A 125,883-nucleotide genomic window follows, 5' to 3' on the forward strand; every position below is an offset into this window, starting at 1 on the left:
CTCAAATAGTGGGTGCGCCCATCCCCCCCCCAGGTGTGGCGAAGTGCCGGGGGGGGGGCGTGAGAAGCAGGACTTTATAATTGTCTTTATTCATGTTATTAACTGATAAACAAGCCTCCGGTCACTAGGTGGCAGCAGTGTTTAAACTAATCAACAGCCTGCCTGTTCAAGCCAGTAGAAGTAGCCACAGCACTGTTGTAAACGGAGCGCCCAAAAAACGAAGCGAAGGATACAAGCGCGGATGTCTATCTAGAGGAGAGATGGAGAAGTTTGACAGTGAAAAGAAAAACGGCAGCAGAGGTCAGTGGCCAGGATAAGAGATTCTTATTTTCAAATACAAGAATACAGTCATAATACTATGAGAACCCAGTTGTATTAGTAAAGTAATTTAAATATTGGCAGAGTAAAGACGCAATATTGCCGGAAGAAAGTCGTTAAATTAAAACGCTTCGATAGAGTGATATGTAACATGACCCGCTCAGCAAGTCTGGTTCTTTCCGTTAAATAAAAAGTTGTGAAAGCAATCGTTTCAAAGACCTGGGGTTGAAAATTTGCTTCTGATGTGCTAAAATATTTAGTGTAGTCATTTGTTAAACCAGTACCAACAAGTACCTTACAAGATCAGTATTCCGCAGTTTAGTGCACTATGGTGAAAAGCTATCATAAAATTAGTCTTTATTCTCATCCAACTTTACTCGTATTTAAAACACAAATCAAAAACTCAGAGTTTGGCACTTATACTCACGCCATCATAATCAAGTAACTGTAGCTCACAGAAAAAGGGCAAGAAATAGACAAAGCCTCTTTTTATTGTTAATCTCTTATTGTTAATTTCATCTCTTCTCATTTGACAAGCTGAACTATTAGCAATATTGCTGCAAATTTTTCCACAATAAATCTTAAGAACTATATAGCCTACCTTGTGGAAACTAAACGGAAGAAGCTGACAAGTAATCAATGTACATTAAGTCTAAAAATGCAAATCCCAGTGAATAATTTGCACTTTTTTAAACTGAGTCTTGATTAAATGTTAGTGATTCCCTCATAAACTGATTTTGGAAAATATTTTGAGCCTTACAATAATAAAACAGCAGTTTTGATAATAAGGTCATACAATGTTGGAGCCAGTGGTTTGTACGATAAATTATTAAATATGAACAGATTCGCAATAGTATTTAAATCCTGGGGAGGGAAGGGCACTGAGCAGGGGGGGCGCGAAAAAAATTATGATCCCTAGGGGGGCATGACAGAAAATAATTGAGAAACACTATGCTAGATGTTTAATTAGGCAAGACAAAAGGGTCAATCAACTTCTGCGGGTAAAACTGGCCAGAAGCTGAGAAACGGCTCTAATGCAGCAAATATGTACAACAGAACAGCAATCAAATGGTCTTAGTACAGGGATGTTTACTGGAGTCCCTGTGAGTTAAGTGTGTTTTGAATTCCTGCGCTGATTAGCCATAAACACAAGACATCTGTGGGGTGGAGGGGGGCAGTGAAAAGAGTTGCAATCCTAAAAACGATGTCGATATAAACTTCTGTTTTACCATCTGAAAGAAAAACCGTGATACAAGATGAGCTGGTATACATCAGCAAGAGTTTGGCTAATATTTGGGTAGCCGGAATGCCAGTATTCCCAAATGAATTTGGATTCCACATTTACAAAGATCGTGTTTCTCCCCTGACGCTGCCATTGGGAGCTTCTCAATTAGACGCCAAGCCGATCCTCAGACTGACTCCATAAATCACAAACTCTCAGCCGGCTTAAAAAATTTAACTGTTGCCACACTGGAGCAACAGACAACAAAAACTCAGACAACCAAACTCTTCTTGTGCCATCTGTCAAAAGTGATAACACCCTTCACCTAATGGCACCTCGGCACCATTAGCAGGCTGTAAAGCGAGGTCTTCTATTCTTAAGCAGGACTCTCCATCATCACCCCAACCACACCACACAGATTGTCCTTTATTACCGCCCGTCTCCAGGAGATGATATTTATCCTATAAACAATGAGATCATTTCTATACTTGAATCTTGGGGCTGTATATGAAAATTCATGTATATGCACAAAAGAAATCGTACCCTAATTTTGATCGTGTCACATCTACAAACATCGGCGTATTTTTGGGAGATTTAATGTCAAGTTACTTTCATAATTTATTACAAATAAAAACGTGAAAAGTTTGATTTAAAAAAAAAAAAAAACTTGCAGCCTCTAAATACAATCCATTGCAAGCTAATCTCTAAACACAGAAGGAAAGCATGTAGATGAGCAGGATGAAGATTAAAAATGGTGTTCATATGCCTGAATGGCCTAATCAAAGTCCAAACTCCTAAATCCAATTTAAAATCCATGGAAGGTCTTCAGAATTTATTTTCAGATTATCTGGCAAAGAACAAACGAAAAAGTCAAAACTCCCAATGTGCAAATCTAGCAGCGACGCACCACAGAAACACTTGATTCTGTTCATTTGCACGTTTTTTTCTTTTTCACTTTACAATTATGCTTGTCGGTCTGTCACTTAATATCCTAAAAAAATACATTCAAGTTTGCAATTCAGATTTGATGATGACTACTTCTATCAAATATCAAAGAGTAGTGACCTGTTTTGAGCACACGGTATTCTAGCTTTATTCACACACCTCAAAACCTTTAATGCTTGTTGGTATTAAAGTAGTTTCAATGTGTTAGTCATTAAAAAAATAAAACCACAGAAAGTATTTGAAGCAAAACTAAATGTACTGAAGGGTAAGTGCAATGACCCAAGGAGTGAAAAAAAAAAAAAAAAAAGAGTGTGAGGGGGGGTTGGATGTTCGTCTGTTGCATGGAGACGGCAATCCAGCTGATGCATCAGCCAATGGCAGGCAGCCAGAGTCGGGCATCAAGGTTGGCAGAAGCTGATGGATTGGGAGAGAAGCACCAGCGCTTGCCAAGCCGCCGGACGTGGTTATAAATCACACGTTTACTGCCGAGTTGCGAGTCGCTGCACTCTACAGCATTTCTTCTGATGTCAGCAGCACATTATCATATCTAATCAGACCACAGCAACTCACGTAAAAATAAATTAATAAAACGAAAATAAATAAAAAAAGTTTGAAGTGGCAAACATTCTCATCCATAAACATAATTGACATCCAAAACATAAAAGAAAATGTGGATATTTATATGCCAGTTTATAGAGTGGAGTTCATACTCTGAAAGCTCAGCTTGTTTAACAATAATATTTTATTTAATGTAATCCTTTTTAACGGTGACACACGTGTTTCGCGACTCCCCCCGCCCCCATTTCATCCGACGGCAGCGGATGTAACCCGCTGTTGGAGCGTTTACATTACAGTAATACAGTTCGTCACATGAAAGTCAGGCACAGTGGAAGTGCATGGTGTTGACAAAGGCAGATTGCTCTGGATTTTTACCAACCAGGAATATTTACAGATGCGACCGTTGAGGATAAACATAATTGCGAGCAAGAAAAAGAAAAATCTTTCTTCACAAGCATCGGGTTAATTTGTATTGCAAGGTTGAGCTATGACACACATTTTTATTTGACATTGATATGATTTCCATTTTGATTCAGCGGAATCATAAGAGAGAAAAAAAAAAAAGAGAAGCAAAAACTGGTCACATAATCTTCAGAAATTATTTAAAATAAGCTCACTCCTGCCCCTGACTATATTAGAAAACAGACCAAACAATACCATTCTTGTACAAAAAGACAATAAATCAATTATGGTAATAAAAATAAGAGTACATTGTAAATATATATTCATATTTTTTATTTTCTAACTGTATTTACAAGAGGAGAGTGAATGAGGGGTGTTGCAATTTTTCTGGATTTGGTCCAAAAAGCAGAATTATGACCTTTAGAAGAAGAAAAAAAAAAGTAGAAAAAAACCCAACTCTTGATCAGTTCATCCCATTCTCCTGACTGAACTGTGGAATGCCCAAAGTGAAGAGAAAAGTTGAGTCCGTTTTCTGAGAGAAATCACCATTCGCCTTCACCAGCTGCAATCTGCAGTCCCATTGGTCCAACACAGAGTCTCCGAGCTCCTCTCTTGCAGAGGATTTAAAGTCACTATTATTACTTTTATTATTTTAGCTTCATCTCTGGGAATGTGTGCGGGGTGGAGGGCAAAGTCCAACCCCATGAGGCAGGGAGCTGAGGAACTGTCAGTGTCTGTGAGCGAGTGCGAGGTGTCAACGTTTCTTAATGGCTGCCCCGTTGGAGTGGGGAGGGAATTTGGGTAGGCAGGGCTCCTCCACGCCGGCGTCGTGAGAGAAAACAGAGTCCTCACCGGAGGAGCAGGTGGAGCTCCGCGTCTCCGGGTAGCTGGGCGAATATTGGTCCAGAGGCACGGAGAGCTCCAGGTAAACCTGGGAGGAGCAACAAGACGGTGAAACATCGAGCAACTTCTCTTCCAACTAGGGATGCAAGTTATCGACTAATAACTGCATTGATCTATAGTTTGGTTGGTTGTAAATACCTGTATACAGTCACACTAATAACAAATGTCAATTAAAAACTATACACAAGTACACCTTCGCCTCAGGGAAAAGGTGATTGTACATTTTTAACTCTTTGGTGCAGAAAACGGGTTGAAATTCGAAACATTAACTGTGTGTTTATGTAACGACTTTCGGTGGAAATTTTACCATTAAATAAAAAGAAAAAAAAAAAAAGGTCAGTATTGTCTGATGCTGATCTGGGTCCAGAGGTTCTGGTCCAGTTGTGCAGGTGTGACTGAAGGCATCAGAGCCCAATCAGACTCTGATTGGGCCGTTTCTCTTTCCTGTTCTGGTACAGCCCCGCCATCTTTGTTTGTGTATTAACTGGCTCTGCTTAAGGATGACCAGCGGCGCCCACTGTTGGTTAGTGGTTAAACTAACACTAAAAGAACATTAACCAAATTTTGTTAATCAAATGGAACCAATTTTAATCCAATAAAATCTTAACCAACACTAAATCATAAATCAATTATTTTTCAGCGTCTCTAGAATTTGGTGCTTGCAGGGCAGGTCCAGACTCACCTGGTCAGACGTCATGGCCAGACTTCGATCTAGATCCTCCACCAGCTGTTTGAATGTGGGTCTCTGAGAAGGCACTGCATGCCAGCAGTCCCTCATCATCATGTACCTGCACAGATCACAAGATCCAACAATCAAGCTCCCCGAACATCAACCTCGGCTTTATTCTCCGAGATCAAATCTCACGTCGAAGGAATGTTAAACTGGTCAGAGGGGAGCTCATAAAGCAGACGTTCGGTTTCCGAAGGTAGATGATATAACAACAAAACTGCACAGTATGTTCCAGCTGGAGCTCGCACCGTGCTAAGCATTTTATTTCATCGGCCATCACACAAACATTAAGTGGGAACATTATAATGTTGCCAAGCACCTGGAATGTTCTTCTGCTATAAACCAACATGGGTAATATAAATATTAATGCCAACTGCTTGGACAGAGAACAAGGTGTGAGACTAAGCTAAGAGTCATACTGTCGGCGCTTGTTTACTAGCCTGTTGGTAGCTTTTAATAATAATAATTACATTTTATTTTTGGAATGACCAGTCATTTTGAAGCATAAACACTGCTACATACATGGTACCTTTCAGAACTTGAAAGGTGTAAATACTTTAAGTTTTAGTCAGGTTACAACAAAAATCTTCCATGTATTTCAGCTGGGGGTTTGACAAATATAGATCTTAAAAGAGAGGCATGCATTTATATAATTTTTTTTAACCCTTTTACGCTGATCCCCTATAACAGAATCAGCTGCAACCCTTTAAATTGGTAAATGGTGTAAACTTAATCTCAGCATAAATCCAGGACCTCAAAGGTTTGTTTGTAGTGAACAAACTGCATTATGAAGACCATCCAGACAGAATGGCATGTGTAACATGTTTACTAATATAACTAAGACGCCAGGCAAGGGGGCATAGCAAACATGTGGAAAAAACAAAGGTGCTCTGGTCAGATTACATTAAAAATTAGACTCATTTGGAGGAACAATCATAATTTTTAACAAACCAGCTCTATGGTGAAACATGATGGTGGCAGAACGATGCTTTGGGTATTTTATTATTTATTTTTTTCGTCTTTTAGTCAGCAGGGACAGAAGAAGCTCTTCAGAGTAGATAAGATCAATGAAGCTAAATACCAAATTCTGGAAGCAACAAATGAATTAAGACGAAGGTGAAGACTCACCTAAACATGCAGGCCAGAGCTAACATGGAGTGATGTTTGTTAAAACATATTAATGTGTTAGCCTGGGCTTAAAGTCCAGACAGCAATACCACTGAGAACCTGTGGAAGGACCTGAAAACATCAGTCAAGAAGCATGCATTACTTTTGCTTCCACCTCCAAGTTATGCACCACTTGTTTTTCTTGGTTCATCAGAATCCTAATATAGTGTATTGAAGATTGTGGTTGGAAATGTGGAAAAACTATAATGTTTTGGATGCCTTTAGGCAGCGTCTGAAAATGTCTGGTTATGTCGTCCCGATATGTTGCTTTCAGAGAGTGTGGAAAGGAAAGATCATCACTGTTTAAACTGTAAAACCCAACAGAACAGTGCAGCGTTGGTTCCTTACAGCTCATGAGTGCACGTCGAAGGCTTGTCCATTCGGTGACCTTCCTTCAGCAGCTTGAACAACTCCTCCACTGGCACACCAGGGTACGGAGAGCCTCCCAGGGTGAAGATCTCCCACAGTAGAACCCCAAACGACCAGCTGAAGAGAAAAACCAGAGAGGCGTGTTTTATTCTGACTGTATAGAGGTTTTATTCATACAAGGCGGAATCAGAGAAGTGATACTCACACATCACTTTGGTGTGTGTATATCCGGTCAAACAGAGCCTCGGGGGCCATCCACTTCACCGGTAAACGACCCTGCAGAAAAAGCACGGATGTTGCTATGGTGTCTCAGAATGAAATGAAAATAATTACTTTCTTTTACATTAAAACTTCGGCAAAACTCACATTGGTGGTCTTCTTATAGTAATCAATGTGGTGGATATCTCTTGCGAGGCCGAAGTCGGCGATTTTCATCACATTGTCCTCAGTCACCAACACATTGCGAGCTGCCAGATCTCTGTGGATGCACTAAAAGCATAAAAACGGATCTTATTAACGCTCAAGTCACGGGATAAATGTTGGATGTAGAAAGATTTGACGGTTAGAACATCACCGTCCAAAACAAGCTGTTACTGGTTACCTTTTTGGAGGCCAAATACTCCATGCCTCGAGCCACTTGGTACGCACAGGACACCAGGTCTTTGATGGACATGGTCTCCACTGGAACCTGGTCTGGATTGTAACAGTACTCCATCCCTGGGGGGCGCCGTGCTCGTAAGTACTCCCTAAGGTTGCCCTTGGACGCATATTCAACTATAACATATAGTGGACCTAGAAATAGAAACAATGCTTGATGATATTTGTTTGATATATACATATAAAAAAGTAAAAATATGAGTTAGCCAGTTACTGGTATCGGTGAACAACAAGGTTTAAAACTTTTTATTTTATCGTAGTCTAATAAAATACTTCATCATAGCGTTTCTGCTGTTTGAAATCCTTTTAATGAGACAGCAAAACGTGCCAGAGGGACCAGAGTTTTTCTGGGTGGCTGTTTGGAGTTCAGAGTAATCCAGTGGTTCTCACATCCCACCTGTTGCTGAACAATAACCGTTAGCTGGCTGAGAGACCGCTGCTACACTTTTTCTTACAAAAATGTGACCAACAGCTTTAATAATCACAGCAAGAAATTATGGATTAGTCCCAAAATCTGGCTACAGTGATGAACTCAGACCTGGACCTTCAAAGACACACAAAGATGACTACAAAATCAGCCTTTTGTCAGCTGAAAAAGGATGATTTTCTGCTCAACAGGAACTTGAAAATTCTCGGTCAAGTTTAAAACTCCAGCCAAAACTACAACTGAAAAAAAAAATAATAATAAAAAGCGCTAAGTGCTGACTGCAGAATGTGGAAGCACAAACATGTTCAATCAATTACTTTAATATATTGGAGCTAAATGCGAGTAGAACATAACCTCCAGCTGTTGCCAAAAGTCATGAATAAAATTGCATCAGTATGGATTAGCAAACCGCAATTTACTGAAGGCTTTTAATTTGAAATGTGAGCAATGTCAGTTTTGTGGTCATTGGAGTTCAGGGTTTTTTCTTTTTTCCCCAAGGCACGAATAATTGTAGAGAAATGACAGCAGCCACAGTTGAATCAAGCTGCGAGCTCGGAAGCTGGTGTCAGAATCATTTATACATGCTTTTCTACACACTCCCCAATGAGAGGCTTACAGCAGCACCCTTGTCTGGGGGCGGGGGGCAACCATGCGCGCGCGCGTGTGCATGTGTGCATGCGTGTGTGTGGGCGCCGAGCGGGGCAGGTCAGTATCAGCTCCCTGCTCGTCTCGTCTCTTACCATCCTGTGTACAGGCTCCCAGCAGATTAATGATGTTCTTGTGCTTGCCGATGATCTTCATCATCTCCATCTCTGAAATCAGGTCTGACAGGTCTTTCTCTGTAGCATCAGCTGCACAGGGTGAAAAAAAGGTAGAAAAGAAGTCATGTTAGACTAATCAGTACTCATTCTGCTGGTGAAGAGGCAAAAGAAAGGCTTCCCGGTTGTGACCTTGCTAGATATAAACACCATCGCTGCAGCTGTTTAGTAACAGAGTGCTGTTTGTTGTTTGCAGAACGCTCCTTGGGGAGGAGTACTTAAAGCACAAGACAATAAATGCTACTTTCCCTCCATCTTCACTCCTCTGTGGAGTTTAATGAACACCATTTTATATGAGATGGCAAGGGTTCTCATAAATTTTTACTCTGCTCTCCCATTTGCTTCATGGCAGGGATCCAGTTGTAGATCCCTCTCATCCAAGTTTTTTTTTTTTTTTTTTTTTAAATGTCCCTAAAGTCCGGAGATCGCCCCTTTCTGCCCATTTTTTTACACCCTAAAAACTTTCCTTTCTGCAAGATGTAAATTACCCAACTTATTTTTGTAAATCACAAAAATTACCAGAGAGCTCAGATTAACTCTTTAGCTAAATTGCTTACATTTCAACATTTTCACCGCAACCTTGGTCACACGGTTCGGCTTCTCCTTGTCCAGACCCAGAACCTCCCCCATCATCACCTGACCGAAGCAGCCTTCACCCAGCGGCTTCCCGAGAACAAGTCTGCGAAGAGGAGAGAGGATCGTTGAGGAATTTCAAATGAAGCAACAGCATTCAGCTGCTAAGTGAGTAAATATTGTTTACATAGCGCTTTTACAGGTGAAAACCACAAAGTGCTTCAAAGAAGCTACAAAAGTAAAAAGTTGAGCACTTTTGAAAATAAATTGCCTCAAGAAATAAACATGAAAGAGGTGCTAAAGCAAACCACACATAAAACAACGTAAATCAAATAAGATGTTTGTAATGGAAAGCCTATAAAAACAAATTCTATTCAATTTAACAATACTATATTTATCCCAAATGGAAATTAAACGTCGTAAATCAAAGTATCAGCCATCTCTGGTAGCAGTAGGTCTTTCTGTGAATCTGTAGAAGCCTCTGACTGAAGACACTGTTGCTCCATTTCAGCTGACATGCTAACAGCAGAGATGATATTACACAGTAGCTTTCCCTGGATGACGCCATCAGCACTGCTAATCCACCTTGTTTGCTCTTGCCGCGACTCTTTAAATCCCTGTCTGGCTGTTTGGCTAGGAAGCAGGACAAAAAGAAGATGAAGTTGTGGATATGATCTTTGTTACTACAAAGAAGATAGAAGAGATGGTTAGGGTTAGTTGGGTTGTTACTTTGCTCTGTAACAAAGTCTCTTTTCCGACTCCTCTGGGATTTTGGGTCGTGGTTCAGGTATTATTTGAGCTTTTGAAATGCTAATCAGCTGCTCCCAGTTGGAAAATAAATACCTTGTTGCCACAGCTACATATCATAACTGTCAGAAACTAAGAAAAAAAAATAAACTAAGAGCAAAAAGCATTCCAGCTACGCAGGGAATATTTTTCCAAACATGCAATGTCTCAAAAATAAGAACAAAGAGCTAATCCAACATGCTGCCATCTTGAGAGACGCAATTCCATAACAGCAAATTTCTAGAAATTTATTTTAGATGCTGTTTAAGAGAAAAAGTCCAAAAGTGGAGGAAGGATAACAGAATCAGGCTAGGCTTGTTTCCTCTGGTCTAAACAAGAGTCTTTGGCTCTGACCAGATGACCTCAGAAAGCAAGAGAGTATATCAAGACTTAAGAAGTTACAACAAATGTAAAATTTTTCTCCATCTTGTGTTTGCTGAGAGGAGTTGTAGCCTGACTGGAGACAGCAAATCTCCTTATTCAAACATGTACAAATCCTGTACATGTTGTCCGGCATGAAAGCGCGGACGACGACCTCCAGCTCAGTTGGCGAGACGACGGATTCAGCGATAGTTAGAAAGTGTGCAGCAGGTAGAATCGACGACTGCGCCAAGCACCAACGAGAGGCAGGAGCCACCATAAATTTAGAGCCGAACGAAGACCTACTTGTCTCTGGGGATCTCCCAGCGGGGATCCTGCGGTAGCTCATATTCAGACACTCCTGTCAGCATCGGAGTGCCACTGGAGGAGAGGCGGGAGGGACGAACCAACATCACTCCAGAGTGGATGGAGGAGCTCGAGTCCACAGACACCTAAAGGGAAAGAAGGGGGACATTACTCCTCTCAAAGTGGAACACACACAGATATGAGGCATTTATGAAGCCAGTAGTAACGCCCTGGTGCAATTTCTGTAAAAAATAAATAAAAAAATCTCAGTAGTCTTCTTATACGTACCTGATGTAAGACCTACAACGCATATAAAGGAGTCAATGCGTTTAGAAATGTTAGCTAAACATAATGAAAAGCTTTGAGTTTATAAGACAGAGTGAGCCACCACCAGAAGGAAAGATGAAGGAGTATAAATATGGCAAACCCCCTATCTACTTTCTGTTACCTGTCTGCGCAGAGGGATGCTTTTGGCCAGCTTGTGGACTGCCAGCTGACTGTTGAAGTCGCTCTTCTTTGAGGAGGCCCGAATCTTGAGGATGATCACGATGGTGATCATGATGGCGATCAGAAAGAAGCCCACACAGTAGATCACCACCTCCAAGTAGGTGTTGCTGGACGGGGGGTATGGTGTGACAGCTAGATGAGCAGCGGCATGACAGAGGAGCGGGGAGAAGCAGGGTAAGCTGTCATGAATCAGCTAAAAATCAGGACAGAAGGAGCTCACAGCAAGGAATGACCAATGCTGTTATACACATATGTACAAAAATAATAATAATAAATCAGCAATGTCGTACAAAGCTTAAAAGTCAGACTCTTTGAACTGTATGGGACAGAAATTCAGCACATTTCACCCTTTCCAATCACACTGAAGTCATATTCTTCAGACGTGCTTCCTAACAACTCTGATTAAAATAGAAAAGTGATTGTTTTGATCTTGCAAAAACATTCACACCTCCAAACTTTTCACACATTTTCTCAAACAATAAACTTCAACACAAAATAGAACATATTTGTGAAGTGAAAGGAAAAGGATGCAAGCTTCTCAAAAATGTTTTACAGATAAAAACCTGTTAAGTGTGGCACGGTAAATGCATATCCTTAGCTTGACGCAATCATTTTCAATATCCATCGTTGTAATGGCTTTTTTTAAAATTATTACAATTATTATTTTTGGTTATTTCATTCAGTTGCAGTTTAAAACGAACATGTCATGTGTCGATATAAACAAAAGGAGTAGATGGAGCATACAAAAAAAAACACCAGGATGATGATTTAGTTTCCAAGCCAACCTTGGCTCTCGTCTGACCAACGTATTTTTACATGGCTTGTGACAAACCGCAAAAATGATCTTTGAAACAACAACAAAAAAAGATAAAGCTCTGATATGTGAAGTGTTAAGCTAAAAACGGTTGGAAAATAGTTTTATAAATTAACCTTGATGGTGATGTTTAAGCTGGATGAATATTGGGAATAAATTACATACACGAGGGCTGGATTAACTAATTAATTTAGGAGTATCAAAAATGAAAAGGAGTCGAATACAAATCCACAACACAACTTTTAATGTAAAAGGAGAAGAAACGGTGAATGCATCATTTCCTTCCACCTTCCAACCACGCTGTGCTTTGTATTGGTTTAATCACACAAAATAACTGCACAGAAACGTACATATAAAGTTCAATTGCTTCTTGGTTTACTGAGGCCATTTGTCCATGAAAGCCTACAGTTCCAAGGATCTGACTTTTAAACACGTTCATTACATTAGAAACAATTATGTTTACTTCATAGTCCACGTCTCATCTTACATATAACTCAACAAGCATTGTGAGGTTTGTGCTCTGCTTCAATTAAAATGGCATCCAATTGATTCTCATGCTTCAATCTTAAACGAGTTGTGTGTTGGTTCTGGTAACTTGCTGCTCATCACACAATACGTTACAAATAAATTACAGAAAAATTGTATTTAGATTAAAAAATAAACCCATCAAATTCAGATCTTGTTTTTTTCCTCCCACTTGATAAAAGCACCAACATTTATTCATACCAGTAGAAAGGGTGTAATAGGTTGCACTTCTCATCAAACAAAAACAAACAAACAAACAACAGTAATAATTTAGTTTGAGAAGCAGTCGCAAATTTGGAGTGGTTGAGAAAACAGTTTTTGTTCGTGTTTTGTTCTACCCATAAACTCTTAAAAATTAAATAAGATTTAGTAGAATAATACATTTCAGTCACTGTTATTTCAGTCTGTTGTAAAGCTCAATTATTTTGACGTCACCGTCATTTGGAATGGAAGGGATTAAAATCTTAGGCCTGTTTTTTGGTTGTTTTTTTTTAGGGATTTGCTTTTGCAGCCAAGCGCATGTTACCAGGTCGAGATTTGGATGACATTGTAGCCGCAGTAAAAGCCAAACCTAAAGCATTGGGAGGCAGGATTTTTCATAATTAAAGTAACCCTGAGTCATTTATTCAAAACCTGTCCAGCTGACGCTTGTGAAAGGACACCAAGAGGAATCGTCTCACCAAACAGCCTAGAAATTTCCTCGGCTATGGAAATTTCTATCACATTCAGTCGGCATGTAAAAAAAGTTGGATTTGTGTTCTGATCAGCAGCCTGAAGAAATGATTGAAGATTTAATGTCTTCCCATTCACTTTTTCTGAAGAAGGGATTTCTGAAAATCTGTAAATGATTATTTAGTGCTGATGTATGATAGCTATTGTTTAGTTATGTTTTGTAGAAGCTTTTTGTTTATCCAAGTCAGTTTTAATTGGTTCTAGAATGTGTTTGCTAATTTTTATTAGTTATTTGTTTAGTTTTTGTTAGTTGTAGTAATTTTGGTTTTGTCATACTTAGTTACTATATCATGTTTCTGCATAAATCAATTTGGTAATGAATACTCAACATAAGACATTATTTACAAAAAGGTATCCAGTTATTGCTGAACAAACTGACTGGTGTTTTCTCCCAACCTTTGCCGTCGACATTTTGCAGACTAGCGTATGTGCTGCCAATAGGACTATACAAGAAAAAAGCACAAAATCTCCAAGACATTCACTCAAAGAGTTGCTGAATGATTAATTAAGTGCAAGTTAATTCAGACTGGCACACAAGTTGCAAAAGGAAGATCCAAAGCTCTGATGATAAGCAATTAAAAAACTGAAGGTTAAACCAGGGTGTGGAAAACCATAAACTACACATGGAGCAGCCTGATGCAAATATCTATGCATCTGCAACCAAAACTATCCTATGAAAGTTATCAGAATCCTGTTTGCAAAACTCTTGCCATCAAAACTGTCTGTGTATTCAAAACTGCGTGAACAGCATCAACTCACTCTTGTGGCCTCAGCATCTCTGGAATCATGAGACAAATTCAGTTTCTCTTGAAGGAATGAATTCAAATCACTGGCAAACAAACTTTTCACACAACCATCGATCACTGACAAATTCTCAGACTTGATTAGAAATGATTAACAAAGTAGTTCAACTTTACAGTCTTACTACTGACAAAATCAATATATTTAATAAAAACATGGGAATAAAAATCAGATTAATGAGCGGATGAAGAAACAGGACGCGGAAAGGACAGGTTGAAGGGCAAAGAAGCCAATGAGCGCCAGAAGCGCTGAATTCAATTATTCTGGATCCACACTGTCCAACATGTGGCAGACTCATAACGGTAAAGCAACAAAATAAGAATATCACAGCATAAAATCAGCAAACCATGAAACAAGCATGCAATAGAAAGACAATTTACAATAGCCTTTAATTTAAACGCCTAAGTAAGATGGAACAGTCTTACTTTGCATTGAAGTCAGTCAAGTCAACCGCAATGTCCAAAACTCCCAAAATTGAAAAAGGGAAAAAACCTTGTTCTCTTCAAGCATTAGCGTAAAGCTGGTGTCCCAGCTGCAAGTTCTCAGCAGAATCTCTAGTACTTTAGGTTGGAAAACCGAGGAAAGTACTCTTCTTGTCGAGGAATGGAGAGGTTGCTAAGGTAGGTCTCCACAGGTAGACGACTGAAGAGACATTCATGTCTACGGGAATGCAGAAACATGGGTTACGCAGACCACTTTCTAGAAGTTCTCCAGTGAACACTGTGAAGGTTTGAAACAAATCATCTCCCTGACCAACAGGTTAGAAGAAAAAGGTTCAGAGCTCTTGTGCCTCCATTGGGTTATTCCTGGAGCACTAGGAAGACAAACCTGGAAAAACTTGACACCAAATCCCTAAACTGAACTAAGAATTTTGTGAAGCGTCCCAACTCTAATAGTCATAACTACAAAAACACATTGTTCCTTCTTTATTTCCAATTTAACATTAAAAAACTATAGATGCGCAAAGAGGTTAAAGCGTGACAAGAACTTATCAATCTTCAGCTTGATCAGCCCTGACCGCTTTCCAAAAACTCAAAAATTAGATGTTTTCCAATCAGTAAACACTCTATAGCTAGACGCCACAGGATTCTTTAGTTTTTATTGGGGCTGAAATGATTAATCGTATAAAAGGACACAATCAGAGAAGCAAGCAAGCCAAAAAAGTACAAAAATGTACACATTTTGCATTTAAAATAGAAAAAAACCCCACATTTTTCTGTAAATATTTTCTACCCAGACCTCAAGTGTTTTTGAGTTTTGTAAAATAAATAAATATAAATACTGCTCTGTTAATCCAAATATAAACAGATCAGTATAGATGTTAAGTCAAGCAGAAGGGCTGAACTTTTCCCATTTTGATGGTAAAAGGATTTTTTTAACCTGCAGATGCTACAAATGATCAAGTAGATTAATATCCCCTAGATTAATGTTATTGCATTTTGGTAATGTTCATCCTCTTACTTAAAAGGAATTTGTTTATTTGCACCTTTTAACGCAATGTGTAATATTGTAAAAAAAAAAAATAAATGCTCAAGTGGTTAAATAAAAAATCTGCAGGATGTGCCATTTTTTAAATTCAGCTAATCAATAGAATAATCAAGAGCTAAAATAATTAGTTGTTCTAGTTTTCATCATCTGTAATGGAACACGTTTAATTTTGGAAATGTTGGAAGTTTTTTGTTTTATCTAAGAGGTAAGGTCAGGAATGCATTTTCAAGGAAACAAACAGACTATCTTGGTAGTGACAGGTTTGTGGACTATGCTAATTGTGAATACAAATTTCTTAAAATTGTTTAAAATATTACATAATTCTGTTTTCATTTTGAATCGGAAAAACCTTTATTTACAGCAACAGCTTTCACATGCTAACAGCAGGAAGAACGCTGTTCTTTAATCTTTTCATCTCAGTTCTAACAGAGGTGTTGTCTTCTGTAAACGGCAGATTACCGCTACTTTTGCAACATAATGACCCCATGTTGAGATGTGCAACTCAAACAAAATATACTGACTGAAGTGCAACCATTACACCCCTAACCAACACCAGCAACACAAATGAGTTACACCTGTGAGAAGACTGACTGACAAGCAGCTTGATAATTGGAGAAGGACCCATTCCAGCATCCTGAGGAATGAGACACATCCTTTGCAGCGAGCCAATTATCAAAGCCAGCCACTCTGCTCACAGCAGGAAATGACATCAGCAATACATGTCATTTGAAGCGCTTGTCAAGGAAAATCAGCCTGATACAAATTTAAATGCAAACACCCGTTAAGTAGCAGAAAGAAAGAGTTCAAAGTGAAATCTGACCACAGCTGCCAAACAACCCCTACTATAAACTATTAAATGTAATTCTAGGTGACATCTCACCCTTTAACAGTATTGCTACTTTCTCAACAGCTCTTGGGGCTGTTTGGCATTTGCCGATTTCCCCCAAACAGAAGAGACAGCAGAGCATGCTTCTCGTGCTCTGCCCCATCTTAAGAGCTAAGATGGAGCTGGAGTCATGCTGAGCTCAAAGGGAGGCTCTGGCTTCCCATCACATTTGTCACTGGAATCGTCGTCAGACAAGACTCGATTCAGGCAAACATGGAGGAGGACAGCCAGGCTTGAGATGGAAAAATTATAAAATGATAAAATAAAGTGTAAGAAAGAGAGAGAGACAGAACCACTGATACCTTCCAAGACTGTCAACCATGCGGAGTTATGAGAGAACCCGATAGAATTGCCCGCCAAGCACGTATACTCCCCAGCGTCATCAAAAGAGACATTTCTCAGTTGAAGGACTTCCATTTCCTTGTCCGTGGTGTTAACGCCAGCAGTCTAGAAAATAAAGGAAGTAGACCCAGCAAGGCCCAAGAGGGGAAAAGGGACCATGAGTTTAGGATTCTGAAGGAAAAAAAAAAAAAAAAAAAAATAGAGGAGAGGAGCGTACTCCTCCTCAACACCAGACCATCTACCAGAAAGGCAACACACCCAGAGACCCAACAGGGGGCTCTGTCAGGAAGAGCCCTCCAGTATCTGTTAGTGGAAGAAGGTTGTTAGGCTGAGTCTGCACTGCTGAACCTCGCTTTGGGCCACACCATCACCACTTAAAATACCTTCGTCTCATCTCTGCATGCAAGAGATGGGCATGGAAGACTCCGCAGCAGAACAGGGCGTACTTAGGACTCAAGACAGACAATTGGGAGGTATGGAAACAGATAAGCAAAGGGTCACAATTAGAGGAGGAAAAAAACGTGCACAGACAGAGAGGGGGAGAGAGAGAGAGAGAGAGAAAGTTTGTGAGCCGTGTAAAGAGGACTTTGAAGGGCAAGGGAGCAGGAGTAATAGAAGAAGGCAGGAGAGGCCCTTATTAGGAGGGCACCGCACAGGCATGAGGCAGAAATGAGAGTGGGTCCGACATCAACCTGGGACTAAACACTTTCAACTGTTCTGCTGGGAATTTTCCATAGCGTCATTTACAGTCAGGATCACTGAGGAGAGAGGGAGGGTGGGCAGAACGGATGGAGGGAGGAGAGAAACAGCTGAGCTTGTCTCAGGTTCTAAGTTTTTCCAGGTGGTCCTAGAGACGCCTCCCGTGTGTTGTCCCTGCTGCGTGGTGGTTACCTGAGGGGTCATATTTGATGACAGTCAGCCATGCCGACTGATTGGCCTCTCCTATATAATTGGACACTTTACATATATACTCTCCGCCCTCCTCCTCAGTCACATTGTAGAGGGTGAGCATCTGAGCGTCCGAGCTATTGACCCCCGAATGCTAGAAACAGAAACATGTCAGGTGCAGCACAAGAAAACAAAAACTGTAAACAACACTGACCACTGGATAGCGCAACGAGAATCATTTCAGACACAAGCTAGTCAAACAAATACTTATTTCATAGGCAGTTGCAGGCTGATGAAAAATTGTCCACAGGGTCCCTACACATTGCTCAAAGTCAAAGTTCAATACTTTCATTGCAAAAACACAATCTTACCACATACTTTTTGGTTTTAGTAATGAGTTTAATCTAATTTCAAGGTTACTAAGATATATGAATAAGAATCTAGACCAAAAATACTTGGTAAGGTTTTGTATTTTTGCAGTGTTTCCAGACAATTTCATTTCCTTTAAGCCTATTTTGACATTTTAGAAAAACAAACTTTACTACAGGACTCTTTCACAACAAAGTCATGGTCCATATCTCTACAGCGGGAGGGCGTAGCTGGAGGGAAAGATGGACAGACACAGATGGATGGACGGACAAAAGAATGGGCAGAATAATACATTTGGAGCAAATGGATGGATAGCTCTACAAACGGATGGAAAAATAGATTAACAGATAGATGGAAAAAATAATGGATTAACTGATGACTTTTAGATAGTGGGGGAGCAAATAAAGTCTGGAAATCCTAATTTTTTTGATAATTTGGTTTTTCTTTCTCCAACCTCATCTATACTTTAAAAATAGTCCAAGTTCATGCTTTCAGAAACAGCATAGGAACCCTGTGTCCATCCTACAAAACTACAAAATATTTTTGTGGAAGAAAGAAAAGCCTGCTTGGCTCCTACCTTCAGGATACGAACGTAGGGCAAACCATCAGGTCCAACGCGGCTTCCATTGACCTCGATGTGTTTCAGCCACTGAATGTGAGGCTGGGGATCGCTGAACACTTTGCACTCGAACTCCACATCGCTGCCCACCACTGCGGTGCGATTGGCTGGCAAGCCGGCCTGCAGGATCGGCCTGTGGGGAGAGCGCTCTGCGACACGGCAGAGGGGCAAATAAATCTTAGTATGAAGGTAGGGACCTTCAATGAGGAATCTCTAATGAGACTTGAAAACATTCAAAGATGTTTCCTACACAATCTGACTGAGTCTGAGTTATTTATATATAAACCTAATATGAAGTAATTCAAGTTGTGGATTTAGTGAAAAGTGGTTCAGAGATGTACTAACAAATTTAAGCAAATGTATACCACATAGTTATATTTTACTAAGTGTTACTCTATCACATAAAATCTGAATCAAAGGTCTTTAATGTGACAAAACAGAAACAAAAAGATCAAGGGGTATGAATACAGGTTTTTTTTTTTAATTACATGCATTTAAAATTCCCAGACTGCTAACAAAGATTGCATCTAAAATGAAGCTCTCTTGTGGCTCCACTTCAATAAAACATTTCTAATTTAAACACGCAAGTAAAGAAACCAGACGGATGTCAACTGTGCAGGCCTCTGTGACAGAGACGTACTCTGGTACTTAGTAACCTCTTGTGACTGTACTTTCTCCATACCGAACCAATCCAAAAGCTCATCAGGCTCTGAGCTTCTACTTAAGCTGGAAGGGGAGATTTGGGAGGGGGGAGAGCCCAGGGGACAGCAACAACGGAGGAAGTGGGACTGATTTATAAGGCGAGTGGTGTAAGAGCGAGTCAGAGAGCAGGCCCATAAGGAGTAATCACTTCTCCGCTCTACCCGCATCCATCACTCAACAAGTAAACACGACTGCAGTTCATCAAAACTGCGACTGCGTCCCTGTGCTGTCGGGAGCATGTTTGATTGGCTAATCGATTTATACGACCGGAGCAACAGGAGCGGTAAATCAAAGATTAAGATATTACCGACTACATCCAGCTGATAGGTATGATTGATGCTGCCATACTGGTTTTCCACCACACAGGTATAGTTTCCTTTATCAGAGGGAACGACCGACTCCATGATGATGGTCCACACATGGTCCCGTAGCTGAAAGAAAGGGAAAGGAAATATTCAACTGATTACCATTTAAAAATACTCTAAAATAACAAACAAGACTCAAGACAGTAGCAAATGTTTAAAAATATTCTGATTCATGTCCTACCAAACAATCCCCCCCCCAAAAAAAAAAAAAAAAAAAAAAAAAAAAACAAAAAAAAAAAAAAAACAGGAAAAGGTGTACGTTTTTATATGCATGTGCCCCAACCTGTCTTATTAGCACCAACTGATGTCTGGCTCCTTTTTCCAGGACATGTTATAATTTTTCTTCCATAAATCTGCCAAGACCGGTAGTGTGTGATTAGCCAGCAAACCTCTAAGGCAATGGCAACATCAAACATCCATATACACAGACTGAGCCATACAGTCTCCCTCATTTAGCAAAGAAATGCGATGAAGGAGTCCAGCTGCCTGCTGCCAGATGTGTTGTGCTTGGCTTCATATACATGTGGTCTAAATTATTCCATCACTCCTGCACGACTCCATGCAGACGATATGAACAATAGGAGCGATGCCATAAAAGTGAGAGAGTGGGACGGATGGCAGACGTCCTTTGGTTGCTTATGCAGACCTTTGCACCGTAACCCAAAGAACAGAAAAACAACAACAACAACAACAACAAAGGAGGCGATGCAGCCAGGTGGTTCAGTCCGCTGGCCGGCTCATTCAAGAGTTTAGGGGAGGCATCTAAGAGGAAACTCCTGAATATGTCCCAGCTGGAAATGGAGATTTCTGGGGAAGCAGGGAAGCACGGCCCCAGACTGGATTAGGCCTCACCGTGACAGGAGATGGTGATGATTACTTCTTACACTGTGAACACGCATTCTACACCTGTGCATGAACAACTACTTTATGTAGTTCTTTCCTAAGGATATTACAACAAAGTGTTTTTTTTTTCATTATCATAATTTTAGTTGAGCAAATGTCTTCTTTTATAGCAGTTTTCACTTTTAATGTGTCATCTGTTAACACAAAACAGTCACTGATGTCAGCAGATTGTGGTCATAAATAGATTTAAAAATAAAATCAGCCTATGTTTGTTTTTTCCTAAAATTAAATATTTTTAATTTTAGGAAAAAATGTTTTTTTCTTCCTTTGTGTCTGAGCTAAATGAACTACAGTTTATGTAGCAGTATCTTAACTTCCTTTTTACCCATCATATGTGCAGCATTAGCACAAGCTTGAAGATGTTAAACGATGTGAAAAGATTAAAAAAAATAACTGTAGGCAGACTTAGAGTTTGACTGGTGTAGCAGAACTTGTCCTCTGAACAATATTTTACTTTCATAAGTGAAACATGTGCTACATATAACAAAACGTGACTGTTTCTTCCATTCACTTCATGAAGTCAGCGTATGACTCGCTTAAAAAGAAGTCTCTTCTAGTGACATTTATTCATAGAAATGCGCCTGTGGGCATCAGAGTAATGATGGTAATCTTAAAAAGATCATTTTTGTCATAAATTCCTTCAGTAACGTCCAAAGAAGTTGAGGAAAAGACATCTCCATTTTTCTTCCATATGTAGAAACAAACATTAATACAACTATTCCGAAAAAAACAAGCTCAAAAGCAACAAAAACTGTGGTTAAATAAAACTGAATATATGCAAATAAAGGCTCAATCCTGTTCTGAAATGTTGAATAAGTAACATGGATGTCTATAAAAAGGCGATGATGATGTCGTTTGCAGTAAGTAGTAAAGCAGCGAGGTACAGATCACGCCCACAAATCAAACCTGCTGCACCTGCTAAGTAAATCCAGAGACCAGCATGAATTGTTTTATTAAGCCTAACAATGTTAAGTTTGTCAAAAGTTACTGCTGTATTTGAATACAGGCAGGCTATAAACGAAGAGACCAGCAGAAACGCTAATCACAGAGTATAAATACAGAAGGTGCGGTGGTAAATTTACAACTACATGGATGTAATTACAGAGAGGACGAACACTGACACCTGGAATGAGGACAGCCAGTGCTATTCTTCACCCAGACGGATGGCTAGAATTGCCCACCTGGAGGTATAACTATGCCACAGCATTCCTTTTTTGGGGCATTGGGTTTCAGCTTGCATTGTTTCTCAGGTCAACGGTGAAACTTGCCACTGCTGTTCACTCTCGGAAAGCGTTTCTTACTCCAGGGAGGGGGGTTGTGATCAAATGTGGAGATGACATTACAGACACATCCTCACTTTTGGTGACGCTTGGTTCAACGGAACAATGCTCGAGAGTCCGCAGGAAGCGCCGAAGAAGATTTTGAAAAGTTATTAACCTTGAAGCCTCCGATGCGATGGTCCCTTTTGAACTCCTTCCCGTTCTTGTACCATTTCAGAGTGGGAGATGGGTTCCCGCTGGCCTGGCATCGAAACTTCACCGTCTTGCTGGCTGGCACGGCGTGAAGCTTTTTCTCCATTTTCTCTGGATGAGCCCATTGTGGCGCCATTGCTAATTAACACAAAAAGAAACAATTTTTCAATTTGCGCAGCAGTTAAAAAAAAAATAAAAAAATCCCAAAGAGAAAATGTTCAAATTAGGGGAAAATCAATGTGAATGCACACAAAAACAGGCTTGTAACTGAGACTCAGGATTCTTTCCAGATGAGATAATTTACACCCTACAATAAAACTGGTAGGAAGGTAGCAGTTTGAGTCTCAAGAAGCACTGGGTATTTCTGACTGGTGGGGTGTTCTGTGGATTTTATTTTCCCCAATACGTCTACATCAGTGATGGCACTTTCAGCTCTCAAGAGCTGCACGCTTTAGATGCACACACCTTTTAACTAGCAGGAATAAATGTGATTCTATACAATCAAAACTTTCATGTTCATACTCCCACTGGATGAAATGCAATTTTCTCCATCAAAGATTTTCTGTTGACATCTGATTGATATCTCAGCGCCATCTTACTTTTATTCTGACAAGGAATTATTGGATCATTTACCATTAGATCCACCCCTCATACCAACCCACCAAATAAAATTTTAAATAAAAAACCTTAAAGGAAACAGCCAGTAGAATAAAACTGTGATGTTTAAATTTCATTGGGATATGAGAGAGAGAAAAGTAGAGGGAGAGAACAGACTCGGGGTCGGTATTCTTCCCATACTTGGCAGCTGCCAGATTCTTAGTGGGCTGAGTGGACGGTAGCAACAAGATGAGGAGGCCAGAGTGTCTTTATTGCACTAGGGACAAATTGAGGGACATCTGAGGTTAACCACGATTAATCACCACAGGCATATTAATCATATAAAAGCTGTCATTGAGGCAGCAAAGATCCTCTGATTCAGAGTGAAATCATTCACCGAATGTGCTCCACTCAGCTCACATGCCTGTAACCATTACTCAGAAGCTCATTTTGGGTGAGTCAGTAATCCACCAGTGGGTTTGGTGATTATATACAGCCACTTACGCATCAGTTTCTCACTGGTCAACAGTTTATTTTCCTCCGATGAAGACTCTTCCTCTTCGTCATCATCTTCAGATGAGGCCAAAGCATCAACTAGAGAAGAGGGAGAATTAATCAAGGCAATGTTACATACAGAATACATAACACAGCTTTGCCAGATATTAAATAAAGTCACAAATAACATCTAAAATTTTATTTAATCCCAGTTTATGTTGAGGTTCAAAGGTAGAGGAGCACCATGGAATCAAATCAACAAGTAAAGCACTTTCAGTCTACAACAGCATCCACAGTCATGGAGGTTTTCCAGGTGCCTAAATAGGGATAATGTAGGACATTTTCCCCATTTTCTGCGGAAATCAAATCAAACAACTTGCAGCACATTTTTTTCTTTGTTTTTTTTTCCCCCTATGTGAACACCAAAAACTTACGTTTTCGCATCTTTTACCTGAGACATTAAAGTAGACGCTGTGGTTGCCAAAGGTGGTGCAAGCGTACAAGCCGGAGTCGGTGGGCTCCACCGCCTCGATCTCCAGCTGGCCGTTGCGAATGCGCGTGTGTTCTCCGTCCATGACAACGACATGGTCCTTTGTCCAGTTGACGGTGTGGGGCGAGTCCTTGGGAGAGCAGCTCAGATCCAGGCGCTTCCCGGGATACAGGGTGAACAGCTCTGCCTCCACAGAGACTGCACAGGAAGCACAACATGGTTACCAGCTGCACTGATCAAGATCACTTTAGTCACCTGCAGAAGAAGTTCAAAAACACAGTGTGGACTCCCAGCCATGCCTCTGTGCATACAAACAACAAGGCTCATTAACCTTGTGTGATGGAGAAACCTATTTTGCAGAAAAACAACACTTTATCTCCACTGTAAACCAAGATGGGTTTCAAACAAAATACTTTCTTTGTGTCCATTCACCACTTCTTTATAACCTGTCCACATAATTAAATTGCATCTCAAGTTCGTCAAGGCTCCATATCAGACGGAAAAAAAAGGAGCTCCTTGGGAAAGAGAGGAGAAATTCAATTATGGGAATGAAAGGAGGAGAGATGTCACGAAGAGAGACACCTGAGCCCCAGTTGTTCTAAATGACTAAGCAGACCGCTAGAAGGAGGGATAAACCAATTATACTGACACATTGTCCATCACTGCGGTGTTGTTTGTCTTGTAACACAAAAGGTAAAAAGAGCATCACTGACCAAATTGCTGATGATTCTTGCTTTAGGATTGCACTCCTTTACTTTAAATACTCTGGATAAAACCACTCCTAGACATTATTTGTCATATTGAACAATTTGGTGAAAAAAGTTATTAAAAAAAAAAAAAAAAAGAGCTAGCAACAATTTGTGGGTTGAATCTCACTTCCCTCCTATTTCACTCAGCTCTGTCCCCCTAAGGCGGCACTAAAGCGGAGCCTCTCTTTTTTCCCTCCCATTACCAACACGGCCCCTTTACCATCATCCCAAAAATTGAATTAGATAATCAAATACCATAGTCGTAAACAATCCCCAGCATCAGATTACTCTGAACTGTTTCCAAAGTACATTGTGTGATTCTTCTTGAACACGTTTCCCCCTGATCAAAACCAGAGAGCACATGTATACAGAGAAAGAAAAAAAAACATGAGGAAAACATCCGCAAGCCAGACTAATCCCTCCCACCATGACAACAAAGGACTTCAAACAATACAGAGGAAGAGGGAACGGGGAGAGCAGGCCACTGAGCATGTGCACAGGAGCGAGTAAGAGCGGGGCCTGCAGTGGCAGGTTCTAGTGCCAGTTGCTATGGTGACCCCACTTGGGCCTAGTAAAGGTATTTCCTGGATCACATATGTCTGACAGGCCCTTAATCCCAGCAGGAAAAGGGGGCCAGGGGGTAGGATCAACTTTCTCCTCAAAACCAGAACCAGCGCAGGGAAGGAGGAAGAGGCAGACTTTAGGCCGCTCTCTGTTAGGCAGTTAAAGGGAGAAAGATCACAAATTACATCACACATTTGCAAGTTTAAAAAAGGCACCATCCACTCCAGAAGAACCAAAATAACTACAAGCTGGACAGGTCTGAATGAAACTTATTCAGGCACTGATAGAGATCTGCTGAGGGGGGAAAAAACATCACAATCTCAGCTAAGCAGACATTCTTGTTTCAATAACTGGCTTACATTTAAATATTTATAGTTAAGTCTAATATTATCAGATTTAGGTGCAATTTGACTTGATCCACATTTTTCCTCTGACTGGGAATAATAGTAATGTTTTGATTAGGATGATGGCAAAGAGCCTTTCCAGATAAAGAACATGAGCGAATTTAAGAATTTTCCAATCAGTCCCATCAACACCAACAAAGATATTTAGGAAAGCTGATTTTCTAGATTTGTTTGCACTTCTAGTCAAGAAACAAACATATTTTTAAGGAGGTTTTGTTAAAGAGGAGGAGTTTTTTTGTGCATCCAAGCAGATTGGAAAAATCAATAAAAATTGGGATCATTAAGAAAAAAAAAATAAATTTGATGGAGAGGTTCACTGAGAGCGCGCAACTTTGTTTTCTGTGCTAGTAAACACAACAAGTGGAGCCATTTTTAAAACGTTTTTCCACATCTGTCTCGTTTGGTCTGTTTCCATGACGCTACAAATGAAAGCTGGAAAAGGTAATGCCTGAAAGAAAAGGGTAAACATTGGCAACACTCGCAGCACTTAAATCTGAATCCTTGCAAACAATGTTGGTGAAAAGGAAGAAATATCTGCTTAAAGATTGTTTCTTCAGAAATTGTTTTTGTGTTTTAAATGCTGATTTATAACACAAAAACGAGTTTCAAGTCACATATTAAACTATTGTAATTTACACAAACTGTAGGAAACGTGTTTTCATATTTTACCAGTCTAGAACATTCTCCAATATACACTCACTGCCAATTTGTGTAGAGCACTCTTTGTGCACTTCTTTTTGTAAATACTTAATTTGACACCAAAATTAATGATAAAAAAATAAATAAATAAAAGCGGTTCAAGTCTCAAACGAATTTCAATTCAGATTATCTGAGTGGAGGGTGAGATAAAAGGTTTTTATGGACCGTTTTCCCAGAGGGATCCCAGGATTGCTTGCACAATTTTAAATGGTTTGATATAACATCAGTGACCGGGGCATAACCATAAACCCAAAGACTGTGACAGCTGTCAGATATATTTTGTCTGTATTCAATGGGGACACCACTGATAAGACGGTGTCAATTTCCCAGCTGTTAATCTTGACTCCAGGTGTCATAAAACACCCATAAAATTGGCTTCTTCCTTTATTAGAGGAGGATCATTCGGCGTTCAGAGACCGTCACCTTAAAGCAAGAGCAAACTGTGACAACACATTCAACTTCAAGCAAAAAGGTGCTGTTAAAAAAATCACGTCATAAGAGCAAAGTTTTTAAACTTCATGTTTAATCTCAGCTAATCTGGCTGCAACTCTGATTGGATTAAAAACGGATTAAAGACCGGTTTCAGAAACAATCCACCTGGAATGCTCTGACTTGGAGGCAGTCAACCATCTATTAAGAGTGACGGACATCGTTTGTAATCAAAGTAATCACAAAAACCGTGAGAGGGATTTTTGAGCGCAGAGTGTGTAGCGACTGGGCGGAGGGGATGAAGGATCAACTAACTCAGCTGAACTTTCTCCGGCTGCAACATAGGAAGCAATATGCTGGTTGAATGACCTCTGGGATTTCCTGTCCTCATCGGAGTGATGGCAGATTTTAGAAACGTCAAGCTAGTTGGCACACAGTTACTGTACATAGAAAAGCAAAGTTATTGCTTTATTATCATCATTGTTTTTGCTGATATGACTACCTTAGGGTGAAGACAGCGAACGACGTGCAGGGAAGAACTGATTCGACAAAAGCCAACGCCAACAGGAAGCAAAAACACCGAAACAATGCGCGATAGCAATCAGCAGAAAATTCAGAGAGAGAGAAAGAGAGAGAGAGAGAGAGTGCTCTTGGTGAAAGCACTCCAGTGGAGGACCTTTTCACTCTTAAATGAGCCACAGACAATCAGCATGGATTAGCACTTGGGACAGCTACAAGGGTTACCGTGTCATTCAAATGAGCTCGACTACATTTAGCTTCGACATGATGTCTTCAGACGCAGCAAAACCAAAAGCACAGATTTCTACAGCCAGATATAATCACCGTCACGTTGAAAAAGAAAAGCAGAGCCGTCAGTGAGCATCAAGATATTTTGTCTTTTCAAAAACCGGAAAATATCTATGGAATAAGCGTGGCACATGAGATGACAATTTCAACAGTTTTATGCTTATTTCATTTTGAATGTAGTCATAGTGAGAGTTTAGTTTTTTTAAGAAGTTAAGCAACAATACATAAATTGATATAAAAAGTACTTGAAAAGTAAATTTTAGTACTAAAGATTTTGTGGCAGATTTTAAATCCCCCTTTATATAAGAGGGAGCCCATGCAATGTGTGTGATATAGTTGTTTTAAAACTAGGTTTCATTTAATTAGGGGTATACAATTAAATGAAACTAATAAAATTATACGTCAGCCTGGTGTGATAACACATTTTGCTGGATAATAAATTGTCCCAGAAGTTATTGTGATAAACAGTAATATTGTTGTGAGACCATTTTGAATTGATATAGTTATAAATCAATTCATAGTTATATATAGGCTTATTAATGCAAGAACATATTATCTAAAATCAATCAATAAACTTTAAATTCTAATAAGCATTTAATACTGGAAATGGAAAATATTTTAAATATCCAAAATAAATAAAAGAAACAATAAATGAAATTAATTATAAAGTCTCTGTAAACAAAATTGTCCTTAAAAAAATAAAAAAGGTTTAGTTGGGACCAAAAGCATCAGACTGAAGATTTTTGTCACCCAGTTTTTGGTAGAAAGAGAGAAAAGAGAAAAACAATAAATCATGCAAATGGAAATTATTGAGCTTGTTTAAATTTATCATGTGATTAATTGGTTTGTTGCTTATTGCGACAAGTAAAATTTTTCACAATATGTGCATCACGATAATTGTCTGGACGCCAATGAATCTTGGCTAATTATTTAAGTACCAAGCATTCAGTTTCGCCAAGCCTGGAGTATAATTTTGTCACACTAGTTGTTTATTGCAACATCATTTCAGTTCCCAAACAGCCGATGTCAGCCAGGAGCAATAAATAAATTGTTTTTGTTTATTGTTGTTTTATGTACATATATTTTTTTCACTGGATAGAGGTCTCTAGACTACAGCTGGAAAGATTAAATGTAATGCAGAATATATCCAGACAAAAACAATAATTTATCATTTGCATAAGAATCAGTAAAGATATGGGGGGAAAGGGGTCATATACAACCTAAGAGTGGTGTTTTTTTTTGGTTTGTTTTGTTTTTTGTTCAGATGGATAGCAGAGGGTTGAAATGAGGATTTCAGAAACACACAGCAGGAAAGTTTAGGAAGGCTGGACCTGTGTGAATGGCTGTGACTCCCCCTCCCACAAGAACATGAATGAACTGAATTTGTTTAACTAAATTTGAATTTGCTCTTTTCTTATGGGAACATCACACAACAAACAAACCAAAAAAAGAAAAACAATGCAACTTGCATAAATAAAAGCATTTCCACAAAAACATTTTGTCATCTGACAAAGACAAAAGTAACGTAACCAAATGCCTCGGCTGCGATTGTCCGTCGACAGCTGAAGCCATCCGTCACCCAGCAGGGAGGCGGAGGGGACCAGGAGGGAGTGAAGGATTCCCAAGCAAAATGTCAAGAGGGGAAAGTGGGGGAGAAAGAAAAAAAAAAAAAGCATAGACACACAGAGATAGTACCTGGCCATTTGGCGGGCGAGAGCTGGGTGGAGTCTTAAAGCATCAGACTCCTTTCCTTTCCCCTCCCCAAGTCGAGTGAAAATTTATGGCTCACCTCACAAGACAAACGCTCCACTCAGAAGACCTAACCTTGAGAATAAGGGAAGGTTTAAAGTAGCACCCTTTCTTTAAAAACACTAATTTATAGTTCCAGAGCAGTAAACTCCTCTTAGTGACAACAAATACCTTTTCATTACAAAAGGAGGAGAGAAGCAGCGGCTGCTAGGCAGTGGAGCTGCCCTCGGGCTACACATGGGAGTCATTTACTCCTCCCTGTCCCACTGCTGCCTTCGACGCAGCCACACCGAGTTTATTTTAAGGGGAGAGAGACCCTCTTGCCCAACGACTTCAATTATAACGCTGAACTTTATCATATTCTTTTGTTGGTTTCCACTTCCGAGTGCAGAGCATAAACAGCCCATCTACCCACGAGTCCAGGCGGCCATTACACTGCTGGACCGAGGCCAAGGAACACATTTTTAAGGATTTGATTACATCGCCTCTTTCCTCTTTTCAAAGTTCAACTCGTGGAACCGATGAGGCAAAATTCTTTACTGTAATTTAAAAAAAAAAAGGAAGATAAGACAAAACTCTGCTAGCTAGTTTTGTTGTGAAGTAATTGCTAATAAGCGCAGAGAAAACAGCGCTGTTCTCATTTAACGCAAAGTCACACGAAGGAGAAATAAACAATAACAAAAAACAACTGGGGTGGTCAGCGAACAGAGACGCTACAGACCGGACTTCTGCGAAGGCCAAGGCGTGCTGGGATTACATTCCTATCCCAACAACAAAGCTGCGCTTATCAATGGACGGCCTCCTTAAGGCCACAGTAAAGATTAGTCGGTCTCAGTTAAACTGGGGCACGGAAAGAAAGCACTGTACAAAACTAAATAAATAAATGAAGCAAACGTACCTTCATCTGTGTTAGCAGGCCGGCAATGGGTCCTTAAGACTTGGGTGAAGAAAGTCAGAAGCAGAAGTGCACTTGGTCTCATCAGCATCCTGCTGACAGAGCTACAACCGGCGGCTTTGACACGACTGGAGCTCCATTCAGACGCCTGGGACATCAGCTGCACGTCATTCACAGCACACTATAAAAATAAAAAATAAAAATGAAAGAAAATTAGTTAAAACCAATATCTGGAAAAACAGTAAAACAAGGATGGAGGATTATCAAAGCAAAAAGACATTTATTTTTAACTTGCATTTCAAGTTGCAGGAGTCTCAACTTGAAATGCAACTCTTTCCAGGGCCACAGCTGAAATATCCCAGTAATATGAACTATATGTTAGACATAAACCAGTTACTGGGATCCAGACCAAGGATGTAAAAAGTTTAAAAAGTTATGGCTACAAAGTTGAAGATTTTCCATTATATCTCTACAAAAAAAAAAAAAAAGAGAGAGAGAGACCTTTTTATGAGGTGCCAATGAAAGTGAAGGAATGTCCCGTTTTCTTTGGCTGCACTGAGCTTACTGTGATGCCACACAGCCTGTGGTTCACCTACAGCTGCACACTGCTATTCAGATGTCTCCCAACAACAAAGCAACCAAATCCAAGCTAGCAAAGGAAAAATTCAACCTTTCAAAAAAATTTCCTGTCACCAAAAACTCCAGCCGTCACTCTTAAAGTTAATGCTATTTTACAAACATAGTTGAAACAATGTACAGCTGCGGATATCTTTGTTTATTGTTACTGTGAAAAAGTGCATGTGATGATGCTTGGAAGCTAGCGGTGCACCGATTTATTGGCCAATTTATTCCTAAATCTTTGGGAGATCGGTGATCGGTTGATACTTGCATCTGAAGCCGATCTTATCCACTTCAGCAAATGTACACAAATCAGCCACTGTCCTCTCCTGCTCTCCTGTGAGAGAGGTTTGACTGACAGGCCGGCCCACCAGGCCTCTTTAACGCCATCAATCCGTGCTGTTTTTACGTTTAAACATGGGATTGATTGCATTTCTGTGAACCACTTACCAGTACAGTTTCACTACTAAATGTAGCTGCTGTACTGAGGTCACCATTTCATAAAGTTTTTGTCTTTTAGAGCAGAACTTGCTTTTTGTAATGTTAAGACAGCATCCAATCAGATTTCTAGCTGAAACAAAACTGTATGAACGTCTTTTTTCTACCTTATATTTGTCTGAACTCTAGTCTGCTTTGCTCTTTCTTACAGGAAGCGAATGTGTTAAGCAGCCAACTGCAGCATGTTTGTGCACAAAAGGAAAAAATAAATAAAAATGACAGAATTTGAACTCTACCAATCAATATTAGATAACTTTAACAGAAGTCGGAACTATTGTCCATCTTTTTTAAATACACAATGGTAATAATTTCTCATTAACTTTTCTCACATGGTTGTTATACCAACCCATCCACACTCTATTATTGTCAAAACGGCAAATATTCTTGTCACTAAAGGATTTCTTTACCCCCTCAAAAAAAAGATAACATTCTGTTTGTCTGCACTTTTCAATGAAGGTACAAAACACAGATAAGAAACTGCAGCAGGCTCAGATAGCTTTGGAAAGATAAGGACATGGTTAAGTTTTGAACTTAAAGCCAGTAATTCTACCTCGTTTCCCATTTTGTGTTCAGCTGAACGGCTTACAGGGACTCCTGGTCCCCTCAGGAACATCATGCCACATCTGCTTGGATCATTACTTCAGCAGCATCTGTCCACACAGCTTAACACTTCGCCCAAACCAACACGCATAAACCCCTCGTTCCCCTGCCCCCTTAAAACCGCTTACAAGAAATACTAATGATAATAAAAAATAAATAAAAAGGGAGACATTCAGCCTGTACAGTAAACAGAAAATCGTCATTTCCACAATGAGATTTGGTCCATTGACATTTCGAAGAAACTCAAGCTTGAGATCATCCAGAAAATGTAATAACTTCTTCACAAAATCAGGGTTACAAACAAACAACAAAAAAACACCCATCTTGATTGACGTTTGCACACATAAAGTCTCAGCCCAGAGGCAGCTGTGGTTTCCTTTTGGAGGTAATCGCTTTTATGAATGTTCCTCTCTGAAACACTCATTGTGTTCCCCTCAAAACCAATTCAATTTCACTTTCCAAGAATGGCCCAGTGTTGGAGCAGCTGAGCTTGGGTCAAGGAGGGGGGTCCGAAGGGGATAAAGAAGCTTGGTCATCGCTGCTCTGTAAGCTGTGAGTCAATGTTTGGTAATGCTCCAAGACAAGCGTCTCTGGTGCCACACAGGAGGAAACCGCAGCGGAGCAGCTTCACCGGCCTTCACCGGCTCTCCATATTTAAAGTAGGATATTTAAAGGGGTGACAGAATACTTAGTCATGTTCCCCTCCGGTGGGAGCACGAGCTAAACGTGGACACCTGCTACCGTTTCCTGGAAAATACTCATCTTGACCCAAGAGGCCTGTGTGGTTTTGGACCTTAACACTGGAAGTGTAGAATGCCTTTCCTGTAGAAGTTCATATAGGTCCCTGTCTGATGATTATCTGATCATTAACTCTCCAAATGGGAACTAGAGGTGAATATTGCAGCATAAAAATGTGGGTTTCATCTCATAAGTGCATAAAAGAAAATGAAATATTATAAGCTTTAGGGAAAATAGAGGATTAGGTACAGATGTAAGTTTAAAATGGAGTTGTTGTTTTTCTGCATTCAGTATTTGTTTGTACTAGAAGAGTCAATGCTCCAATAAATGCCCAGCTGTACTGTGGAAACTATTCACACATAACTAAAAATCTATAAATGGATCACGCTTTGTCTTTTGAAAGTTTTACCCCAGTGATTTTCAATTACAAAAACATTTCTGAATGGACATTTAGGTTTATTGTCCTATCAATAACTTTCAGCAGTATAAATGATTCAACACATCAGATTTACATTAATTCAGTAAACAAATTAAATGTATTGTAATGGATATGAATTCAAATAAATGCTCATATTTGAAATTTGACATGATGAGGACTCTTGAACTTTTAACAAATATGAGCCAAGAATTGCCTATATGGAACTTTGTATCAACTATGTGATTGTTTCTAATTTGAAAAGCAAATATCTTCGTTCAACAAGTTGGATTTATGCAATTTGTTGTTTGTAGAAACTATACTGCCATTTATTGCAGATAAGCACCATTAAAAAGAGCCAGAGACAGGAATGTGGCATGTAGTGACCTGCACTTTCTGAGCAGCATCCTTTACTTTCTGCTAACATTTCCTGGAAACTAATAAAAAAAAAAATAAAAAAAAAATCAACTTTGACTTTTTTTAATAAACAAATTCCACTTTTTCTAGATACGAGTTTAAATCCGTGAAAACTCAAAGAGGTCTGCTGTTCGGTGCTGTCAACGTGCAGAAGTGCTAAAAATAAGACACGGGGCTTCAACACAAAGTTTACAAACCTACAAAACTCACATTTGACTGAGAATCCTTTCAGTGGATCACTAATCGTTTTGGTAAGATCCTCCGTCTGAAGCGATCAAAGTATTTCCCTGGACGTCAGCCAGAAATAAAAAGGGGTTAGACTAAACTGATTAGGACATGCATGACACATTTAGCTGCTCTCGTTATACAAAGACAAAGGTTACAGGCCTAACCCATCACACAGCCCGCACCATAATTACCATTCACCGCCACCCATGCATAAAATTCCTCAGCTCCCCGATTCGGTACCCCCTGCCTCCCCACCCTTTTCCACTTCAGCCTGGGCTTGCAGCTAGCAGCAACAGGCCGGCCTGCAGCCCAGAGGACCCAGGAGCATCAGACCATTCCACCCGAGGCTACTGTTTTTACAAAAACAAGACACCTTCCTGCTTCTTTTTTTTTTTTTTTACCTTGCAGCCACACAATCTGTAACAGGGGTACAACACCAGCTCCATATCAGGTGTCATGTGATTAGACTGAAATGTAAAGACAATAGCTTACAAGGCATCCGACACTCTGCCATTTGGTTTGCCACTCAAACCTCCTTTTTTTTCTTTTTTTTTTTTCGCCACACAAGACAGACACCATATGCTTAAAAAAAAAGGGGTAAACAAATCAAGCCTTAAAAAGGCTGGAACACATTTCTGACAAATACACCTATCAGAAAGAGAACTGCACACAAACATGGTTTATGTTGAACACAGTTTATAAATGTTAAAACTATTCCTCAATTCTTTTTATATGCTAAAAAAACACTACCGCTTTCTATTGATGAACTCCCAGCAGAGATGCTGATTCTTCTCCAAACCACACATCTTCTCTCCCTCTCCTTTTATAACACCACATTTAGAGCTCTACATAACATCAAGCCCAGCCTTCATTACAGATCTTACACTGACCAACAAGAGCCATCCACTGACATTTTAAACCAGCTAGCCTGTTTGTGATTCATTCTCAAGCAGAAAAGTACCATGACTGTTTGAGGATACGAGAATCAAACTCGTTTTCTGTTGTATAAAAAACAAAGTGCCTCAGTCTTTAGATTCAACAGGACTGATGCAAAACTTTTCTTTGAAAAAGTTACAATTTGACTTAAAAGCATGGGAGAGAGGGATCTAGTGTGACTGCAATCAAATCCACAGATAAGGTGTATCTTACAAGGCAAAATAAGTTTCTTAAAACAAGACATACTTTGCAAACAAAAGTATATTATCTCAAGGACAGTCGCCCTTTCTCCAACCCTCTGTTTTTTAGCAAATAAGTCTCTTTAATAGCATTAACTTAGGCCCGCGACAAAACAATGGCTAACCCCTTTAACAGGTAAACAAAGTAAAATGAAGCCGAATCAAAGAGAGAGGGAATAAAACTAGCAGCTCACCTTGGTGGCGGGGAGCTGTGAAACAGCCAGAGTTGGTCAGAGGAACAGAGAAGAGTCCTGAGCCGAGATTGGATGCAGGAAAACTTCCAGGGAGAAAAAAAAAAACTACAAAAAAAAAAGAGTATCCAGCCTTTAAAGTTGGGTCCGTTAACGAAGCTCTGCCGCGTCGAGCTTTAGCTAACAAGTTTGCGCATATCTCAGGCAAACTTTTGCGATGGACGAAAAGAATGTGGCCCCAACTCAGGGCGAAAAAAACTGGTTTTAAAAAAAAGTTTCTTTTTTGGTTGTTGATGTTTGTGATTTCAATAATTTAAGTTCGGCTTGTTATTCCGTTTAGTACATTTTGCTGTGTCTTACCTAAGCTAATCAGGTCCGAAGAAACTAAGCGAGAGCAGTTTTTTTTTGTAGTCCCTTTATCCCAACACGTCTCGCACGCGATGAAATCTACGCTCCTCACTTGTAGAGACTGCGTCCTAAACTTCTCCAACTCACGCCAACGAGACACCCAGGAAGAAAAGTCCGCTCCGTGTTGAGATGTTCAGAAGGCAAAGTAGCTCTAAAATTATTCCTGAGAAATATTATTTGACCATTCCTGGCAGATAAATGCTATTCCACAACGAGAGAGTCCCGGGCAGCTGCAAACCTCCCCCTCTTAAATCTGAGAGTATGCATATTCTCCACACCACAAAGGCAGCGCACGCGCATTACACACACTACTTCCGCTTCTCTGCTTTCAAAGTAAAAGTCGACGGCAAGGACTTACGGAGGGCCAAAGGCACCGTTCCGCGAGTAAATAAATCCTTAAATAAACATCAAAATAAACAATACAATTGTGAATACAAATATTAAACAAACAATAAAAAATAAACAAACATTCTCTGTTTGTATTTATGTTTTAATGATTAAAAACTGATTACATAACTAATAATATCACTCTCATTTGTTATTTGTAAAACAAAAACATAATTATTTTAGTATTTATTTAATTATTTCATGATTATGTCACAAGATGAACCCATCAGAATCAGTCTCAATGTTGCTGATGGTTTAAAAAAGTTATTGAAAGATCATAGTGAGAAACTTTATTTTATAATAAAGTTATGAAATAAACTTTTTTATGAACTAAAAAAATGTTGAATTGAGATTTCAGTATTAAATAACTTAATAATGGATTATATTATTTTTTTAAACATTAAAATAAAGCTGGATAGGTAAATAAACATATAATGAATGTCATTCCAAAAATCAAATTATCACACACACAAACAAGTTTATTTAATGGCGCATGGCACTGATCAATCTGGATCAACCAAAGCCGTTTCTATTCTCCTTAATTTGTTAGATTTTCTTTCATTCGCCTCTTAACACTTAAGCCGCTCAAAGTTTGATTTAGCTTTTTAGTTTGATGCTTTTTTGTGATCTTTGGTCACTTTAATTTTCTGCTAGTTGCTACGCTTTTTGTTTAAATCACCAAAATGTGTGGGATTTGATTTTGTTGCCATTTCCGGCATGCTTCGTGCTAAAACTTTCTACCTTGATGGAGGTCTCCCACGTCTTGCAGAGACCTGGCTCCCCCTGCCATCCAGCACGGCGCCTCTCCTGCAGAGCTCAAACAAACTCCACACCGCGCTCTTTGGGTTGTACTACGGTCTGGATAAAACAGATACATAATAAAATAGCATAAGAGCAACAATGAAACACAGTCCTGGTTACAATAATCTGAGCAAAAAAGAACAGCCAGTGTGATACATTCTCATTAAAATGTCCCGCAAAAGTAACTTATATCCCTTTAACTTTTGGAGCGTTAATCAAATTTCCACCACAAAACTTAAGGTTTTTATTATTATTATTATTATTATTATTATTATTATTGAAATTATATCTGATAGATCAGCATAATGTAGTATACTGTAGTTAAGTGTGAAGGATATATGTTTACAAAAAAAAAATCAAAGATGAATCTGAAAAGTATGGCGTGCACATGTATTTAGCCATCTTGACTCCGTGTTTTGTAGAAGCACATCACATCTGGTTATAATTTCAGGTTATAAGTGCTTTGGGATGTGTCTACCAGCTGTGCAATCAAACTAAAAATTTTGCCCATTATTGTTTGCAAAATAGCGAAACCTAAGTCAGGTTGGATGAACACCATATTTGAAGTCTGGTCACAGGTTGTCAGATTCTCCACTCGTTTTAACACATGATGAACATGGTGTGATCCAGTATTTCCAGCTGTAGCTCTTGCTGTATGTTTGGGGGTTCTTGTCATGCTTGAAGGTAAAACTCAACCCCATCTCTCATGAGTTTGGGAAGTTCAAACGAGATTGACCTGAATTTAGCTCCTTGACCAGTTTCTCTGTTCCTATTAGAGGAAAGCGTTCCCACAACACAATTTAACCACCAGCACGCCTCACCATGTTGTGTTTAGGCTGACATGTATTGCTAGTTTTCCACCACCATTAACTGTTTTGCATTTATTTTTTTTTGTCTCATTTGACCCAACCTCCTTCTTCTGTCTCTCCTTCTCTCTTGTGAGAAACTGCAAACAGGACTTACTATGACTATCTTTTGGCATTTGGATGTTTTTTTTGTTTGTTTGTTTGTTTTGCCGCTCATCTATAAAAGCGAGATTTGTAGAGTAAAAGTTGTCCTTTCAACACATTCTCCCACCTGAACGGTTTATCTCTGCTGGAAGTTTTATAATGAAGGGGTATGAAATGAATGCAAAAGGACACTACACTTTAAATGTGTATTTCTTAAAAAAAAAATCATTTCAGCTTCATACTTTAAAGTTTCTAAATATGTAAATCTGTATGAATAGCTTTTGCCAGGCCGAATTAGGTAAAGAAATTTAGTTTAGTTTTTTTTGTTTTGTTTTTTTGCACTAGTGTTTATAGTATATCTGAGACAAGAAAGCAATAATCTAACTATTTTGAAAACACTTTACAAGGCAAACAAAGTCAATGCATATCTAGTTATATAGATCCAAATACACTTAAAATCAGTCCAGTCCATTCCATTTGTCTAATCTTACTTGTCAGATTCAGATTCAAAACTGCTAAAACACAAAAGTATTTTTAGTATAGTCTCTAGCTCAAATATCTTGAGACAAAACTAACTTACACGTAACTTTTAAGCAAGTTATGCAAGCTTGTTTCAAGTCAATAATTCCTTAACAATGATGAAAAAGTACTAGTTACACTGGTGTATTGTTTCACTTGTAACATGGGAACAAACTTCCAGGTTAGTCTTGTCTTATTTCAAGTGTATTGAGATATTTTCACAAGAAACCAGACAAAAATACTTGTTAAAATTTTGAGTGTTTGCTGTGAAATCCATACATTCATTATGTATTTTTAAAAAATCTGATTAGAAACTATTGCAGTCAACATTGGTTGATCATATAATGACAAGTGTTAGTAAGTTATCTATGCAAGTCTTTTCAGAAAGCAAAATTTAAAATGGATTAAAATGCCAAAGCCAAACGGAGCAAAGGTTCATCAGTGGCTATGTTTGCTGACTGAATGTCTGGGTAATAATCTGAGTGTGTTTTTCTATGTAGGGCTTTAGCAAACAAACATGGATATTAATTCTCTCCCAGAAACATAAGCATATTCGTCAGCATCCTTTCCAAAGGATGCTGAAGAGCAAGAGCAACAACAACAACAACAACAGCAAAACAGCTTTAATGCTCAGACATAAAAAAAAATTTGGCAGATTTTCAAAGAGCGTCAGAATTTCAAAAGTGTCGCCAGCTCAGCACAAATGCAGAGTTCGCTCTGACCGATCAAACATGTCGTTCGTTTCTGAGGACCTCATGTGGGCTTGATTTCCTGTCAGGGTTTGACAAATGACTGACAGCTGAGGCCCGGCTTTGTAGTGTGATTAAAGAATGGCATAACACACTGCTTTGTGCCTCAACATGTGTTAGCCTCTCATCCTCCATGCGGCGGTTAGCTTGTTCAGTGGGTTGTGGAGGCCGGCAAAGTGGAGGCCGGCAAAGTTGAACGTACTTTATTAGTTGCTCGTCTGTAGAGTTTCAAGAAGCCACTCGATTCCACCTTCCGACTTCTGTTAAAAGCAAACACTGTTTTATTGCCGGTATATTGGTTCAAATTAAAGCCTCGCCTTGGGCTCCTATCAGTCAGGAGGATGACGTTATGGAACTACCTTTTAGTGTGCTGCCATGCCTGCAAAATAAATGCTGGGTAATGACTGGAAATTCCAACGAGAGATAGCCAGAGCAACAATTTTATTTAATTATTTTTAAATCTTCAACAATAACTGCAGGGCCAGTTAAAAGTTACAATAAGCAATCAATATCAGTATGAATGTCATTCATACTGATTTGGATCCACAGGTTTGAATTTATTGCGGATTTTCTCTCACCCATATAAGTTTGTTAAAGATGCTGTATGTCATTTTAATTTTTAAAAATGGTTTATACATTTTAAAAAAATGGACAAACATTTTTTTTTATGTATAAACATACTATACTGTTGCGGCAGTATGGTATGAGACAGATAATCTGTGAAAAAATCAAACTCCTCTCCTTCTCAGTGCTCCTGTTTCCATCATGGCTCCCGGTTGGAAACAACCAATCAGAGCCCGGAGGAAGTTCTTAGCGATGTCAATCAAGCTCCCGTATGCTCTGATGAATGTGCTAATGGCGGAGAAACAACTTAACAGTTACAGGAAAACTTTTTTTTATGCCATCATCAGCAGCCATGACTAGCCTGAACGTTGATAGCAGGCTTTGTTGTGGGAAACTAGCTGTAGCGTGGCAGAGCATGCACAAGCATGATTGACAGTGCTGAGGCCCTCATCTCGGCTCTGATTGGTTGTTGACAGTGCTGTATTTCTGCAGTAGACCGCTGCCAATACTGACAAGAAAAGTGGTCAGATATTGCTTATTGACGGTTTCAAGAAGCATGAGATTTTTCTGCAGCCATCTAAGTGACATTTATCCAAATATTATCATTTTTGAGCCTGCATATGCACTTTTGAACCTGTGAACTAAATTTAATGATTAAAGGCAAACTCTTATTCTTGAAATCCAAATCAGAATGACGTTAATGTCGACAGTCTGTGTAAATGTCAGAATGAGACTTTATTGAGCATCAGTGAACAGTACACTGCAAAACGCTCGAGGCGGCTTTCATTTCTTTATATTTTGCTTCCTTGAAGCCAGACTGTCCAGTAATTTCATCAAGTGGTTCTGAGCAGCAGTGGGTCACTGGGTTTTTCTAAAAGCCTGTCTTTATTTTACGTCTGATTAGTTGTGTTCTCTCCTCATTTTCAGTTGAGTCTTGTCTTTCATTTGGCAAATTTCACTGTAAAGTGCAGTGAGTCTTAGAAGCAAACCCGGAGAAGTGGAGGGCAATACAAATAAGAGGCAGGACTGGAGATAAAACTGCACAGATGCTGATGGACTCCATGGATGCAGACCAAGGAGGAAGCTATTTCTCAAATAGATGAAAGCCCACTCAGCCTTTGCAAGTTTTCATCTGGGCACATTAAAAATATCTCCTCTGTTTTGTGTTTGGATGAGACAAAAACACAGCTGTAGCATTCAAATGTTAGACGCAAACAACTCGAAGAGCACAATCCACATGGTCAAGCAGGGTGGTGGAAGCTTTGGGAGTGTTTTTCAATGTACAGATCCTCATCAACAACATCAGGGAGTTTAGAGCAAAACTGAGCATTTCAGCATTACAATAACTCAAACTACACAGTTAATACGGTGAAGAAAAAGACACTTTCTTAATATCAACAACAGCATTTTTAGTCTTTGAGACAGCTATCCTACACAACATATTTTTGAATAAGCTCCTTTTTGTAAAGTTTTTTTTAAGATGGTTTATATTTGTATTTTGTTTGAGCTCATCATTTATTTAATTCCACAGTAGCACTGATATACAAACATTATTTTTGGTTGTTCTAATATATTGTTTGTTTGACATTTTCTTTCCCTTCTTAAATTAGAACCACCCTTTCTGTCAAAACATTTTCTGATTGATTTTATTTATTTTTTTGTATTGTGTTCAGTGACTGTAAGTTTGTTCTGTATGTATTGCCCCAAACTTTCACACAATAACTCAAATGTGGCTCAATGACAGTATTATGCAAAGTAAACAAAAATCTCTGGTCCAGAACAAATTTTATTCTCCTCACAACAGCAACACTTTTGGGTAATTTTGCTTTTAGTTGCCATATCTGTGGTTTCCAGCACAACTTATGATCCAATATGACAGCCAGTCATATTGGACTCCCATGAACTCGTTCTAAATCAACACTGTCGATAATTATTTTGACTGCATTGCTTTCGTATTTATTGCGGTTTTCAAATACCATGAATTTTGCTTTCTTTGAATTTAGTGACAATTTAATGCTTTTCAACCAATGTTTTAGTTTTTTCAATTGGTAACAGGAAAGAGGTTTTCTAATCTAAAACACTCAGAGTTCACCTGAGTAGATTAATGGTCAAAGGCAGTGATGGAGACATGCAAAAAGCTGGTCAACAAATATGAGAAGCTGCCGGTATTGCTGTAAAAGCCATTGTAAATTAAAATGGAGAACATATCTTTTTTTCCCCCCAATAACATTTCCAACCAGAAAACAAACTTATTGGGAGAAATAAAAAGGTTCCAAAACCAAATCTGCCAGGGTGCCGAGTGATTTTGGCCTTTACTGCATGTAGGAACAACATCAGCTTCTTGTGGTGTTTTATGTCTGAATGATTCACAGGCCAGAGTAAAGAAACAAATAATCCAGTGTTCTGACAATAGTTAAAAGCGCTGAACTTGATCAAAAAGTGGAGTGAATAAACATGTAATGTCCAAAGCAAACTTCTGAAATGCTTTCAGAAAGTCTTGAGAACTGATAATCAAGAACACTCTAAATGATTACAAGAAAGTCTGGCTCCTTGGAGCCGTTATATATTTTCGCATTACGGTTAGTTTAAAGTGTTCAGCAACTTTTCTGAAGGGGAGACTCCAGTAATTTCTCTCATCAAAGTCTGTTTATGGGAGCTGGGGAGTACCAGTCCACATGTGTAACAGTTGTTTTAGTCCTTTGGTGGCTCCAGACGGGGGCTGTATGAAGTAAAGGGCGGCACAAAAGGCGAGTAATCAGAACCAGTGGGAGAAAAAAAAAAAAAAAAAAACGAGGTCAGAAAATAGAGGTTTTTCCAGACTCAGAGTTTCTAGCACATCTTTATTCACTCCTGCTCTCTAAATTGTGAAATAAGCCAAAAAAACGAACAACTAAAAACAGGCCAAGTTTAGGAGAATTTAACAAAAACGCAATTCAGGGTGTACGGCACTCATGAAGAGAATGTATTTCAACTCTTTCAAATAAATAGATTTTTTTTTTGTAGTTGAAAAATTTCACTCACTAAATTCCTACAAAAAAAAAAAAAAAACATTGGCGTTGTCTTGGAAACCTACAACGTGTGAGTTGTTTCTTTAGTGAGACAGAAGCCCATTTCTCTACGCCAGTCTTCAAAAATGGTGAAGACAAGAGAACATGCTATTCCAAAGGGGTAGATGTGGTCATCCTCATGAGTCAGACCAGATCATTTACGTAAACCTCTCCATGTCTAGAGTCTGAACAATAATTAAAAGTTTACAAGAGGAACCGTAACTAACAAGGATTTAAAAAGACCAACAATTATTTTGGTACCACATAGCAGGATGCTTATGCTTTGGCCTAAGATTGAGTTTTTCAGTGATTAAACTCTCCAGGGTGGGTGTGTGGTAAAGCAAATTGGCATGGTAAAGGATTGATGATGCAGTGGGGCAAAATTTATTGTTTTTAGTTTCCTAATCTATGTCCAAACATTAATCTGATTGAGATGCATTGGAATGACATTAAACTGACTTTTTATGGCTGAAATCCTCCAATGTGGTTGAATTAATACCATAATTCAAAGAGTGGACCAAAATTCCTCTTCACACAGCTCTTCCCAATCATTTAGATACTTAAGCACTGCCTTTTTGTATTTACTTTGGCTATTTTTGTCTGAAAGTAAAATTTGTTTCATGATCTGAAACTTGCAAGTGTAACAAAAAAAACAAAACAAAAAAACAAGAGATAGAAAAACCTAATCTGCAAGAGGCCAAATAGTTTCATACAGTACATAAAAGAGAGTCTTTCATCTTCACTTTCAACCCAACATATTTTTAGTTTATGATTCCAGTGATAGTGAATGACTGCCTCCAAAAGTCACAGTGCCTTTATGTTGCACCCAGAGCTTTAAGCTTCAAAGTGAGCTGCTGACTATATAAGCAGATGGAGCGAGAATCTGACAACCGCATACATACCAGAAGAACACCAAGCGTGTTTATTAGAGCAACTAACAGTGAGAGTTTCACATGCATGTGCCGCCATCGGCCACATCTTACGGCTTCAGCAACAAAACGAGACTGAGACGATCTTTGATGCAGCAGGAGTTTGGGGCTTCGATGTTTTATTGACAACTGCTTTTAGTATGTCTGAGTATGTGTGTGTGTGTCTGTGTCACAGATAAAAAAAATTCCTCTGAGATGTGCTCAAATCTGTTAACAATGAAAGGAGGTTTAGGCAGCACATCAAAGCTCTGGCAGAACGTTCAGCATATGGTGATTGTTTATGCATTTGGTTGCTTATTCTTTTCCACTGATGGCAGGAGACGAGCAAAGTATCAAAAACAGGTCAGGGCGAAATCGGTCCAGAACAGATGAGCAAGATATTAAAATAGGCAACTAGCAAACCAACCAAATGGAGTAATTTTTCACCAGCTTAAAAGAGGGGTTATTTTTGTACGCTGATTAAAACTATGCCATTGTAATTCTGGATGTAGGTTTAGAGGCTTTGTCCTGCTGGAAGGTGGAGCTTTGCCAAAGCCAATTCTCAAACTCCTAAGTCCTTACGGGACAGTGTCTTGCAACTTCTTGACGTCTCTCTACTTCCCCACACCTGAATCAAACAACTTATGATCCTTACCCATTACGATCAATGAACAAGTTGACCTGAACTTCCTCCTCTGCTGTTTGGTCATGCTCTCAATCCTCCTCCTTTTCAACTCGTCTTGGACGTGTGGCTGTAGTTCAGGTAATATTTGAGCTCTTGACATGCTTATCAGCTGCTCCAAGTTGTAAAAACAATTCCTTGTCATCCTGGTTACTCATCATAATAGTCTGAAAGTAAAAAAAAACAAAAACAAAAAAAAAAAAGCAAAAAAATCCTTCCAGCTTTTTTTCCGCACTGCTAGCTAAACAGGTTTAAAGCTAGGCCTGCCACGACAACACATTTTTCTGAGCTATTGTCTCAAAAATGACTGCGATGATAATATTGTTTGAAGATTTTTAAACTGATGTAATGGTAATGACATAATAATGCAAGCGATATCCTGCCAAAAATAAATACACTTTATTTTCAAAAGACCATTTAACCCTGGAACTTGTAAGCAAAATAAAACAACCAAATATAAAACTGACTCTCAGTCTCCGTCAACAAAATATGCACTTGAATAAAAACTAAACACAACATAAAACCAAAGTGGAAATAAAAAATGCATTAAACCAAAAGAGTACAGATTAGAAAGTCTGTATACTTTATTGCCCTTCAATAATCAATAGATTTAGATAGAGAAGATGTTCATATCCGACTACCTGATGCAATAGTTCACTCCTCCCTTAAGCTAAGGAAATGAGGAGGGAAGGGTTAGTGGAGAGCACCAGAGTTGAGCCTTTTTTCATCCAGTGCCATCAACTCAAAGGGAAAAAAGCAGGAAGAAACGATAAAGCCGATCAATTAAAATAAGGTTGATGATTTTCATTTATTATGAGATTAATTGATTTATTGTTTATCGCGACAGGCCTATATAAAGCTGTTTTGACCTTCTGCTTATTTTTCTCCCTGACCTCTCTTGTGTGTTCCTTAGTCTTCCAGATGCTGTTTGTTCACCAGTGAGCTCTAACAACACAAAAATGGCCCATTTTGAACAGACAGCATAAGATGCAATAGGTTACACTGAATTACATTTCAAGGCGTCTTGTCAAAAGGGCCGGGAGAGGAGGAGGAATACAAATACACTGAAGTTTGTGGTTCTGGAGGTATCTTTTTGCAAGGTTTTATTTCTATGGTGACTCATCAAGCCACATTACAAAATGAAAGCAGCGCTTCAATGAATGGAGCTAATTTGAAAAAGCCAGATTAATCATTAACCCATGTCTGTGATGTGCACATGCCATGGTGTCTCAAGAAACCCGTAGCATTTATAGAGCCTCCCAACAGGACCAGACAAAAAGGCTGTAAAGTGACGGCCTAAAGTTGATTTTTTATTAATAATTACACAACACTGTTTTTCCCCCTCCTGATGTCATTCACAGGACATCGACAAAGGAAGAGATAATGTAAATTAGTCCTTATCAGATAAAAGACCGGACAATGAGGGTTGTTAAGTCGGTTAAATCTTTTTGCTTAGAATCTGTTTACAAAAGCTCTACGGTGAGTTGGACATGTTCTGATCTCCCCTGTTCGCCTTTTCAGTGTAAGGAAATGTGCCGGACACTGTTAGAGCCAGAAACACCTTATGCAAAAGGGGGAACCGAAGGCAGGCGAAGCCACACATCAGCATAAGAACAAACACAGCCTTGCAATCCTCAGAGTGAACAATATCGTCACTTTGCATGATGATTTCCCTCGCAGCGTCTTCGTCAACCCAATGTGGTGTTTCATTGCCCTCGCCCCTTTTGTGTGTGTGTGCTTGCATTCCATTGTTACCGAATAAGTACAAATATCCTCCTTTATGGACAAAAAACCCCCCCTTAGTCGGGCCTTCCACCGCGCTGTCTGTATCCAGCCCTCATCCATCCATCGGCAGTGCCCCCCACCCCACGTCCTACTCTGTGCCCCCCTCCCATCCACAAGCGTTGCTCTCTACCCCCAGCCGGCTCTTTGACATAATGCTGTTGTGGCTTTCCGGGCCTTTATGCTGGCTGTTGTCAGAGGCAGATTGAAGACCCTTTGTGTGTGTCAGCCCCTGTCCTGAGTGGCCTGGGAGGAACCTGCTGGGCGGCGAGCAGAGAGACAGGAATGCGCATATGAATGGACCAGTGTGTGCTGGGCACCTGCTGACAGAGCCACGGCATGTCTCTATGAGTCTTAGTTCATCAGCGTACCCATCTTGTTCAATTACACGTGCAGCCCGGTGTTGCATTCCCTGCAGCGAGCCGGGCTGAAAGGAAGGATTGTCACCACCATTGTGACCATTTCGCTGTTTGCTATTGTTGGGGACTTCCTAACGAATGAGGTGCCAGCTCCTCTGCTTTAGGTGTGACTGATTATCACCTTTGCTCCTCAGCTTGACCCACTAGGGTATGTGAGCAACTGAAAATGTATCCGAAGGCTTCAGCATGGAAGTTTTTTGATTTTCAAAAGCTCAATGGGTTTTATTTTTGAGCACCACTGCACAAACGCAATGAATTAGTCACCAAACTATCCTTTCTTTGCTCTTACATTTTCTTTTATGGTGGTGAGAAGCGATAAGACTCCCAATGGCATAATGTAAACATGACAATATACAAAGGTCAGTACTGCTTGCATCACACTGGAAGAGCTTCAGGATGTCAGGGAACGACCTGAAGTGGTGACTTCAGTCTGTGCACAAAACCGCACTTACAGCGATGGATGACCTCATTGTTGCATTAAAGGTAAAGTCAACGCTTCCACACACAAATAACACACTGTCTTTCAGGTATCCGCCTTATTCTGAAAGGCCCATGATGGCTCTTCTTGAACTCTGTGAAGCTCTTCCGCAGAGGCACCGAGGAGCAGAGGCAGGGGGTGATGATAGGTAAATATAATGACGGGATGAGGAGGAAGAAAGAAAGCTTTACGGGGGTTTCCAAGGAGGAGGCGAGTTTACCCACAGAGGCTGAGATTGACTGATGGTGGGGAGTGGTGTTTATTGGTGGTGTTTCCCCTTTTGTTTTCTTCTTCCTTATGAAGGTGGAGCGGACAAAGGATGCTTGTAGGGTGGACAGGCAGGTAAGTATGGTGGGTAGACGGTGGTGAGTCCACACAGTCCAAACCAGGGGAGCAGAGGATCTTGAATTCTCCAACTGACTCAGAGAGCGAGGAGGCAGAACGCTGAGGGAACTTACTGAGGACTGGACAACAAGAAGGGTAAGTGAGGCGGTAGCAATCAAGGAGCAAGCCGAGAAGAGACCTAATTTTAGAAATGGAACCACATTATGCATTTCCTCAGGGGAATCTACTCCTCTTAGGCCTACTCCATACGATAGGCCTAAGAGGACTCATGTTCATCATTATAAACAAATATTTGGAAGCATACAACAACCCCTCGAATGTCCAGCCTTCATACCCTTCAGGAAGAAGATGTGCTCAGCATACCAGAGATGAGCCTGTTTGAACAGCAAGAGAGTGCCATTATTCAGAGTGAAACAAGTCTTGTACCAACATGGACTAAAAGCGGGTAATAAATTACTGCGTGATTTCTAACACTTTTTCTCAATCATGCATGATGTCTGCCATGTTTTGATATCAACCAGATGTGTGGATTTCAGTATAGTTTAAGACGTGGCTTCCATAACATGCAAAGGCTAAGTTAATACATTTTAACTTGGCCTTTCATCCACTGAGTGGCTTTTAGTCCATGTTGGTACAAGACTCGTTTCACTCTGAATAATGGCACTCTCTTGCTGTTCAAACAGGCTCATCTCTGGTATACTGAGCACATCTTCTTCCTGAAGGGTATGAAGGCTGGACATTCGGGGGGTTGTTGTATGCTTCCAAACATTCGTTTATAATGATGAACATGAGTTGGTAGGAGTTTGCTCCGCAACAGGTGGATTGCAAGTTTAATCCCCGCCACGTCCGCCTGTGTCATTGTGTCCTTGTGCGAGACACTTCACCCAACTTGCCTGCTGGTGGTGATCTGATGGTGGCTGATGGTGAACTATAGCTTTCCACCATTAGTGTGTGAATGGGTGACTGACTGAGTGTAGCGTGAAGCGTTTGATACTTGACAGAACTCTATCTTTCCTGATGTCTTTTGATTCTCCCTTCATGTCACACAAAGGAAGCTGTATATTTGAGGTGTTGAGTTAAAATACTTCCTCCATTCAACCCAGATGTGGTCAATTAACTTATCAGAAGCTCACAAAGCAAAGCTATCATCATCAGGACTTTCTCAAATCGTTTACAGTGTGTGTAAATACCCGATTTTATTGTATTCGAATGCATAAAAGATCTTTTTGTTTATAGGACAGAAAGGTAAAAGCAGACATTAGGCAGACAAAAATAAATAACAGACTGGAAAACTTTCGAGCAACACAACAAGGGGAACACGGTCGATTTGGAAAGCTCCTGTGGAGATTCAGCGGGTGATAAATTACTGCGTGATTTCTAACAGTCTGCCATGAATGGCCCCAGATATTTGACTCCAAATCCTCCATTAATTGCCCTTTCAGTCATATGGAACAGCTTATGTTGTTTCTCTGGCAAAGCTTTCGAGAAGATTACATCTCCATAATCAATAAAAAAAAAAGAAACGTAGCCATCCATTCCAGGGCACAAAGAAAGAGAAAAAAAAAACACATCTGGGGAAATAAACTTTCCCCTCCTAAGATATACCCACGCTCACACAAGAGGTGCAGCGTGTTGACTGTACATAATTACACCCAGGAACTTTTTCCTCAATCATGCATGATGTCTGCCATGTTTTGATATCAACCAGATGTGTGGATTTCAGTATAGTTTAAGACTTGGCTTCCATAGCATGCATTTTAAAACATTTTGCTTTGGAGAATAATATATGACAGTAACACGCACGCACGCACGCACGCACGCACACACACACACACACACACACACACCAGTTAATGTGTTTGGACTGTGGGAGGAAGGCAGAGTACCAGGAGAGAACCCACCATGCAGAAAGACCCAGGCCAGGAATCAAACCCAGAACCTTCTGCTGCAAGGCAACAGTGCTACCCACTGATCCACTGTGCAGCCCTGGTCGGTAANCACACACACACACACACACACACACACACATCAGTTAATTCTGCTTGTGTTTGGCTGGATCACCTGATAACTGACATTTCCCATAACCGCGGAGCTGTCTGCCTGGATGAGCTGATCCGCGGCCTCTGGACTCATGGATCCCATCACCCAGTGACCTGGAAAGCAGGCGTGTAAGATCTGCAACATCCCATCAACCAGCAGACAACACGCTTCTTTTGAAGTCGGAGCGGGGCCAAATTGGATTATGAGGCAACTCTGAAGATCGGCTCCCATATATTTGATTACACACGCCCCCGTCGCCCAGAGCCTCGCCGGAGCAGGATGCAGAATGTGAGGCTAACCCCCCCCCCGAGTATGGCGTTCTGCATCTCAGTGTGTGCCCATCTGCCAGCCATTTACTTGATTACTTCAGCTCTGATGGGCCCCGGCTCTGCCAGGGCTGCTAGGAAGCTTTTGTCTAGGTGGAGACAGGGGAGATAAGAACCAGGTGATGCTTTCATCTGTGAAAACCAACATTTAAATGCAAACAAAGTATCTGGTTCTGGGACAGGATGGAACTGGATTTAGTTTAACCATTTCCACTGCTGGACGTCCAGAGAACATTTACTGTTGATTCTTTTGTATAAAAGTTACATCCATCCATCCATCCATCTATTCTTCCGTCCATCCATCTGTTCTTCCATCCATCCATCCATCCATCCATCTATTCTTCCATCCATCCATCTGTTCTTCCATCCATCCATCCATCCATCCATCTATTCTTCCATCCATCCATCTGTTCTTCCATCCATCCATCCATCCATCTTTCCAACTATCTCTCCATAAAATTTTCCATCCATAGTTCATTATCCATCCATCCATCCATCTTTCCAACTATCTCTCCATAAAATTTTCCATCCATAGTTCATTAATCAGTCCATCCATTTGTTCTTTTCATCAATCCTTCATTCATTCCTCTGTTTTAGTTTCAAGATTTAAAGCCTAAATACTAAATATCTTCCAGAAATTCACAAAGAATTTGTTTTATTTTTAATTCAATTGCGCTAAAAATGATAGAGAACGATGTAAATTTACATCTTAAAAAGACAGATTCCCATTATATATATATATATATATATATATATATATATATATATAAAAAGAAAACATTATATATTTAGTGTTGATTCATATATTTCTTAGTGTATTTCATTCCAAAGCCACCTCTTCAGCACAGAGATATTTGTCAGCCTCCAGAGGTCCAAGGACAAGCCGTTCTCATTATCTACTCGCAGACAAGCGTATTGTATAAAATGAGACTAAAAATCCCGTCATGCAAGCATGGCACACAGACCACCTTCTATTTCAGGGGAAAATAACATCCAGTACCGGTTTAAGTTGGACTCATTATGGTGGAAGTGGGTTCCAGGCCCAGGAAGTTTCATTGCTTTCCAAATAAAGCTCGCTAAATAGAGCAGCGATCCAAATTCCTCAAACTTCTGGAATCCTGTCCAAGTCTTCACTTTAAGTGAAAACTCCCAGCCCGTATAGGTAGACCTATTTCAAAAGGAGGGGTGAAAAAAAAAATCATCTGTTTCGACATGAAACAAATTCAAACCAGGTCAGGAAAAATGATCAGTAACGACTGAGGCCTTCGACATTCCTGCAGTGGGTTTTCATTACCTCACTGCTCACAAATCTAAAACATCAACTTTGATCGTGTTTCACAGAATGTGGCAGTGGGACACTTTTAGAGGATGCTGTGGGGCTGGTCTATTAGTCAGGCTGTCATGTAAAGCAGCCTCTCAATTCTGAAAGTACTTTTTCTTGTTTTTTGTGCCACTGAGATGAATAAAGGCCCCAGAAACCCGCTTGGCTAAACTGTCACTTAACATTCAGTAGGGATACGACCAGCTCCAGCTCCTCCACTGTGTTTGGTGGGGGAGGGGGGGCGAGGAACTTATCACCGAGCATAAACAGCTCTCCTGGCAAAGATCCACCAAGCTGAAATACAGCCCCCCCCACACTAACCCCAACCCCAACCTACCCCCTCACGACACCCCATCTCCGTGTGCTGTGTGGCGTCAGCAGCAATGAGCTCCAGATGTGGCCTGGCACCCCTCCAGTCACGGTATGGATGTGGTTGGAAGGGTAGTTTGGAAACACCACCCACCGGCGGACCCAATGAAAGTGCGCCAGTTCTGCAGCGAGAAGTTTTTCTGCCGTGGGTTCCCGATCCGCGTGGGCTGCAGGGAAACGGGAGGAGAGCTTTTAAAGTTCTGCACATTCACAGAGGGAGGAGGGAGGGTGGAGCGGCGGACGTGGTGGAGGGGGGTTAATCTGCCTCCTGTACGTGCATGTGTTACATATTTAACATGGTTTGACATGTTAGACATGCCAGACAACAGCTAAAAGTATTTCCATCTGTTTTAGCTGAGCAGGATTTTTTTTTTAAACTGAGTTTTATTCAAGTCAAGGAAAAATACATTGTTCACGTTGTTTATGACTCTGAAAACTCTACTAAAATGAAATAGTTTGATGACTTAGGAACTGATCGATCCTTTTGATTGAGAGCTAGAATGTATTTTGTAGATGCAGTTTGCCTGAGCGCTGGTGTCCGTCTTACCGTTATAGCTGTTGCGCTCATGTTATTTTTGCTATTAAATTTTCCAGTGGTGTGAAGGAAAAACTGAGTAAGCTCGCTCTTGTTAGCTGCCATGAAATTTACACGCCAAGGCCAAACACTGTGATCTTCCATTAGACAATAGCTCCCCCTACTGTCTGAGATTAGAACCAACCACTCACATCCTGCACAGCCAAACCAATATAGAGCAGTCTGGACTGTAACTGTAATTATCAGAGCTGATAGAGTTTCACATGTTGGGCCTTTCATGTTTCTATTTTTCTTATTTTCCATGCTGGAATCACTGTCATTATTGTTGTTTTTTTGTGTGCAGCACTTTGAACAAAGGCAGTTGCTCTTGAATGTGCCATGTAAATAAATTAGATTTGATCCACTTTTAACATACTAAAACTTTAACTTCCAGAGCGTTTTTGACCCTCTAGTTCAAGCAAACTTCACAGAATCGGAACCGAGCTTATCCAGAAAATTAACTCAATGACTGAATTCAAAATGAGGTTTTGAAATGTTTTCACGTTTTGTTGAAGTTTGAGAAATGCAGACAATACAAAAAGCGGTGAAATAAAAGATCAAAGACTGGAACAATGCCGGAGGTTAAAAATGTTATTCCACATTCACCGATTCTGCCAGAGTCCCCTGACTCAGTCTTCATCATGTACAGTTTTCATCTTGTGACGTGTGTGTGTGTGCGTGTGTGTGTGTGCGTGTGACATTAGCATCTCCGTCCGTTATGACCGGGGTGGTTTGAGGAGCTCCTGCAGATCTCCCTGCTGTGTCAGCTGGTAGGGCAGCTGGAGCTTCTTGTTCCCCTGGCTGCAGAGTGCAGGGCAACGCTCGAGAAGCAGCTGGCACACTTTAGCGTGGCCCTGTTCTGCAGCCTGCTCAAGCATCAAGCAGAGAAATAATCACAAACATTGATAAAACATCAAAAAGATGTTTCTGTGGAATAGAAGCTGCTGATAACCGCTGCGTACCTTGTGCAAAGGATTCACACCGTCGTCATCACAGAGGGTGGGATCTGCACCGCTTTGCAGAAGGAGCCGAACCACGTCCGGATGACCGCAGTATGCTGCTCGATGGAGCGGGGTGGCCCCACCCGGGGTCCGAGGGGACGGACACGCACCGCTCTCGAGGAGGAACGCGCACACGGCAAGATGTCCACTACGGCTCCCGTAGTGCTGAGGCAAAGCACAGAAATGAGGATTTAATTGTGCATATTTGATCAGGCACAGTACACAGTTGAAATAAAAGAAGCCTGTAAAGCGTATACAGGTATTTAGTAATCAAGGCTTAAAGAAAACCCATTTAAAAACTGGATTAAGGCCATTATGTAAAATAAAACACACAAAAGAAAAAGACAAAACTAGAGATAACTTCACGTTTGGTTAATAATACGCCAAGTTTTAAGACAATTACTAAAACACATTACAATTCACAATAGATCTCCAACATGCCATGCATCTCAGAGCTTTCTAAGAACATTCCTAAACAAAGGATGGGGCCTAAAATGGTTCCTTTTAGAAGTACTCTGTCAATTTCTTGAGAGAAAGACATAAAGTTACCAGTTACAACACAGGTTTCACACCTGATTCAATCTGGACATCCTGACCCAGGAAATTCAGGTTACGAAAAATATTTGACTTAAACATTTAGTGTTTTAATCTTCCTGAAGAATAAGGCAATATAATTAGAAATCCCATTTTCATATTATTGTCAGCTGAGGGGATATATATTCACACTGCTGAGCTGGGTGGATAAAAACGGACTTCAGATCGTAGCATTGCTCTGTAATCTAAAGAGCTGCAGATGTCGACTGGGCCCCATCTCTAAATCAAACTAGAACAATGAATTTATGAGAGGTCTATATAATGTGATTACCCGTATCAAATTGCTTATAATCTAAAAAAAAAATAATAATCATCATCCCCAGAGGTTATAAATTAGTCCCCAATAGACACAACCTTCTTTAACAGCTTGTTTTTTTCAAGTCACTGGCCTTGATGCTGCGACCCCAACAGATGATGCCCATGAAAGTAGCAGATTCTGTAAAGTGGTTCTGCTGAAAACCAGCCCATAAAGGATGCAAGTTGTGCCTCTGAATAATACAAAAGTTGTTCCCAGATAACCTTCCCCAGTACTCTAGACAGAACTAAATGACTCAAGTCTAGATTTGTTTGTCAAGACTACCACATATTAGGACTAACCAATTTTTACAAACATAATTAGAAGATGAGTAACATTACTGAGAGGCTGGACAAATATAGCAGAAATATGTGATTTTCTGAATGAAGAACTTTTAAATGTCGTTTTAAAAATAAGACCTGAACTACGACCCCACGTCCCAGAGGAGAGATAAGGAGGAAATTTAAACCAATCGATCACAATGGGCAAGAGACATAACCTAAACTAATACGGCCAGACAGAGACTTGAAGAAAAGAGGCAAAAGCAAAAAGAGGTAAACATCTTCCAAATGGACTCACCAGAGCTGTGTACCCAGCTGAATCTTTCATGTTCGGGTCAGTCCCCTTCTGAACAAGGAGCCTGACTCTCTGCAGGTCTCCATCCAGGGCAGCCGACCAGATACCTGCAGAAAGAAGTGGCACACAACACTGTACCCTGCTGGCAACCATTAACACAGGCCAGAGAATAACACGCCAAAGATTGTTTTCTTTGGAAAACTATAACTGTCCAATAATCTAACACCACTGGTTTCACAAATGAATGCAAACCTCTTTCAAAATCCATTTCATCCAGAGTCTGGTGAACACTGGGGGAGGAGACGGGATGGGAGCAACATGAACAGTGGTGCTTGTCTGACATGGCTGTGACTGGAAGGACATCTGACAAACAGCTGAGTTTAAACCCCAATTTTGGAACCGCAGAAAGGCATAAAGATTATAAAAACAGACATACTTGTAGTCCAAAACTTTATGTCTTAGCGTATAACAACACATTCACCACTGACAGGAGAAGTTTTGTAATATTAAGACGTCACTTCCAAAACCAAGAGTATATACAGAAAACTGTACTAACAGCGTAACCTGCAACTGTTTTCAAAGAAACGAAATGTATGAGTTCAGGATGGCTAGATGCTAACGCTAAACTGAAGGGTGCGCTCCATTTGTAAGCCGGGGAGGGAACCGGTGCACTGGGTAGGCGTGTCTTGCACACACAATTCAAAACGGAGCATCAGTTTGTCAGTCCCTTTTGAGAGACTGACATGTATTTTTTGGACTGTTGGAGAGACTTAGAATACCCAGAAAGAACCCAGCATGAGAAGAGCGACCATGCAGACTCCATGCTGAAAGATGTCCGTAAATATCAGGAATTCAGGAATACATTTCTAGCATGATCCTGAAATGTAAAAATTACATCTTAAATGTATAAGCATTTATATTGGAATAAATGTGTTTTAAAATGTAATATGGACTATCTATCTATCTATCTATCTATCTATCTATCTATCTATCTATCTATCTATCTATCTATCTATCTATCTATCCATCCATCCATCCATCCATCCATCCATCCATCCATCCATCCATCCATCCAATCAATTCTTACCTCTAACTCCTTCAACGCCAACTCGTCATCAATTCTTGATTAACCACCGGCTGACTGTTAAGGCATACGCCCTGTCTGACGCACACAACGTCCTTACGTATAGGGCCCTCGGCCAATAGCAGAGTGTCATATGAAAAGTGTACTTCAGGTGCAGTGTACTTTTTTTGTATTGTCTAACTCTAGATCTAGAAAAATAATACGCAGAGGAAAATAAATTAGCTCTTTGTAATAAAGTAACCAAATAGGCTTTAAAGTGAATACTAACATAATACTGTTATTTAAAAAACAGCCTATGTTAAACCTTCGTGCTGGTACTTTAACGACGTGTTTTAACGATTTAGCTTCAAATAAACAGCAGAGTTTTGTTATACTAACACTGTGTTCCCCAGACGTACAACTCAGATTATCTCGCAATTCCTTTACAAGTCTCTAAAGTGCCTTTACTACTAATGATGATTAATAGAAATACATCGAAGAAGATTTTTCCCGGAGTTTTTGAAGGCATCTTTTTTTTCTCGCGTTATTGTCTGATGTAGCTAGTTGTCCAGCTTTATCTAGATAACTGGTAGGTAGCTGGCTGAAAAATACAGCCCTGTTTGTTATTCGGACTTATATGAAGTCACTTAGGACCAAAGCGCGCAGAGAATGAGAAGAGTTACCCTGTTTGTTAACGGGACGTCTAAAAATGGCAAGGTGGGTAAAAAGTCAGACTGAGTCTGTGTGGGAGCCTGGGCCGCAGAATGACTGCTTTCTTCCCTCACCGAGCTTCAAGGTGTATCATAATGGGAAAACTGTCACTATTCGGTGATATTACGCAGTTATATAGAGTAAAAACCGATGTTAGCTGTAGGGACGCTGAATGTGGCCCATTTTCTGGCGTTATAATAAAGCACACTTTTATTTTCGACTACAACTCTTTTCTTTACAGGTTGTAGCAGTTTACGGGACCTTGTCTGATCTACTGTCAGTAGCGAGCAGTAAGCTGGGAATCAAAGCTTCCTGTTTATACAATGGGAAAGGTGGTCTCATAGATGACATTGCCCTAATACGGTAAACCCATTCATTCCGCAGCAGTTGTCCCATGGTGGATTTATTCTCGTATTGTGTCCTAAACGTGTTTATATGTGTGTCTGTCATCAGGGATGATGACGTACTGTATGTGTCAGAGGGAGACCCATTTATTGGTGAGCACAGACTCTTTCCTGTATGTGCTGCCAGTCAGTGTGGACATGTGTAAACCATCTGTTTTGTCATTGGTAGACCCACAGAGTGAAGTCAGGGTTACATCTGATCAGCACGGAGCGCACACCGACTGGCTGACCCTGAACATCGGTGGTCGCCTCTTTACCACCACAAGGTGCCTGTGGTTTAATTCATCAATTAAATGAATGCACTACTTGATGTCACAATATGCAGGGCCTCTTAAAAGTATCTGTACAGTGAATTTGTTGAAAGAAAGTGGGGCTGAGACGATTAATCTTGATGAGTCGATTACTGAAATAGTCGTCAACCAATTTAGTAATCAATTAATCCTTAGCTGGAGAACAGACTCCAAGAAAGGCCATTTGCTTAAAAAAGCAACATATTCAGATCAGCAATTAAGCTAAAACTGTACAAAATATGTATACATTTTGTACTTAATATGAAATTCTTATGTCTGTGAATATGTGGCATATTTTTGTTGCATTTTAGTAGGCAAAAAACAAGTTGAATCATTTAATGTAATGTATAAAAATGCTAAATGAAAAACCTATAGACTGTGCCAATTTCTTATCCGACTAATTGTTTAATGTTAGAATAATTGTTTATTAAAATAAACTTAATCGCAGCCCTAAAAGAAGGCCATCAGAAGTCATGTTTGCAGTTTGTCTCAACATTGTGAATATGTAGAGAGGAGGGTGAAATCGTAATATTTTGCTACGAAAATAACAAAAGATTAATGGATATGAATATTTCTGTGAAGGGTTAGGGTTAAGGTATGCTAGTTTAGTTTTATTTTTTTAACCGTCTCTGACTTGTGTTCAGGAGTACTTTGGTCAGCAAAGAGCCGGAGAGCATGCTCGCTCACATGTTCCGTGAAAAAGGTACCGCTTCATTTCCCCACCAGAAAATGTAATTCTAATGCAAGTCTTTTTGTAACTAAGGGGTTTTTATTCACTGCAGATGTGTGGGGAAACAAACGGGACAAGTATGGGGCGTACCTTATCGACCGCAGCCCCGAATACTTTGAACCGATTCTGAACTATTTGAGACACGGTCAGCTCATTGTCAATGAAGGAATAAATATACGAGGTGAGCTTTTTCGATTTTCCCCCACCATTTAGTCATTTTGTTGCCTACGACACGCAGTCCGGCGGCATGACGAGTCATTCGTGTTTTCCAGGAGTCTTGGAGGAGGCTCGCTTCTTTGGAATTGAGCAACTGGCTGAACAGCTGGAAGTTGTACTCAAGGTATTGTGAATAACATAATCACTCCCCTTTGATTTTTTTCCCCCCTCCAATTACCACTTTTTACCATTTAAACAGAACTCACAGCCACCCGAGGACCACTCTCCCATCTCCCGAAAGGAGTTTGTTCGTTTTCTCCTGGCGACCTCCACCAAGTCGGAGCTCCGCTGTCAGGTGACGCCAGCTGAAGAGGTTTCGTCTCTCGCTCGCTGTCCGAAAAGAACATTTAACCAACGTCGCTCTTGTTGTTTGCAGGGTCTTAACTTCAGTGGTGCTGATTTGTCCCGACTTGATCTGCGCTACATCAACTTCAAGATGGCTAACCTCAGCCGCTGCAATCTGACGCACGCTAATCTGTGCTGCTCCAATCTGGAGCGGGCCGACCTCTCTGGAGCCAACATGGATGTAAGTATCTTTTTTCGTTTGTTTTTTTCTTCCATAACTTTTTAAAGTTGATTTTGACAAAATACTGTATGTGCTTTTTACTTTTCTTTCTTTCTTTTTTTTTTTTAAAGGGCGCTAATCTGCAAGGAGTCAAGATGCTCTGCTGCAACGCCGAGGGAGCTTCTCTAAAAGGGTGCAACTTTGAAGACCCGTCTGGATTGAAGGCCAATCTTGAAGGCGAGCTCTCCGCAGATGTTCAACCAAAAGACTCGAATACATTCGTCCACGTCTGTCATCTCATTTCAACTCTTTTTTTGATTTCACGGCCAGGTGCCAATCTGAAAGGAGTCGACATGGAAGGAAGCCAGATGACCGGCGTCAACCTGCGTGTGGCCACCCTGAAAAACGCAAAGCTGAAGAACTGCAACCTGCGGGGGGCCACTTTAGCGGGAACGGATCTGGAGGTAGAGTAAAGGCTGTCGGAGGAGGATTATCTGTTAAGAGCAGCCACAGAAGCTGAGTCAGAGGGCAAGCTTTGAGATGACTTTTTTTTTTTTTTTTTTAAAAAGGTCAAAATAAAATAATTAAAATGTAACTCATCTTCAGGCCACCTTTAACAGGCTACACACAGTATGGGGGGAAAAGAAAGCTTTATCATTAATAATGAAAAAACAACTGCAAGGTCACAACAAATCCAGACTTAAAAAAACACATCATTGTGAGACAAAACAACTTTTAACATCTCTTATTGAGGAATTTAAAATGCATCCAAAATACAAGTTAAAATATTGAAATCCAGGAAAGCACTTTACAAATAATACAGTGAAACAATATTAAAGAAAATGTGAGTTTATGTGTGTTTAGGTTTGCTGAGTATTGAATACAAATCACAAGAACGATAATGAAAGTTTCCTCCACAAACAACATTTCACACATAATCCATTCATCCAGTCCAAGTATAAACACATAGGCAAAAATTACAACATGTAGTATGAAATTGTGAAGGAAGCAGTTGATTTATCTGTCTGGTGTTATGACCGTGTTTGTCACTATAGATTTTACAAGTAGAAACACAAGTTAAATATTTATAAGTCAGGATAACAGTATACAAGGTACAGAAACATCAGAATTTTTTGCCAGCTCAGATTTGCCTTCATCAAACCAGATGTGCGTCAAGAGATAATGTACTTAGAAGAAAATATTTGGAAATGTTTTTAAGATAAGCCTTAGTTTTACCTGTTAGCACAGACATTTTTTCATAAGAAGAAACAAATGGGTTTCATGAGCAACAAATTATAGCAAACAACAGCAGCAGAAATAAAAGTGACCCCAGAATAGATCCCTGTGGGACCTCGCATCTTATAGTAACAAATGTGGCCTTGTCAATTGGTAATATAATTATAAAGTCATTTGTAAGTTCTTTCCAAAAAGTCAAGTAAAATACTGTGAATAACCATGTCAGAAGCTTGAGATCAATGTAGAAAAAAAATCCTAAAGCATCGTCATCACAACTTGATGCGTTCCTGATTTTATCAGCCGACACAAAAACATTAGTTTCTACGATGTTTTATCTGTTTTGGGTTAATGCAAGTCAGGGAGAAACTTCTGAGAAGTAGGAAGAAATCTAAAATAACATCATTTTCTAGGCTTGATGTTATGGCTGAATAATGTTTGAATAGTGTTTTGATTGAGCTCCTGAATAGACTATAAGCAGTCATGTGAACTTGTTTCATAGCCTAAGAGGTTACAGAGAAGGAAGTAACACCTGTTAGATTGTGTCCTGATCTGCTCGGTGTTTTAACACCTCGCCTCTCCTTTGTGTTTCGCCCTTTCTCGATGCAGAACTGCGACTTGTCCGGCTGCGATCTGCAGGAAGCCAACCTGAGGGGCTCCAACGTGAAGGGGGCCATTTTTGAGGAGATGCTGACCCCTCTGCACATGTCGCAGAGCGTCAGATAACTCACCCGCGGAACCAAGCTCTCTCTCTCTCCACGTCATTTCTCTCCACTCTCCGTGTGTCATACCGCACATTCCTCCTCGTCGAATCTGGCTTTACCTGTTCTGCGCTGCGGGTAAACGGCATGCGCGGCTCCCTGGCGTTCCGACAATATTAGACTAGCTTTAAATACCTTGCACTATAAGAAGTTCCCAGGGTTGACGGCGTGTGTTTCCTCAACATCCTGCTGCTGCATTTATCACCAAAACTTAAGTAGTCTTCCTCGCGCGTCACGTCTGGACGCAGTCCAGTGATTCCGCTTGCTGTTACGTGTGTCATTACATTTATCTCGTTTCACTTAACGTGTTACTAGGAGTTCGAGTCAGATTACATGTGAGCAGAAAAAAAAAAGCCGAGCTTCAACGAATGCTGCTGTAGCAACAACAGAAGGGGTTGCTACACTGATTTACTGTGTCCGTGCGCAAAGGATGTCTCCTTGAAATATTGAACTTTACGTTGCTGGATTATCAAGCCAAAGCCATACAGCGCAGCAGGTTTTAGTCTGAGAGGCTGAAACCACTGTTGGTGCGCCGCAAAACTATGCCACAGCTTGAATATGCAAAGCGTCGCGTAGAGCTGTAGCATTTCTCAATGTTGGTGTTTGTTTGTTTTAGTGCTCCGTGAATCTACCTCCTCTACCGTTCCTGTGTGTAAGCCTCCCACAGTTTTGCATGCTTGTGAGTGTCGCATGGCTTGTCGAATCGTCGACGCGTGTTCGGTTTGTAGCGCTCCATATCCTCCGTTTAATCCTACCGCCTAATCACACTTTGAACCTGTTTTGCACATGTCCACGTTACCTTGTTACGCGGTGTAACCTTTTCGCCAAACGTCTCGGTGCTTTACCTTCGTATGATAATGACGTAAATGTAAAACAAAATCCAGTGCTTCCAAAGCTTTGCGCGGGAGTGCAAAGCTTTGGAATGTCGTGCTCTTTGTTTCGTGAGATTTCTCGCCTCGCTTCCAGGTGGTCCGGTGTCCGTTATTATGCATGTATGAAGACCCCCGCCTTCACCTCCTTTGTTTGTTGAAAGACCGGCGGAGTTTCTCCGGCCGCAGCTCCGAGCTGCTCTGATGCAATACTACAAGCGTTCACACGGCCAGACCGTAGGTACCCCAGCCTCTCAGAATGAATAATGAAGGCAATCATGTTGTGTATTTATAACTTGAGAGGTCGAGTCAGTGGAAGAGCCGTGGTTATTTATTTTTAATACATCTCATCGAATGCAACGTAGGCCAGATTTGGGTGTTGGATTGTAGTTATCTCCTTTCATTGCACTCAGCCATGGGAATATTTCCATGAATTACTGTTATAAATAAACTGCTACAAAGAGGAAAATGTGCTTGTTTTCTGTTATTGGGTCACGTGGTTGTAGTCATTAACATGCATTCATAAGTAATTGTAAGAAGGATGTAGGAGCCCTTAATTCAATTTAAAAAAAAAAAAACTTTATTAATCCCAAAAGGAAATGAAATGTTGCTGTAACTTATCCGAGAATTGTGGGTAGACTGAGAGCTGTGAGCAGGAAGGATCTCCTGTAGCAGTCTGTGTTACAGCGGCCCTGAATAAGCCTCTGGATTTGACTGAAGTATTCATACACTTTGAATTTAGTTTTTCACATTAGAACTACAAACTTTATTCATTTTTTCCCCCTTCCAACTTCTACAAGTAAAACTAAAAAAGCTAACACATCCCTTATTCTGATGCCTCTAAATAAAGTCTAACACATCCAGACACACGATTAGCAAATATCAGTGCAAAGTTTGATTATTGTTGTGACATGAACTCATAAAACATTCTGAAAGATTTCTGCATTGCAGTACAAAGTATTCACACTCCCTCAAATCTTTCCCGTTCTGTCTCAGAGACCAGCACACAATTAGCATTTATCAGCAAAGAAGTAGCTAAGTTCGCATCTCTTATGGGAAAATCTGTTGGTAGGATGACTACTGAATGTGCATACCACAAATCTGGTCACTACGGACAAGTGTCCAAAAGAAAACGAATGGATTATTATCGTATTGCACAAGTCGTATAGGCAGGAACTGAGGTTGAGGAAGAAGGTCGAATTAACCTTGAAGACACAAATCCACAACACACTTCTCAGATATTTACTGTAGACAGTTTTATCAAGTTGAGATTTTTTTTATTTTTATTGATTTAATAAAAATTCAATAGAGTTTGATGCTACAACACAACAAAATGAAAAATGGTTGAAGAAAATTTGCAAATCCTTGCACCAAGGAAAGGGCTTCCTGTTTGTGGAACACTTAGCGACTCGCTATTTTTATTGCAAAAAAACCCAAAAAAAAACAAAATAAATAACTGGAATGCGTTGTGCAATCTGCTGAACAGCTCTGTGGGGTGCCAGTGATGCCTGGTGTTGCTTAAGCCCACTTTACAGCCTCCCTGTAGTGAAGTGATGGCAGCAACAAAGCAGAAGAGCCTTATATAAAGCCCAGTGTGCAGCATTCACTCAACAGGGCATGTTGGAGGAGCTCCTCGACTTCTGGACAAAAGGTAACGTCCTTACAGCAGCGAGAGGAGTGACCAAGTAGGGAAAAGTAAAAAGAAAAGATTGTGTAGAGTACAGAAGTTTTATTATTTCTCTCTGTGTGTCAGAATGGCTGTACGAACGCTGACTCTGTGGCTCCTCCTGGTGGGGACGGTGCTGTCGCTGGGCAGCGGGCAGCACTGGTCATTCGGGCTGAGCCCAGGCGGGAAGAGGGAACTGGACGGCTTCCCAAACACGCTGGACAGCGTAAGCACCTGAGCACTTATTCTAAACATTGACTTTTTAGTCATTTTTGTCAACTTCCTTCTTGTATTTTCTCTCCTGTACCAGATTTTTGAAGGTTTTGCTCACATGGCTGCTCCTCGCAACGTTCTGGGCTGTGCTGAGGAGTCACTGCCTGCCAAAATCTACAGAATGAAAGGACTTCTCGTGAGATGTGGACTCCTGTGTTCTTGTGTTTTTCACAATTAGGTCAAATCTGAGCTCTGTTGGTAATGTTTTTCTCTTCTTTCAGGGGAGCATGTCTGAGAGGGAACAGGGACACCAACCATTCGAAAAATGATGTCTGATGTGTTTTTATGAGTTTAATTCAAACGCCATTAGTTGAGTCATAACATGGCATCAGGTTCACAACTTATGAATAAAAGTTGCTCACTCTTTTTGCTTCACTCTGTTACTGTCGTGGGGATTTTGGTTTTTTGCAACAACAAAAAACAAAGGAAGAAAAAAGATATTAGCAAAAAGCAAAACACTATTTTTTCTCTTTTCCTCTCTTTTACCGTTGCCTGAACTCTTTGAAGCGTGGTCCTCGGTAATGAAAAACAAAATTCTTCATCACTCAGACTGCAAAAATGAATCGGGATCCAAATTCACCGGGGCATTCATGTCGTTTGATTTGTTTGTTTTTTTTTAATTTCCGAGAAGTTCATCCTCCTGAAAAGTAAGCTTTGCTATTAAACTGAGATGCGGACAAATAGCCATTCAAACTTTATACCAAAATGTCAGGACTTGTTTTTCCCTCTCAGTACATATCGGTCAGAAGAACCAGCATCATTGGCACAAAGTGCTTCCCAAAAATGTACAGGATGGGCCATAAGTTTCCATACATAGAAAAAAATAAACATTTTATATCGGACAACCGTTTTTACTTTTGTGGGACTCTGTCGCTGCACGTCTTGGACCACTTCGGGATTGATCTGCAACATTTCCAGTTTTCTGAAACTTGCAAATAAGTTTTGCTGCAGTGTCGTTTGTGTGACGCTCGTTCCATGTTTTCTCTTAAAGTTTCGTGCGACTGCTTCCTGATCCAGCCATCAGTATAATTTCAATTCTTTGCTCTTTTGTCAAATGCATCTTCTTGGGTATCTGAAATATACATTTTACATTCTCCTACGTATGGAAACTTATGGCCCACCCTGTATTTACACTCCTTGAACATTTCCAAGATGTGACGACCGCAAACTTGAGCATTTTTAATTAGAATTTTATTTGACTACTCAACACAAGACAACTTTATTGTAGCCGTGGCTGCATGTTTAGGTGAACCGCTTCCTCAAATCTTTTGCAACCTTTTGACAGGTTTTCTTCTAGTTTTGCCCTGTGTTTAGCTCCATACATATTCCCACCCTGTCACTGCTGAAGTGAAGCGTCAGGGGACACCATGTAGATGTTTCACCGTGTGGATGATGTGTGCAGGGTGATGTCCGGTGTTTGTTTTAAAGCATACACATCACTGTTTGAAGATAAATTCATAGCCCCCCACACGGCTACAACTGGCAACATTGTGTGATGCATGACTATCAAATGTCCAGTCGATAGATCGTTCCTCCTGAGCTGTAGATCTCTGCAGTTTCTCCAGGGTTACTGCCTGCTTCTCTGATTAACTCTCTTCTTGCTAAGCCTGTCAGTTTAGGTAGACAGGAATTTCTTGATAAACTCGTAGAGCTCTGTCAGATGTTTAGCATCTAGGATTTTGTTTTATGGCCTGACTTTGCTTTAAACCTTCCCATGATGTACACCTGACCCATTTGCTGTGTTCCTTGGCCTTCATGAAGCTGCTTGATCCTCTAATGATGTACATCATTAATAAATCTCTCCTACACTGGGATAAAAGTACCCACATTTATACTTCAGTTACCAATTAGATAACTTCAGAAAGCTGGAATGACTTTTATTTAAGGGTATTAAAGTAAAGATGTCCAAATAGAAAATAATTTTGGAATTTTATGTGCAAATGATGCATTGATAATTTGTGTTGGATATATTCTAAGTTTACTACATGAGAAAACATCAGGAAATTCAAGGGATGTGAAAAGTTTTGCAAAATACTGTAATTAGTCCTGTTTGCTAAATTTGATTCTTTACGGTCCACCGTCCTCCTGGATCATTTAGAACAGTAGTACGTTTTTTTGTTTTTTTTTTTGTTTGTTTTTTTAGTGCAATCTTTGCAAAATAAATAAATAAAAAGATACCCAAAGTGTGTATGATGCAGTGCACAATGCACAGGAGGTCATCAAGAAGAACTGGGAACATTTGCGAAATGATCCTTTATTTTGAAATCCAAAGAAACAACTGGCTGTAATGCTGCATTTTCTACCACCAGAGGGCACTAGAAATAAACAGAAAACTTTTTATTGAATTGTATAATCAATCCTTCACTGTGACAACGGGCCTGTTTCATTCAGTATGCAGCAGAATTTTGTCGAATCGCTTTGATCTTTGTTACCTCTGCTCCAGATTTGAGACTGCATCATATTACGCCAGTGGCGTAATATTTTATTTTTTTCATGTATTTATTGTGTTTATTGCTAAGGATAAAATGGACCGAATGCCAGTTTATTGGCACGCTGCATTCATGTACTATCCCCTGCAGAATACTAAGCTGCTTTATTAAGACTGGATAATCAACACTGCAATTATCCGAGGCAGGCGACATGTGTGTTTGCCAACAGGGTATGAAATTTAAACAAACCGAGCCAGAGATCGAAGTTTATTCATCATGGCGCTTTCACTGTGGAATAACAGCCTGTAATATCCTGCTGACAAGCAAATGGACTGAGCACAGCCTTATCTTCAACGCGAAGTGTGTTTTTTTTTTTTTTTTTCAAATTAGTTCAATCCATCTGTCACTCGGGCATTACTTAGCAAACACACGGAAACAAAAATAATAAAAAAAATGTTTCAGTTGGTCTCATATTGCAGATGAGACCAAACCAACTTTCACTTAACACAGACTCAACACCAAATTAATGTGCATGGTTATGCTTTATTAGCGTTCAGCATGTGAGAAACAGCAGCAGAATGTAAATGATTTACATAAGATCAATACCATCATGGACAATGGGTCTGTGCCAATCCACTTTTCTGTTTTTAATCAGAGGCATACAGCAATCGTCGCCCTGCGGTTAATCTGAAATATTAAATCGTTCAAAGGAAAGTAATGTGTAACGATCAGGGCTGAGGACACACGCACACACACACACACACACACACACACACACACACACACACACGCATACACACTGCTGAGCACAGGCTCCCACTGCTGCAAAGTCCAATAATTACTTCTAATTTGTCTCACTCAGACCAGTCAGACGCATTTAACTAATCAGAGAAAACACTGACCAGAGTTTCAGTACATAGACATGCTTGTTTCTTTTCAACATGGCAGGCTTTCACACTAATAAAACAAGCTGTTAAAAATGAACCGTTAAAATCAGTGGAGCAATTTACACGGTTTCACACCGACAGTATTTTGATCAAATTACAACCAGTTTTAAAATGTAATTAGTGCTATGACCATCTTCTTCGTATTAAATTAAAAACAGAGACAAAACAAAAGACCATGAGACTTTGATTATGGGATAAAACATTACTGAAATATAAGCTGAGTTTTTATATCTAACTAGGTTGAATGTTGCCTTTTCCCAGACAACCAGAGCTAAAACCTGATTCAAGGTTAAGAAGCTAAGTTAGCTATAGAGTTGACTTTAGCAAACGTGTTCAATAACAAACTAACCCTGGATAGAAACTCTTAATTTTTGCTCCAAATCAGAAACTTAGTCAATTACTAATCTTAGGTCGGTTAGATTCCTAATACAACCCACACATGCGGAACAACATTTCTGCCAAAAAATATAATGTAAAAGCCTAGCAGGAAGTCATAGCTATGATTTTTAGTCATAATTAAAATAGTGAAATAGTTAGTTACCGTTATCTTTTGAACACAATGTAGAACAAATGAGATCAAATGTTTCACAGAAGCAACACAATCAGTTATCTGTAATAAAAATGTTTAGTGTAGGATTTTGCGAGAATCTAACCATCATTAACATTCACAGACATTTACAATAAAATTAATTTGATTAAAATGTTAACATTTTATTTGCAAATGGAAGAAAAAAATGTACATATAGCAGCTTAGTAACAAGTTTGACTTCAGCAATAGCACTGTCGCTACACTAGCTAAAGCTGGATAGAAACTTAAACTCTTCCTCCAACACAGAACCTTTGCTAACCAAAAGACCTATGGCAGGTCTTAAACTTTACAATGTTTAAACATTAAATGTACAAATTAATATGCTTTAAAGAAATTCTTAGGTCAACAAAGTCTCCAAACTTCCAAAGACAGTTTTACGTTAGCAAACCAGCAAAAGATTCATGCGTTAATGATTATTCTTTCTTTTCTTTTCCCATGCATTATGACAGTTCTTAATTTGTGATAAATTGTTATATTTACTCATAATGTAGCACATGTAAACGTATCAACTTTACCATTCTCTGCAGAACACGGCGAATAAGAATAATGGCTGACTGAGCCAACAGCTCCACTTAAATTCTGATCAAAATATTAGGATTTGCTTTGCAAAAAAGCAAGAAATGTTTGCATGTTTAAATATTTATAGCTGATATAGAAAATATGCCCAAAGATTTTATGATGTACATTTGTGCAAACGAATCTGCATTGTCTGACATTACAAAAAACAAAAAACAAATGAAAAACCAGAATTTATTTTTCTCCGGATTTGTAGATTTTGGGATTGTATTGCCCCAGGCCTGGTTGTTGTAGTGTCATTCAGATATGACACTTAAAGTAATAAAACAATAAAAGCAACACACTGAAGTGAACTGTCTGTGTCTGATCTTCAGAAAAGGGGAAGCACCTGACATGAGGCGGGACTGCTGTTCAAGAGAGAGATTTTATTAACTTGTTTAAATGACTCATAAATAAGCAAAGATAAATAAATAAACAAACAAAAATTAAAATCCTGAATGTTTTGCTTGCTAGAATCAAAAATGATTACTTTGGGGTCAGATGTTCACACAATTTTTCAAATTTAACGTCCCTGTGCTAATAATAAAAAAAGAAGATGAAAAATGCTTTCATTTTTTTTCTTTTATTAGAAAAGCAGGCAAATTAAAATGCTTAAAACAACAGCTTGCGCACATCTCCAGCCAACTAGTTCATGTTGTTCCTGCGATCTGGTGAGATTGCTTATATGAGAATCTCTCACTAAATTAAAAGGGAGCCAAGATGCTAATCTTTCTGGAACTGCTCCACCGACAAGGAGAGTCTGGCCCGGTGGACTCGTTAGGGGCCTGTCTCCAGCTGAGTTTCATTTCACAGTGCAGTAAAATGCTTCGGGCCTGGTTACTGTGGTGAAGAAAAAAAGAAAACCACAAGACGACAAAACTCAAGCTCCACTCATTGACGAGTGCCACTGAAGCATGACGGCACCTCCGGTATCTTGAGTGCTTTGTTCGTCACTAAACCAGAACAGAGACAGGTGAGAGGGCCTGACAGAGGAGGCTGGAGTCTGACTGCAGAAGGTCAGTCCAGGCCAAGGCAGCGGAAGCGTACGCTTAATTGTGCTGACAAGGACCGATGAGAGCTCTCCTACAGGCTGAACTGCCTTTGGAAAACAACCTGCGGTTGTGCCTTTTATTACACGCACTCCACAAATCATAAAAACGAAGCCCTGTGTGGTAAGCAAAAACATTTCCCATTTTGTTCCGTCTCAGTTGTTTTTCTCTGCTGTGGCGCCAATCTCACATGAACCAAAAAATACGGTTCACGTGAGACTTCCTCGTGCCAATTTTTATCATCATTTCCAATGAATCTCCTTTACATCTCAATTCTAAACATCTATAGCACTGAAAGGGACGATTGGTGTTTCCAACTCTACATGCGTGTCTGAAAGGTTCGTCACCACAGATGTTCCCCTGAATAATGCAAACTCAAACAGCACACTTAGCTTGACCTCAGACATGGCTTGAAATATTCATTTTGTGAAAAGACGATTTATATCTTTTGCACACATGGGTCTGCATTAGGCTGTAATATTGATCAGATGCTAACAGGATAGCAGATAAATGCACCAGCTTCATGTTCTCCTTCAGTTAATCAGTAATGATTCAAACCTTGCACCACATGCATGTGTTTTTCCTTTGTTTATGTAAGACTAAATCCTGCTATCAAACTTTAATTTGATCAAAAACAGCTGCATCCGCTTTATTCAGGTGACAAACTTTAGTGGTTTGTCTGAGTCGTGTGTCTCGATGGTAAAACTCCTAACAGCATTTAAAGGATATAAAATGATGACGTTTATGCAGCATTCAAAAGTTCAAATTCCTCTTTTTAACTTTTCAATCAGTACCTTAAAATAACACGTTAACCGCACTTTTTAATTTCCTATTTTATAGAAATAATTGGCTTTCGTACAAATTTACGAACCTCAATGTTAACTATACAAATGGATCAGCTGTTGAAAGTGTTTAATAAAATATATAAATCTATTGAAAACATTCAGTTTCCTGTTATAGACCAACATAAAGTAGACCACAATTGTGGCAGGCTTGTAGAAAACACAGCAAACGTGGCAGAATGTGTGCTGGTCAGATGAATCAAAACTGTATGTATTTCTTTGACTATATGCAAAATACTATGTGGCAAAAGCAAAACTCAAGTTCTATTATTTGGTCAGAAACTTCAGACTACAAATCCAGATCAGATTCTTGGTTCTTTAGCTCGGTCTTATCAGACCTCTGCTAGGAATCTTGGTTTCACTTTTGACAGCTCCTTAAAGCTAGATAAACAAGCTAGATCTGTCGTTAAATCGAGTTTTTACCACCTTCGGCTTTTAGCAAAAGTTAAATCTTACTTCTGTTTTAAGGACTTTGAAGGACTCATCCATGCCTTCATAACAACTTATCTGGATTACTGCAACTCTTTATATAGAGGGATGGATAAATCGCAGATTCAGCGACTTCAAATGATCCAGAATGCAGCAGCACGGCTTCTCACAGGAACCAGGAAGCATGACCATATAAGGCCAACTCTGGCATCTTTACACTGGCTGCCTGTCTTTTATCGAATAGATTTTAAGATTCTTTTGTTAACTTTTAAAGTTTTAAATGGGTTAGCCCCCCCCCTTATCTTCGGGACCTTTTAAATTTCCAGTCTGTGTCCAGAACTTTACGATCAAATAATCAGTTATTACTTACAGTTCCTCGAACTCGACTTAAGAGGAAAGGAGATCGAGCTTTTTCTGTTGCTACTCCTGTTTTATGGAATAATTTACCTTTCCAGATTATATCTGCCCACAGCCTGGATCATTTTAAATCGCTTCTTAAAACTCATTTTTACTCTTTGGCATTTAATTGACGTGTGTTCTGTTTTGTCATTTGTGTTGTTGTTTTTGTACAGCACTTTGGTGCAGTTTTATACCTGTTGTAAAGTGCTATATAAATAAATTTGACATTGACATTGACAAAAAACTAAAACTGCGCATCATTCCCACAGGAAAACATAATGGTGGCTGGGAAAGGAAGGGACAGGGAAGTTGATCAGGGTTGACGGGAATTAAAAAGGGAATTAAACACCGGACAGACCTGAAAGGAAACCTGTTAAAGCTTGAAAAACATTTGAAGCTGGGCTACAGGGCTACCTACCACAACCTTAAACATAGATGCAATATTATGGCCAAGATTTAAACATGTTTATGTGTTAGAATGGCCCAATCAAAGACTTCATGTATGCTGTTTCTCATTTCACAATAATGCACTATATTGTCTTGGTCTAACATGTAAAATCCAAATAAAATACATTGAAGTTTGGGAAGAAAAAAAAAGCCGCTACAAACATTTTTGTACATTTAAAACCACAATTTAGATTTTAGGCCCAGATATTTTTAAAATAACTTTTAAGACTCAAGTATGGGTGCAATAATTGGAAATGTCAGGTTAAAACATGATGTAATGAAGTTTATTGTTTCAATGTAACATAGCTCTAACCCAAATATTACAACACAGGCTTAATCATTAAAGATAACGTATACGATTTAATGCGATTAAAAATGCACAAAGTGTCTAACAGCAGGTCCACCAAGAGATATTGGTGGACCTGCTGAGATACTAGGCTACAAAGTGCTCTTTACTTTAGACCACACCATAAACTATAACTCTGTCATGTGATATATATACAGCAGAAGAGACCTGCTCTGACGAACTCCTTTACTGTCACTTTTATTTTGTTTTATTGCAGCTGATATATGATTGCTGTACGGCACACTTTATGGCACACACTATCCCACACATATATACAGACCGGAGTCCAGAGCCCGGCTGACATCACGAGATGTATGCTGCTCCGGCCGAGGTTATCTGAGAGCCACTGTTACAGCACTGGTGGTGATTTTAGATGACAAAAGCATTAAGACGGTGCAAGTAAATCGACTGAATAAGCGCCTAAAGCCACATCTAAAGCTTTAATATTGTCTCCTTCAGCTGCGTGATAAGTTTCTCGGTTGATAATCATTAGCACGTCACAGTTCACAATCCCCTTAATTTTTTCATCAACGCTATTAACATAAAGCAGCTGAACTGAAGGGAACATTTGCTTTGTTTTCTCCAGCACTCACTGGTTGTTGAGCACATTTACAGCAGGATAAAGACAGGAAGAAGTCCTCTGAAAACTGCAGACTTCAGAATAGATGTTAGAACGTTACAGAAAAGACATGTTCAGGAGTTTAAATGCCGTCTATTCACTCGTAGGTCCTTACAGTACATGTTGTCCAGCAGTAGTTCAACTGGTCCAACCTTTGAACCGTTTGTTATCTACTTCCTCTTCAGTGGGAACCCTCTTTAAATCAAGACAGCTGTGTCAGGCCAATGACATGTCAACACTTTGCTTTTCACTGTTGCTTCATAGATTTTCACTTTGCAAATGGTGAATTTTCTTCAAAATAAGCAGAGAGAAACCCAAAAAAAGTCCAAGCGATCTAGTAGTCTTCTGCTAGATCTTTTCCATTTCCTTGGGGAAAGTTTTATGAGTTTATAGTGACTGATCCATTGCTGAAGACTGACCCTTTGGTGACCTCTGTGCTAACAGTAGACAGTGGGACGATTTCGTACCTATCCACTGGCGCCCAGCAGCGACAGCGCAATACAGTGGACTTAAGCTGCTTCTGGAAGTTGCTGTTGAGGAACCCATAGATGATCGGGTTGACGCAAGTGGAGACCATCGCTGCGAGGTGGCAGAAAGAAAAGATGACGTCATGGCCACAAGACGGGATGGCCTCGTGGTTCCAGTCAAACACCGTGTTGAAGATGTTGAGCGGGAGCCAAGAGAGGGCGAAGGCCACCACGATGGAGATCAGCATGGCGTTGATCCTTGTGGAGCCCTTGTTCTTCTTCTGAGTCGCATTCCTGCCGCGCTCCACCATGTCCTTCCTCTTCCTCAGGCGCAGGTAGACGTGCAGGTAGCAGACCAAGATGAGGGTGAGAGGAAGCAGGTACTGGAAGACAAACAGGGAGGTGGTGTACGCGCGGCGTTTTGGAATGGACGGCCACAGCTCCATGCAAATGAGGTGGTCGCTGACAGGAATGGGGAGGCTGAGGTTCTGGAAAGGCAAGGTAAGTACACTGTACTTTAGGAAAGGCACGGATATTAGGCAGGCCACGATCCAGGTGACGGCCACTGCCACGTGGGACTGGCTCACCAGTGGTTTCCATCCAGTCGGGTGGACGATGAGCTGGTAGCGCTCCATGGCAATGAGGACAAGGGAGAAGATGGAGACAGTAACTGAAATGCACTGGATGAAGGGAGTGAGCTTGCACAGTGTATCGCCGAGGATCCACTGGTCCATCAGTGTGTAGATGATAGTGACTGGGAGGCATATGATGCACATAAGAATATCAGAACAAGATAGGTTGACAATGAAGATGTTGGTAACGTTTTGCATCTCCTTGTGCCGCATGATGACAAAAACCAAGCAGGAGTTTCCGATGAGGCCCACCGCCATCACTATGCTGTAAGCGATGATGAGGAAAGTGGTCCCACTCACTGAGAGCGAGCAGTCCTCCGTGGACTCCCATGGTATCTCTCTCCACAAGGCCTGGTTGTGATTGGTGTTGTGCTGCAGCTCCATGATGTTTCTTGGCTCCCGTCAAAAAAGAGAAGACTAGATGAATTCACTTTGTCACACCTGCTGTTATTATGTCATGAATTTTATTTTCACATTTCAGTGTTTTGTGATCCATAGTTCCGGGTTCATGTTTGTCTTCTTTTTTGTGGCCTAAAGAAAGAAAAAAAAAGTTGATTTGAAACAAATTACATTTGAAAGGGAGTCAGTTTAGGTCTAAGCAGTGAAATCAATGAAATCAATTGCTTTTTTGGGGGCCGAAACAAACCCTGAAAACTCACCAAACTCTGCATAAAATTCACCCTCTATGCAAATTATTGTATTTCAATGGAATCAAAGTGGGCGGGGCCAAATGGTTCAATGTTGTCCTGCTTAATCTAGACATTTGAAATATTAGTGCACAGATAAGATAAGCAAAATGTCTCCTGGAACCGTTTCCTACAACCAATATGAAGTCGGCCATTTTAGTTTGAAAGGTCCTTCTAAAGGGTTGTGGTGATTTTACACTCGTCAAACTTTGACAAACTCTTTCTAGGGATTTTGAGGCATTGGCTTCAAATTTGGTCAAATACAAGCATTTTGAGAGAGGGTCTCAAATATTAGTGAATTTTAACTATTCACATGCAGCTGTGCTCCATAACTCCGTAAATACACAGAGTTCACTGTAATAGTTTATTAGACCTGAACAGTAATTGGAGAACCTAAAATTGCAATGATTGTCTTAATTGTGATTAACACTTTTCTCACTTTGCCTTTTCTCCTACATCATCAAGTTCTCACTACAATTCTTGAGCGTTAGCATCTTGGTCACTAAAGCTGCTGTGGACACAGTAACAAGGAAAGTCAGCACTACTGGCCAAACACATTACCAACAAACTGTTATTAGATCAAAACCTGATCTATTACGTAGAACCAATATTGCCAATATTTTTGAGTCGAGATTCAAGATATTGTATTTTTAATACAACTTAAAATAAAAAAAATTACAAGATTTTCTCTATTTATGCATCAAAACACACATTCCTAACCTTGATCTGAATTTTACAAAATGTCAAAACATAAGAACATAATGTTGACAGGTTTTTATGGACTGGAAATTGTGAGTTCTTAATTTTGATGCAGTTATTCAATAGAGTTGGAAAAAAAAAAGATTTTTCAGCAACTGACTTGCTAGTCACCATTCAGCAAAATAAAGGAAAATCAGTCCTTTTAGCCAATGCATTGGTGCATCTCTAGGTACAACAATTATTTTATTGTACATGGAGTAGTGTGGGTAAAATAGAGAGCATTCAGTGCAATAAACACTTAAAAACTGCCTCTAAATGTAACAGGTGTTTCTTCTGAAGTTTTGCCAGCAAATCAAAACACACATAAATTTACTGCATGTTGTAGTAACAATTGATGAATACATAACTTTGTAATAACTGTATTGATCAATGTGATATAATATTTTGGCACCAGGAGGATTTTTTTTAAGCAATGAGCTGGTGTGATTCATTTTGTCTAGATACCAAGATATCCTGATATTTCTACTCAAGGTTACCAAAGAGGGACTATTTCATACTGACTCAGCTGCTACTACGCATTTCAGGGACAAATTTCATTTTGTGCACATCGGCAGTGGATTCACTATTAGAATAATGGGAACTCTGTGATGGACATTAACAATGTATGTATGCAGATATGAGACTGTGAGGGGAAACACAGATTTTCTCTCTCCTCTTGAGTGCAGACTGTAAGAATAACTGATGTACTCATGGAAGATTATCAAGAAAGAAAAACAAAACAAACAAAAAAAAATAGATTTTGCGCCAGTGCTATAATAGCTCGCTGATTTCGATTTCCATCACAATAAAGGGGATAATCATTGCACTTTCATTGGCAATCATTTCCTATTGCTGTGTTCTTTCCTTTTGACGGCGAGAATCTATTTTCTATCTCCCCCATAAAGAACAATGTTCCCAGTGACAGCAGCACACATGGTCTTTACAGGCACCCACTGTATAAATTAATGTAGTGGAACACATCGCAGAAATACAGTCCGGTTTCATTAAACCAGGACTAAGAGCATCTGATTATTGTGCACAGATATCTTTATTTGTGTGCACATTTCTAAGAGTGGATGCACAGCCCTAAAATCATTACTGATTAGCTGATACGATCTGCCCATGGCTCCATTCCCCCAGAATATTAGTTTTGCAACACAGCTATGCAAACAGAATTATATCTGCGGGATTTATCATATTTAACAGATGACTCCTTAACAATGATAAATGTTGACAGGTGGGACATTAATGGCTTGTGGCCGTCTCTGTTATGAGCTGTAATGACCTATTAGGATGTGCTGTTTCATTTGTGGTGATTAGCCTGAGTGTTCCTCATCAAAGGAGCACAAGCACAAAACAAGTTCAAGTACAATTTAAAATCCTTTCCTCAAGAAGCCCAAAAACAATTAAAAAAAAATAAAATAAAATCTGGAGCTTAACCCGGCCAGATTTCTGCTTGCTTGTGCGGCTGGTACTTGGACAGCGCAGCCTTGATGCTGATTATTTACAGCAGAATTTGTTCATTTAAAGTGATGCAGTGCTGTGTGTTGTGTCTGCTGCCAGATAAAAACAAGGAAATTTACAAAAGCAATCACTGTGAAGCTTAAAAGAGATTGCACCATTAACGACACAAGTGATTTGCAATTTTAATAAAGAAATTAAACCTGATAGTGGAAAAAAAACAAAACATTAATACATAGATGCATTTAGTTTGATGTATTTTTAAAATATTTTTAAGAATATACCAAGAAATGGAATAAATAAATAAAATCACCTCAGAAATACATGAAAAGATGAAGAGAGAGGAAAGTGTTGCATGTGTGACCTACCCGCTGTCCTGGATCCGCGGTCCGTCTGCAACAGTGTGGAGTCTGCTCGCTCCGAGGCGGACCTTTTAAAGCTCCGGGGGCAGGTAGGGGACCCTCCTGAGTCGGGGAGGAGACGCAACACTATTTCCACTTAGGGACCTGATGAATGGTCACTGAATGGGAGCCACTTGCACTTTTAGCGAGCTTTGTGGAAAACAATGTGACCAGAAGGGAAAACAAAGAAAAGAACAACTCCCATAATTAAATGTACTTATAGGTAAATATGTATGTACCCGGGGAAAAAAGGAGTCCTAAAGCTTTGCGGCGATATATTAGAAATAGATTAAAAGCGCTTCTAAACCAGTATTAAAATGCTCAGTTATCATATTAGTAAACGAAATAATGCCATTCTTACCGCAGTCTTGTTGTCCTGTGGGACTCTGCTGTGCTCCAGGTGAGCTGTGTCGGTGGAGCAGAAGGTGTACGTCCTGCCAGGATCCCGGACAGGAGCTGAGGTTTCTCTTAAAGCGCCCTCATCGTGCCTCAGACTCTGGCGGGGATGTAGCTGACTGACTGGGAACATCTTACATAATAACTTCTGCGAGGCTCGCACGCGCGCGCCAACGCGCGAACACCCGGGTCGCAGCAGCAGTCTCCCCAGCTTGCGCGCGCGCGCGCGTACACACACCACACGGGGCCAATGAGGAAATTGAGTTGTGTGAAAATTGCAGGCTGAGCATGGTGGGCTTCACCCACCTGAAGCTCGGAAAGGCATTAGTGGTGACATTAGAGAAAAGGGACTGAGGTCAACGATGAACCCTAGTGGGAAGGCTCTAATCTACAGCTAATGTAATATTTATATAGGACTTTAGAGTGCAAGCTGTGAAAGCTACCTCCAGTACCTTCCAGACATTTTAAATGCCCACCCACATACATTTTAAAATACCTTATTGATCCTAATCAATATATGAATAAATATATACACACAAGGTCTGTATATTTCTCTATAAAGTCGTTAAGCAACCCTTCACTGCAGCACATGACGCTTTTCTAACTATATATTTCTAACTATATACCAATCTATCCATTGTGCATGATGTTTGATGAAGAAAGCTCCAGCTGGATAGTGGACTCAGTGTAAATAGTACACTATTATGTCTATAAAGAATGGAGTCATAATAATAAACTTGACGGCAGCAGCTATTAAATGTCAGATTTATTATTTTAAAGCATCCTAATTCTACAAACGCTAAAAAAACACCTATGAAATACATGAAAAGCTGGACAGAGAGGACAGTGTTGCGTGTGAAATTTGCAACACTTTGCAAATTTGATACAAATAAATTTCAGTGTTTGTATCAAACACTACAAAAGCAGCGTTTGATACATTTTAAGTTTCGCGTTGACATTTGATCGTCACTTATTGAGTTATTTTATCTGTAAGCAAAACATATTAACGTCTCTTTGGCACATGAGCCTTGCAAGACCCTGATCCCTGTAGCGCCTCCCTTTGGGTGTCGGACCCTATGGGTTGGAAGTTACATGACATTAAATTTGTTTTTGGTATGTAGTTAGCACATACCAAATGAGTGTGGTAATATTTAATATGAGTGTTTTAAATGAGTATGTGCATGATTTTTGTCAATACAATTAGACGTGACAAATTTGTTTCTATCTTTGGCTGCATGGAAGATCAGTTTTCATCAGTGGTGCATTCAGTAAGAGGATTGTTGGTCTATATTTTGTAGTGTTTGCATGCTCTCCCTGATCTTTCATGGGTTTTCTGTACAACTTTGAACACCAGGATCCATTGACATGTGTATTTTAGATGTTTCTGAGACATGCAGGACAGATGCCAGTGTCTAAGAGCCAAAAACAATTCTGCCTACTTCTCATTCCTTACTTCTGATCCCTGCTAATGTTGATTCTTAGCACCCAGCAGGAGTACACACAAAGCAGATCTAGCCGGGTGTGTTTGAGTGATCTTTTCATACTTCATTACTCAGATGTGGGTCTTTTTTTTTCTTAATTACTGAACAGCTATTAATGAAAGGAATCACAGACTTAGTTATGCGATGCTCAGAACTACACCACACACTTCCTCACTCCCATAACACCTAAAAACACATTTGAAATACACTAAGTTGAATAAATATTCAGATTCCTTTGTATTTTTGGTCACCAGCAGAGGCACTTTGTAAGAAGTTGCTAATCAAGAGTGTGTTCCCAGTTCAGGATAACCCACTGAAGTTCTGTCCTTTAAAGTAGTAACAATTTAGAGCCGTTTCTATTACAGGCAGAGTGAGCACCGTTGGTTAAATATGTATCAGAATTTTATACATACAGTACATTACAGAATGAACTGTAGTTTGTGACGTTGCATGTCAAAGAATTTCAGAGGCTTTCCTTCCTTCCATTGTTTTTTAGTCTAAAATGGCTACCTAGTGTCACGATTTTTATCACTTGCTTCATCTTCCACAATATTGTAATATTTGCAAAGATTATTTCCACGCAGACTCCATCGAACATGCTGCACTTGAGGAAATAAAACAAACAACATGCAGCGCTGTCTGCATCTCTACCATCATTTTCTCATAAAGACCAAATGAAACATCTTTGCGATGCAAGTCCCCCGTTCACATCCCTCTGCCGCTAACACCTTGTACTATTTTAAAGCCCATTTCTTGCACCTCCTGTGAATGTGCGACAGATTGTTAACTGCTTCTTCACACTGTCCCCACACACTCCTGTTTTAAGTGGAGGCTGTTGGAGGGAACAGTAATAGCCGTTTGTCTGAGAGGCAGAGCGGCGAAATGACTTGCCACCAACAACAACAGCTCCGTGGGTGTTTGCTCGAAGAAGAGGCACGGGCATCGAGTCGCTCGAGATGACGCTTCTGCGAGTTTTTAGATTGAGGCAGGGATGCAAATACAGGACGGGTGGAAATTATTGGATGGGTTGGAGTTTAATGAAAAACCGTCGGACATGCCGGGACGCAGCTGTGTGTCTTCCCTGGTGCAATCAGTGCTACTGTCACTCACTTTGTGATTTTTCTGTGAAAGGCCGTTGTTTTGGCCACGGAAAAAATGGGTGAAGCAATTCCTTTGAAAGCTTGACATCCCTCGGTCATGAAATTGTATGTTTGACGGCGTGTCCAGCACTTCCACATAATTGAAACGCGACATCTCGGGTCAACACAAGAAATTGTGGCCAGAGAAGTTTTTTGGACAACTTCTTCCAAGGCATTTTTTTTTCTTGCACATTCGTCAAGTGGAGCATTTGACTGCTAAAAACACTTAGAGCTCTTTAATTTCCGTTTAGTACGGAATCTGCTGTGACCATATTTGGATCCAACGAGAGGCCCCTGTTACGTAAGGCACTTGCACGAGCAGTTCTTGTGGGAAAATTGCTAACAACGTTTTTTGCGGGAGTGGCAGTGTGCATCAATAAAGTGCTTCGCCCCATTAACAATGAATTTTTCCTTCCGCTCCAGCTCCTCAAATGTGTGTTTTATAGTGACTGGGGAGCCCTCGAAGGCGCATATTTGTGTTTTTGTAATTCCGCAGCCTGTTTTATGTGTGTGATTTATTTCTGTTGTTCAGACGGAGCTCTGCAATAATTTTCCAGAAAGGAAGGAAGAAAGACCAACTGATGGAGAGAAAATAAATGTTATTATATTATTGTCAATTAGTGAGGTATTAAAACAGGCCTGGTGCAGACAGAGGGCCTTTTTGAGGCACATTCAGGTTGGAAATGTTGCCCGTAGGTATTAGATAATTATAGTTTTAGTTCAGAAGCATTCTATTTCTCAATATAACAAACAAAAATATATGCTCATCAGAAGAAATAAATGGCTTACCAGGACATTGCAAAGTCTTTTTGAATAATAAAGCTGCTGGTGGATGAAACATTGGAATTAGGGTTGGATAAGGGTTGAAATTAGGTCTAGATAGATAAATATGGGTTCATCCACAACCAGAATGAAACAGTTCTCCTTATAAACAAATAAAAACATGAGGTTTCCACAGAAAGACATATTTTACTTTAGATTTAAAGGTGCAATATCATGTATTTTCCAGGCATGTGGTCCCATTTTATAGCACAGTCAAGTAATTCTGTTACCTTCAGTTGTTATAAAAATGTTACATATATCAGATATGACTCAAAAGAAATGTGACCTTGTCATTTAACGCCTTGAAATTGGGCTTCTGTCTCTTTAAAAGCTTCTGCTCTTTCTGAAATTCACAACATCACTCCTCTATTAACCCTTTAACAATGTTTTTACCGGTGTTGGACTGAGAAGTAGCTTGTATAACGAGGCGTTTGCTAATCGTTGCTGGCTAGTCTGAATAAGCCGAGCGGGGGAATCGTGGGGCAGGGCTGTTCTGCGAGGCGGACGCTCAGAATACGCAGCTCTGGGGTGGAGGATCTTCTGTAGACAAAGATCCACAAGGAAGAGATTATTTTCAGGCGTTGTTCAGAAAAGAAAGAAGCCCGAAGCCCGGTTCGCTGTTCTCATCTCAGTGTTGGATCCCTTTAAATCCAGCAACATCTTAGAATCTGCAGCTCATCTTCTTGTTTTTGGTGTCATGCCTTAAACTGTGACACAGTCCTCCCTGCAGTATTACAGCTTCCTGCATGAACCAAAGTTGAAGTGATCCTTGACATCATCACAGCAACACAGTTCTTTATGTCCCTTGGGGCTTTAAATAACCCGAGCCAAGAACAAATGCCACAGTGCCTCAGGTAGAGCGGGATGACAAACAACCTTCGGTGGCACAGATCAAATGTGACACAGAGCTCACCCTGATGCTCTTCTCGTAAAATGTGGCTTTTGGTTGCAGTGTGTCCTGCTTAGTTACACAAGGGAAACCCCTGTTAATCACGGTTGACTGTGCTGTTCCCTTAGGAGAGAATCAATGTCTTTATAGAAACGATGAATCGAATGTCTGCCTGTACGGTAGCCGTCTCATTTGTTGCAGTAAACCTGTTCAGCAGATTGAGTCGATGAGTACTAGGAACCTTTCTAGGAACACTAGAAAATGCAGTTTTAGTGACAATAAAACAGAACAAGATCAGGGGCACTAACCGACCTGAACGACATTTGTTATCGCGCTGCAGCAGAATTTATCAGGGGGTGATTGTTGCTGCAGGGCAACAATCGGTTCTAGAAGTTGATGTGAAGAAAAAAAAATGTTCAGACGAAGGATCTGAGATGCTCAAACTGTGACTGCTTGACAGCTGGGTCAGCAAATGTCAAAAAAAAAAAGTGCAGTATCTCATATAACTGGTTTACAAGGGAGCAACTGGAACAGACTCTCCACAAGAGACTTTTGCTGACCAAAAGAAATCTTTCAAAAATATTCACACCTCACTCCTGTTGATGACACTTTAGATATAAATAGGATTTTTAACTTAGACTAGGACATAACTGTAAACAAAAATGAAAATGATGCATATTTGATTTTTTTTTTCATTTAAATGAAAGGTGTACCATAAGTATTCATGCATCTTTAGTCCAATACCCTGAAACAGAATCCAGTCTCCTGCAAGAGTCACCAGGACTTTTAAATAGTTCACATTTTTGTTACGTATTCTCAGTTTTTGTGAAGGCCTCAGTCTTTTGGTTATTTAACAAAATCAATGGAAACCAGAAGTTTACACACATTACATAAAAAAATACACATACACCTTTTATTCTCACTGCCTGCCTCAAATTAACTCAAACGTGTCAGGTAACCAATCAGAAGTTTCCAAGTCCATGACGTCATCATCTGGGCTTTCCTTGGTTATTCAAAGATGTAGTAATTATTCTGCATTCAAACTTCTCATTTTGAAGACATTAATAAATAAATCTGACATATTCTCATTATAGTGTCATTTACCAAATAAAAATTAATTTAGTGCTTCCAACTGACCTATAAGGAAAAACAAGTTTCATCTGATTTAGACAGCGAGAGAAAGAAGTGTATGTGCTTTTTATTTGACATACATAAACTTCTGGTTTCACTGTCCTGTGCTTTTTCTTTTTGTACAAACTCTGTGTCTCTGATTTAACTGTCCTTCACTTTGTACCAGAAGCTCATTCTTGTGAGCCTTTCTGCGACAAGAAATCGATCGCAGCGAGGCCGAAACACACCAGAAATCTCTCAGCCGTGTGCCGACACCACTTGGCTGAGTTTCTGACTTTCCTTGAGACAGGAGGAAAAGGAGTCTAAAATCAGATTGTGGGCATTGGTTGCTGAGAACACTTTATTTTTTTTCTAGCCCATTGCTAATAGTCTTGGGAGATCGGTGGGTGTTCTTTTTCTTTTTTGTTGAAATATTGAGCTTTGGAGTGGGTTGTTTTTGGACATTGCTCATTCTGTACATTGCTCATTTTTTTCTAAAGGGGAACAACTCTCTTATAAGCTGACTGCAGTCTTATCTGAAAGTACTGTGATTCTGAGTAATTCACCAAAGTTTCACCACTTTTTGTTCACAGGACAACCATGTCGGATTTTAAGGTCAGGGCTCTTGAGGTTTCTGCGACTTTGAAAGTCAAAAATCCATCTTCGCGTGCATTCCAGTGGATTTTGCATGCTGGGAAATTGACTGTTCCCATATTGGAGTTCAAAAGCAGTTCTCTAGTGGGCTTACCGCTAATTATAAATAGCATTTAAAATTGGAAGCAGGAGTGAGCTGCTTAAACTTTAACTTTATGGATTCCTTTGTGGAGAAGTTTAAAGACGGGTTAGGTCACAGAACAATGTCTTAAGGTCTGAAAGCTCACAGAGAACCGTCCATCCATCCAATACTGAAACACTAAACACAGCTCCAAAGCAACAAGTGGCTGCTTAGACCCTCCACTGCGTTTCTTAGTAACTTTGGCCAAAAATTATAAAGAATCAAGCAATGTTTAAAATTATGGCGATAATAAATAAATTACTACCTATTAGTGTTTCTAACTCTATGATTTGAAGTAATGGATTTTTTTACATCATATATATAGTCAATATTTTTACTATATCTAAAATATAGTAAAAGTGTAAAAAGAAAATGTACACATTCCTTTTATGGAGAAGTTTGGTCTTTTTCAAAAAAGTAGAAGTTGCTCTTTTTAGTCCTTTAGAATATATTAAGATGTTGTAAAAAAAATAAAAAAAGGGGGGGACTTTCTTTTTTTTCTTTTTTTTGTTTGGTTTTGTTTTGTTTTGTTTGGAAGGGTCATATAACTTCTGTAGCTTTTGTAGCTCAGCTAGACTGAAGGCAAAAATGGCTCTTAGAGTCATAAAGGTCGATGACCCCTGACCTAAGCAGACAGGACGAGTAAGGAAAGTGTCAACCAGAGAAGCAACCAAGAGACCCACTGTAAGTAAATGAGCTGCAGACTACCACAGTTCAGGTAGGAGTATTTCCTGACAACTATCAGGCCACAATTCTGGGAAATAGCTTTGGTAAAATGCAATCAAAATTGAACTTTTGGCCTGAGCATAACCTCTGTTTTTACCACAATGAGCCCTGGTGGTGGCAGCATTATGCTGTGAAGATACATTTCTTCAGAACGGACATAGAAGCCGGTCAAGGTTGATGGGAAGACGGATGGAGCTAAAAACGATACCGAGAAATTCAAAGCGAATGGTTTTAGATCATATCCGTATGTTTCAGTGGGACCAGTCAAAGTCCAGACAAAAATTGGTCCAGAATTCGAGGATTCAATCTGACTGAGTTTCTTTAGACACATCACTGAAAGCAGTTTCTTCTTGTTTCCTGTTGACAACCAAGCAGAAATCCCTCTAACAGAACAGACACAGCTGAGGAAAATGCACATAGGGTATTTTAATGCTCAATGTGCATTAAAATAAGTAAATAGGTTAAACATGATATGACTGAGGTCTAATAAAAGAGAATTGGATTAGTGTCTCTAATCCTTCCCTTTTTAATACATATAAATGCCCACCATGCCCTTCCTGTTTCCTTGGACCGCATGAGCGTTCATCTGGGCTCTGAACACATCCGCAGTCGCTCTCTTCTGTCCCGCCTCGCTTCTGGCTCAGCGGTTTCCCCTCGTGTGATTCAGAATTTACAACTACGTCGTCACCGCGAGCCAGGATGGTGGATGTCGCACCCCCAAAAATAGCCCCTGTGCCTGCATCAAGAGGTGAAAAGTGGCGGAGGGGGGCACACGCCCAGACACATATGGCAGACAAGATCCCTTTACTCTTTTAGGTCATTCCAGTTAAAATTAGTCTAAATCATTATTGGGATATTTTCAAATTCTCACAGTAAATCCACACCGATCAGTGCTTAATGTTCTGTCTGTGTCTCGCCTTGCAGCGGCGGCGAAGGGAAAAGGTTCGTGACACAGACCTGTCCTCTCTTTGGAGAGCTGCTGTCAAGACTGAGTCCGACCCAGCAATCTGGCGCTATCATGTCCTCGCTTGCTGTCTTGTGTAATATGTTCCCCTGTGAGATGCCCAGTTTCCTGGTGCGTGTGTGGTGGGCCATGTGTGAAAAAGTGATCATTCCTCATTCTGTTTCTTCACACACACACGCACACACACACACACACACACACACACACACACACACATGCAAAAAAAGAAAAACTATTCCAACTGAGATTGGTGCAATCTTTAAATGAAGAAGAGGGGAGAAAAAAAATCCTCCCTATATCAACAATCACTGATGCTGTAGAGAAGCAAACACTGTAGGTAGTATTAAATATTTTAGCAGCATTTGGTTTGCTTTTTCTGCCTCCCCCTGTTAGGAGGAAAATTTCTCAGCCTTATTTTGTACAAAGACTCTGACCTCGAGAGACAAAACCAAGGGAAGAAGGAGACCCCTCTTTTTCGGCTGACTTAGGAGCTGACATTATGGTCAGGCAATAAGCGTCAGCCAGTTCCTATTTAATTTGAAGCAACACATTTTCTTGCTGAATACAGACAACATATTTTGCAATTTATTTCTCCACAACTTCCGGGCCGTCCAAGAAGAAGAAGAAGAAGACATTCTCACAGAATCGATTTGAATAAATACAAAGAGGGAAATCTCCTTGAGTTCCCATTTTGGTTTCAAGCTTTGACTCACCTGGCGGCTGCTGTCGGTCGGCGGTGCTGGAAGTTGTGTTTATAAGACTTTGGTTTGGGGGGAATTGATTGCCTTTCCTTACAATCACCAGGCTGCACGGGGGAAATATTGTGCGCTGCAGCTGCACCTTAGTCACTTAAAATGATCCCTTCAGCTTGTGAATCGTAGATAGGGCGAGTACGTGTGATGAAGTGCGCACGGTTCGCTCCTGCTCTTTTATGAGCCATACATTCAGGAGTTGACATGTTCACGTTGTCAGTTCATTTACCTTTTCTCTTGATTATTCAAACAAAGCGTGCTACTCCGCGGAGTGACTGTGTAAAATTAATGCGCACTCTTTACGGCCATGCATGCTTATTAATTTTGGACTTTTAATAACTGACTGGAACGTTCTTTGCTCAACGTGGAGCGATCATATACACCAAACAGCTTCCATGAGTTTTAAAAACAACAGCTGAGTTCACAAGTATGAATTCATGGTGAGTTTTCTCTAAAACCCACACACCATCAAAATTATTATTATTCCTGCATTTCCAGTATGTTTTTAAAACTGTCACTATGTGACAGTATAACATGAAGACAGATAATGTGTAAAAATAATAATAAAAAAAATAAAAATCCAGCTCCCCACCTCCTTCCTGAGCAGTCTGAAAACTTCGGAGCACCGCTCCAGATCAAAAACAACCAATCAGAGCCAGGAGGAGGGTCTTAGCGCTTTCAATCATCCTGGTGAACAAACTACACAATGTGCTAATGGCAAGAAATAACCATTCCAGGAAAACTGTTAATCCGACGTCATTGGCGGCCATGCTAACTAGCTTTAGCATTCATGAGAGGCTGTGGCTTGAGGAACTAGCCTAGCCTATAGGAGAGAGGAATGAGCAGCATGTATAAGAGGATGAATGATAGCGCTAAGAACCTCCCCCTGGCTCTGACTGGTTGTTTTTGACGGACCAGTGTATTTCATGCAGCTGACAGCAAATCCATAAGGAGAAGGACAAGGAGCTTGATTTTTTTTCACCATGTTTGGATGAGTGAAAATCCTGGACTTACACACTTAGACACTAGGAGGTGCTAGAGCGCCTGCTCTTTGTCCTCTGGACAAAAAAGTTCCCTTATGAAATCTTTGTTTTCTAATTCTTACTGTGTACTGTGTGTGGCCAAAAACATATATATGATTAATCATTTGAAATTGTTATATATATACATGAACAAAAAAAAGGAATTATCACTTTTGTTTCTACTTGAGAAAATGCCTGTGCACACTAAGTCAAAGTTTTTCTCTGACTTTTCATTGATTTTATTTCCCTAAGATTGTTCATCCGTGGTGAAAGAACATTTCATTGAAACTATATACATTATAGCTGTTGCTTTGCTTTGTACATTTCAGCATTAAAAGTTTCAGTGGCAGAAAATATAGAGAGATCCAGGCCAACTAACCATCACCAGTGGAGCTCCGCTGTCCCAAACTAATCAGCTGTATTGTCCTTTGGTCTGCCAGCTTCTTTTCTTATCAGATGCAGCGAACAGAGGCTATTTTGTTGCACATGGCTGGCACATTCACTTTCTCATAAAAGCCCGCTGCATGGCTTGTTAGGGCTCATTGTGCTCTCGGCATATGCTGTACCTGTCCTTTCTAAAGATGCTCAAAAATGGCACCTTGGAATAATCTCCCGTAGTAATGACTTAGGCTTTGAAGTTTGTTGTGTTTTTTTTTTTCCTTTTTTTTCCTTTGGAAAAAAAAATAAAGCTAAAAGAGTTGATTAGGTTTTGTGTTTGTTGAAAATCGTGGCGGAGGCAGTGTTCTGTTTCTCTGTAAGCCTCTATTCGTAGCCTCCATTTTCCAGTCCTTTGCTTGGTAGAAGCTGACAGCTCATTCCGTAAATGCTACCTACTTTGTTTTCATTTGTCATTGCTGTCCCGTGGACTGCGGTGCCCCCTCTGCACAGCCCTCTGCTGATGAAAGGTGATGCGCTGCTAATGCACTGGAATGCTGCACTCTCAGTAATGGCCGGGCTTTTTTTTTTTTTTTTTGTGAAATCAGGGTCCAACAGAACCCACTGCTGTGGTCTCCTCACACAGCATCCTGTGATCAAGTAACCCTAATCAGCCACAAATGCGTGAAAACGAACTGGGATGTTCGTAGCTACAGTCACGACAGATTTTGCATAATGTCACATTTGCTGCTTTCCATCCTACACCAGCAGCAGTGCAGCAGGCACTTTTTTGGTTGGTTGGTGGAGCAGTGCAGGAAGAAGAAAAAGTGTTTTGATTTGCCGTCTAATGTGTTTGGTGGCTCCTGTCAAAAACATCTATGCGTCCAAGACAAAAAGTCCACCCCTTGCCTCCCTTTCGGTTTTTCCTGGCGTGATACGCTGCAGTTTACATCGGACGGGAAAATGGATCAAGTGATGGATCATTCCAACTGTGTTTATGCAACCAGAGAGAGGAAAGAAAAAATCTCTGCATGTCAGGAAGTGATGTACGCAAATCGAAGTCACAACATAAGATGAATGGAGCTGTAAAGCCTAAGCAAGGCGGAAGCCAGTGTTATTTATATATATGTGTGTATGTGTATGTGTGTGCGTGTGTCTGTGTAAAAAAGCCATAATGACCAAAGCTGCCTCAGAAAATCTACCAAGCTGCTGTTATTGATGTGGAAAACAACATATGGGGGGGGAATGATAGTGAGTTTCCAGAAGCATTCATACTTTTTGAACTTTCACACATTGTCACTTTAGAGCCACAAACTTCAATGTAGTTTCTTGAGTTTTTATGTGATAGACCAACACAAGTAGTGTGTAATTATAAATTAGAAGGATTAGGATAAATGTTTCAGGCTTTAGTGGCAGGAGAGAGAAGGGAACGAATGACCTGAGGCCAGGAATCGAACCCAGGCCAGTTGCATTGAGGACAACAGCCTCTGGACTTTGTGTGTGCATACTACCCACTGAACCACACAACACCCATGTTTTATGAATCTTTTTTTTTCCTAGGTTTTGTTGGCTCTAGTGGCTTTTATTTGAAAGTAGTTAGACAGGAAAGAGGGTAATGAGAGAGGGGGAAGTCATGCGGCAATGTCACCAGGCTGGGAATCGAACCTGCGACCACCACCACAAGGACTAATGCCTCAATACATGGGTCGTGCCAAGCCTCTGTGCCACCACAACACCCTTATGAATCTTAAAAGTGCGGTGTGCATCTATTTTCTTCCCACTGAGTCAATAAATTGTAGAATCACACTTCACTGCAATTACAACTGAGGATACTTTGTAGAACATGTTTCCACTAGATTTACAGTAGACACTGAAATAGTTGCCATTCCCATAGCATGATGCTGCTACCACCACGTTCCACTTACTTTTTATTTTATTTTATTTTATTTTTTTTAAACTCACCACAGTGTTCTGCATGTTGGTCTAAAAAAGCCGTCCAGTTTCAATCTCATGCCAAAGTTCATTTGGCTTTCTTTGTACAATGGTCACTTGGTTGTAAATGGTAGATAGTTAACTTGCCAACAGATTCTCTGTCCTGAGCTGTGAATATCTGCAGCTCCTCCAAAGTTACCGCAGAATCTCTTGGGTGCTTCAGTGACTAATGCTCTGCCAGATTAGGTGGATAACATGCCAAAAAGACTCTATATTTCAAATGCTCCATCAGTAAAAATGGGCTAGACTCCAAAGCACTCCACACAGTAATCATTCATACACACGCTGATGGTGTGTTCAGACTCACAGATACTATGATGTAACGAATATGAATGATTTTACAAAAGGTATCTTTGCAAATGAACAATTTGGTATATTTTTACTTATCTTCGTAATACAAACTCATTTTGCAGCCTTAATTTATTATGCATTGTGTATAATCCGCTTGTTTTTTGGACTGAAAAATGTTCCTGCTGTACAAATGTAAGACAAATTTATATGCCCATATGAAAAAAAACATTAACTGCAGGAAGAACACAGGAAGATTTTATGCTCAGCTTTTGCTGATGGTGGGTTTGATGGGTGGATGCTGTAAGGTGCCATAAAAACAGTTATGCATCTGACAGCTCCCTCTTGTGTTCAGCAGCTAGAATTGATCAAATCCCAGCGTTTAGTCGAGCAAATGTTAAAGACAAACAATGTGTATCAAAAACCTATTAATAGATCCTCAAAATTTTAGTACCAAGGACAGCTACTTGCTCAATTTTCAATAAAGACCAGACACTTTCAACAGCGATTCTTTGAATCACTGTTATAGAAAAATGTAGTGCAAAATTTTGATAAACATCTCTTCCGTTTTGTTTACTTTGTAATCACTGTGGCGCATCGGCGCAAATTCCTCTTAAAAAAACTGTTCAGGTGGCTAAAAGTAGTGCAGGCAACAATACTGTAAACATTGCTTTGGCAAAATGGGATAAGAAGTCAGAAGTCATTGCGACGTGATTGGTTCGTCCACAGAAACTGGGCGGGATGAAGAAAGAATACGGACCAATAGTGTTGGAGCTTTCGCCCTGATACTAAAAGTAAACACACTTGTTTTGACCTGTTAAAAAGAAATCGAGGAGCTCTGCGTCTTGGGTAATAAGCAGGTATTTTCTGTCCGACAAGTCACTTCAGAGCGGTTTTATGCTTAAGGACACGACAACATTTCTGCGTATTAACCCCGTTAAGGCTCTGAAGGCTTTTTTTAAAACAGTGCGTTACAGCAGCCAGGACAGGCTAACCTGTTTTTAGCTTGTATAACACTTAACTACTAGCTTAGCAGCAGGGAAACAGCTAACATTTTAACGGAAGAAGGTATGTATGTATTATACTTTCGTGTTTTTTTACAACTCTGCGTCTGAAATGGGGGATAACTGTGTGCGACTTGCCATAAATGTGAAATGACATAAATAAAAAAAAAAAAAAACAGCTGGTTTGTCGCTAGCACCTCTTCTTCCTGTTTGTTACCAGGCAGCGTCTCGCTGGAGAAAACACTGGATGATGGTGCTGCCAGGCAGGTGAAAGGGATGAAACCCGAAGGTCACCGGTTTGTCATGGCTGAGAACGGACGGGAGCTGGTCGGTTCGGTGAAACAGGCTCGCTTTTCGGACCGACAGTCGTTCAAGTGTTGGACCCACTTCCACAGCTTGATGGGCGGTCTGGACACCCTCAGACAGAGCGGAACCCTGTTCGATGTTGTGCTTCTGGTGGAGGGTCGTCCCATCCAAGCCCACCGTGTTCTGCTGGCTGCCTCTTGTGATTACTTCAGGTACAACCCACAGCTATGGCTGCAGCCTTACTTTTGCTTTCATGTTGAGTTTTGGTATGAGTCTCACCCGAAAACACTTTAGGTACTTTCCTGAAAAACAAAACAAAACAAAACAACTCTTACAGGTACTTTCAGTAAACCTATCTTGTAAAAGCTTTTATATAGTGTACTATAAAATTGGAATGGTTTCTTCTTCTTCTTTTTTTTGCTCTTCAACATAGTTTTAAAAAAATGCATGATGCAAACCTATCAGATGTTGCAAAAGTCTGCAGCCTAGACACAAGGACTTGGTGCAGAATCCTGTTTGAACTATTTTCTTAAGATAAGATGCTCTTTGCATTTTATCAGGCACTGTGACTAATAACCGACTGGTTTGAAGCTAAAAAACCCCCCAGATGTTTTACAAATCAGTGTAGGTAAGTGATTCCTGGATTGTACCATGTGTAATCTTTTTCCACCAGGTGCATGTTTGCTGGAGGACTCCGGGAAATGCAGCAGAATGAGATTCCCATTCACGGAATATCCTACACGGCCATGGAAAAAATCCTTGACTACATCTACACTTCTGAGATCGAGTTAGACCTGGAGAACGTTCAGGAAATCCTGATGGCCGCGTCGCTTTTTCAGGTAAGTTGGGTCGAGTTGGTCATTAATCGTTTCCTTTTGTTCTGTTTCACTAAAATGTTTGTCTGCTTTCTTTTTTTTGTTTTGTTTTGTTTTTTTACAGCTTGAAAATGTCATCAGCTTCTGCTGTGACTTCCTGTTCTCCTGGCTGGACGACAGCAACATTTTGGAGGTTCTCCACTTGGCCGACGTCTACGGACTGGAGCATCTCAAAGTCAAGGTCCACTCCTACATCCTCAGGAACATTCAGACTTTGTCTCGGACGGACGTGTACCGGCAGCTCCCCGAGGAGGACGTCTTCAGGATGCTGAGCAGCGACGCACTTCAGGTGGCCAGCGAGAACGAGGTGTACGAGGCCGCGCTCCACTATCACTACAGCCCTGAGGAAGTGGAAACTGACAAGGTGTACTTGCAGGTCAGTCGAAAGGTGTGTGCGCTTTGATTCGACGCACACCTTTTGTCACCTTCACGTCTTCGTCTGTGTCTAAGTTAACTTCTTTTGCCCCCCCCCTTTTTTCTTTTTTTTTTTTTTAAACTCAAAGGGCAACCTCAGGATGCTTGACGCCGTCCGCTTCAGCCTAATTGAGAAACAAGTGTTGCAGAGACTCCACGGCAGACTGAACCCGTGTCCGCTGAAGGACTCCGTTGCGGCGGCGCTAAGATACCACGAGAACGAGTTGTTGCAGCCCGCCCTGCAGAGCCCCCTCACTCAGCCGCGCTCCACCTTCCACTGCATCCTCGGCTTTGGCGGGATGTTCAGCTCCAGCGTCTCTGCAGACGCGGATCACGTGTTCCAGGTGTTCCACCCGAGCTGGACTGAGTGGAGAACTCTCAAAGCGGCTCACGCTCCCCGAATGTCCAACCAGGGCATCGCTGTGCTCAACAACTTTGTTTATCTTATTGGAGGAGACAGGAACAACAGCGGCTTTCGTGCGGAGAGTCGTTGCTGGAGGTGAGCGAGGATTTGTTGAATCACAAATGCATGTTCTTTATTAGCAGAAAACAATCTTTGCAGCCCGGCTGTCTCACCTGCTGATGAAGGTGTTTCCACGCCTTTAAAAAGTGATAAAAAGTCCTAATTTAATGTTTCTATACTTAAGGCCTTAAGTCTTTGTTAAACAGGTTTTATATTTTGTCTTGACAGGGCTATTTAATCTTGTATATTCTATGTATTTTTTTTTTCTTGTGGGACTTTTCTGTCAGGCAAAAGTGTGAGTTTCACTTAGACATCTTCATTTCTTTCTGTGACACAAAACACTTGAGGCTAGCAGAAGCTAGCTGCTAATATACCCTTGATAGCTTGATAGCTAGCTTCTTTGCATCTGCTGTGAGTTTATGCAAACTTATCACTAGTTAGTTGGACCAAGTTGGTACATTTCTGTGGCGATACACATCTTAAACACAATTCAATATGGTCTTAAAAAAACAATCTATTTTAATCTAAAATGATTACATTTTAGATTAAGTATTAGAAGATCTTAAATTTGAGTTGGTGAAATGTGCAGAAAGCCTGGCTCAGGTGATTTGATCCCAGATTGGCTTTTATTTTCCTGCAGGTCAATAAACATTTCTTCTTTCAGATATGACCCTCGTTACAACAGCTGGTGCTCCATCCAGCCTCTGCAGATGCAGCATGCCGACCACTGCGTTTGTGTGGTGGGCGGCCATATTTACGCAATCGGCGGACGCGACTACAAGAGCGAGCTGGACTGGGTGGAGCGCTACGACCCGGTCACCAACACGTGGGAGTTTGTCTCTCCAATGAAGAAAGAAGTAAGAGTTTACAGCACAGCGCCTTGCAAGATTATTTTCATGTGTAGCCAGAGATTTTAGTGTGACGTTTATGTGACGCCAGGCAAGGCGCTTAACCTCGAGTTGCCTGCTGGTCAGTGTATGAACATGGGTGCATTGGTGAGCACCAGTGTTTTTTGTTTTGGGGTTTTCTTTTCACTTCAAAGTAGTGCACGTCTACTTTGTATTACATTGTCACGTGAGTACAACAGAAAATTAGGGCCAGACTTTTTTTTTAATTTACAAGAGGAAAGTAAATATATGACAAGTCATAATATTAGCAGAATAAAGACACTAAGATACCAGAAAAAGTTGGAAAATTGCTAGAAAAAAGTTGCTTCAATGAGAGCACAGCTTCTGTGGTATCTATTTTATTTTTTATTATTTATATTTATATGCAGTGAGTGTGGATATTCTTGCACACCAGTGTATCTGGATGAAAGCATGCACTACCGCTATTCCCCACATGGTGGTGCTATATGTCTGCATTCTATAAACGCTCTCTTCCCCCTTTCCTGACTTTTTTCCCTTAAATCTGTCCCTCCCTCCAGGTGTACGCTCACGCTGGAGCGGTGCTGAATGGCAGGATTTATGTAGCATGTGGCCGTAGAGGAATGGCGTACCTCAGAGAGACTTACTGCTATGACCCTTCCACTGACGACTGGACGGCATGCGCCGAGGGGCCGGTGGAGCGGGCGTGGCATGGCATGGCTGCTGCGAACGGGCGCGTGTATGTCATCGGAGGCAGCAATGATCAGCGTGGATATCGGCGTGACGTCCTGCAGGTATGTCATGAGTCATCAGAGATGGTTTACTTGCTGTTTTTTTGGGTTTTTTTGTGCTTTTTTTCTATTTGACCATTAAACTGATGAAACGTCGGGTTCAAATCACTGATTCTTACAGTTTAAGCACTTCTATGAGTAAAAACTCACCAGCTGCTTCCTCTTTGATTTATTTATTTATTTTTTTTCTAGTTGGCTTGCTTTGACCCGACACCAAACTCTTGGTCTTTATTAACCCCGCTCCCATCCGGACACGGAGAACCCGGCATAGCTGTGCTGGACAGCCGCATCTACGTCCTGGGCGGGCGCTCCCACGACAAAGGCAACAGGATGAAGTACGTTCACGTCTACAACACAGACACGGGGGAGTGGGAGAACGAGACTGAATTGAGCAGGCGTATCTCCGGCCTTGCCGCGTGCGTCACGCTCATGCCCCCCGCTGTGCTCGCTCAGGCCCGCGGCTGGGACCAGTACACCAAGGCTTCGTCGGATGACGCGGACATAGACAACTCGGAGGAATCCAGTGAGGACTGAACCAGATTCACGCGCCGTCCTGCGTTCTTTTTCTAATTTAGAGCAGGAAACAGGACGCCAAGCACTTTGAGGGGACGGTGCACTGATGACTTTTTGTGCCTCTGGTTGAGCTTCATAAGCACCTTTGCACACTTTTTTGTTACTTTTTGAAACTCATGGTACCACACTCCACCCAGATATGCCAACCGCCTGAAACACTAATCTCAACTGGTTATGGCTGCTGTCTTTGTTTCATCCTTATTTCTTCTCTTTTTTTTTTCCTATGTATGTATAGGATTAATTAAACACAGACTGGTGTTTTCAGCACTTAATTTTTGTTAATCATGATGATTCTCTAATTGCAACTTATAAAAGCATAACATTTATGACTGGAATGTTACACCAGACAAATAAAAAACATATTTAATACAGAAATGAGATTTTAATAAAAGGTTAACCTGGATAATGGTTAGTTTCAAAAGATAAAGGAGCCTCACTGGAACGCATATTCTTTCTTTTTACATTAGCTGCAGCACCGATTGAGCATAAGCAGTTGATCACTTTTAAAGATATTTCTATGAACAAGCCTAACTTTTTCAATAAATTTGACAAAGCCTGTCACGATACAAAGTTTTGTCCCAGAAGTTATTGCAATAAGCGATAATATTGTTGTTTTGAGACCATTTTCCAGTAATATAATTGTAATGACAAAACGCAAAAACACATCGTCAAGGATTAATAAACTTTTAACTCCATCGAACATTTAGCTCTGGAACTGGGAGAAATTTTAAAAATAGAAAATAAATAAATAAAAACAAAAGAAACAAATAAATAAATTATGAAATCTCAGTAAACAAAATTGTCATTCCAAAGAAATGGCTAGTTGAGACCAAAGCACCAGCCTGAAGACGTTTTACATCCAGATTTTAATAGTAAAAAGGGGGGAAAAGAGAGAGAACGGCGATAAATCATGCAAATGGAAGTTATTGATCTTGTTTTTTTTCATTGATTTATTGTGATAGGCCCAAATTTTACCGATTTTCAGGTTTTTGCTTGCGTTGCATATCTGTTGCGACATCTGCGCCTCGTTTTTTTCTCCGCTGCCACAGCTGGTTGTCCTCGTCTGACCTTCCCCTCCTGTTAGCTCAGAGCTTTTTGGTACCACCCAGTCTCCACCAGTTCCTTTCCATTTGGCTTTATGAAGGCCAACTGACTGCCGCTTTCCTTTTCGGGGCTATTTCATCTACATCTGTTGTCCCCCCGCCCCCACTTCTCACCCCCTACCTCCACCTCTGCCCCTCCCTCTGTTTTCACACTTTTGTGCCAGCCTCCAGCAAGTTGTCTGCTAGGATCTGCTGACACCAGCACTGGACAGCCAGGATCAACGGTCCGCTGTGTTTATGTGCTTGTCCGTTTTGTTTTTGTTTTCGTCCAAAGTTTTAGCACCACCTGGGGGATACTTAAGACACATGTCCAGCACTTAGCCACGTCAGCAGTCTTTACGAACGTCCTAGTGCGGGTCGATCCAGTGCTCTTTGCAGAGCAATTAAAAGGGCCACATTAGGCATTGATGTAGAGCTATGCAGATTGAACCCAGTGGAGTTGAGGAGGGTGTTTGCGAGTCGAGGGAATTTACTCTTGCTTCCCCCCCTGCTGCGGCGGAGTGGAGAAGGTCAATGGAAATCGATGGGGGAACAAAGGAACGTTAATTTTCCTCCAGGGAATCCGCCGATCAACATGGTAGCTTCCCTGCATGAACAGGAGCCATAAAACGCCTTTCTTTGAAAACGAAAAACTTCACTGGCGTCAGTCGCACTGATATGCATTAAACATCGCGGCAGATATGTGTGATCTATACGGCAGAACAATAGGATGTAGAACTGCTGATTCTAGATCCTGTTTAAATCCAGGAGGAAAAAAGATAATTTGATGCTGAAAGGTTTTGTATTTTCATTATTTACAATCCTACTAAGGGTTGTCTGCAGTTTTATAAATTCATTTCACTAGATTTTCAACAATAGTAAAATCACAATATTACAAAAAAAACTCACAAACATCCCTGTAACTTTTCCACGTTTTTCTGCACAGATTCCAAGCTCAGATGGGATAAAATATCATTGTGCCAATTATTTGTTGTATGCTTAAAATCTTTGTTGGACATATACAAGCCGTGCAGTGGTGGCAGCATCATGCTCAGGGATGCATTTCTACAGCAGGGACAGGGCAACACATTTCAGACTGAGACCAGGGTTCCCAGTTCAGCTGAGCAACGACTCTAATTCCAGAGCTATAATGCTTAGCTTAGATCACATTTGTTAGAATGACCTAGTTAAAGTCCGAACCTAAATTCAGTTGAGAGTTTGTAGCAAGATAAAACAGGCAAAAACCTTGGTTTATATGTCTGCAAACCTGATGGAGGCTTGACCCAAAAGACTCGGGGCAAAATTTAAGTTTTCAATTCGAAAAGACTTGAAATTGGGCTTCTGTCACTTTAAGGGGTTCCTGCTCCTTAAAGCTTCACATCAACATATTTAAATGGTCACAAATGTCAACTGGAGCACCGAGTGGTTGCCACGGGAGATTAAAAGGATTTCTCAAACATGGATGAAAAAATCGAGGCAACTTTCCAGGTATGTTTTTGATGAGGACATAACATCACAACATGATGCAGAGCTCCAAAAAAAGTTAATTTCACGTAATACTGCCCCTTTAAATAGAGATTATTTACATGAACAAAGTATGTTAAGTTTTTAAATAACAGCAAGAACATACTGGGATTATTACTAACATTTCACATTTTCAACGTAGAAGGATCTTCACCGACTCGTGGGAATTCAATCTCAATTTGAAATTCAGACTTCATTGTTAAAAATCTTTGGTTTAGCCCGCCTGAAGGGAGTAGGTGAGGAAGCTCGGAAGCGCCGTGTAAAACCCACATTACACTAAATGGCTCCCCACCCCCACTCTCCCCCTGCTGTATTTTACGGCAGTCATTAGCAGTTCACGTCCACTCAGGCTGAAGGTGAGAGGCCTTGCTTGTGTTTTTTAACAGTGAAAAGGAGCCAACAGCTCCCATTTTCATGCTTTTTAAGGCTCATTGACATGGAGAACGAGGGTCGTGCAGGGCTTTATGTGGCAGTGGGTAAACCTCAGCAGGTGAGCCGGAGTCACTTTAATGCATGCTGGGCTCGTCCGAAAAGACAGAGCAGCCCCCCTCATTAGTGGAAACACAAACAAGCGGCACCAGCGGCTCTCACTGCGCAAGGCACCGGGTGTTTTTAGCAAACTTTCTGCAGGCAGAACTTTGCTGGATCAAAGCCTAGCATCCACAGACAGAATATCTAAAACTTTGATCTATAATTCACTGAAGTCTGTGCACAAATTAGAGAATCTGAGCTCCCACTGTCTCTTCCAGCCATGTCTGCCTTAAAAGTAAAACCACTGCAAATACATCTCAACCTTTGATGTGAAGTTGGACGATTTAGTATACGTCGGAATACGCTCAGTCTTGAGTTGACATGAAGTATAAATGTTCCATCCCTGCAAGGCAGCGCCGGTCAGCAGCATCTGTGCTGGGAATGTATGAAGATCAGAACGCAAGACAACAAAGAAATAGTATTGCATAAGATTTTTTTATTTTCACTTCACAATACAAGACATAGACACACATAATTTGCACACTTAGGTTTAATTCTTCTTTTTCTGTACAAAAATAACATTTACGCCGTAGATGAGACAAAACATGAAATAAATAGACGGGGACGGTCATCCCACAGGGCTCCGATGTTTGGAGAGATTTTGGTGTCTCCTGAAAGTCGAGGCCCACTGGGCCACATTTCTTCTTCTTCCTCTTGCCACGGGTGTCGGGCCTTCAGCGTTGTTTGGGGCATGCGTTGTCGGGTCTGTGTGCCTCACATCGGCCGTCAGATTTAATAAGCTCTCAATCATTTGACGCTGAAGAGCCTGCTCACCAGCAGGAGTAAGAGAACAACGGATATTGGCTCCATTCGCCCACGTTGCCATGGTGATAGCCATGGTGCACAGCTTGCGAGGTGTAGTCGGCGGTCAGAGGGTGAGGAGGGGGATACTGCGCAGGTCCCGGCCCGCTCCACTGGCCCAGCGGCTGTTCCGTGCTGTAGGGGCTGTAAATGTGGTGGCCGATGACCCCTGGCTTGCCAGCCTGGGCCATGGTCATGTTCAGCACTCCGCTGTAGTCCTGGGGGCCCGGCAGGGGCTGGGGCCCGCAGTGGGAAGGGCCAGGCTTAGAGGAGTCATGATCGGGGACGGTGGCAATGTCAGGAACTCTGGGCTCGAAGCTGCTCCGTCCAGATCCGGTGATGCTGCTGCCAACGCTCGAGGAGGGGGATGGAGACTTTCTGTACTCATGAGCCCTGGAGAGTATAATGGCAGTGAATGTCCAGTTCAACGGGACGTAGTTTTACCATTTGACGCATTAAGTCAGCGGTATTCACCTGAACGGCTGGTAGGATGCAGGAGCGGGAACGAGCTGCTCCGTGTTGTAGATATCTCTTGTGTCCGTCCTGGCGGGAGAGTCGGTCCTCACACCCTGCTGCCTCTCGGCGCTCCAGGGGGAGTATCGCTCTTCCTTTACAGCATCCTCGTCTTTCCTTTTGACCAGGCGGCCCTCTTCTCCGTTGTAACCATCATACGATGACTGGCAGAACCCTGAAAAGACACAAAGCAATGGATGACTTAACAAAAATACAAGGGGTGCTGTGGTGGTGCAGGGGTTAAGCACAACCCACATATGGAGGCCTTAGTCCTGTTGCAGGTTCGAATCCCTCCCTGGCGATCTTTGCTTCATGTCTCCCCCCTTCTCTCATTACCCACTTTCCTGTCAATTCACTATCAAATAAAGGCCACTAGAGCCAATAAACCTTAAAAAAAAATACAAGACAGGAAGGAAATTCATGAACACAAAGAAGACTGAAGCTGTACCTGGTGAACTGCTGTCCTTGGAGTCCTCGTTCAACACTCCTGGTATCTTGGCCCTTTTTTCTACACATGCAGGGTTTTTGTTTGCACGCCTAAAGAGAAGCATCAGCTTTTTTAGATCAATTTCACAAGCAGGATTTCTCTATGTTCAGCAGAATTAAGACCCACCTTTTTTTATTAGTGCCCTCATCTCTGAAACCCTTTGCAAACGGGTTGTGATTGATCTTCAGCTTTGTGATCTGCCCCAAACAGAATTGAATTAAAACCAACATCCGCTGGCCTCAGTAAGAGACAATCAAGGTTTTGTGGAACCAAACGGCCTCACCTTGGTGTTCTGGTAGGCAGTGACTGCGGTGAAGGACGTCTCTGGGAAGGTGAAAGTCTGGAACACACTCCAGCGGACGCTGAACAGGTCGTCTGCTTGGACAACGTGGAAACGAGGGTGGTAGCGATGCATTGAGTGCAAGATGATCTGCAGACAAGTCAGGGTAAGAGTACCCCAAAGATCTTTTTAAACTCAACATAAACTGGAAAATCCCTTGATTATTTAATACTCACATGCCCATGCTGGTCGAGTGTGTTGTTGGTGAGCTTGAGCTTGAGGAACGAGACGCTTTGTTTCATCCAGTGGCTCCCCAGGGCCGGAGAGTCTGGGTGGAGGTATGTCCTGCAGGGAGGCTGAGGCTCCGCTTTTCCTGCCACCTCCCATTTCTCTTTATTCCACTGCAGGGGAGGAGACGCATCGTAAGTCAATCAGCCTCTGAAAAAAGGTGATTTACAGAAGAAACTTCATCTTCCCTAACTTCCCACGATTGCTCCGAGAGTGACGGCTGGAGGATACCACCCATGGAGGCAGGGGGTAGTACAGTGAGGTCCCAGCAGGGGATAGAAAAACAGGAAGAGATAGGGGTCTTTGATGTGCAACGTCAGGGGAGGGGGGTGATGAACAGGGGGTATCTGCTAACCACAGAGGGATCTTTACAAGTCAAGACAACACAGTTATAATTTATAGGCCTTACCTTATACCTGAAGCCATCCTCTGGAACCATGTCAACCAGTAAGATGTACTTGGCACACGGAATAAGACCAGATAAACTCAGTTTACAGTGTGGGAACATCCTCCTGAAAATACAAGAAAGAATACACAAATGAGGAAAACATCTTTCTGAATATTTTTGTGTGAAAAGCCCCGTCTCACCTGCCCGGTTTGGTGATTATCATCTCCGTTCCAATTTCATGGAACGTCTTCCACAGCTCAAGGTCTTCCAGAGTCATCCTGATGCTGCCCTGGAGATAGGCGTCAGGGCCAGCGGCCATGGAGGCAGGAGGTGGACCGCTGAAGTTAGACTTCAGCTCTGCAGCAAAGTAAGATTTACTATAGACATTTGACACCAAAAGGGGTTGAGTTTTTGATCAGGGATGAACTGAGGAGGACAGGTTCAATTCTGCTTTACAATTCAATAAAAAGGCGTCGGGAACTCACCCCTGATGGACTGCATTTTCCAGTTTCAGTGGCCAGACAGGAGAAGTTTGGGATTTCTGTGCATGAAAGGATGACAAGTAATCCAAATGTTGGATAAATCCAAAAGCGTAGCCCCCCCGCCGTCCACCCCCGCGTCTCATGTGTTGAAGACAAATCCAGCAGCTTAAGGTGAGTCCAAACAGTTCCGTTCTGTCGCATCAGATGGATGCTGCCAGAGAGAGTGACCATGACTTTTAAGGGGGACCCTTTGGTAGGTGGAGCCAGGAGGGCCATTCCCAGGCTTTGAAGTGACACAATGATGAGTCAGGGTCCAGCTGTGATTGGAGGGGTGCTGGAAATCAAAGAGACTTAACAGAGCCCTGATACCGTCCCCACAGGAAGGGGGAAGGAGGAAATGCGCCTTTATTAACTGCTAAGAGACTTTAAAACAAATATGGACGGACTTTCCTGCTGCAGATCGGGCTCTGGCGGCGGCTCCAGAAATCGGCGTAAATATCATTGACACATACATAACCGATGGCAGAAATGCCACTTAGTGTGTTTGTGTAACACGGTAAACACTCAGCGCGAGTCATTTGACGCAATTAAGAGAAATGGAGTGGAAAGGGTGGTCAAGTATAATGTGTTGCTCTTTTCTCAAAAAGAACAAGCTCTGTAGGAGCACAAAAGTAATGCACATATGAGATGGGGAACGTGCTTGAGAAAGTGCGTAAAACGTCACATTACATAACAATCCCCTTTTACGCTTCTTTTCTCTACCAAATTACAGAGTGGGTGGGGAAACTCTGTGTGAACCCATAATGGTGTGGTAATACCATGCACTGTTCCTGCAGGTAAGTCGTACCTGAGAGGCATCCTCAGATTGGACCGCGGGAAAGTAGTGGGGGGGGAACGATGCTGACGGTTGTGTATTGGGTGGTCTAGACAGGCCCAGGCCTCTGACAGATAATCTAATTAAGATGGTTTCCCCTTGAAGAAGCCAGTTTCTGCATGAGGAGAAAGCCCAGTGTATGGGTGGGCAATCAGCAGCCAGTTAGCACCACAGGCTCAAAGCCAGGCATGAATTATGGGCTCCTGCAGGGGTAGGAGAGCAAACACCGGCTCTCCTACTTGATATCCACTTCCAGGTAAAATCCACAGGTGTCGCAGTTCTTCGTACCGCTTCACTGCAGGCAAATCGACCGCAACACACTACAGGCGTTAGCATAGAAGGGGGTGGAGGAAAAAAAATGACAATCTCCTTTCTAGTTTCCTGTGGCGTGGATTGAATTCATCTCCTCTCAGGCCAAGAAACCCAAACCGTATAGGTTTCCTCTTTGGGTTCTCGTGTCTGCGTTGCATACAATGGCCTTTGTAAACACAGCTTTTTACAGCCCGGCATCTTACGGCCCTATTACTGTAAGAATAACTAAGTAGATGCTTGAAAGCAATATGCAGACATACAGTTGGAGAGACAGCTTGCAAAATACTGGAACGTTTGTGCATTTTGTCATGCTAATCACAAACTGTTTTGTATTTTATTAGGACTTTATGTTATAGTTTAACACTATGTAGTGCTTCATTATGAAGTGTAAGAATACACCTTTCTTCCTTGCACTATAGTTTCCTTCTTCGGTCTGCTTGGCATCCACGCTTGCATTCGAACCACAACAGTGTTCTCTTCAACCGAATCGAGACCGAAGCTTTTAGGCGGACGAGAGTTTGATTATGTATTCCCACCTCCCCAAAAAGGAAAGAAAAAAAAAGTGTGAATGTAAAAAGCCTACATGGGTAAACCCAAATGAATCTGTAATTTAAGCGAAACGTACATGGTGTTTACTGAGAACTCCATATTATTTATTTGTATTTTATTTATTTATTTTTTTTTCATTTGGACCTATTTGTGTTTTTAAGAAAGATGGTGGTGATGACGATTACAAAAGCACACCACACTTTTCAGATTTTTTTTTTTTTAATTTAGGTTTGACAACCATATCCACTTCAGTTATCCGCCATCTTTGCCTCTCAAATAAAATCCCACAAAAAGTTGATTGTTGTAGCATAATAAAAAAAAAGAGAGTATGGGTTGAATACGTTTGCAACGCACTGGAGGTGTCCACAAAAAAGTGCAAGGCGCTCCGTCCTTCCCCACCACCGCCTCCGCCCACTGCGAATATATTGACGAGCTCTGAGCAGAGATCAATGTGAAATAAAATGGTGAGGATTCAGGTTGTAAAGATGCACTTAAAGATGCGATGCAGTCATTTAACCGCGCTGATGTCTCCCAGCGCTCCTCAGTTCACTGAAACTCAGCAGCATCGGCCTTGAGGACGCGCTTTCCGATTTTGAGAGAAGCGTGTGTGTGCGTGCGTGCGTTTGTGTGTGTGTGAGAGAGACCCAGTTGCTGACGGGGAGTTATCAATCACAGGTCTCCTCAGCTCTCCTCTGACTGCCTCAGGGGTCGGAGAGGTCGCGAGGGGCATCAGAGCGGCTCGTACGTGCGGGGCACAGGAGGAAGGAAGGACGGTGCGTTTGGAAATGAGAGAGAGATCGGGTCTCTTCGGGTCACGGTGTCGGGGCCCAGAGGTGTACGTTTCAGCTGCAGCAGTGTCAGCCTTGTTACACACAGGTGTCTAAAGGTGACAGGTGTGACCGCTACAAGTCCAGAGGACTGAGGGGCAATGGCAGAGGGGGAAGCTTTACGTCACATCCAGCCTGCAGGGACGTTTGGACGGCGCGACAAAACAGTGTGGCTGTCTGCAGAAGGCCAGCGCTCTGCAAAAACACATCTTACCAAGTATTTCTGGTTTCTAGTGCAAAAATATCTTGATACACAAGTAGCTTTTCTTTTTTTTTAGCAAGATAAAGGCACATATTTTAGGTAAATAATTCTTTAATATTGATTAAAACGCACTAGATCCACTTACAGATGATTTCACTTATGGGAAAAATGTTTTATTGTGAGTGGAACTAGAACTTTTTCATCAGTATTAAGGAATTATTGACCTAAAACGAGTTACTCCACAGCGCTTGTGCTACCGTTTCCTGCTGACATTAAAGTTTTTTTGTAAACATTTTTTGTCAAAAATGGCAAGTTTTGTTGATCATGACTGATTTGTAAAAGCAATAGAAGAGTAAAAGTTCCAAGCGGGTGAATATATTTTATAGTTGCTGTATGTTAAGCTCTGGTTCCCTACAGAATTATTTATTCCTCTAGATATTTTTCACTTTGTGTGATAACTGCATATAGTTGTGTATTTTATGCAACAAACCAACAGAAACTAGCAAATAGCTGAAAAGTAGAAGAGATTTTACTTGGGTTTTCAACATTTTGTAAAACCACTTTGTGCTTACTTGCAGTGTACATCTGCCAGCTTGCATATGTCGATATTTGCACTAGAAACCAGAGCAAAAATACTTGGAGAGATTTAGTGTTGTAGCAGAGTAGAGGCTGCAATAGCTTCACTGAAAGCCCAAGAAAACTGCAGTGACTAAAGTCTATTCCTCCTCTCATATCTGAATCCTTCCCTGGATAAATTCCAGTTCTCCTCTTCCTTTTCTTATTTCTTCTTTTTTAGCAGTTGGCCTTCGGCCATTTGCCCAGGCTGCACGGAGCTCTCTGTGCGCTCTTACAGTTAACAGCTGCCAATATACAGCCAGGGCCCGGGGATCAGACGGCTCTGCAGCGGGCCCATAAAGAGCCCCTGGAGTGGACTGACGAGAAATCTCACACCTTTCGCTCACATCAGCCAGGCAGCGACGGCCTTTTGATGCAAAACCAGACGCTTTCTTTTCTTACTGTAGAGAAAGTGGAGCCACGGATGGAAACATTAACACTTTTTTATTTAATTTTTTTTTCACTCAATTGTTCTGCCTTTTCAATCAGAAAATGACGTCACCACATTCATCACATGCAGTACTTTAAGAAAAAAGTATATGCATGCCCCCCTCCCTACCCCGCTTTGCAGATTTTTTTTCTGTTTCTGCTTTATTTATTTTTTTTTGTCACACCTTTAATGGTTCAAAACAAAAGTGTCCAGTTTGCGATAACTGGCATTAATCTCTTACATAAGTGAGGAAGAATAACTGAGTCACATTTGGAACAGGCCGTTTAAGGTCATGATGCCACGACCTCTTGATTGGAGGTATGGACTTTGACTAAGCCGCTCTGGCATTTCAGAAGTGAACTTGCTGAGATGTTCTTTGGATCAGTAGCTGTGGATATTTTACTTATGTTGGAAAAAAAAATAAATAATTGTGGTGCCTCAATTCAGTGGCGGATTCTGATATAGGCAAAATGGGCAGCTGCCCAGGGCGTCATCTTATAGATCCATTTTAGTTTTTTCTAATTTGGCGTGTTTCTGTTAAGCAAATTTACTTTAGTAATTTCAATTTGAACAATTTTAAAGTGAACGGAAGCACAGCTACTGTTTTTAATTTTTATTTTAGCATAATCCAAAAGCCCTTGATCAAAATGCTACAAATAAAGCCTTGAAAACAGCTGATAGAAGTTAATGGCTTTATTTCTCATCTATTCTTTCATTTTAATCAGAGCGTGATGCTTCTTCAAATTTTTTAACCTTCATGTTGTCATTTGGGTTTTATTTATGTAATTCCATAAATATGAAGCAAATAAGCAACCTTTGGACCCCAAAAATATATCTATACATTCAACTTAATTTGGATAATTTGCTTCCTTAATGAATTAAGTCATCTGAAATAATTTTTGCATTTACTCAGCTTATTTTTGTCTAAATTAAAAACAAATTTTTGTAGTGATCTGAAACATTCAAGTGTGACGAAAACAATCACTCTGTAAGGGATCCAATACTTTTTCTAAAATTAGCTTCTTATATGCTGACATAACTCGGAGCAGCACACCAAGAGGAGCACATTCCCAACAGGAAGACAAGAACTACTGCGTCTGTTTTAACACCAAGAATAAAAATCTGCGTTTTCAACTCCTCATCCGGAGGAACCAGGATCTGAAAAGTGCGCAGCAGGGGCCGGGGAGGCGGGCTCACATTTGGCCCTCCGCGTAGGAAAACAAACCTCACATCTAGCTTTCCTGGCAAAGGGAGCAAATGACAACTTCACAGCACTTCATAAGAAACTCCTGGAAGTTGCTAATGAAGACTAATGACTTCCCTCGCGTCAGACGGTTCACACCACGGTGTATGGGCCCTTTGAGCAGCGGGGAGGTCCGCCAGCTGCTGGACAGGGAGGCTCCCCCCAAAGAACATCACATTTAATGTTGTTTGATGAGTATTTTAAATGATCAGAACTCTGCTTTTATTTATTTAAAAAACATATGCCTTTTAAGATGTGGAGCAGCAACTAATGGAGCTCCTTGATACGGCTCACTGTCCAGGGTGGCATCTCACCAGGGGCGATGAAAAAAATAAGTTGCCACCTGAATGAGTTTGCTATTGCTTATTTTCATGTCACTCTGTTTTGAAATAAATTTTACTTTCATAATGGTATTAAAAGTGTTATATGGTTTTAATAGACTTGCATGAATTTTTTTGTTTTAAATATCTAAAAAAAAAAAAAAATCGATGAATACACATGGCATTCAGACGAATTGGTTTAATGTTTTGTTTTCACAGCGTTTTCCAAAACACCAAGTTGGGTGCCCATGTGGAAGATCGCCCAGGGTGGCAAACATGGTAGAACCACCACTGGCTGCAAAGCTTTCCAAAAGCCGAGCTGAGAGTTTTTATTTGGACTGAAGATGCAGGGCGTCATCTCTAGACTTTAGCATAATAAATAAAACTAATCTGGTCGAGTGTCATGCATTAATAGGTAAACCGGAAAAAATTATCTCTAAAGATGATTGGTTATTGCTCCACTGGGAGATTATTTCACTTATAACTAGTACTTTTTCCATCAATTTTAAGAATTATTGACTTTAAACAAGAGTCTATAGCTTGCTGAAAAGTTACTTGTAAGTTTTTGTCTTATTTCAAGCGTACTAAAATATTCTGTACTAGAAACACCAAAAATACTTGGTAAGATTTTGTGTCTTTTTCAGTGTAAGAATCTACAACTTTCACTTTATGAACTGAAGAAATGTCTCGAGTTGCGTCTGTATTAAGAAAACAATAAAGTGGTTTGATTTGGTTGAAAGACTCAAACAACAAACTTGTTTTTTCAAATATATATATTTGGTTTGACATCAATAATGCATTCAAACATGTTCTCAGGACTTTAACCCACTTCACATTCATTCCCCCAAAGCCCGTCACAACAACCCCGAGAACAAACAAATATAACAAAGCAGGTTTTTTTTTCTTTATTACGGTGGGAACAGTTAATCTATTTGTGCCCTTTTCCTTTAAAAATGACCACAGGCGGCTTTCAAGAAACATAAGTCTTTCTTCTTTTTTTATAGAAAACTATCTGTAAAAAACATTCGGTGCGTCTTCCTCTGAGTTTAGGCAAAGAAATGTGAAACTGTCCGTAAGTGAATTCAGTGGAAAGGCATCAAGATTGGAGAGTCGTCCTCGTTGTTGTGCTGCGCATCGCTTCCTCTGACATCGGGTAGAGTTTACGGCACCTTCCTCCCTCCAGCTCAATCCAACAAACATTCAAAAGATTCCTTTTTTTTTTCCTTGTTTTGTACAAAAGCTAATTCCTCTCGGTATTCGGATCAGTGCTGGTGGCAGGACGTCATCCTGGCGAGAAGTGTTTTCGTAGCTACAAATGCACACGAAAGAGACAGAATAATAACACAAAAAACACAAATTTAAGTGCCAGCTGAGAAGCGTCCCAAATGTTCAGTGTAAACATTTTCAGTCTGCTACAGGTTATGAGGCTTCGTGGATCGTTTGGCTCCACGGACGGAGCCGGAGCGTGACCAACTGGCCGGCCGGCCGCCCCGTTTCACCCAATGCATCGTGTAGCAACGCGACGGCGCCGTCGAGACCAGAATGTCACGGCGGAGTAAACGGTGACAGGAAAGTGCTCAAGACGAGCGATTAGCTGCAGCTCGGAGAGGGGAAAAAAATAATAATAAAAAAATATGCACACGACGTAGTAAAGATGCATAAAAATGTCGCTGGTGGCCGTTTAAGGCGAACTTTTTTTTTTTCTTTTTTTTTTTTGCCGGGTCGGATGTAAAGCAAGAGAGTTGAAGAAGCTTGACGTGTGATATGCATTAGTTTCAGGCATGCTGCGGGACGAAAGCCTTCAATGTCCGTCATGCGCCGACACACTCCTTGCAACCGTAGCAACCACGCAGCGGCTTAGAATACTGCATTTCATCCGTTTGGAGTGGAGATTTTATTTTTTTTTTCCCCTGTATGGCACGTGAGGGAACCAAAGCATCAACACAGACAGCTGCTCAGGAATCAATTATCATTATTATTATTATTTTTTTTTTTAAAGTTGAAATTTAATCTTGAGTTTCAGGCTCAGATGTCCATGTAGTCGTCCTCCTCGTCCGACTCGCTCTCCAGAGACGACTCCTGGCTGGACGTCTCCTGCACCTCCAGCACCGGCTGGGTCAGCGTGTCCTTTTTCACCGTGGCAGCGGACTGGGATGACAGGATGACGTTCTGTACGAGGGACAGACAGCAGAGGGCGCCGTTCAGCAGAGCTGCGTGTAAACGGACAGGGAGGCCGGCGTCGGGAGGCGGAGCGGCTTACCTTCAGCCGCTGCTTGGTTTCCTCTGAGATGCTGCCCTTAGGGGAGAGCAGCGTGGGGGTGGGGGGCGTTACCGTGATCTCCGGGGGGAACTTGGTGACGGTGGAAGGGATGAAGAGCTTTGGCATGTTTGCCGGGACACGGGAGCGGATCCGGCTGGGGTCTGGAAGCTTGGACTGCTCGCTGCTGGCGTACGGCGTCTGGTCTGAGAGGGAGAGAGAGAGGCAGAGGGAGGGAGCCATTTTTAATTTCTACAGAAATGCACACTTCTTGTTTACCTGGGATAAAGATGACTTTTCTAATGTCGCGTTCAAAAAGGCATCGCAACATGTGAAAATATTGTCGCTAAGTTAATCGCTGCACATCTGAAAAGCTGGCTACACACATTACCTGCGTTTCCATTGGCCATATGATGAAGCAGTTTGACATTTCAAAAATACATCTGTTTAATGGAAAACAACAAATTTGAAAAAAACAAAAACCAAAAATCATGTTTTTTAATAAAACATTTTGTTGCGAGGATGAGGTAGTTTTTAGTGTATGTCACACCAGTCACATGATCAACAACCAGATATTACCACTGATGGAAACCACGAAGAAGAAGACGACACAGGAAGTAGAGGATCATGGCGTGACATGTTTCTGATGACTTGTCGCAGAAAACACGCTTTTTAATTGCGATTCTTAATCTTCTTTTTTTTTTTTGGACATTAGCAGAATGTTAAACTTTTCCACACATTTGTAATGAAACCGCAGCAGGTCTTAGTTTCACCCAAGCTCTTAAGATGGGTGCAGTTATCGCACCACATACTTTTTCCTTCCACTTAACCTTCCATTACCGTTATTAGACGCAGCACTGTGAACATCCAGCTACTTTAGTGATGCCTTGAAATGACTTATTGTTAAACCTCAGTTTTTATTGATCTCATGCAATTATTAACTTGCCATTTGCCATGATTACTAAAATCAACAGACATAAAAGGTCGACATGTTTCGTACTGAATCAATACGACTTTCACTTTTTCAGTTGAATTACTGAAATATATAAACTTTTTGATGGTTTTCTAAGGAACTGAGATGAATGCATGTGGTTTAAAGGCTCTGACCTGAACAAGGTTGCGTGGTGCTACATGTTGCCGCTTCCTCCTGAAACCAGGCTGCCAAAGGTTCCTGGCCCTGGGAGACGGAGGCCAGTTTCATCTGCTGACAGAGGTGGGACTCCTGCTGGCGGTACAGCAGCCCCTCTGTGGGCTCCTCCCGCTCCTCTGAGGGGTCAAACAACATGGCGCACATTTACTCAGACATACGACAACGCAACGCTTCAGAGACGACAGAATTCATTAAATATGGGTAAATATGTTCAAATTTGTTTTCACTGTGTAGTAAAACCACATAGAAAACGTATTTAGTCATTCCTCAGACTTGTGTTGCAGCACATATTAATTTAGTTGTTCGTTTCAAATCAGAGGGCGGGGCCAACATTGATATTCACCATCTCATTGGTCTGCAGCCGAGTTGCTGTGCAGGTGAACCAATAAGATGCCAGATTCATTTGACGACTCAGACAATTCAAATAGGAAGCAAAATAATAAACAATAATTATAACAATAAACACAACTGTATTATTTTCATGTTATAACATAATTCAATATATAATTATTATTTTAGCATGTAACAAATTCAAGTTAAATTATTATATGCCACATTGTTTGTTACAAAACATATTTAACAACCAAATAAAAATGTAATAAAACATATTAATTTTATTTAAAACATTTAAAGGACAGATTAAAAATGCACTATAGCTAAAACTCAAATGCATGGGAAGTTTTGATGAACTAATAATTCAGCAGTTTATTTCCATGTATTGTTATGAATTTATTACTTCATTACTTCATAATTAGAAAATCTGCTAAAAAGGTGTTCCACTTTGTTACATCACAAACACTTGGCATTTTATTTTATTTTTTTAAAATTCCCTGCTAGTGCAAAAAAAATACATAAATAAATAAATAAAATAAATAAATAAATAAATAAATAAAAAATTCCCCCGCAGTCGTGGCAAACGGATACAAACAAACAACTGAACTACGACTCTGTGATTGTTGCCTTGGAAACCGTTACATAATTTACATCGGTGAGATGCTGCGGGATGCAACTGTTTGCATGTAAATCCCTGCTGATGCAAAACACATTTGTGTGGATTTGCACACGTTGAAAGGTCACCGAACTCGGGGGAATTAAAGACAGCGTCAAGTCCTGGAAGGTACAAAAAAATAAAATAAATAATGTTTAAGAGCTTTTTTTAAAAAAAAAAAAAAAAAAAAGTTAATATGTTAAAGGATTTGTGGCTGATTTAGAGTTGAAGTAAGAAACCGGTGTAAAAACTCCATGGTATGTGTACAACAACAAAACAGCCTCAAGAGGCTCTAAATTAAGGATCTAAATCCGAACTCACAAGGAAAAAGTGAACACAAAACATGTCGATGTTAAAGACTCAAGCTGCAAGTTTCGATTATCAGACGGTAAATTAAAGCAGGTTGATGGATTTACTCCTGCAGATATTAAACGTGGCTCAAACTGAATATTCATGACGAGATTAAAGCAAATCCTCCCAGAAGCTCATTCAGACAGAAGAGACTCTCAGTCTGGACTCTGCTGACAGAAGCTCCTGTTGGGGGACAGACAAAGCCCAAAAGGCAAAACACAAACTGCACACAGACTCCTGTTGCATAATGCTGCTGAGGAGGGCTGCAGGCGCCCCCTGCTGGCCACTTGGAAGAAAACATAAAATCAAATGCCAAACCAAACCAACCAAACAATATCTCCCATTTGGCGAATTTCATATTCACAAATTTAAATTTCCTTTTTTTATTGTTTTGTTTTTACAGTTTTTGTTAAGGAATTCTAACTTTATTTATCTACTATTGTACAAGAGTACAAACAGAAAAAGCTCCAAGCATGAATATTGTGGGTCACTGAATATTTTGAACTGATCATAAAGCAGGGAGGGTTTCTGCAGGTTTCACCAACTCAAATTTAAGACTTTTTAAAAACCATTTTGCACAGAATTAAAGACCCAGAAATGTATCAATTTGGTCCAAATGACTGATGATAAATTTGCATTTACCAATGATAATCACAAAACGCTAGCTGCCTAGCTAGTTAGCAAGTGTATTAGCACTAGCAGTGAGTTACAGAATGCAACAAATGTTTGAGTGTGACTCAAACCTTTGACTGACAGAAAAGTCCAGTGAGAGGAAAAAGCAAAACTGAATTTACCAAATTTAAAAGTCCTGTCAAGAGGCCAGTTAAAAAAAAAAATAAAAAAAAAGAATTTAAGACATTAAAGCCTTAATTTTAGAAATATGAAGATAAGACTCTTCAAGCATGAATGGACATCCCTTAATGCCCACCTCCCGTTTTATTTCACATTCCGTTTCCACGTTTTTTTCTTTGCATTTGTAAACAAAGATGTTCATAAAGCAACATAAAGTTGCTTTTTAGATGAGTTGGGATTAGGGTGTCGTACCTGCAGGTGGGAGGAAGGCCGTGGCGGCGGCGCCGGCGGCGGCGGCTGGGCCGGCCGCTCTCCTCTGCTGCGGCTGATCGTGGTGGAAGCCTGAGCTCTGGGGTCGGGCCACCTTGCTGAGCGGCTCGCAGGCCCCCCTGGCCTGGCCGTCGTGGGTGGTCAGCGGGTGGCAGACGGGGTGGCTGAGCAGGACGGGCGCTGGCAGGGCGGCGGGGAAGAAGAGGTCTCTGTGCTCCTTGGTGTACTTGGGCGTGGTCGGGGCGTCGCCCGTCGACTGCTGGAGACGAAAACAAGGAGAGTTGATGTTGTTAAAGCAGCTGGACTTCAAAAGAGCAGCAAACCGTCTTCCCCCTTGAGGCTGGAGGCAGGAAAAAAAACAAAAAGAGTGATCCACACTGAACAGAACAGCACTTTTCAGACAACATACATCAGCGATATTAGTCCAGCTAATAATATCCTGCGCGGAGCGATGCGGCGCTCCCTGAGGGGACCGGCGGCTGCGGTACCTGCATGCTGCTGAATGGGCTCAGCTCTTCTGAGCCACTTTCCTGGCCGCTCTTTAGAGGACCACTTAGAAACACAAGAGCTGCACAAACAACCTGCGACGACAGCCAGCCTGCTCCCAACAGCCGCTGTCATGGTAACGCACAGGAGCAGTTGAAGAAGAAATGAATAAACCTTCTCGAGTTTTTGATTTCGAACAAAAGAAAGAAGAAGAAGAAGAAAAGAAAAAACCGATGCCTGCTGCATAACTTGTAGCTGCATTTATTGGAGAGCAGAAAGCAAACGCAGTGTGACTTCAGAGGGTTTCGGTGGTAAAGGTTAATTTGATAATTAAAAAGATACAGCTGAAAGAGAAAAACAAAAACAACAAAAAAAAAAAACCCACACTGGACCAAACTCTAACAAACACGTCGCAGAAAGGCGCTCTGCACACGGTAATTTGGCTCATCTGCCATTTATGCCAGCGGCCTTCTGGGAGTTGAAGTCAAACGGTGCTCTGAGTCACAGCTGAGTGTGGCAAAATTTCCCACAGGAATCACGCAGCAACATTCACTGAGAGAGGAGCAGATCGCTCAGGCCTCAGCAGCAGCAGCAGCAGCAGCAGCAGCGTCGCTCCGGCTTTGATGATTCACAGCTCATGAATTAATCAGCAGCAGCTCAGAAACCACCGAGTCAGTCGGCCTCGGTGCATTTAGAGGAGCAGCGCATGCGAGAAAGTACATGGAGGTTCCTCAAGCGCCGCTCCGGTCTGCTCAGAAATGAGAAAGTGTGTAGTAGTGCAAGGGGGCCGACTATATTTCACATTTACATCCACAAACCTCTGTGCATTTTACTGAACCGAGCTCAAACTGAAGCCTTCGACGACACATAACGGTGGCAGCATGATGCTGCGGGGACCTGGCAGGAAGTGGGGAACTTAGAGTTAGTAGGAAGGTGGAGGTAAGAACTCTGGCTACTTGATGCAAAGGCCTTGACACTGGGATGACACCCTGGAAATCCCACCCACATGGTGGCAGCATCAAGCTGTACGAATACCTTCGTTTATTATTAGAGGCGATCGGCTGATACTTACATGTGAAACTGATCTTATCCACAGATCTTTTCTACCTCTGCAAAGATCTGAAAATCAGCTGCCATCTCCTTTTGCAAAGACTTGCAGCTGTAACTGCTGTGAAAGGAGGCTGTACAGGTTGGGGTGTGTGATATGGACAGGTCTCATCACACTGCTATGCAGTATTGTAACGATAAGAAGAAATATTGATTACTTTGTTTTTAAGACTAACAGTATGGCTCCGACTGCATGGCAGAGAAATTGTAGCCTCACAAACACAAACAGTGCTCTTGAAAAACCCATTTGATTTGTAGTACGCTTCTTTAGAAGCCTGATTAATTAGTGAACACACACACACGCACACACACACACACACACACACTGCATTTAACTGTATTTTCAAAAAGACTGAAAAACTGCAGAGTTAATAGTGAAACTAACAAAGCTGGCAGTTTCATGGGATTTAAAAACGATTAACTGGAATTTATTGTGACAACAATAAATCAGAGTTTATCACAATAAATAACGAGCGGCACGATAAACAAATGCCCACCCACTCTGAGGGCCTGCATACAAATCCATGCCACACTTTTCAGATTGCTACTTCAAAGTTTGAAAACCACGAATCAGTTCCTCCCCCAACTTCACTTTTAAATATTCATTACCTCATCATTAAATAAAATTTCACATTTAATCACACTCAGGAGCAGAAAAGCCGCAGCCCTAAGCTGGCTCCCCGACGAGCTCAAGCATTTCATTTCTTCAGGAGAATGTGAGAAGCATAAACAGATTTACAAGAAAAAAAAAAAAAAAACCGAGTGGAAGAGGAAAAGACGCTTTCCTCCCAATATGGCATCAAAGGCAGAGAGCTAACGTACACACATGCGATGGAAAGGAGCCGATTCTCCGGCTCGGCCCTATAAGGGCAGCGCTGCCTGTGCCGGGGCCGGATGGACACGCATGACTCTGGAGGAAGCAGCCGAGGACGGGAGCCGAGATCCGCTGCTTGGGAGTGCGACCGAAACGAAAACACGACAGCAGTTGTTGGCACGACGGTATCACATTAAGAGCAGTTGCGTAACGCTGGCGAGTAAGGGTTTTTTTTTTTTAAGAGAGCGTTAGCTGATTCATATCTTCGCTGTAGGGGAGAACACTTCATCTCTAATAGGAACAGGTCACCTGTTTAAACATGTCCGCTTGATATCTGGCTTTGCTTACCTTCGCTCAGGTGGGTGGGTCTTTTTTAATTTATTTTTATTTGTTGGGGGGGAAATATTTATTTTTTTAATATTGCAAGGTGAAAATAATGGATATGTAGGTTTTATGTTTTTCTTAAAAAGGAAAATCTGAACAAACGTGAGTCTAATTTTCCCCCCAGAAAATAAGTTCCACTGGATTTTATCTAAGGGTTTCAGAGTAGGAGGGGCTGAATACAAATGGCAGCAATATATGAAAGAAAACGTGCAGTTTCACTTTGATTTAATACTTATTGTTGGTCACAATCGTCGTGGTTTGCTGTTGTAATGTGATCAAATATGACCAAAAAAAAAAAAGGGTGAGAATATTTTTGCAAGATGTCTGGCAAAATATTACAGTTTTTCCACAGAAAGCTTCTTAAAGAAGAGTCGCACAGCTGCTTCAGTAAGATTTAAACCCTACGCCCCCCCCACACACACACACACACACACACAAACACACAAACAAACACACACAGTTCGTTGTTCTCTCTGTCAAGTTACGATTAGAGACGTGAATGTTTGAGAAATTAGGATCACAGAACTGAGAAAACCTGATTTATTTTGTCAACATCTACTCCTCATGAACCGGAGGTTCAGGGAACATCACCGTGACAACAGGATGTGGGCAGAGAGACCCTTGATAACTGTGTGGGCAGGAGGAGGAGGGACGAGAGAGGAATGGGGGAGACTCCGACAGAACGAAGCAAAGCAAGTAAGGATTTGATGAGGAGAAAAAAAAACAACAACCCACAAGTGCAGTTCTAGCTAAAAACAGCTAATTTACAGCTGGACGAGCTTTTTAAAATTGCTCTTAGCTACATTATATTCCTGTAACTTTACAGGCTTACTGGTTGTGTAAGTGATCGGGGTTTAGCTGGAAACAATGAAGTGTTCGGCCAAAACCCAGAGACTGAAGATGAAGCATAAAGCAAAGCTTGGGGCTATATTTAGCTCTGGCGAGGCTGTGAAGGGACAGACCTCAAGTGTTGGAATCGCCGCATTATTAATCAGTTTAGCACATTTCAGATTTCAGATGCTGCATTCTTAACTCCAATAAGAAAACGGAACATCTATATTTAAACTTGCTGTAATGAGGCAAAGAGAAGAAATTCGCCGACGAGTTTTCCATTCGACTGAGACGAACCAGGAAAATCAGCTGATGACCAGAATCAGCTGAGTTTTGCCTCAAAAAGAAAACAAAAATCAAGAGAAAGATGTAAAGAAGCTTACTAAATTAAACTGTATAATCGAGACATCTCTCCGGTCCATCCAGGCTGTCGGACGGCGAGAGAGAGCAAGACTTTCAGCAGGTAACAGCAAGGCTCAACGTACTACCGCAAAGTTGCCTTTTTATTCTCTTTCACGAAACATGCTGGATTTGGAAATATTCTCAATGGAAACTGATATGTCAATAATCGAAGCAACAGTTGCGATCAAAAATATCCATAACCCTGGCAGGTTCACATGGTTCCTACATGTATTTATTTTACTTTTCAAAATCACATTCTTTCCCAGACACAAATGACTCGACTTTTTTCCTTGAGGTTTCTCAACATTGAGTACAAAATTTTTACTTTTAATTGCTTGAATAGTAACCAGGTCTAAATTTCTTTTAGTTCCACAAATCATGAAACAAAATGCTGAACAGTGAAGCTGTTTGCTCTAAACCAGAATGTCAGACTTTGGTTTAGAGCAAAAACTTTTGGACTTATAAGGACTGTTAAGCAAGAACTATATTATCTTACAAAAATACGCAGATTATATAAAGAATAGCTACGTAAACTACATTTGTCAAAAACAGAAAAAACCAGCAGTTTTGTACAATCAGACACTGAATAAAAAAAGCCTCCAAAGTACTGATCGGTATCATATTAAAACCAAGTTTTGAGGTGGCAGTTAGACGTTACTGTTTCATATCTAAGTCAGTGGAAAAAGGAACTAAAGAGATAAAGAGCTGGTGGAAAAACTCAGCCTTACCTGTCTTTGTGCTGAGGTGGCCAACTGTATCTGGCAGAACTTCACTGCTTGGTCCAGAGCTACATCTTCATCGACCTGGGGCAAACAGGCAGAGTTGGGGCATTAGCACGGAGCAGCAGGATCGCGTTGTGCATCAGAACCAGCAGGATTTCAACAAAGCTTCTGATAATTAGAAAAGAGAAACAAAAACCCGGGACTGTGGGAGTCGGTGGCCTCAGCTACGGCTCAATACTGCAGACCCAACAGCTGTGCGAACCGACTGCGGCCATGTTCCCTGCAATAGGCTGTTTGCAAAGGTTCTGAGCCCCCCGAGCATTTTCTCTTTTTTTTTTTTCAAACCACTTCATTAGTTGTTTAAACCGAGTCAAGTTTGAGCATGCAGCAGCTTCTCGATTTCATGTCTGCCTCCTTTCAGGCTCGCTGCTAAAACCACACACCGCCAGCGTAGGCTCCATGTTCCGGTTCTGTTAAAATCTTATATCAGCTGGACGGTTCTCAAAAAAAAGAGGAATCCATCTTCCTTCCAGGGGAAGGAGGCATTCGGGGGAGTTTGCCTCACGTAACAAGAGCCAGACAGCAAAATGTTCTGGCAGCAATAAAGCCAGTAAGTGGCTCATTTCGAATTATTCCCCCAATCACAGTTATAATGTTTATCAAGGGAGAAACGAGTTCCACGCCAGACGGTCAATGTTTGAAATTCTTTTAATTGCAGTAGTGAAGGGAAATTTTTTAAAATCACAGGCATTAAGGGGACTTATGGAGAGAGTGAACCTCTGATGAGAAAGAGTCAGACTAAGGGGAGTTTGGAGAAGCAGCGTGGCTCCTGATGGATGAAGAGCCGGCACAATGTCGTCAAGAGACGGAGTCTGATTACGCCCAGGAGCATCCAGCCCCAGATCTTTACGAGGCAGAGCTGCGTGCACAGATGACGTCTAGCTAAACCTCTTTATTGGCAAAAAGTGAGTCGCTGACATTTGTCACCTGTCGAGCCGAGACAGTTTGATGGCAGGAAGCGCTGCCTTGTCTGAAACACGTGACACCGTGGGGTTTTTCTTTTTTTTTATATCGTCACCTTAGGAGTGACTCAAAACAAAATAGTAGCACCAATGTGTAGAATAATAAAAAAAGGAATTAAAGGCAGCAGAATACAACGAAGGCGCTTTTAGGAGACATGATTTTGTTTGTTGAAGGAAATGTTATAGTTGCAGTCTGTTATAGAGTGCATGTGTAACAGAAAACGTCTGGTTTCAACTGGACTTAATTATAGACGAATCGTCTAGATTTGACAGAAACATGACTTACCCGTTACAGTGTTTTAGAACTCCATTTTTTTTATTTTTTCAATAAATAAGAAATAATTAATTTTCTTATTTACAATCTTTCTGCTTTGAGATTGTAGCAAACAAAAAAACCGCAGACGACTAGTGGTCTGTTCAGAAAATGGAGGAGAATTATTTACATCTCACCAGCAGCATCTTATTGAACTTTTGAAACTGGTGGTGGACATTCCCACCACACCATGTCTTTATCTTATCAAAGTTTATAATGATGCACAAAAAACAAATATTTCACAAGCAGAGATTTTGCATTTATGGCACAATTAGTGAATAATTACTGCAGTCTTCATGACATGCATGTTGCTTACACTGTTGTTGTGATGACTAAATATTTGCAGCTCTAGCTAAAACATCGCTTTACCTTGATATCAGAAACCCGCCCATGTCTGGCACAGATGTGACCTAGTTATTTATGCATAAAAATGCCATTTCATGATATGAATACATAAACAGCTACGCTTAGACTCAGTTTCCTGCTGAAGGAGTAAGAGCAGAGTGATAGAAATCACAAAGGCTGAATTTAGGTTATAGAGAGTAAAAAAAAAACACACGTGGCTTTGTAGCAGTCCCTGAAAACGCAGATCGGGGAAAGTCCCTCTTCTTTTGTCACTAATTCTGTTAGTAGAGGGGTTTCCTGACAAACTGAAGTCGAGTAAAAAGGGTTCATGTTCAGAACGAATGACTTCACACAAACAAGAAAATAACAGAGGAGAGTATGTTCATGCATGCACAGAAGACATTTTTGAGAGGTTTACCTGTTTTATGAGCATGTACGTCTCGGACATGATCTTCTCAATGCGCCCCAGGTCATAGGTCATGATTTTCTGCCCTTGCTGCCAAACTCTGTAGGCATCGAGCAGCAGGGTTTTTCCGGACTCCACATCCTCTATGAGTTTCCTTTTCCTGTTTGGCTTTCGTAGTAAGGCCTGATCGGTCGCACCTGCAGCCGCCGTGACTTTTGGTGCGGTTGCCAGCGTCGGCGTCAGCGGCGGCTGCTGTCTCGAGCTGATGCTCAGCTCCTCCAGGGACAGCTCTGGCGGCGCCCGGCTGGTTTCAGTCGCTTTCTGCTGGGCTTCTGAGCCGCTCAGGGAGGCCTCGGTCTCTGCTTGGTTGCCCTGAGAGTCTGTGGTGGCAGAGGGCTTCCTCCAGAGGGAGGTTTCCATCTCCATCGGCTCGTCTGGCCCTGCTTTACTCCCGTTGTTCCCGGCGGTCTCCGGCTTCCCAGGAAAGCCCTCTTGAGTTATATTCCCTTTATCTGCTGCTGCTGCTGCTGCTGGCGGCGCGGTCAGCTGAGCCTGCGTGGCTTCCCTGGGTCCAGTGTCAGAAATGCAGGCTCCCTCTGTAAGACCAGGCTTCTTAGGCAGCACATGTTTGCCGTCGTCGGAGCCGGGCCTGCTGGATGCGTCCGTTGTGGTCATCTCCCCCATGGAGGCCGCGGGCGCTTTATGCAGCTGCTCAGACACCTGAAAGAAAGCAGAAGCTGTCAAAACACGAAGTAGGAGCGCGCCGGACGTCTGCGACCACAAACCAGCCGTGGCTGTTGGTGCGTTTTGCAACTCGTTCCTTCCTTCTTACCCCCGTGAGACTGCTCAGGTTGTCCTCCAGGACTTTTACAGTTAGGAAAAATGCACTCTTGGCCAAAACCTGGCGATCGACATCCCGTAAATATTTCCTTCGTGGGAAAACGAGAAGAGACGTCGTGAAGCCAAAAGACGAAACATCACATGAAACTGGTGTGATTGCACAAGTGGCGTCCTTACTTTCCCTGGTCGGGGTTTTTGTGTAGCATGAAAGAGACTTTTAGCAGAGTGTTGTGATCCTTGAGCTGAGAGAGCACCTCCAACAAGAGGACGACAGAGCGGTTCATATGAGATGCAAAACTTCCTGGGCGATCAATCTCATCCACCGGAATACGCCAGATGCCCTGAGGAGGGAGAAAGGGGAGACACAAAGCATAGCAGGATGTCAGGTTTTACCGTTTCATCATCATCATTATTGCTGCAAGCATTTCCATTTAAAATTTCTTACTATGGATGCCCTGATCTAATCCCAGGTATGGGCTCATTGCCCTGAATAAGGAGGATTTTTTTTTTTTTAAATAATCAGCAGGACAGGCATGACCTATGTCATGTGACCTGGTCTTTGCGCTTTGCTCAGCTCACATGGTTCAGGAGTACCAACATCTTTAAGACAACTGAAACAGCAGTCACTTCATTTTATGACTTTGCCATCTGATATTTTGTAAGAAAACAAAGGAATAAACTTACGAAGCAAGGAGAAAAAAACATTTCTTCTGAAATCCCACCTGCAGTTTAAAAAGCCTAATTATCAACAAGAGATATCAAAAAAAGAAAGGATACATGCTAATGTTAGCATAGTATTCCAGACTACTGCAACGTTATGGTCTTCTGAAGGCGGAAAAACGACTCTGCTAAAACAACCGATGTGCACGTTAACGCCTGTAAAATTTAAAGCTTAAGTTCTAATAATATTGCTTTTATTCAGTTTATTTCCCAGTAAAAATGGTCACAGTGCTATAATCTTTGGTGTATTTGCAAATTTGCAGCAAAGACTTTTTACAAATAGGAAGATTAATGTTCATATACTTCATGAGTAATATTTGATTGTCTGGAATACAATCAAACATTGAATTATGGAGCAGGTACACGTCTGATCCCACCATCATGTAGCCTATTGTGTATGAAAATAAAGGTAAATATCCAAAGTTTTGTACACTTAAATCTGCTCCAGTGTAATGGGAAACGCTGTTACTGACGGCGGTATATATCGTGGAATAAATTCAAGCAAAATCTCAGATTTTATTAAACACATTAGGAGGGAGAAGGTATGAGTTGGTTTCTAAGATAGCAATTTCCAACCTTTGCAAATACTGCCATCTATGAACCTCAACTAGGTATGCGACTTTCACAGACAAATTAGCCCGACTTTGAGCAAGCAGAAGACGACGTAGTCACGAAGGGTCAACAGGTGAAAACATCATTGTCTTTATGGAAGACTGTATAATATTAGACAATCTTGTAATGGCAGCTATATCTTTAAGTATTGTGATAACAGTAACAGGTGTAATATACTTTCTTTCCTCTCTTTCTCAGACTGTTTCCATGACTCTGCAATCATTAGCATGTTGGCCAAAGCCATTTCTGCCTGACATGAGCGCCTGCCGTTGGACTTTGACTAATATGTAAAGTAAAAATTTGTAACTCTTTGAATATAGTCAACAATACCTGCACTCCAAACAGGCTTTTGCAATATAAATATTGCATATACTGATGCGATGATGACACATTCATGATGCATTGCAATACCCAAACTAAAACTACTTCATTCAAAACACATTTGCTCTTGGACGGAGGATTTAAGATAATGTCCTCTCCCCTTTCTTGAATCTTAGCATCTTGGTTATCAATCAATGCATGCTGTGGGCGTCAAAGGCAGTGCAAGTCTATCCAACTGGCTAAATTATACTATTGGCAAGTAGCGTATTCAACAAACTGCATCTAAAATATGATAACAAACCAGATATCACTTAAAGCAATGAAAGTCTCTGGTGACGCAGGAAAAATTATCTTTTTATTAAAACTAGGAAAAGTTCAGGCTGACCTGCAGAAACTCTGATACTGTCAAGAAAACAAAGACTGACCGTGTTACCTACAATGTCATGGGGGAGAGCTTCAAAAATCACAATGTACACCATGTATTACCGGATAGTTTGTACTGTGATGTTTTACTGAAAACACAGTGTCTAGTATTTTACTCCGTGTTCCCCATTGCTAAACATCTGATTGATATCAGGGACAAAAAAAACAAAAGAAAACAAACCCCGATCGGGACATCCTCGTTCCTTATCGCCATGAATGTGAACGTTAATGATTATATCAAGCCAATGCTAATTATAAAATAAACCAGTTAAGTAAATACTTAAAAAAACAGTCATGTTTCTTAAACTGAGCCTGGTTTTGCATGCCCCCTCTTTGCCTTTAAGACAAATGGAGTTTCTGACACGTGGAAACAATTAGCAACTAGACAGAGAGAGAGAGAGAAAAAAAAAGTGGTGCTGAAAGGAGGGAGATCTAGTGGAAGTGAAGTTCACGCCATTCAAAGAAGCCCTAATGAGGAGACAGAAAGGCCTCCGGAGAGACACTGTGGACGATCTGGTCCCTGCACCAGGTGGAAAGAGGAATTGGGGGAAACTTTCTGTCTAGGTACACATGATAGGCAGCCTCATTAGTGTCCAGTTCTGTCCAACACTTGTAACAAACCAGCAGACGAGCTGCCAAGAACTGATGAGGGATTTTTTTCTTTTTTTGATGGAAGCGTCCTTTAGCAGAGAGCACATGTCCTCTCAGCAGGTAAACCCGAGGCGGGCCGAGGTCCTCTGAAGTTACTGACTCCAGTGCAGATGGTGCTCGGGCGGAGGAACGAGGTACAGTCAGAAAAAGCACGTGTCCCAGAGCTCAGGCCGCACACTCAGAGAAATGTGTGTGAAACAAAAAATAGAAAAAAAAGAAAAAGAGAGATGACAGTATCAGGATGGAGCTAAACAAATGAGATGGCGCCATCCGCTCCTGCTGGAGGCAAGAGGGAGCTGGGCGCCCCTAACAGACAACTCCAGATTGTCAGATGACATTTTCAAAGCCAGTGGAGAGGAACACAACAAAGACAAATCCTTGGGACGGACTCACAGCCTTCGAAGCAAGAAAGCGTCAGATCGGGTTATCTGAACAAAACACAGAAAGTCTTCTGAGGGGAGAAAGTAACTAAACTTTTATTTTTCATTTGCGCTTTGAAAAATTTAAAGTGAATTCTCAATGATAAGCTGTTGCTCTTTCTTAAAAAGCTATGTCATGATACGGTCTGAGCTGCTTTTATATTTGACAGATGTCTACAAAAACAGTCATAAGGAGAATATGGCACTAATGCCTGCCTGATTAGAAGATTTGTTATTGTTACATGATGGAATCAAGCGGAGCTTTAGGAAGGGTTTTACCCTTTCAATGTACAGATTATGAAAAGCCTCTAACAAGAGAGGAACAAGCTCGGTGGGTGGTGGTGGGGGCTGGGGGAGCACGCACTTAAAAAGACATGTCTAATGCGGAAGAGTTGCTCTTCATCAGAGAACCATCCAATGACAACAAATCTCTTTAGGGAAAGCAGAGCCGTGGCTTTACCCAGATTATTCTGCAACGCACCAGCTAAAGCAGATTTGTAAGACTTGTACTGCAATAATTTTAAGCATCTCCCCCCTCACCCCCCCTTCACTTGTTTTCAGTCAGGGATGGGAAAAAAAAAAAAATCACGGCTGCTTGAAAAACGGTGACAGCTTTGGCACAGATATAACAACGCATCACGAATCCGTCAGACTGGGATCAAGACGCAAAGCGAACAAGAGGAAACATTGTCAGAATCTTTTCAAGAAAGAAATCTGTTTTGTTTTTTTTAAAGACTATAAAGTCAAACATTTAAACGTGAACGTGCTGCGATGTTAGCCAACGAGAAAACATCAAATCGATTTTCAATTAGGGAATTGTCAATTTGTAAAAGCTGCACACTTTGGTGTGGAAGTTGTTACTGATGAATGAAGTCATTTTTCACTTTCACTGTCAGTAAGATGTAAGGAGGTAGTAAAAAAGAAAAGTATTTTCTGCAACATGTCGAGACACGCCGATTCCATGTTAATAGAGAGAGAGCAAGACTAAATGGATAGCAAGTAGGCTAATGCAGCTCAATTTTAGTCTTTCGATCTCTGTCTGCAAAGACTCATGTTGAATTTAGAAATCTGCTAATAAGAATCTACATCCGTACTAGAGCTGCATAAGATCATAAATCTCAATTGTTATTGCAATGACAGTGTGTGCAAACGAACCCAAGGAGATTTTTGGCAGGACATTATCCTTGAAGTTATCACAAGTTTACAGTTCATAGCAATAATACAGTTGGGCGGCTGAATGGAGTTCAGCTGCTCCTACTTGTGTAAAAAGTGCATTAATTATAATTAGCATCACCACTGCAATTTTATTAATATCATTCTGATATTATGTATCTTTACTCTAGTCAATAACCAGAGAGGCTGATGCTTTAGTAATGCAAACCACTCTGTCAGCGCTAACTGTGCTAACAGCTAAGATGCTAGAGATAGTTTATAAAGCAAATGATTTCTCACTCATGGGGTGTGATGCTGCCTCTGCTGTGAATTTGAATAAATTAATGATTATTTGTGGAAGAAATGGAATGAAAAAAAACAACAACAAAAAAAAAAGACAGTTTTTAGATGTTCTTATGAATAAAACTATTTTGACTCCAATCTTTATCAGTTTACAAAAACTGAGAAATGAAAAACTGGCAGCAAAACTGACACTTTTATGTACCTGGCAAAATAATTCATCACAAATATTTCAACTAAATGCAACCATCACATATATTTTCTTCCTCAAAGACGAACAACATAAAAGTTAAACTTGGTCATTTACAAGCCTTAAAAAAAAAAAAAAAAAATCAAACATCTATAGCCACATCCAAAACCCAACTGACCCAAATCTACTTGTTCTGGTCGTGTTTAGAGACGCCACTGGTGACAGGAGAAGCCCAAAGACGAACAGAGAGAAAGTTGCACAAACTGTTCAGTACATTCGCCTTGGAGCAGAACAGTCACCTACATGGCAGCCAAACACTACAGCTCAGTCAGTCACGAGAATTTCACAAACGCTGTTTAGAGTTGCAACTTTAAAGCACAGCAAGATTCCTAGTTAAGTGTCCGGTTCCTCCAGATAGGAAAAAAAACAAAACAAAACAAAACAAAACAAAAAAAAAACCTGTTCTTCAGCAGCTCTGCATGCTTAGAAACAGGAATTATATTGCGCAAGTCACAAGAAAAAGCAACAAAGCAACTCACCATCACCAAAGAAAGCTACTCCACAGCGCTTGTGCTAGTACTCTTTTGGACAGTTTCCTGCTAGCACCAGCAGCCCTGGCAGCGCCTCCACCCTGAGAAAAAAAAAAAAAAAACCAAGAGGCTCACGCTCTAAGAGCAAGTGGCGGGTTGTGTTCGGGTGCTGGGGTGGCGGGAGCCGCTGAGGAGGAGGAGAAGAAGAAGAAGAAGAAGAGGGAAGCACAGCTGCACATGGCAGAAGAGGAATAGCAAAAAACAGAGAGAATGGCAGCTGCCTTGGCAAGACGAGAAACAGCAGCGGAGTCAGGGGCAATGAGCTCGGGATGCCGCTGACAGACGAGCTGACTCGATCCTCTCCTGGTTTCAAAACCTGCCATCTCAAAACAAAAACGCCCACGCACTTTAGCTGCGCTCTACCCTGACCCCAGCTTGCTGGAGTTCTCTCCTCCTCCCCCCCTCCATCTCGATTTCTTTCTCTCCCACTATATAGAGCAGAAGGGCCAATCACTGTGGGCCTTTGCCAGCCAATCGGAGCCTGGAGGAGAAAAGCCCTCCCATTAGTGTACACCCACATCATATGTGCGCGCACACGCAAACACACACCAACACACACCAACAGGGGAGTGAGAGAAAGAGAGGGTAATGAGGAGAAAGAATGAAACAGAGAGGAGAAGAGTGGAGGGGAAAAAAACAAACTAGGGGTGGGGTTGAGAGCGTGATCAACCTGTAGACTGAGCAACAGGAAAAGAACATGAACAGACCTAAAGAAAAATCTATTCTGAGCTGCTTAATCAGTATAACAAGAGGGGAAAAAAAACAAACATTACAATCAAAATGTTCTGAAAATTAAATCCTACATTTAGCGGCAGTAGCTGTGCAGGACAGCAGCCCTCACCTTTTCCTCTCAACTGTGTTCGTGCCTCTCCAGCTGGCCGGCAAACACACACACACACACACTCACGCCTACGCACACACGGGGTAAACACACCTTGTTTTTCCTGCTTCCTGTTGTATCAGTGAAAGAACAAGTCTCCACCAGCTAAACGGAGTAAAACGGCAGCAAAGGAATGCATGCCGGCAGCCAGGAAAAACTCTCTAACATGCAAATCCAAATATCAACTTCCACAACATAGACTCACTGAACCATTACTCCTCCTCATAGAAAAAATCTAACCAAAACAATGTTCTCCTTAGCAAGGCTCCACCTACAGAACATTGCACAGCTGAACACACACAAATGTTTGAGTCACACGTCAAACCGCAGCGAGTAATGCAAGAGTAACTGCCCCCCCGGGGGCGTGGGTCCAGCTAATGTAACAAGACTCAGGGGGCCTTTCTAGACGCAGGTAAATTGTCTAGGAAGGCTTATTCTTATTCTGATCAAAAGAAAAAAGAAAAAAAACACGGACATCCATTTTCTCAGAGTGAACGCCGGTGGGAGGAAGAACACGTAAGAAAGCAAGATGCAAGTATGTGCGTGGTGTGCGGGAAGGAAGCACGACATAAAAGTGAAAGAGTACGGACGACTCCAATGTAGACGTAAACGGCTTGAGAGTCACGCATCATATTCAGTAAGCCTCATCCCTTTCTGGGAATAACTATAATACAATAAGAGTCTCGGGATTAAAACATAATATCTTTGATGCTTTTTTTTTTTTTTTTTTTAAATCTCTGCAAATAAACTCAACACTACAAGTGAATAGA

General features: G+C 41.0%; 8 protein-coding genes and 1 long non-coding RNA gene across 24 annotated transcripts in view; 4 read left to right on the forward strand and 5 right to left on the reverse strand.

The window, feature by feature from the left end:
- Window positions 1-3,101: 3,101 nt before the first annotated feature.
- fgfr1a (fibroblast growth factor receptor 1a) lies at window positions 3,102-35,410 on the reverse strand. 6 transcript variants are annotated; one of them, XM_016679201.1, is made up of 19 exons: window positions 35,073-35,410; window positions 30,435-30,437; window positions 29,836-30,013; window positions 23,498-23,734; window positions 23,056-23,145; window positions 21,920-22,092; window positions 19,522-19,645; window positions 18,471-18,661; window positions 17,528-17,678; window positions 10,984-11,180; window positions 10,542-10,687; window positions 9,074-9,195; window positions 8,439-8,549; window positions 7,216-7,406; window positions 6,981-7,103; window positions 6,820-6,890; window positions 6,594-6,731; window positions 5,031-5,136; window positions 3,102-4,376 (listed from the first exon to the last, which is right to left on the reverse strand). In XM_016679201.1, the coding sequence occupies exons 3-19, from the start codon at window positions 29,987-29,989 to the stop codon at window positions 4,200-4,202; spliced, it is 2,502 nt and encodes an 833-aa protein (XP_016534687.1). In that variant the 5' UTR covers window positions 29,990-30,013; window positions 30,435-30,437; window positions 35,073-35,410; the 3' UTR covers window positions 3,102-4,199. The 6 variants fall into 6 exon arrangements, with proteins under 6 accessions (XP_016534687.1, XP_007567213.1, XP_007567207.1 ...); XM_007567151.2 differs by having other exon boundaries at window positions 10,990-11,180; window positions 34,716-35,410; XM_007567145.2 differs by having other exon boundaries at window positions 34,716-35,410.
- LOC107838045 (uncharacterized) lies at window positions 11,536-32,998 on the forward strand. Its single transcript, XR_001664105.1, has 3 exons — window positions 11,536-13,132; window positions 14,688-14,693; window positions 32,988-32,998. It is a non-coding gene; the product is annotated as an uncharacterized LOC107838045 (long non-coding RNA).
- A 16,452-nt stretch (window positions 35,411-51,862) lies between the features above and the next one.
- Window positions 51,863-54,509, reverse strand: ankrd39 (ankyrin repeat domain 39). Of its 3 annotated transcripts, none has more exons than XM_007567155.2 (5): window positions 54,284-54,509; window positions 54,100-54,198; window positions 53,851-53,954; window positions 52,344-52,547; window positions 51,863-52,247 (listed from the first exon to the last, which is right to left on the reverse strand). In XM_007567155.2, the coding sequence occupies exons 2-5, from the start codon at window positions 54,188-54,190 to the stop codon at window positions 52,098-52,100; spliced, it is 549 nt and encodes a 182-aa protein (XP_007567217.1). In that variant the 5' UTR covers window positions 54,191-54,198; window positions 54,284-54,509; the 3' UTR covers window positions 51,863-52,097. The 3 variants fall into 3 exon arrangements, with proteins under 3 accessions (XP_007567217.1, XP_007567216.1, XP_007567215.1); XM_007567154.2 differs by having other exon boundaries at window positions 54,100-54,210; XM_007567153.2 differs by having other exon boundaries at window positions 54,100-54,508.
- Window positions 54,510-55,429: 920 nt separating this feature from the next.
- On the forward strand, window positions 55,430-61,098 carry kctd9a (potassium channel tetramerization domain containing 9a). Its single transcript, XM_007567156.2, has 12 exons — window positions 55,430-55,627; window positions 55,863-55,984; window positions 56,075-56,118; window positions 56,195-56,291; window positions 56,960-57,018; window positions 57,098-57,226; window positions 57,318-57,385; window positions 57,461-57,556; window positions 57,638-57,787; window positions 57,898-58,003; window positions 58,097-58,230; window positions 59,609-61,098. Exons 1-12 carry the CDS (start codon window positions 55,580-55,582, stop codon window positions 59,723-59,725), a joined length of 1,170 nt encoding a protein of 389 aa, XP_007567218.1. The 5' UTR covers window positions 55,430-55,579; the 3' UTR covers window positions 59,726-61,098.
- A 1,056-nt stretch (window positions 61,099-62,154) lies between these two features.
- On the forward strand, window positions 62,155-62,936 carry LOC103148405 (progonadoliberin-1). The gene is made up of 4 exons (XM_007567157.2): window positions 62,155-62,280; window positions 62,383-62,521; window positions 62,606-62,704; window positions 62,790-62,936. Exons 2-4 carry the CDS (start codon window positions 62,384-62,386, stop codon window positions 62,835-62,837), a joined length of 285 nt encoding a protein of 94 aa, XP_007567219.1. The 5' UTR covers window positions 62,155-62,280; window position 62,383; the 3' UTR covers window positions 62,838-62,936.
- A 7,575-nt stretch (window positions 62,937-70,511) lies between these two features.
- Window positions 70,512-80,499, reverse strand: LOC103148406 (neuropeptide Y receptor type 4-like). 2 transcript variants are annotated; one of them, XM_007567159.2, is made up of 3 exons: window positions 75,966-76,220; window positions 75,572-75,754; window positions 70,512-72,849 (listed from the first exon to the last, which is right to left on the reverse strand). In XM_007567159.2, the coding sequence occupies exon 3, from the start codon at window positions 72,700-72,702 to the stop codon at window positions 71,599-71,601; it is 1,104 nt and encodes a 367-aa protein (XP_007567221.1). In that variant the 5' UTR covers window positions 72,703-72,849; window positions 75,572-75,754; window positions 75,966-76,220; the 3' UTR covers window positions 70,512-71,598. The 2 variants fall into 2 exon arrangements, with proteins under 2 accessions (XP_007567221.1, XP_016534688.1); XM_016679202.1 differs by lacking the exons at window positions 75,572-75,754; window positions 75,966-76,220 and adding an exon at window positions 80,486-80,499 and having other exon boundaries at window positions 70,512-72,748.
- Window positions 80,500-89,091: 8,592 nt separating this feature from the next.
- klhl22 (kelch-like family member 22) lies at window positions 89,092-94,194 on the forward strand. 5 transcript variants are annotated; one of them, XM_016679208.1, is made up of 8 exons: window positions 89,092-89,195; window positions 89,557-89,857; window positions 90,319-90,484; window positions 90,585-90,896; window positions 91,024-91,433; window positions 92,062-92,254; window positions 92,824-93,057; window positions 93,247-94,194. In XM_016679208.1, exons 2-8 carry the CDS (start codon window positions 89,616-89,618, stop codon window positions 93,586-93,588), a joined length of 1,899 nt encoding a protein of 632 aa, XP_016534694.1. In that variant the 5' UTR covers window positions 89,092-89,195; window positions 89,557-89,615; the 3' UTR covers window positions 93,589-94,194. The 5 variants fall into 5 exon arrangements, with proteins under 5 accessions (XP_016534694.1, XP_007567225.1, XP_007567224.1 ...); XM_007567163.2 differs by having other exon boundaries at window positions 89,560-89,857; XM_007567162.2 differs by having other exon boundaries at window positions 89,094-89,403.
- Window positions 94,195-96,998: 2,804 nt separating this feature from the next.
- Window positions 96,999-99,933, reverse strand: tbx16 (T-box transcription factor 16; the record flags this gene model as incomplete). Its single annotated transcript, XM_016679174.1, has 8 exons — window positions 96,999-97,958; window positions 98,040-98,253; window positions 98,527-98,615; window positions 98,692-98,762; window positions 98,849-98,995; window positions 99,082-99,246; window positions 99,543-99,645; window positions 99,722-99,933. Coding segments are annotated over 8 exons (1,425 nt in total), but the record flags the coding sequence as incomplete, so codon positions are not given.
- A 6,442-nt stretch (window positions 99,934-106,375) lies between these two features.
- The window catches only part of cabin1 (calcineurin binding protein 1), a 46,707-nt gene continuing 27,199 nt past the window's right edge, over window positions 106,376-125,883 (reverse strand). For all 4 annotated transcript variants that reach the window (XM_007567173.2, XM_016679200.1, XM_007567171.2 and 1 more), the window contains 8 exons: window positions 119,033-119,196; window positions 118,848-118,944; window positions 118,028-118,735; window positions 115,936-116,010; window positions 111,166-111,442; window positions 108,740-108,898; window positions 107,636-107,838; window positions 106,376-107,544 (listed from right to left, as the gene is read on the reverse strand). In XM_007567173.2, coding sequence (XP_007567235.1) covers window positions 107,401-107,544; window positions 107,636-107,838; window positions 108,740-108,898; window positions 111,166-111,442; window positions 115,936-116,010; window positions 118,028-118,735; window positions 118,848-118,944; window positions 119,033-119,196 — 1,827 coding nt within the window. In that variant the 3' untranslated portion in view covers window positions 106,376-107,400. The remainder of the gene's footprint in view (window positions 107,545-107,635; window positions 107,839-108,739; window positions 108,899-111,165; window positions 111,443-115,935; window positions 116,011-118,027; window positions 118,736-118,847; window positions 118,945-119,032; window positions 119,197-125,883) is intronic.

Source organism: Poecilia formosa, unplaced genomic scaffold (genome assembly GCF_000485575.1).
Source record: "Poecilia formosa unplaced genomic scaffold, Poecilia_formosa-5.1.2 Scaffold204, whole genome shotgun sequence".
Taxonomy (NCBI): domain Eukaryota; kingdom Metazoa; phylum Chordata; class Actinopteri; order Cyprinodontiformes; family Poeciliidae; genus Poecilia; species Poecilia formosa.

Coding starts and splice junctions, on each gene's coding strand:
- kctd9a (XM_007567156.2), top strand. CDS start 55,580: ATGAGAAGAGTTACCCTGTTTGTTAACGGGACGTCTAAAAATGGCAAG. Junction 55,628..55,862: donor GGACGTCTAAAAATGGCAAG/GTGGGTAAAAAG, acceptor TTTTCTTTACAG/GTTGTAGCAGTTTACGGGAC. Junction 57,227..57,317: donor TGAAGGAATAAATATACGAG/GTGAGCTTTTTC, acceptor CGTGTTTTCCAG/GAGTCTTGGAGGAGGCTCGC.
- fgfr1a (XM_016679201.1), bottom strand. CDS start 29,989: ATGTCCCAGGCGTCTGAATGGAGCTCCAGTCGTGTCAAAGCCGCCGGT. Junction 8,550..9,073: donor TGCGGTGAAAATGTTGAAAT/GTAAGCAATTTA, acceptor CACCCTGTGCAG/CTGATGCTACAGAGAAAGAC. Junction 5,137..6,593: donor TCGACGTGCACTCATGAGCT/GTAAGGAACCAA, acceptor TGATCTGTGCAG/GTACATGATGATGAGGGACT.
- LOC103148406 (XM_016679202.1), bottom strand. CDS start 72,702: ATGGAGCTGCAGCACAACACCAATCACAACCAGGCCTTGTGGAGAGAG.
- LOC103148405 (XM_007567157.2), top strand. CDS start 62,384: ATGGCTGTACGAACGCTGACTCTGTGGCTCCTCCTGGTGGGGACGGTG. Junction 62,522..62,605: donor TCCCAAACACGCTGGACAGC/GTAAGCACCTGA, acceptor CTCCTGTACCAG/ATTTTTGAAGGTTTTGCTCA. Junction 62,705..62,789: donor ACAGAATGAAAGGACTTCTC/GTGAGATGTGGA, acceptor CTCTTCTTTCAG/GGGAGCATGTCTGAGAGGGA.
- ankrd39 (XM_007567155.2), bottom strand. CDS start 54,190: ATGTCAGACAAGCACCACTGTTCATGTTGCTCCCATCCCGTCTCCTCC. Junction 53,955..54,099: donor TGAAATGGATTTTGAAAGAG/GTTTGCATTCAT, acceptor TTCTTTCTGCAG/GTATCTGGTCGGCTGCCCTG. Junction 52,548..53,850: donor CAGCTGGGTACACAGCTCTG/GTGAGTCCATTT, acceptor GCTTTGCCTCAG/CACTACGGGAGCCGTAGTGG.
- klhl22 (XM_016679208.1), top strand. CDS start 89,616: ATGAAACCCGAAGGTCACCGGTTTGTCATGGCTGAGAACGGACGGGAG. Junction 90,897..91,023: donor CTGACAAGGTGTACTTGCAG/GTCAGTCGAAAG, acceptor TTAAACTCAAAG/GGCAACCTCAGGATGCTTGA. Junction 93,058..93,246: donor ATCGGCGTGACGTCCTGCAG/GTATGTCATGAG, acceptor TTTTTTTTCTAG/TTGGCTTGCTTTGACCCGAC.